The following is a 144179-nucleotide window of genomic DNA, read 5'->3' as shown; positions in this document are numbered from 1 at the left end:
TTTATCATATCATCCGCATTTGCAATAAAATTGTTGAACATGTGATTGCCTCGCCCTTGCACATGATCGTGAGGGCCCAAGAAAATCAGGGTCACATTGCCAAGTCCTTTTCTCCAAACGTCGTTACCGATCAATTTGCCAATCAACTTTGCTGATAAACCACGCAACTACCCGGACCTGTCATGCGAGCCGGAAAACATGGAGTTCAGCACATGCAGCCCAGCCCGACTTAGCCCACCCATATGTCTCAATTGACTAGCTATGAATCTATTTATATTTGGTGCTAATAAAGGCACGATACTATTGAGTTAGAAATCATAGGTTCAAGTTATATCAACTCAAACGACCATATAGATGTATTCAACGTGGTCTATTTGCACCACTGTGGGGGTGGCCCTCATGGCCAGCAGGGTGACTGTGAAGGCATTGAGTTGAAGACTCCGGATCAAATCCTTTGGTGCACGAGTGTACATGTCTGAAATTTTGGAACATTGTCAGCCATTGATGTTTGAAAGCCCTTAAAAACATGCTTAAATATCACAATCAGATGATCTAAAACTCATTTTCAACAAAACTAAACTTGTAGATAGCATCCATAGGGTCAAATCTACAAAAAAACAAAAATAAAAAATAAGAAAAGAAGGCTATTTCTACTCATTAGTTTTGTACCTTCACTAGCACCAAATATTAACCACACACACCTGTTTACTACTTTTCTAGCCAACTGTCATGTAGCACGCGCAAACAGGCATTTTCAGGTTGTATTTTTATAAATTTGACCTTATAGATGTGTTTTGTATGGTTGATTTGCTAGGAAATGATACTTTGATCAATGTTTTTTTTTTTATCAAATAACATGATTTTTTAAGCTTTTAATATTTATAAAATCTTTAACCATCTATTTTTAAACTTTATAAAACTATCTGCTTATCAGATCCAAAAGTTGATTCCTATAAAACCAAGTGGGTAGAACACATCTGTATGGTCAGATTTAATAAAAACATGAAAAGCCCTATAACATAAAGGTTTGAAATATTAGAACTAGAGTATCACTACAAGGATGAGTGTCAATAGTAGCAACTCTTCAACGGCGACAACAAAAGTCATCGCTATTGATCAATGGCTAACGGCATATTGTTTGTCTCCACTAATTGCTACGTACTAGCGGTGACATAAATTTTGCGCCATTATTACTCTACTACAGTCAGGAATCTTCTTGATATTGCTTCATCAATAATGGCAAGATGAATAGCACCGTGAATGCCTTGCCCCTGCACACATGTTGTCGTTAAAAATATATATATCTAACGATAACTTTATATATTATCATTAAATATGTCTATAATGATAACTTACTTCTCATCGTTATCGACTATAATAGTGAGTTAATTCTTCTTGTTACAAGCTATAAAGATGACACAAAAATATCGTTATAAGTGTCATCGTTATAGGGTGGATCACTGCTACAGGTGTTCTCAGTTTTGGCTAGATTCTTTGTCGATGTTGGGTCACACATTAATGGTAACGTATAAATGCCTCCATTATTACTTAACTAAACCCAAAAATTGGCAACCATTCTTTTTCTTCATTATAGACTTATAACGATGATAAATAGGGCAATAGCGGTGTGAAAAGTCACTGGCATTGACTCTCATCCTTGTAGTGTATGAACTAGTGAAGAAAATATGATTTTGCTTGCTTGAATGCATACAAAAAAATTAGAGTTAATTCTCATTTCTTAAACAATTTATATCTTAAACTACCCTAAATGCTTCTAAAAAGACATAGTTGCATGCATGTTTTTCTTAATTCTAGTCTGTCTTTTCACTAAAAACCAAGTTTTGTATTGAATCGATTTGATGAGAAGCCTTGATTTCTATTTCACCAAGTTTTAGTGCAGTATGGGCCATTGATTTTTGTTTGCTTGAAATACTTACTTAAACATGAACAATTATGCTAATTAATCTAATACATGTTTTCTACTAAGCTATACAGAATAGAACTTCAAGTTCAAAGTAAACACCTGAAACTTTATCCATTTAGAGCTATTTAAGATTGTTTGGGAGCTACTTATTAATCCTCTCTCTCTATATCTCTATATATAGAAGGGTGTGTCATCGAACAAATAAAGTGTGATGATTTTTGAATGAAAGTGCATCGTTGATCTTACGCAAGATCAACAATGTCCTCTTTTTTACTCTTTTTACACTTAGCAGCAGTCTTGAACCGTTGTTAAAAGAATAATACACTAAGAAAATACACGCGAGCACGTTGGGCAAGCTCGACCACATCCGACACCAAGCAGACCATCGCTGAAAGTGTAATACACTTAAAAAATATATGTGAGTGCATGTTTGATGCCCAACACACCCGAGGTCACGTTATATATATATCAGGTTTACCCAAATCCATCCCAGACCAAACCGTATAGGGTCCGGGTATGGTGACCAATAAGAAGACCGAATTAAGAGCCGGGTTCAGACTTGAAGGTGCGATTAATATATGGACCCAGGTATAGTTTGTAAAATTTTCAACCAATCCCGGTCCTTACTCGAGTTTCGATTAAGACCTGCAATTTTTCAATATAAAAATAATAAAAAATATTATTTTGCCAAGTCTGGTTCATGTAGTTCTTATCAGGTTTGGGTATGGTTTCTCTTATAGTAGACCCGATTAGACTTGAGTTTGAAGCCGATACCATACCCAAAAAAACTAGTTCAAGTCTTGTTGCAGCTGGGTTCGAACCAAATCCGACCTGTTGACACCCCTAATGTGTGTGTGTGTGTATATATATATATATATATATATATATATATATATATATATATATAGAGAGAGAGAGAGAGAGAGAGAGAGAGAGAGATGAACATATTAGGCCCCATTTCTCATTCTGCCTCATAGGTTTTAAGTGTTTTATGATAGATTTAAACCATTAGATGTGTTTAACATACTCGATTTAGTAGAAATTGACTCTTGGATCATGTTTTTTTGATGAAAAAATATGTTTTTTGAGCCAAAAAAGCTGGTACCTTCATAGCCATTGATTTTGGATAATGTGTTCCTTAGGCCCACTTGGATCGCTGAAATCTGACCTGTATATAGGTTTTTTCGGTGATCCAAAATCAATGACTATGAAGGTACCAATTTTTTTTGGCTCATAAAAGCATGTTTTTTTTTGTCTGAAAAACATTATCTAAGAGTCGATTCCCACTAAATCAATCATACTAATCACATCTGATGGTTCAGATCTATTATAAAACACTTAAAACCTAAAGGGCAGAATGAGAAATGGGGCCTAATATGTTCAGTTATATATATATATATATATATATATATATATATATATACAAAAAGCTGAATATTTGAACGGGTCTTTGTCAAATTCATGCATAGCCACGCGCTGCGCGTCCAAAAAAACTTGAATTTGGACTTTCAACGGCAGTTCTTGACCACTACTGCTAAAAACCCAAAAATGCAAAAAACTGTGCTGCTGATCACACGCATAAGTGTCCAAAATTGTTTGCTCACTTTACTGGTTTGATGATATCGGTCACTATATATGGGTTAGCGCGATCAGCGGCGCATAAGCGTCCAAAATTGTTCGTGCGGTCACTATATATGGGTTAATCTACGCTTAAACTAGTTAGGTTTAATAATAGATTCATTCAGCCAATTAAAATGATCAAATAATCTTAAGATAATGGCACTTTTGAAAATTTGGTGAGTATTGGGCTAAAACCGTAAAATCTACTCTGCAGGAAAAACATACTTTATTGGGCTTCTTTTTTCCATTCCGGCTGACTCCAACCTAGGGATGGCAGTGGACCCGGGGAAAGCCAGGCCCTGCCCCGCCTCGCCCCGTTTGGACCGGGGATGAAGGGTATGAAACGGGGATGGAGGCGGGGACGAATGTTAAAATCCATCCCCGTCCGGGGGTAGAGGCAGGGATGGACGTGCACTTTTCCCCTCCCCGCCACGATCCCCGCCCCGACCACTTTTCCCCGCAATATCCCTGCCCTGCCCCGCCTCATCCCCGTTTGAACCGGGGATGGAGGACATAAAACGGGGATGGAGGATAAAATCCATTCCCCGCCGGGAATGGAGGCGGGGGTGGAGGATAAAATTTTGAGGTGGGCGGGGGTGGAGACCTTGTCCCCCGCCCTGCCCCACTGCCATCCCTACTCCAACCTAGGGATTAGGTTGACGGAGTAGGCTAAAGGAATTAAAAAATAATAATAGAAAAAAATACAAAGAAAACAGCATGTCCCATTCCTTTTCATTCCACACACACACATATATATATATATATATACACACACGCTGCCAAACTTCGATAGGAATGGCTTCGTTCGGTGGCATATTTATACCAAAAGACAATTGGAATGAAATTTGGACGGATAGACCTAAGCCAACCCTAAGTGACCTAATGGACCCATTGGTTGGTCATGCCAACATGCACATGCAGGTTGCCAACGAGTCAGGCATGGGTGCATTCAAGGAACAAGCACCCAGTTTTGGGTCATGTGGAGTCCAAAATTTGAATCCCACACATGACCAACATATATAATTCAGAGGGAATACTTTATTAAATTTATTATTATGCTCGAGTCAGTTGAGCCGGATAGGATATTTGACAAAAATCATAGTGCAAACTTGACCCACATGTCACTTGGGTTGTGTTTGAGTCAACCCAAATAACATTTCAGTCATCATTTTTTCCCATACTTTAATGTCCAGGTTCTTGTTGAGTTAAATACTTGAGACAAAACCAAACCCATTGACAGCCCTACAAATCATATTAGTTTCCTGACTCCATATTAAGCACAAGTTTCAGACTTCTAGTAGTTTGGATAAAGTCTGGCTAGAACTTGGTCCGATTCAAATTAGGTATGGACTCGTTGAATCCAAATTGTCACCCTTACAATGTGACGCAGGGATGGTTTGGAACCTCACAAGTCTCACTCAGTCTGGCTAGGCCTTGGTCCGATTCAAAAAAAAAATATAGTTTTTTGAAATATTTTCATATATAAAATTTTGTATACTATAAGTGTAAAAATAAAACGATAACAAAGACTGCTGCTATTATAACAAATGAAAAAAAAAGACTACTGCTATTGGACACACAAGCAATATGTTAACATTCCAATTTCGTGAAAGAATACAATAAAAAAGAATGACATGAAGTGCATGCATGGTGGGTGGGACTGCTGTTCCAACCACACTGGAATAGGCATACCATTTGTCCCACAGTGGCTTCCCACAATAACAATGAAGCTGTTGATACTTAGTGCCCAACCATATATGATATATGCTATGTCACATAGGTGCGGGTGTGGATGCGGGTGCGGGTGCGGGTGCAGATACGGCGATGCGGCACTTTAAAAAAATTTGGGTGCGGGGTGCGGTGCCCTGTTAGAAGAGTCTGTGTGACATAGGATATATGTAATAAAAAGGAAAGTGGGCTCATTCCCATAGGGAATGACTACAATTCTTCAAAAGAAGCTACCAACATATCAACCATTTTAATATGCCTCAATTGATTCAATTTAATACAAAAATGTAATAATTGTATTTACGAGAGAGAGAGAGAGAGAGAGAGAGAGAGAGAGAGAGAGAGAGTCCATTTCTCCATGGTGGTATTATTTTCGGAGCTCTGCTTTTCTAAATTACAATCTTTAGCCAATCCTTTCCTATCGATGTGAAAAAGCAAAACATGTGCATCTTTAGCTAATCCTTCCATCTTGATGCCAAAAAGCAAAACCTGTGCCTATTACAAAAGTATAAAACTTTCAAAAAAAAAATATCAATTTTTTGTTCAAGTTTATCAACTTATATGCTCAGTACAAAATATTTTAATCACAAGTACCTATCCAAAAGAACACCATGTTTAACTTTAAAGCTTGCAGTTGCAAAAATCAGCATATTCACAAGTTGCAATTTCTTGATCTTGTATCATTTTTTTCTTCAAGGACATAAAAATAAAATGTTAAAATCATTTTAAAATTTTTAAAAAGAGAGATTTATTAAAACTTTTTTGGTGATTGAAGTTGCACTATAGACAGCAACTTTTTTCACCTGACAAATTCTTGAATCATGAACAACTTGGTCACAAGATGGTACCTTACAATACTTTGGCTTCTTGGCCAATTCACCACTAACTTTGTTTCTATTTCCTTTTGGTCATCCTTTGGTAGTCCAACCCAATAGGATTAAGTACAATCTCCACATTGGTTTCAATCACTTCATGAGCAGTTTCTCTCACAACAGTGTGAGACTCTGCATTTTTTACAGCATTCTTGCATTGCAATTTCTAAACAAAACCCATAACCTTTGTTGGGTCTTTATGAATGAAATCATGGACTTGGCTTCCCTTATTAATTCATGAATAATGTTTGAATCAATGTACTCTAGTTGTTCAGTATGTTGGTTGCTTTCACTCAAAGTAATTGAAAACTCCTTAGGAGACCTCTTTTTAATAAATACTGTTTCAGAATTAAAAAACAATTAGATTGTCCAAGCACACGAAGAGCATGTCTACATAGACTCCTAAAAAAACTCAAATTGTTGACAACTACATCTAATATATTCTTTATCATCCCAATGCACAATATGCTTTTTATTATTGTTGCTCTCAACATGCTTAGAAAGGGAACTGCCTTTTTTTGTTTTTGTTTTTTTAATTCATTTGGCCTCCACCGTTAACGCCGTTAAAGTCTAATATTGGGAATGAAAAAAAAAGAAGCCCAATAAAGCATGCTTTTTCTTGCTGAGTAGATTTTGCCATTTTAGCCCAATAAAGGACTCACCGATTTTTCAAAAGTGCCATTCCCTTAAGGTTATTTGATCATTTTTAATGGTTGAATGGATCTATTATTAAACCTAACAAGTTTAGTGGTAGATTAACCTTACAGAGAGAGAGAGAGAGAGAGAGAGAGAGAGAGAGAGAGAGAGAGAGAGAGAGAGAGAAAACCATCTCAAGTGCTTCAAAGGCACAAAGTTTTGGTGTTGGATTAATTCGAACTCGTAGGCATTTTTCGTTTTCAAAATGGAGCATTTATTAGGAAATGCACTTTGAATCAAACAGTTTGGATATGAGAAGATGATTTTTATTAATCATGAAATTTTAACGTGTTGTTGACCGTTGAGCATTGAAGCCCTTAAAAAATCTACTTATATAACATGATTAGATGATTTAAAACTTGTTTTTAACTAAACAAAACATATAAATCATTGCCCTCAAAAATCTGCTTATATAATTTGATCAGATGACTTAAAACTTTTTTTATCTAAACAAATCATATAAATCATATCCGTCTTTGATCCATATCAAAATCACGAAAATGTAAAGAAACTGGTTTTCTACTAAAGGGTATGGTACAGTCGAGGGTACCCAATTCTCTCTCTCTCTCTCTCTCTCTATATATATATATATATATATATATATATATATATATATATATATATATATATATATGAACCCCGATTCATCAACAAACTCACATCAGCCATTTTTGGATGAAGATTATATACATCTAGGGGTGGCAGTTTCTGACACGACCCGCCAACCCGCCTCTTAGGGGGGTTCGGGTTGGGCTTAAGCCAACCCGTTTAATAAACGGGTCGACCCGCGTAACCCGTTTATTAAACAGGTCGGGTTCTGGTTGGGGGTATGCCAACCCGCCAACCCGGCTGACCCGTTTAATAAACGGGTTAGGCGGGTGGGTCAACCCGCCAACCTGACCCGCGAACCTTAAAACCCGTTTACCCGACCCAACCCATTTATTAAATGGGTTGGCGGGTCGTGTCGGGTTACCCGTTTATTAAACGGGTCGGGTTCGTGTTTGCCACAGCCGACCCGTTTAATAAACGGGTCGGGTTCGGGTTGAGGTATGCTGACACGCCAACCCGACCCGATTGCCACCCCTATATACATCAACCTTAGCATTGGAAGTCGTGATATTCAATCAAGCGACTAAGACTACTCATAAATGAACAATGAGTGCCCAAATGAATTTTCGAACTCAATGGTAATACAATCTACATGTCCCTTTTGAAAGTGATCGCAGGGATCATTAATGCAACTCTTTGTCATTCCACTTGCTGATTTTGGTCGTTTGCATGAACCGAACTCAAAATGTAACTGGGCACCATGTGGATTCGGTGGATATGGACCATAGTCCAAAATTGACATGTGGCAATGCAGGATTACGTATGAGGCCTTGATGATCAACGGCCGAGATTAAGTGATGAAATGTGGATCCTTTGATGATGAGAGTGCCACTTGTTGTGTAGGGCCGAGCCAACCAGCAAGCACATGTCGCCCACACGCAGAGTCATGGATCTCAAGTTGCTTGGAAAATCGGCGCATGTTCTCAACCTACTAAGTCCCACGATTTGTTTGACCATTGTGGACCCTGCTGTCCCTGTTGTTGCCTAAAGGGAAGATGGTATGTTCCAAGAATGCTTGCTTTATTTTTAATTTATCATTAGGTCTAAACTCTTATGATTCAAAATGACCAACCAAACCTTGAAGCAACCTCTAGAAGTTGGGTCCATAAAAGGATTGGGGCCCTGCTGTTCTCCTACCTGGATCCATGTATGAATCTTGATCTAGGTACAGTTTGTGCATGCCTTCTAGCCTCAATCTTGATTTTTGAGCACTCCATTTTAGTTGGTTGAGTGAACCGAGGACATGGCATTGGAAAGAAATGATTGGAGGAGAAGGATTCTTGTGGAAGACCCAGAATGATTTTCTTTTTTGGTTCATATCGCCGACCCCAATTGTTTTGGGATGAAGGCGTAGTTGTTATTGTATCCATATGTGAACCCCATCTAGATTCAATTTAATGGATTTGAATTGGGATTCAAAATTCATGCAGAAATACTAAATCCGCAAAGATAAGTTTCAAAACCGGAGTTTTGCAATGGACCAGATTACGTCAAGATCTTAGCGTACATCCAAGGGAGAAGGCTGATCCAAATCAGCATTTGAATTGCAAAATGAAATCCGATAAGTTTGAACCCGATCCATATACACATTCTATCTGATCTGAGATCCATATGGAAGAATGCATTATCATGTCAGTAGATCACCTTGGATACCTGTGGCAATCAAACACAAATTGAGCCCCAAGGAGGGGTTGGTGAAGTGGGGTGAGGCCTTGGCTGTTAGGCAGGCGGTGAAGTGGGGTGAGGCCTTGGCTGTTCGAATCAAGTATACAAGGACACAGGCAAGGGGACACGTGAGGGACCATTTTTGTGCATTTTTTCTTAAGAATAGTATATAATGGACACGATTCGAAGGTAGGTTGAAGTATATATGTGACATAGCCAAACACTCAAAACCTGATCCAAAACCACATTGGACCCATCCAAACCATCTTAAAAAGAAACTATCCTATCCAAACCGGAGCAAATATCCAACTTATTTGGACACCGTTACATGACTCATTGTCATACCCACCCGTTTGGGCGATCCATTTCCCCTCGAAACACATGATACAGTCCGTATTCAGGGGAGGCGAATCAGGTCATGCTGAAAATGAGCGTTTTTGCTCATGCTGACATCGTGGCCATCCGATTTGCATTTTAAAAAGCTCAAAAGTCAACAAAACCACGTGGCATTCATCCAAAATGCAAACAGACGGCCACGATGTCGGCATGAGCAAAAACGCTCATGTTCAGCATGACCTGATCTGCTTCCGTATTCAGGCGGACACGGTGGTCATTCTAAAAGGAGAAAAGGACAACCATTTATTTTGTTGCAGTGAAAAGTATCCACCGCGCGTCACGGTCAGAGGTATATTTTCGTCCTTGACCAGAGAATCGGAAGGATACGGACGTCAGATCCTCGTGACACCCCCAATCGGCGGTGACACGTCAGACAAGTTAGGGGCATTTTAAGCATTTCTGGAGGAAAAAAACCTTTAAAAAGGGAGTCCTGATCGGGTGCAATATGATTGCACAAATTTTGTGCATTAAGCACCTGATCGGTAATGCACAAATATTTGTGCAATCATACTGCACCTGATCTTTTCACTCGAAAAGGTAACGGTCCCCAAAATTTCGGGTAAGTTAAAAAAAAATAGAAATAAATACGACATAAAGATTGTTGTCTATCGAAGTTTTTATTATGCCACTTTTATTTTAATAAATTCCAATGCAGTACTCACGATGCCAATGGATCATACTACCACTTAAGACGAGTTAGAGGATAAAATTGAGCTGAACAAGTTCATGAAATCCAACTATTTTGTCACTATAAATATCACATATGAAGATCTTCTTTTTCTTTCTTTTGAAAAAGAGGAAAACAGATTTTTATTGTCTCGTATTTCCTAAGAAAACTAAATGGAGCACAATACGCAATGAGAAAAGGGAGGGATGTGAACGTCATATCCACAATAAGAAAAGGTGACGTACACATCCTCCGATAATAATATTAATATAAAAAAAATCAGAAGAAAAAGGTAAAAAGTGGGAAGCCTTAGATTAGGTCACCGATCTCTTCCATCTCCCTTTTATCAACGCATCTGACGTGATCCATCCTCTTGATGGGCCCCATCGTCCCTTCCCGTTATAAGCCCACTACCACCACTCCCCCCTTCAGCTCTGAACTCTGTGCTTAGATCCACGCTCTCTCTCTCTCTCTCTCTACATTCTCCCTCCCCAGTAGTCACCATTCTTATCTCTTTGCGTTTTCTCTCTTCTGCAACCAAAAAAAAGAAAGAAAAAATGTGGGGATCTAGTGCCTTCTCGCTCTTCTTCTCGCTCACCATCTTGCTTTCTCTCTCTACATTCTCTCTCTCTAGGGAGCTGAGGCACCACCAGAGGAGCACCACCCTCGACGTCGCGGCCTCCCTCTCGGCCACCCACGAGGTGCTCTCCCGCACACCGCAATCCCTAGAGGACTTCCTCTCCACACTCTCCTCCTCCGCCGCAGCCACCACCTTCGAGCTCCGGCCAAGGGAAACCCTAAAACCCTCTGGCCACAGGGACTACAAAATCCTAACGCTAGCCCGACTCCGTCGAGACGCAGCCCGAGTCGAGTCGCTGAACGCGAGGCTTGCCCTCAGGCTCAAGGGCGTTAGCAAGGCCGACCTCAAGCCTCTTGGGGAGGAGGAAGCCCGACTTGACTCGGCGGACGACCTCCAGGGGCCGATCGTCTCGGGCATGACCCAGGGTAGCGGCGAGTACTTCTCCCGTATCGGAATCGGCCGGCCTGTTAAGCCTCTCTTCGTGGTTCTCGACACGGGCAGTGACGTCACGTGGGTGCAGTGCCAGCCTTGCACCGACTGCTACCAGCAGGCCGACCCCATGTTCGACCCTGCCGCATCCGAGTCGTATTCTCCGATCTCTTGCGACTCGTCTCAGTGTAAGTCGCTCGACGTCTCGGAGTGCCGAAACGGTACCTGCGAGTATCAGGTTTCCTACGGGGACGGGTCCTACACCGTGGGTAACTTCGCGACAGAGACGCTGACCTTCGGACCCAGCGCGTCCGTTGACCGGATCGCTCTGGGCTGCGGCCACGATAACGAGGGGCTGTTCGTGGGCGCGGGCGGCCTGCTCGGGCTCGGCCGTGGGTCGCTCTCCTTCCCGAGCCAGCTCTCTGCCTCGGCCTTCTCCTACTGCCTCGTTGACCGAGACTCGAGCTCGGCGGGCACCCTTGTCTTCGGACCCGGCGCGACCGAGGGCCTGGAGTTGGTCCGGGCGCCGCTGCTCCGCAACAGGAGGATGGACACGTTCTACTACGTGGGGTTATCGGGCATCTCCGTTGGTGGGTCCCCACTTTCCATCCCGCCGTCCGTTTTCCAGATGGACGAGAGCGGCAACGGAGGGATCATCCTCGACTCAGGCACGGCCGTGACCCGGCTGCCACCTTCTGCCTACGGTGCCCTCCGAGACGCTTTCGTCGCGGCCACCCCGAGTCTCCCTCGCGCCACTCCCGTCTCGCTCTTCGACACCTGCTACGACCTCTCGTCTCGGACCAGCGTCGACGTCGCCACCATCGCGCTCCACTTCGGCTCGGGCGAGTCGCTGCAGCTGCCCGCCAAGAACTACCTTGTGCCGGTCGACTCGACCGGTACATTCTGCTTCGCCTTTGCGCCGACGTCGTCGTCTCTCTCCATCATCGGCAACGTGCAGCAGCAGGGAATCCGGGTCTCCTTCGACTCAGCCAATTCTCAGATCGGTTTCTTTCCCAACAAGTGCTAGAGCGTACTGAGACCGAGACGGTACAAACCAGGCGATAATATTTAGCTGTTGGAAAACTTGGTGTAGCTAATTAAGGTGATTAGAGGAGAAATGACATATATTTGATAAAAAAAAAACGCCAGAGATTTTGGCTGGTGGGTTGAAGCATTGAAGTTGGTGGTTTTATTATTAAATATATATATATGTAGTTTTTTTTTTTCTTCTGGTTGGTGGGTGTAATTATTTAAGATTATGTGATATTTAATTATGGGTAGTTGATCTCATTACATTGTTGGCACAGTTTTTCTAATGCTTTTAAGATTTGCTTTACGTACTTTTGGTGTTTGGTGTCTGGTGTCGGCCCCACTTCTCTGATTCCTGCACGTGAATCTGTTTTGGCCGAGCCCTTGCGTCTTTTGTTGCAATTATGTCTTTGTTCGGTTAGAAGTGGTCGGTCCATTAGGATTCCTCTTTCCGGTAAATTCCAGCTTCAAAATGAGGGCCTGTCTTTGAACTAAGTTCACATTTTGAGTGAAGTTCAAATATGTACAACTTTGTTGCCTGCCGGATGCAAATTTGATAATGCGGGGATGGGAATTCCCCTTACCCGTTTGGAGATGCAGAGAATTTCCACCTTAAAAACAAAATTTGGATTCAAGGACAGTTGATTCCCAGCCCACGTGGTGTGGATTTTAGACGCAAAATGTCATCATTTTAATTGCACGATTGAACAATGACAGCTGAGAATTCTAAAGTTTGTGATTGTTTCTCACAAAGTCTTGCGACCAGATCCCAGGGATAAGCATTCTCAAGTGAGAATCACAACGACAGCTTGCACTTTATGTTTTTCCAAGCTTGTTCAAGTGTTGTGGTTTTGATTTGCGATCTAGGAAAGCTAAGGAAATTCAAGAATCACAAGATGTTGCAAACATGCCCATCATCATGCATTAAGCCTTATCATCCAACTCTTGGCATAGCTTAAAAAAATGAAACTTTGATGAATGATTCTCTTTTTATTTGAGAAAGAGGGAGTTGGGATTCTTTTTCTTGTTTGAGAACCTTGAAAATGCCCACTTGAAATTTGAAGGCGCGTTTGGTTCAAGAACTCGCGGGCAAGACAGGATTGCGATCCCCATGATGTGGACCGAAGGCCCGATTTCCAAGACTGGTTTGTCCGGTGGACACCATGGATCATGTGGATCTCACATGGTGGGGACACAAGTAATTCATCATGCTATCCAAACATGCTTGAAAGGCTCAAGATCGTGCGTGTTCAACTAAATCGTGATTTCACTGTTGTTTGAGAGGGTGAAACTGGAGCACTTGCGGTTACTTCCATTTGTATTGTTTGGATACAATGAGGGCCACCACTCAGAAGGTGATCTACCACCATCGTAAAAATTCATGTGAACAGTTAATTTTCGCAAAAAACAAAACAAGGCATTGGGGTGTTAACGGGCCAGGTTTACCCGGACCCGATCCGAATCAAACCCTATAGGGTCCAGCTATGATGATAAATAAAGAGACCCAATTAAGACTCATATCCAGATCTGAAGGTCTGATTAATACATGAACCTGAGTATAGTTTGTGAAATTTTATACCAGGCCTGGACCCAACCCGAGTTCTGATGAAGACCCACAATTTTTTAATGTAAATATGATAAAAAAATATGGTTTTACCGGGTTTGGTTCATGTAGTTCTTATCAGGTCCGGTCATAGTTTTTCTTAGAATAGACTCGGTTAGACCCAGTTCTGGACCCAATACCATACTAAAAAATCTGATCCAAATCTGGTTCCACCTGAATCCGAACCAAACCCGACCTGTTGACACCCCCTAGACTGGCACCATTGAATGGCTACTGGCTAAGGGTGTCAATGAACCTGATTTACCCGGACCTGACCCAAACCAAACCCTATACAGTCCGGGTATGATGATAAATAAAAAGACTTGGGTCCAGACCCGAAGGTCCGATTAATACATTGACCCAGGTATAGTTTGTGAAATTTTATACCAGGCCCAGACTAGACCCGAGTTTCGATTAAAACCCATAAATTTTTAATGTAAAAATGATAAAAAAAATATGGTTTTATTGGGTATGTTTCGGGTTTAGTTCATGTAGTTCTTATCGGATCCAGGTATATTTTTTCTTATAGTAGACCCGATTAGACCCAGATTTGGACACGATACCATACCCGAAAATCTGGTCCAAGTCTGGTTTCACCTGAGTCCGAACCAAACGGGTCGCTACTGGCACTGATTTGTTTCGACTTCCATTCTTAGAAATCTCTGGCAACAGTTCAATTGGGTGCATAGAATCGGTCTAATTCAAAAGGACTTGGTTTGAATTGGTCTAGTTAAAAAGTGCATTCTAAATCAACGGAGGCTCTGCTTGTAGTGCTCGTCACCTTGTGTTGGGACGTTGAAAGTTCAAATACCAATGGTATCGTTGTATAACTGGCAGGTGTCTGCCTAACCTCATTTGGCCTTTAAGAAAAAAGTGTATTTAAAAAAAAATTGAAAAACATAAAATTTAAAAAATTTACATGAATAGATCAATTCAGACCCAATCAAGCCTGAATGAGCTTGATTTTATATGAAGTTTGAATTGGCCCCTGCATTGGATCGAAAAAAGGGGCCAAATTCGATTCGATTTTGATAGCACTGAGTCCATATCTAGCTCAATGTATTCCATGCCCATTGAATATGTGCATTCCCTTGCCAAGGGATGGAGATAAAGGTGTCAACATGTCTGGTTTGGACTCATGTGAAACCAGATCAAGACCTGATTCGAGATGATGTTACCGGGTCTCACCTCTAATCGAACCAATCATAAGAGAAACCAAACCTGGATCCTATAAAAATTATATGAACCAGACTCAAACAATATACAGTAAAATAATATTTTATCTTTTTTATATTGAAAAATTACGGATCTTAGTCAGAACTTGAGTCGGCCTAGATCTGGTATAAAATTTCAAAAACCATACCCGGCTCTATATATTAATTTGGACCCGAATCCAACCCGAGTTTTAAGCGGACCTTCTTATTTATTATCAAACCTTGACACTATAGGGTTTGGTACGTATCGGGTCTGGGTCTGGGTCTGGGTCTGGGTCTGGGTCAAACCGTTTGACACCCTTAGATGGAGAATGTGAGGAAGATTCGAAGATTTAAGTGGGACCCATCCCAGGTGCAGGGTAGAAATAAAATAGGTAGGTAGGCCGGTGTGTTTGGCTTTATTTGGCTTACAGTGAATAATAAATGGGCCAGTTCTCGAGAAATGAGTAGAGTGCTGCCAACATGCACATGGGAGGAGGTTGTAGTTAAAAAAAATAGAAACACCCCAAGAAACCCTAAAATGGTGATGTCCCACTTTGCCTATTCATTAAAACTAATAATGTGTGGGGACTCGTTACCCATATTTTAAACCCTTCAACTGTTTCGTATCTTTAATACTTAGCATTAATTTAAATAAAAAAAGGCTATGTATTTTGCTATTCATTTACTAACCTGTGGGGACATGCATCTCCCATCAAAGCATTCAAATGATTCATAACTTTAGTACTTAATATTATTTTTATTAAAGATGACATATCCTGCATTTTAATATGGTATCCAAATCTTGGGAAATGTCGGCATAGGAACTGAATGAGATTCTATTTTGATTGTCTACTGGTGCATCCTGCTGTACAAGAAGAAATATTTTTTGAGGCATCAAGGATTGATGTTATAGCAGTGGGTGACTGGTGGTTTTCTGGTTAATGAGCCTAACATCTTGTTGTGAGTCATCAAGGACGCCATCTGCCTTGGCTTTTACTTGGACTACAAGAATTCAATACTCAAAAATATGTCTTACGGTGGATCTGTGCTGCATGGTGGAGGGTTTGGGAAGAGAGGAATTGAAAAAAATATTCAGAAGAACGACCTCTCAACCTTGCAAAATAGCTTGATTAATCAAAAGCGATGTCCTTTGTAGGATCCAGGTGGTGTGGCTGAACCAAGGTCCCATTTTTTGACCGATACAATAAATATACCAAGCTGACCTTGTGTGGACCTCAGAGAATCAGTATATCTGCTGTCATGTAGCTTCTAACTTCATATTAAGGGGCTTGAGGATGCTGATGGATCTTGGTAAATGATCCATTGTGGCTATAGGGGCTGACAAAAGGAATCCCATGACTCACTAACATGGTAGGCCCAATTAAAGAGATATGGGCGGTTACAAACCCTACGTTAAAGGTATCCAATGTAAACCATATGGAGGTGGTTACATGAATTATAGGTAGAAAACCAATTACCCAAGGGAGGTGAATAGATCTCCCTACCCTGCGTACAATAGGGATACAATTCAATGAGGATTATAAATCCCCTTGGACTGCTGGTCGTTTTCGTAGATTTCTCAGTTTGCATTTTCTCCTCCCTCACTCTGTGCACACCTTGGTCCCTAAAAACCAACAATGGTACCATAGCGAGCTTACCGTGTGTGTGTAGAGGCTGGACGCCAATCGGGCAAAGAAGTTAGTATTTTTTGTTCAGGTTACAGTCGCTGAAAATAACGACCAATATCACAGTCGTTGGAAACCGTGACTGGTATCACAGTCACCAAAATGCCGTGACCAGTATCTTAGTCACCAAAAACTTGGGATATTGGCAAAAAATAAAAATAAAAAAAGGGGCGAAAGAGAACCTCCTCTACCAATTCGGGAAGCAGCGGCGCCTGCGTCAAGTTATAGAGGAGACCCCCTATGGCGAGAGGGTGTTGTATGTTCTCCCCGAAAGATAAATTCATGTGTTTCGGTGTGTACGAAAGAATATCTTGGGACCTGCAATAATTCATATGCCAATGTTACCCATGATGATTTTATAATAAAATAACATATAAAAAAGTTAGATATGCGTTTGTCAAAAATGTTCTCCCGTAAGATAGATGGTTGACTAAGGCATGCAACTTCCACAATAAGAAGGGCACATGGAAGTTTTTTTTTTTTTAATAGGAAACCTAGGGGATAATCCATGTGTCATTCCAAACCTAGATCCCTTGGTTACGATATATAGTAAAACATAACCATCCAGCTAATTAACTCTACAGTTGATTGATGTTTATTAGAGAACAAACACTACAACAAACCAGTGGATTAGCGATGACTTAAATCTGTCGCTAATCCGATGTTAATCCGTCGCTAAACAGCTTAATGACGGATTAGCGTCAGATTAGCGACAAATAGCTTTCATCGCGAATTTTTTGACGCTAATAAGCGACGACATATATTTGTCGGCCATTCCGTCCCTAAGTAGCGACAGACTGTATCTGTCGTCAGTTCCGTCGCTAAATTGCGACAGAATAATGAATGACAAAATCCATCACAAGGCCGTCGTCACTAAATGGCGACTTCAGCTTGGCGACAAATTTATAGCCGTCACTACATACAACGGTAATATTAAATAGCGACGGAGATATCTGTCGCAAAAAAGAAAAAAATTTAAAAAAAATATTTAAAAATTAAATATCGAGGAAAATTTCTCGTGATACAATTTATATTTTCTGTGAATAAAAAACAAAGTACACATCAAAATACATATAAAAGGAAACTGAAACAATTAATCGATCTACCATAGAATTCGCAAGTTCTAATTATTTACAATTTCACATTTACATTTTTGAAACAAAAAGAAGGTAGAACAAATTCAACACATAAATCTGATCATCGCCAATATTTTGTGCGTCCTCTTGTTCAGTGTCTCAATCTGTCCCTTCAACTCCACTACGATGATTATCACCAGCAACCTACACGAGAAAAGAAATATCAGTATTGATAAACAAAATATACTGAAATATAGCCTACTCTATATGTGATTCTATCATGCACATATGTGTTCTAAGGTAGTAAAAAAACTTTATACATGATTCTATCATACTCATATGTGTTATAAAGCAGTAAAAAAACTTCATATGTGATTCTATCATGCTCATATGTGTTCTAAGGCAGTAAAAAAATTGTATATGTGATTATACCATGCTCATATGTGCAATAAGGCAGTCAAAAAGTTGTATATGTGATTCTACCATGCTCATATGTGTTCTAGGGTAGGCAAAAAACTTTATATGGGATTTTATCATGCTCATATATATGTACTCTAAGGCAGTAAAAAAATTGTATATGTAATTCTACCATGCTCATATGTGTTCTAAGGCAGGCAAAAACTGTATATGTGATTCTACCATGCTCATATGTGTTCTAAGGCACGCAAAAAACTGTATATGTGATTTTATCATGCTCATATGTATTCTAAGGCAGTAAAAAAATGTATATGTGATTCTATCATGCTTATATGTGTTATAAGGTAGTAAAAAAATTTTATATGTGATTCTATCATGCTCATATGTGCTCTAAGGCAGTAAAAAAATTGTATATATGATTCTATCATACTAATATGTGTTCTAAGGCAGTAAAATAACTTTATACATGATTCTATCATGCTCATATTTGTTATAAAGTAGTAAAAAAACATTATATGTGATTCTATCATGCTCATATGTGCTCTAAGGCAGTAAACAAACTGTATATGTGATTCTACTATGCTCATATGTGCTCTAAGGTAGTAAAAAAACTTTATATGTGATTCTATCATGCTCATATGTGCTCTAAGACAGTAAACAAACTGTATATATGATTCTACTATGCTCATATGTGCTCTAAGGTAGTAAAAAAACTGTATATGTGATTCTACCATGCTCATATGTGTTCTAAGGCAGGCAAAAAACTGTATATGTGATTTTATCATGCTCATATGTACTCTAAGGCAGTAAAAAAACTATATATATGATTCTACTATGCTCATATGTGCTCTAAGGTAGTAAAAAAACTATATATGTGATTCTATCATGCTTATATGTGTTATAAAGTAGTAAAAAAACTTTATATGTGATTCTATCATGCTCATATGTGTTATAAAGTAGTAAAAAAACTTTATATGTGATTCTATCATGCTTATATGTGCTTTAAGTCAGTAAAAAAACTGTATATGTGATTCTATCATGCTTATATATGCTCTAAGGTAGTAAAAAAACTTTATATGTGATTCTATCATGCTCACCACGTGCTCTAAGGCAGTAAAAAAGCTGTATATGTGATTCTATCATGCTAATATATGTTCTAAGGCAGTAAAATAACTTTATACATGATTCTATCATGCTCATATGTGATATAAAGCAGTAAAAAAACTACATACGTGATTCTATCATGCTCATATGTGTTCTAAGGCAGTAAAAAAACTGTATACCTGTCGGGCACCGGAGCTCATGTTGAATGCAGACGAAGTTTCTCTGTCCTGAAAAAAGTTGTACAACTCATTACAAACAATGTTGGGAATGACTTCATCTAAAAAGTACTGCATTTTGTCCTCAAGACGCTGACAGACACCATCCCAAGACATAGTAGGGTCATTTGGACATTGAGAGTTGATGCTGGCGGGAGAACTCTGTGGGCTCGAGCTGCAGGAGGCAACGACTGGTGTGGTGTTCATGTGACTCCCAAACACGAACACACAACCCTTTTTGGGTTCACCGGTTGCAGTCACCCATGCTGCAGGATCAAAAGGCAGATGCTGAGTGGAGTCATCGCCATATCGCTGTACCATTTGTTGCTCGTATGACTCCTACAATGTAATGATTAGAATATGAATTAATAATTAAGAATTACAATATTTGTGATAACGTAATTCATAGTAACTTGTCTATTACAATGTTTATTAATAAAATAAATACATACCGTTGTCGCTCTCGCCTTCTTTGATACGAACTCTCCCGTGGTCTTACGTTTATGTGTTTCAACAAACACATCCTTGTATGACACAATGTCTCCTTTTTCTTCTTCCTGCAAAGTGAAATGATAAAAGATTTAGTTAACAGGTTTGCAACAATACTTATAAAACTGACAATATATATATTGATAAGTTACCATTTTCTTCTGGTGGCTCCCAAAAGTCCTAGATCCACCTGTGTGTAGATGGGCTTAGGGCATTTTCGCTCAATTTTGTGCAGCCTTCGCTGAGCAGTTTCGAAATGCATCTCCCGCCCACTTGTCGCACATTCCCTCCCAATAATCTCTCCTGGTAGTAATAGGGTCATGGCCCTTCCACTGTAATGGATCATCTATTCCGCCAAATGCTTTTTTGACTGCAGTCTTCATATTGTGCAGCATTTCTGCAAATCGATTGGCAGCCACCTTCTGCCACACCTTCCTTATATCATGTTCATCCACCGCAGTCGCTAACTCATTGTCAACTACCCTACGGTACATCCATTCACGGTTTGCAGTCATTTTGTCGTATGATGTTACGAAATGTATCTTAACCAGTTAAAGGAGAACCATCAAAATGCTATGATGAAGAAAATATCAAATTTATCATGCAATATATGATGTCATACAATCACAAGAATTATGATGCATGCATTGATAACTTAATATTTTCATGTGCAAACTATTCATAACACGATACATTCATTTGAAACATGCTTTTGTTATACAATTTCACATGTAAGTCATAATCTAATTAAAAGTAACTATATGCAAGCATGGATACAATCACACCAAACATTGCAATACATCGAAAACATTCATATCAAAAAAATGTCAAACATGTACCTGTAACAAACACACTTCAATATTTCGCTAACTACTACCATGCCTAGCATGGAATCCGTACTCAAAAAATAAGAACACTTCTATTCTCGTACATTAAAATCATGCTCAGCATGATCTCCAAACTCCAACAAAGCAGTCCTACATATCAACAACTAAGTAAGTGTGTAAACAGCAAAGTGTTGCATCCAATAAATTAAATAACATGTGAAGTGCTTGCATCAGTAACTCACCATGGGTATTTATCCGATTTGTATTGTTTTTGTCAATTACTTATCACAGGTGGCGGAGCACAAGCGGGATACGTTGAGAAATCTGCAAGAGATACTGTGTTAAAATGAAATCACACTGTGTTAAAATGAAGACACTCCAGAGGCAGTGATCGTCTCCCGAAGTGGCAGACACAAGGTGATGACGTGGTTTAGAAACCCGACGAGCGTCGGGTTCCTGAACCACGACCTGTCGCCCCCTGCTGAAAAAAAATAGAGGTTGGAGGGGCGACCACCTGTCGCAAAAAAAGAGAGGCAGGGTCACCCCCCTCCCCCCTACCAGAGGATCACGGGGGTGACCCCCTGCCCGAATAAAAAAATGAGGCAGGGGGCGACCTCCTGGCGGAGAAAACAAACGAGGCAGGGGTCGCCCCACTGTCGAAAAAAAAAGAGGCACGGGGGTGACCCCGTGCCCGAATAAAAAAACGAGGCAGGGGGCGACCCCCTGCCCCAAAAAAAAAAGAGGCAGGGGGTCGCCCCCCAGCCGAAAAAAAGGGGCAGCGGGCGACCCCGTGCCAAAAAAAAAAACAGGCAGGGGGTCGCCCCACATGCCGGAAAAAAAGGGGCAGGGGGCGACCCTCTACCGGAAAAAAAAAAATAAACAACAAAAAAAAGGGGTAGGGGGCGACCCCCTTGCCAGTTAGTTTTATTCTGGCAGGGGGTCGCCTCCTGTCGGAAAATAGAAAACGCGTCAGGGGGTCGCCCCCCTGCCTCGGTTATTTTTTTCGACAGCGGGGCGGCCCCCCCTGCCGTAAAACAAAAAATGCGGCAGGGGGGTCGCCCCCCCTGCCGGAAAACACAACACGCGGGAGGGGGTCGCCCCCCCCTGCCGGAAAACACAACACGCGACACGGGGTAAGCCACCCTGCAGGAAAATACTAACGAGGCAGGGGGGTCGACCCCCTGCCGGAAAACAAAAAATGCGGCAGGGGGGTCACCCCCATGCCGAAAAACACAACATGCGGCAGGGGGTCGGCCCCCATGCCGAAAAATACTAGCGAGGCAGGGGGGGCGACCCCCTGCCGGAAAAACTAAAAGGGGCGGATGCCCCTTTTATCAGAAAAAAATGTGTCTTTTATCAGAAAAACCTGGGAGACGCTGGTCGGGGGCGGAGGACCTGGGGCAACGGGCAGGGCGGCAGGCCAGGGAGCGACGGGCGGTGGGGGCCGGGGAGACGCTGAGGGGCGAGATATGGAGCGGCAGGAGGGAGAAGGCGGTCGACGGGAACAACGAAACAGAAAAGAGAAAGAGGGATCTGATTAGGGATTTACGCGACATTTAGCGACAGATTTCACAACGACCTAAATCCATCGCAAAGCCATCGTAAATTAATATAACTGCGTAGCGACGAAACTATTCTGTCGCTAAATGCATCGCGAGATAGCGACGACACACTTTTCCTCGCCAAATCCGCTGCTAAAATACGCGATTATTACGAGCAAACATTCTGTCGCTAATTTGTGACGGAAGCTATTCCGTCGATATTTTCGTAAATATTATGATTCTTAGCGACGGATTTGTTTCTCTCGTTAATCCATCGAAAATTAGCGACATAATTTTTTCGTCGCTAATCCCCTATTTTCTTCTAGTGAAAACAATGTACAATATCCAAGCCAGTAGCCAAGTCCAAAGTGAAACATGGACTTTTCGTGTAAACAAACTAGTTCAAGTTTGGTTTGTTTAGCTCAGACCTAAGTGATGAGAACCCCTTTGGCCCCTTTGTGCGGCCATGATGCATCAGGCTTAAGGCAAGGAACACACGTCCCGAGTTTTGAACTTTTGACGTCCTTCAACTTGAATGTCTTATGCCAGCCCACCTAGCCAGGTGTACCGAGCCCCACTCGTGGTCACCCAACCTTTTTAGATTTCAAAGTTTAAAACGTAAAATCTTTGTTAGTAGAAATTGAATTTTGAATATGCCGACGAATTCAATCCCATTGTTGATTGGAAAGGAACATATTCCAAAACGCACTATTGATTTTAAATACAAATAACTGAGACAGGTCAATTATTGTATGTATTTTCCCTTCTGATATAGGTTTTAGTATATGTACTAGTTAAGGTTCATACGTATAGTTCAATTGCTGAGCACAGGCTAGGGGTGGCAGTGGAATGGTGGAAATGGGGCCCCACCCCGCCTCGGCCAGTTTGGACTGGGAATGGAGGTTAAAATCAAAACCTGTGCGGGGATGGAGCGGGGATGAACTTACTTTTTCTAGCACCCTGCCCCGTCCCCGTCTTTGATCCCTGCCTTGCCCCATCCCCCATCCTTCTTTAGAGTTTGAACCATGGATGAAGGACATAAACCGAGAATAGAAACGTGAATGAAGGTTAAAATCAAAACCCATGCAGGAATGAAAGGTAAGATTTTGAGACGGGGCAGGGTGGAGACCTTATCCCCCGCCCGGTCCACTGCCATCCCTAGCACAGGCACACCATTGAATAAATAAACAAATCTTAATAATGATAGCAGCAATATTTTTGTGGGATCCCATAAAAAAAGAGTAATGATAATCTTAACCAGAAAAAAAGCTTTTACATGTGGTGAATCTTTATCTAAATGGACGACGCTGATCATAGATTTAAATAACATAATTAAGCACCAAGCATATTCTTGCTTTTTCTTCAGAAAAATTACAGATGAAGACTCCTTAGGCCTTGAAATTTGAATGGTTTTAAGATGACTTGATTATGTTTATGCAAGACCAGCAGGTAAAAACGTTGGTTGTCATCATCATCATTACCATGCATGATGATGCCTTATCTTGTGGAATTGGCCAACTAAAGAAAAAAAAAACTCACGTGGTTTGCTCTTGCCCCCAAAGGGGTTTGACTTAGTGGGATGGGACCTACGCCACTAAGCAGGTGGTCTAGGTTCAAATCTCATGGGCATCACCCCTTGCACAAGCCAAAGTGTGGCGACTCTATGGGGGTAAGAGATAAGCCCACGGAGTTTTATGGTGTCTGGACAACGATCTTAAGTATGGCAGACAAAGCGAGCGCGATTAATTCTTTGATCTTGAGGGTGGTTTCTCTATGTAAATATAAAAAAATAAAAATAAAAAGTAGTTAGGTCTTAATGGAAAGCTCACGAGGGCTCCCCCTTCTTAATTAGGAGCGACCATGGTTTGTCACCCAATCTGAACCCATGAGGGCCGTCATTTGCTGCAAATATGAAGTTGGGTGTACTTTGGTGGGCAGGAGGACCTCAAGATCAGTTATACCTTGCCAATATGTGCTCGGTGATTCAGGGGTTTTCCTTTCACTTTGCTGAATTAATAAAATAAAAATCTTTAAGAATAATATTTCAAATGAAAAATCTTTACTCTACTCAGAATAATATTTCAAATGAACGGCTTTACATAAACTTGTGTAGGCTTGATGTACTTGGACCTGAGTGGTTGACAATCTAGAAGCCTGGCCTTGATGCCAAAATTGATTCAGTGACTTTGGGTGAGTCACAACAATTAAGTGTAAATGTAGACACATTATTACATAAACTCTAAAGAATGTGAAAATTAAACAAAAGTTATGAATTATCACTCACCTTAGATAATTTGTAATGAGTGATCATTAGCACATGATTTGGTCAAAGTTTGGTTAACTTATGCATATTATGCTTTGACAAGTCTTGGTTTGAGAACAAGACTGGGACAGAAAGACAAGTGGCTGAGTCTTGGCAAAAATGGAGTCATCTATGAGTCTTTAAACCGTGTATAAAATTCTTTCAAATTAAGAACTTAAAAAAAAAAAAGTGGCTATACAACCCAACTTGAGTTTAGTCTATGCCCAAAGGGATTGTGATCATATATGTCACATAGAAAAAAGGGATCCTGGTTCCCTGAATGGAAATTGACAAAATCTAGTGTACTGAATAATTTCTAAATGTGACCTAAATGTGGACTTAGTTTCTAAATGTGGATCAAGATGTATAATTTGTTTAGCCACAATTCATTAGATCTAGCCTGCCACTTTCACAGGTGACTTGGATTCTTCAAATATCCTCTTCGAGTCAAATGCCAAATACAACAATTTTTTTCTTTATTGAAAAAATAACATTTGCAAACGTATGAAACACTTTCTCACCTGAGAATGTAAGCTATTTTGTCTAGGAAAAAAAGTTCATAGCTCTGTGAACATGTGATTCATTTTCTCATGCAACATTACCAGAAAAGACGTAAATTTCACAATATGAGACTGTTTACTAGTGAAAGTTCACTCTGGTATCCTTTGTCATGGGAAAACAAAGCACAACTACTTTCTCAGGGGTAGTGATCTACTTTCCCACTTGCAAACATGTAGGGCATGTTCGCAATGCCCTATGAAAGTTTAATTTTCACAAGTTCTTGTGATTGCATGTCGCAATCGTAACGCTTTCTCAAGTTTAGTGAAACATGAGAAAGTGCAAGTTGTGATTGTGATTCTCACTCAAGATTGCTCTTGCATTGAAGCTTGACAAAGTTAATCACAAGACTGACCTTGTGAACATCAATCACAGCTTGAGCTTAAGCAAACATGGCTAGTCTAATGCCCAGATCCACTCGTCATTTCTGATGTAAGGTATCCGACCCAGTTCCGACCGCTTGACAGCCCTTATTCAATGACTTGTCTTGGCCATGCAGAAGCAACAGATGGAAGCAATGCAACTGCTAAAGCATGATAACATCAAAAGAATGCTACTTTCCAGCCTAACAATAGACCTTTCTATGAGAGGTTAAAAAGACATTATTTCTCAACTTGCGCAACTTGCATAAGATACAAGAAAAATATGCTGATTCTTTTATCTTTTTCAAGAAATAAATAAATATAAAATATGGTACCTTTGTTGTAGTCTTTTTGAGGACTAATCAACCAATGACAGTTCTAGATCTTGCAAACAGTTCAATAATTGAACTGAAAGCCAGTACAAATTAAGTCATAGGCCCAATGCTCATTTTGTTTGTGATACTGAGATGAAGTGATTTCGACCAAATCAACAATTAGAAAGATTAAATTTCAATAATTGCCAAATTATTTGTAATTATCCTGATCGAAGGAAGAGCTACCCATAAATATTTTTGTAGAAACCCGACAAATCCTTTCATGCGCCTTTTTTCGATAACCAGGGAAAATCACCTCAATCACGCACGAGCTCATTGGCATAAAAAACTTGGGTCCCCCTTTGTTCCCCTGGGACTACACCCAGCTTCAGCCTTAAAATCCTTTGGCCTGATTAACTATTCAATAATTAATTGGTCAGCATGTGATTCTTTTTTAATACAATAATTAAGTCTAATATTTGCCCTCTTCTATAACCGATTTAAAACGAGTTCATGGATATTTGAATCAAGCAACCAGATAACACAGACAAAATTAGTTCTTTTGTTGGGCAATTAGGGAAAAGATTGTTACTGTATTTCATATTTAATTAAATAATTAAAATTGTAAAATCGCAAAATCACATATAATATAACAGATGATGGGATGCATGAGCTCCTATCATTTCTAGACATTTGTTTGGTGCTCCTGCAGAAGTACAACCAACCAACCAATAATAACGTTCTAAGAACTTGGACATGTTCACATGATGCTAAAGGTTAATATCTAGTGGGTAATTTAGAAAAAGCTACCTCACCTGTCCATGTCTAGATTGTTTTATTCAATCATCTACTTTATGGGAATGCATTTCAATTATTTCACTACAAGGATAAGGGTCAATAGCGGCCATGAAAGGCGCCCGCTATTGCTCTTTTTGTCACCATTATAGACCTATAACGGTGACAAAAAGTGGCCATCTAGTTTTGGTCTCTATTGAGTACTAACAACAACAATTATAGGTTGTCGTTAAAAGATACATCACAATAGCATTGATTTAGCCTATAACGGTGATGACTCATTAACAGTCTCGTTATAGGAGATAACAATGAGAATTAAATTATGTTATAACCTATAACGGTAAGCATGAAGTCACCATTATATGCTATAACAACAACCTCATAGTCATCGTGATAGCTCATAACGATGACCTCATAGTCGTCATTATAGGCCATGACGAGTTTAAGACCTATAACGACAACACAAGAATATCAACGTTATAGGCCGTTATAGGCCTTGAACCTGCAAAAAAATAACTTTTTATATTATGTTTGATCTCAATAAAAAGGTTCAAAATAAAGCAAGAGTGGAGGGTTCAATTTGTGTGGCGTACACTTTAGAAGAGATTTCAAATTTCTCATCTATGTACTTTGAACCTCACATTCCAATACATTACACTTGTCCACCTCGTAATGATGATTGAGAACAAGTTACTGTGGCTGACAAACTATCAATATTTAAACCACTTGGGCATACCTTTGGTAGTTGGCGATCAAGACTATTGAAGATCGAGAGCAAGACGCAGTGCAAATCTATATTATTTTTAATTGCTCAGCGATCGACCCCTACATCAAGTAAGTATACTTAATATGTTACACTAAATTATCTACGTACGTACATGGTTCAGTAATATAATTATTTGTTAAGTGCAGACGATTTGATCTGGAGTTGCGAAGAGAACTTCTACATCTCACTAATTTAGAAGTACAGAAACAACGTGAAAATAAGTTTGTGGCATGGTTGAAAGAGTTGGTAAGGACAATGACATGCATTTTTTTCGTGTAAACAACAATTTGTTACTTAATTGGTCATGATCACAGTCATTGTTTATGTGTGTAGGTCTGCCACGGTTATGTTAATGACCAAGAAATATGTGTTTTACAAAATGGTCTGACCAAAGTTGTGCAATGTTACAATAGGTACATCGTAAATGGTTATCGATTCTATGTAAATAACTATGGTATAAATAAGTCAACGATGAATAGTGCGTGTGTGTCAAGAGTAGCCGTTACGATGAAAATGAACTTAACTACTACAGTGTTAAAAAAGAAATAATGGAGTTGACTTACTTAGGCATAAATAAAAGGGTAATTTTATAAAAGTGTCATTTGTTTGATCTCACAGCAACAAGAGTCAACAAAGCCTCAGGCATTATTGAGGTGAATTATAAATCAAGGTTTGGAACATATGAATCATTCATATTAACATCACAAGCTCAACAAGTTTACTATACTTCATACCCGAATAAAAGGAAGTTACATAGAAATGAATGGTAGGCGGTTTGCAAGATGAAGTCTAAACTATACCCCGAGTATGATCAGTTACAGGAAGACAAAATTGCTAAAGAGGGTAATTACTATAAATCAGATGATATGTATGACTTCTCTTATAGTCACGATATCACACATGGTTTGCATGTCACATCTTCAGTGTCTGATGGCACACGTATAGAAGAATGTGATCCAAATGATATACCAAGTGGATGGACGCCCAATGAAGAAGAAGACGAAGAGGAGGAGGAGGAAGAAGAAGAATATGAAAGTCAAACATGTGATGAGGAAGCATACTCGAGCTAGTGAAATACATCTTGTAATACATACCGCATCACTTTCTCATATGCTCTTATGTTTGTATTTTTGAGACCATGCTAGTCATGGTTGTAGTTAGCGAGATATTGAAGTGTGTTTGTTGCAGGTACATGTTTGACATTATTGTGATATGAATGATTTGAATGTATTGCAATGTTTGATGTGACTATATGCATGCTTGCATGGAGTTATTTTTTATTTGATTATGTATCCATGTTCATGGAATTGTGTATCATGTTACATTCTATGCATACTTAGCATGTACATGCATAATTCATGCATAGTTATAAAACTTATTCATGTAGGACCTCTAAATCTTTATATTTTATGCATATGTCATGTCCATGCTAAGATCAAGAGTTATGTAACTGATCCAAATAACATTTTTATTTGTTAGAATATGGTTCGTGGAGGTCACAGTAGTCGAGCACCTAGTGGGTGAGGACCAAGTGGAGGGTGTGGGACATCATTAGGTAGATGTCTTTGTGTTATATTTAAATATAGGAATTCATTATGTTTTTGCTTATATGTTGATAAAAAATTTATTACTTGTTAATCGTCTTTATAGGATTCCAACTCAGTGATAGCCAGTCTTAGCCTTCGTCTTCACGTAATGCTTGAATAGGTATATCATTTAAATAAATGTACAGTTGATTAGATTATATGTGCATTTGTGAATTTCTAACTCATTGTTTTGTAGATGATGTTTTGTCTGCACATGACCCACTTACACCAGCTACTCATACACATCATGAGACAATGCCGGATGTAGAGTCTTTTCAGTTTGACACACGATGACTCATTCAAAGTCGACCGTAAGTATTGCATTGTCACTTATCCAATACTTATCTTATAAATAGTGTATATTGATAGTCGATTGTTAATGTATACCAATTCATGTGCAGCATGAGGTTTGAGTCATAAGAAGTAATACGAGAAATTAAGAAGTCATTACTTCAGCATCTACCAGGACCGGTCGCTCAATACAAAGACTACTCGAAGGAGGTGTTAGAAAGATTATGGTCCTCATTCATGGTATACAATCGTTTATCATAGCTAATATGTTTCACATTTAATTTTTTGTTATAGTCATGTGCACTAACGTTTTGAAATTATTTAGAGGCTTTGAATCGTTTCGCGACTTCGAAGGAGGAGCAGAATGCGAAGTTAGTGTGACAGAAGGTGGTTGTCAGTTGATTTGCCAACATGCTGCACAATATGAAGACTGCAGCAATAAAAGCAACTGGTGGGATAAATGATCTACTGCAGTGAAAAAGTCATGACTCTTCTACTATCAGAATAGATTATTGGGATGCAATGTGCGACAAGTTGGCGAGTCATGAATTTCAAAACCGCTCAGCAAATACTGCACAAAACCGAGCGAAGATGCCTGATGCTCATCTACACACAGAGGTGGTTCTTGGACTTTTGGGAGCCACCAGAAGAAAATGGTAACTCATCAATATATACATATATATATATATGTATGTATGTATTATCAAATTCATAAGTATTTTTGCATACTTTTTAATTAATTTTTTTATCATTTAACCTTGCAAGAAGTAAAAAAAAGTGGCATTGTGCCTTAAAAAGTGTTTGTTGAAACACATAAGCATAAGTGCACAAAAGGGTTCGTATCAGAGAAGGCAAGAGCGACAACGATATATATTTATTATATTAATAAATATTGTAATATACAAGTTACCATAAATTATATTATCATAAATATTGTAATTTTTTATTATTAATTGATACTGTAATTATTACTTTGTAGGAGTCATACGAGCAACAGATGGTAGAGCGATATGACGATGACTCCACTCAGCATCCACATTTTGATCCTGCAGCATGGCTGATTGCAATCGGTGAACCCAAAAAGGGTCATGTATTCGAGTTTAAGAGTAACATGAATACCATACCAGTCGTTGCCTCCTGCAGTCAGAGCTCTCACAGTTCTCCAGCCAGCATCAACTCTCACCCTCTGATTGACCCTGTTATTTCTTGGGATGGTATCCACCAGCTTCTTCAGGACACAATGCGTGACTTTTTACATTAAGTCATTTCCAACTTTGTTCATAATGAGTTGTGCAACTTTTTTCGAGACAGGAGAACTTCGTCTGCATTCAATATGAACTCTGGTGCCCGTCAGGTATGAATGATTAAATCAGTATGAATTTTTATTGCTAGCATTTGAACATATGTATGCATGATTAAATCACTATAAATTTTTTTGACAGCCTTAAAACACATATATGCATGATTGAATCACTATGAATTTTTATTGCTAGCATTAGAACACATATAAGCATGATTTCATCACTATAAAAGTTTTTTGACTGCCTTATAACACATATATGCATGATTGAATTACTATGAAAGTTTTTTGACAACCTTAGAACATATATAAGCATGATTTCAATACTATGAAAGTTTTTTGACTGCCTTATAATAAATATATGCATGATTGAATTACTATGAAAGTTTTTTGACAACCTTAAAACACATATAAACATAATTTCATCACTATGAAAGTTTTTTGACTGCCTTATAACACATATATGCATGATTGAATCACTATGAAAGTTTTTTGACTGCCTTATAACACATATATGCATGATTGAATCACTATAAAAGTTTTTTGACAACCTTAGAACACATATAAGCATGATTTCATCACTATGAAAGTTTTTTAACAACCTTAGAACACATATATGCATGATTGAATCACTATGAAAGTTTTTTGACAACCTTAGAACACATGTAAGCATGATTTCATCACTATGAAAGTTTTTTGACTGCCTTATAACACATATATGCATGATTGAATTAATATGAAAGTTTTTTCACAACCTTAGAGCACATATAAGCATGATTTCATCACTATGAAAGTTTTTTTACTGCCTTATAGCACATATATGCATTATTGAATTACTATGAAAGTTTTTTGACAACCTTAGAACACATATAAGCATGATTTTATCACTATGAAAGTTTTTTTACTGCCTTATAACACATATATGCATTATTGAATTACTATGAAAGTTTTTTGACAACCTTAGAACACATATAAGCATGCTTTCATCAGTATGAATTTTTTTTACTGCCTTATAACACATATATGCATGATTAAATCACTATGAAAGTTTTTTGACAACTTTAGAACACATATAAGCATAATTTCATCACTATGAAAGTTTTTTGACTGCCTTATAACACATATATGCATGATTGTGATACATAACACCTTTACTTGACAACCTTATAAACTATATATGTGTGCTTGAATCACTATGACATTTCTTTGACAACCTTAAAAAAACATATCTGCATGATTGAATCACTATGAAATTTTTTTGTTAGCCTTAGAACACATATTTGAATTTTGTTAATGTCCTTAACTTTATTGCTAGTCTATGTGTCATTCAACCATATTACTTTGATTGCCTTAGAATTGGTGCATTGCATATAATTTATTTTATTATATTTTGTTTATCAATACTAACATTTCGGTTATCTTGTAGGATGCTAGAGATGATCAGCGTAAAGGAGCTGATGGAGACATGGATGAAGGGGCAGATCGAGACAAAGAAGAGGATAATGCTTTGAATCTTGGCAATGATTAGATTCATGTGTTGAATTTGTTTCACGTACTTGTTATTTCAAACGAAACTCTTTGTATATGTTCACTTGTAACTAATTAGAACTTGGCGAGTATTATAGTGGGTTGTTAAATTTGTTTCACTTATAACTTGTGCTAAATTTGTTTCACCTGCTTTGTTTTTTATACATAGGTTATATAAATTGTATAACGAATTTTTTTTCTTGATATTTAAATTTCAAATAATTGTTTTTATTTTTTTTTAAAATTTTGTGATGGATTAGCGATGAATATTATCCGTCGCTAATATCCATTGTGAATTTAGTGACAAATTAGGGATAAATATTTATCTGTCTCAAAAACTAAAACAGATGATGTTTTGCGACAAAACGTAATCCATCGCGAATTCATCGATAAATTAGCGACATAATTTAACGACGGAAACCTATTCATCATTAAATTTTAGCGACAGATTATCGACGGATATGTATATGTTGCAAAACCAAATAAGTCCTTATTTAGCGATGGATCATGACATTCGCTAATCCATCACGAATTAGCGATGAAAGTAGCGACAGATCAGTTTTGTCACTAATTAGCGACCAAAAAATTGCGATAGATGTTATCCATCGTTTGAGATGGATTGTCGTCTGATAGCGTCTGTCGCTAATCCACAGAATTCTTGTAGTGAATTGTCATACAAACTTTCACTAACTTGTAGTTGGTTCTCACATTTAAATTTGTCCAACTTAGGTTTTATGTTCTATTATGAGCTCTAAATCTCAACCACATGGTCCTGGTTTAAGAGGCTTTAATCATGTCAAAATGCATACATTGCACAAATTTCTACAAAAGGGATAAATGAAAAAGTCTAAGCTACAAAGTTTGAAGGCAGAAAATGTAATGATGAAGTTCAAGGTTATTTTGGATGGTGTTATTACAGTAACCTAGAGTATTTGCATAGATTTTATTTATTGTTTGATTCATCTTCTTAATTTCTTCCATATGATGTAAATATATTAAGATATGTACTCCAAGCCATGCATCTCCGGTGCATATATATATATATATATATATATATATATATATATATATATATATATATATAGAGAGAGAGAGAGAGAGAGAGAGAGAGAGTAATTGGTTCCTTCTAAGTTCAAACATCCATATGGTGTGGATGGTGCCATTTTCGATGTCCCAAGGCATGTTTTGCAAATCAAACCTCATAGTGTGTTTGGCATGGTCCATCTGCCAGGAACTGGCTCTTGGATCATGTTTTTTCAATAAAAAAACTTGATTTTTTTAGTCTTGAAAATATAAAATCTGGTGGGCCATTGATTTTAAAGCCCTTCAAAAATCTACTTATGTGATGATCCAAAATCCAATTCCTATTAAACAAATAATGTTGATCGCATCTGTAAGGTCAGATTTGAAAAAGAACCCCAAAAATGAAGATTTAGCACTGTCGGCACTGATGGATGGTATAAGGAACCAATTACTCACATACACATGTATGTGTGTGTGTGTGTGTGTGTCTGCATACTTGTTTATGTTTGTAAATTTTTGAAATCTAATGATGGTGCCTGAATTAAATCCTTCATGAGTGGTTCTCTAACAATTTTGTTTAGTCTACAAAAAGTTCAAACCATATCTATTAGTTTGAAATTGTGATGGGTATTGTTGGTAATTGATGATTGCCATTTCGCAAATGATGACAATTCAAGCAATTGAATAATCATGTTTTTGTAAACAATGTGGCCAAAAGGATGTAACTTTTGATTCCAATTGCTATTAAAGCGGTTCAAGGGGTTTTCATATTCCTGGAGTTGTTCATGTGGTAATCTTTGAAGGCACTAGTGAGAAATACCCTCACCGAGAAATATCTCACAGCTGAGGCTGAGTTCCACATGGCCGAACCCAGCTCAGGCTGAGTTCCACATGGCCGAACCCAGCTCAGGCTGGGTTCGACAGAGGAGGCAACAACGAGAAAAGAAGGAGAAGAAGAAGAGATAAAGACCTTCAAGAGGGGAGCCTGGGGTCCTATGGCGTCAGCCTAGCAGGGAGGAGGGAGGCTAGGGTCTGGTGGTGTCAACCGAGCAGGGAGGGAGGCTGGAGAGAGAGAGAGAGAGCAAAAAAATTTCAAAAGGGTTTGTCGGGCCCTAATTATAGACTAAATAACGACAACATTTATGTCACCATCATAGAGTAATCTATAACAACGACATAAATCTAGTTGCTAAAGTATCGCCGCTATTGACCCTAATTCTTGTATAAGTATTTAATAGTCATTAACGAGACATCTATAACAGTGACATACAAGGTCACCGTTATAGAGTAAAACCTTATAATAGTGATGCCATAATGTCATCGTTATTGATCAATAACATTGATATTTAATGACTGTTAAATATTGCAGTCAAAAGTGTTTTAACTGTAAGATTTAATGGCCATATATGTCATCATTAAAGATAATCTATAACAACATTTATTAATCGCCGTTAGAGACATATCTTTAATGACAATATATAAAGTCATTGTTAAAGATTTATTAATCGCTGTTAGACATATCTTTAACAGTGATATATAAAGTCACCATTATTGTGGCAATTCAACTTCAGCAATAGCGGCAACTTTTTGTATCACCATTAATGAGTCATCGTTATTGACCCTCATCCTTAGTGGTTGCTCGAGGTATAAAATGATCCTTCTGTCCTTTTTTCTAAACAACAAATTTTATGCTCACTTTTTAAAAATAAATAAATAAATGAACAATGATTCTAAATCGGATTTGGCATGGTAAAGAAACTTTGGTGATGAGAAATTATTCTAATGAATCTTTTAAAGAACTCAAACTTAATTTGATAGAAACATGACGAGCATGCGAGGGAGATTATGGTTTCAGTCATAAGATCCAATCGAACATGTGGATCGCCCAATTCCACCCTAATAATCTTGATAATCAAGCCAAATTTTAATCCATATTCAAGAGATGTCTCAACTTCAAAACGAAAATATATTAGTCGCATATCTTTATCAATAAGATTAGCATGGTTGAGTATGTGTTTCTAATTATGACACCTAAGTAGACATAGCTTTTGTCGAGTCCTTGATCTTTAGCTTGATTTGAAGAACCACTATGGTAAATTGGTACCATGCATGCGCTTTTGTTAACAATTTTTTATTATTTTACTAGCTTCTAATATACATATTTTAATTTATTCTTTATTGGGACAGTATTATCTTCCCAAGGGATATCCTTGCTCTATAACTCACTATGGTTTTCCAGAAACAACAGTTACAATATCCAGAGTATCCTAATGAGCATAACTTGAAATAGAAACCTAGAAGCATACGTGTATTTGTCCCATATCTTTCTAACAACAAGCTAACAACAAGAACAGAAGAAAAAGAAACAAGAAAAAAACAACTGCAAACGCATACAACTACAAACAAGAAAAACAGAACTTGTATAAAGTCAGTAAAAACAAACAGACGAAGAAAGAAATCGTAGTGGAAAAACAGATGAACCCTAGCAGTCCCTAAAACAACATCTATGGTATCGAAGAAGAATAACGTGATAAACAAAACAACCCTAAACGATCTGATTGCCATAATTTCCAAATCATCATACCGAAAGATTAAAAAAATAAATCAAGTACTCCACAACAATCACAACCAAAACACTAGCAAAGCATAACCTTTACCACACATCCAGCACTGAAAAGAAACACAAAAAAATTATATATATATATAACAAAAACAACAATAAAAAGAGAGAAACCTCACCTCCATTCGAGGGAGTATCATAAGGGCTGCAACCAAAGCCATCACAAAAACAAAACCCTTAAATCAACTAAAACCCCCCTAAAAATTAAACCAAAAAGGGGAAAAAAAAAAAGCAAAGATTTTACCCGAAGATCACAACATTTCAGAGAATAATGTTGTTATTCTGAGGCACGCCACTGATTTCGGCATCTGTAGCAACAAAAATGACAGGTTCGCCACCCTGGCGAACCTCGTCGTCGTTACATCCCATCGCTCAAACTCATCATCCCTCTTCCCAGATCAAACCTCTTCCTTGTCCTCCCTCGCTAGAATTTCTTGTGGGAGGAGGAAGGGAACAAAGAGGTGGTTCTCCTGAACGGTCATCGCTTAAAGGCAAAAGGGCGAGGGATTTTTTACGAAAAAATTGCGAGACCATAGTTAATACTCCAAAAGGTCATAGTTAAAAGTTTGGAGGGACTTTCATTTTTATCTACTATGTGAAAAATTAGGTGAGAGTATTAACTACGGCCTTAAGTCGTTCTTAAAAATCAAAGGGCCGTAGTTAAAGTCGCAGCACCTATTATTAGCTACAACTCTTTATTTGAACCGTAGTTAATAACTACAACTTTCAATGGTCACAGTTAATATTTCATATTTATTACATCTTTATTTTGTAATGGTCATTGGCAGGTAGTATTTTTTGAGTAAATTTTATTTTATTTTACTTCTGTTCATGTTTAGTCAATCTGGATTCTATTGGGCAGATTTTTCTTTCAAAAAAAAAAGATTCTATTGGGCAGATTTGAATACAGTTGACATTTTGGGTTTCTTTTTCGAACAATGGTAACAGACTCTCCCATTGGACTCTTTACGCGGTGGCTTCAAGTCCCAAGGTTCGTTGGGAAGCTTTGAAATAGGTAGGTTATTTTTAATAGATAGTTAAGGTTTTTAAAATAGATAAGATGATTTAAATGCATTTGGTTGAGTAGTAGACATTAATGGAGGTAGGGTTCACGTTTCCTATTCAAGTTCATGTAAAATTCAAAAAATGTATGTGTGTTTAGAATGAAAACAAAAAGAAATTTTTGGAAATCCTTTTTGTGTGTTCTTTGTGAGACACCTAACGAACTGTGTGTTGAATTCTTTGGCCGGATCGACCTCGCCGTCAGGTATTACATGTTTGCGTGCTTCTTGCCCAGCCCATGTTGTAGCTACCGAACGCTTGGCTGATGACCTCATCCATCTGTGCGCTAGTAGGGAGCTATTGCATAGAAATCACAGATGAATGACCTCCCTAGTGGTTGATCTTGTTATGACCAACATGCATTTACTGTATGCTCTAACCCTATCCGCCATGAGCCCCAGTCATCCGCATCAGCCTTTGACAAGGCGATCCATTGTCACCACTATTATTTATTTTGGCTATAAATGGGTTTACTTTTCTCATGAATGAAGCATGTGAGCAAGGTTTTTTCATGGGCATCAACCTTTCTGGATTCCAATTTTTTTTTCACCTGTTACTTGCAGATGATATCATAACTTTTGGTGGAGCGACATAAGCAAATTTCAAATCCCTTTGGTTGATTTTGCATTGTTTCTCAAAAATAGCAGGGTTGCAAATAAATGGGGACAAGATCTAGTCATTGTTTTCAATGAAAATGGTGGATTTTTGAGAGACATGGCTACATGTATCGTTGAATGTGGAAAAGGGAGCCTACCTTTGAAATACCTGGGTATTCCAATGCACCATTGTGTGTCAAGGGACCGATATTGGGAAGGAATGGAAAATAAGGTAAATGGAAGGTTAGATAAAGTTAGAAATCAACATAGTTGGTGTCATTTTATTTTGGATAGCACCATTATTTCTGATTTTGGACCTCATGGCACTAGGATGGCGTCAGAGATGGGAGTGATATCTGAACAGGGAAAGTCCGTTATTTCTTTTATGGCATACAGTTGAATTCTGGACTTTTCAAGGTTGAAAACTATTAAGGAGACTAAGTCAATTAATATTGAAGACGACATGCAGGATAGGAATGACATGGATCATTTGGAAGCTCTCTGTTGGATGGCTGTTATTTGATGAAATCTTGTTACAGGGCATTATGTCCAGACGCGGTGGAATTCCTACCAAAGGTAAATCTATAGGATAACGGTGTACCACCGAGGGGTTCAACATTTGCATGGCTGTTATTGATGAATAAAATTAAAACAGATTCATTCTTGAAATCGAGAGGCTTCCACCTTGGAAGTGTAGATTGTGTTGTTGTGGCTAAGAAACGACCTATCATTTGTTTAATGATTGTAACTTCATGAGAGCAATTCATCAAGAATTGTGGGGTGAGCCGGGTCAGAATATAACATTTGATCATACCTTTAGAGATATCCTATTGGCAAGGGACCTTAAGCGTAAGGGCACCAAATGGCTCTTTGTATTTTGATTGCATGGACGAATCAGGTTGGAGGTAACTCGTGGACTTTTCATGGACTCTCGTGAAAAGATCGGGTGCAATATGATTTGCTTAAATATTTGTGCATTAAGCACCTGATCACCCTCCATCTTCACTACCAGAATCATTGTCAATAAGGACGACAAAAGTTGCCGCTATTGCTCTCTTTGTTGCCGCTATAGGTCTATTATGGTGACAAAAAGTAGCCATCTAGTTTTGTCCTCTGTTGAGTAATAATGGTGACATTATATGTTGCCGTTATAAGTTACACCCCTAAAGCAGCAACTTATCCTATGACGGCGACTCCCTTATAACAGCGACCAACCTATAACAATGACAATTAAGTTGCCATAATTTGCCTATAGCGGTGACATTTTTGTAGCCATTATTGGCCTATAGTGGCGGCGTTTTTGTGGCCGCTGTAGGATGTAGGGGTGAAAAAATATATATTATCTGCTACACACCCAAAACCTACCACTTACAATATATTACAATAAATGTGACTCAGCGACTTGTTGAAGAGCGAGAACAACATCTAACACAAGGGAGGGAAGAAAATCAGAGCTTGAATCGTTTAAATTTCCTAATAGGCAAGTAGTTGCACCGAGAAACACAGGGCACAATGACCAAACCGACTTTCAGGATGCATACATACCTTAAAATCTTAAGCAATCTCACGGACAAGCCTATGGAAAGGAAGCTTTCGGATCAACAGCTCAGTACTCTTCCGATACTTATGAATTTCTTTGAGAATACAAAAAATAACAAGGTCAAGAGACAGACACACACAAAGAGAGAGAGAGAGAGAGAGAGAGAGAGAGAGAGAGAGAGAGAGAGAGAGAGAGAGAGAGAGAGAGAGAGAGAGAGATTACAGGTAGGGTTAGTAATAAAAAAATATCTTGCAATTACTTTTATTTAAAATACATATTAAAATGCTTACAAAAAATTGTGAAGTAGGTAGACATTATCTTCTAAATATTTGATTTCACCATAAATATTGTCAGTTATGCAAACTTATAGAAAATAATAGTCAAGAGATGCAATTAATGTCATTCGAAATAACATTTGTATGTAGATATTTTTCTATTAGTAATAAAAAAATATTAAAAAGGATAACACATACATTGATTTCCAAAATATTTCTTTGTATGTTAATGAAGTAATAAATTCCTATTTACATAAAAAATTGATAAAAAATTGTTTAGGCGTCAATAGTTGCTTCTTGTTCAAAACTAAAATTATATTATTCAAGAATAAAATTTTAACAATGCTATTTGTATAATTATTTAGTATTGTTCATATTTTTGTCCACGTATCTTTATTAAAAAAATTAGTTATAATGATTTGCTAAATACATGAAAATATTGAGGATTGCATGTCTTGAGGATTTAAATTTCAATATAGTAACTTATATTCCCAAACTGTACAAATTTAACATGTTATGTTGACTAAATTCTTAAGTTCATTTTATATTCTTATTCATTTCTTTAGTAAAGATATGTCCACACAAAAACACCACTAAATTATTTAGGTATTCGTATGGCCATCTTATTTTGATTAGTAATCACTACAACTTAACTAAATTTAATAGATTTTAGTCATCTAATTCAAGGCTCATAAAAAAATTAATTTGATAAAACACACGTACTCAAACACACTCATTTGCACAAAATCGCATGCATATATTGGCCTGAAAAACTAGTAAAAGTCAAAATAATTCACAGCTCATAATTTTTTCCACTTACATGAATGTGCTAATTATACTATATTTATTGACATATAAGCTTCAATTTTTTCAATTTGTAGATTGTAAATTAAATAAAATGGCAATATAAGGTGTATAGAATTATCAAGAAATTTATAAAAAACAACTAAAGAATTTGAGAACATAAAATAGTTGGTTCAAGATGTAAATAATCTTATTACAAATTTTCAATGAAACGTAATTGTTAAAAAAAGTTTTTGTTTATAAGGCAAAGCTAATAAAAAAGTATCATTAAGTACAATCGAAGAAAGTACTAATTGGTAAAAAAAAATTGTAGTAGTGTAATCATATAATGACATGCTAACAAGAAGATGCCACCAACCTAAATAAATTTGAACAATCGGTTACTTATTGGGGGTCCCCAGGAATGGACCACTTATAAGCCATCATTCAATCTTTGGACTTCAACGATGGATAGGTTGGCACTACAACAATGGTTGCTGGGAAGCGTTTGGTAGTTCATCCATCTTTCACAAAAAATTTTGCTACCATACTGGGAAATAAGAATTCTCCTGCCTATTCAATGCTTTCTCATAATTGATCAAACAAACTCTAGTGTTCCTGTAGGATGAAGAGGACATCATAGGTTTGACTTTAGAATAAAAATTATAAGCTTCATTAACATGTTAGTTTCCCACTTTAAATTTAACTTGGATGGCAATTTTGTTCATATCGACAACCACAATTTGGAAAATGGATTAGTTCAAAACCTGCTAACCATCTAGAAAATATATTTTTCTATTTTTTATAGAATATTATCTCAAATGGTATTTCTTTAGTATTATCTTAAACAACACCATGAAACTGTGCCTTTCAGAAAAAAAAGAACTATGAAAATGTGAGTAGAACATAGTTATTCGTTGAATATTTGGGTGGCTATTAGTTCTTTGACCAATAGCTAGTACGCATTGAATCAATTGCTATTAAATTGGAAACTTTTGAAGTTACAAGCGGATTCCTTCAATGAGCCGCCACACATTATTCACGTTGTGTAATTCTGAAACTTCCAAAACAATTCGTATACTATTAATTCTTTCTCCTTGTTCAACTTTAGACGATATTTTAGTGGGGATGGCAAATGATTTCACAGAGAGAGAGAGAGAGAGAGAGAGAGAGAGAGATAATGTCAAGGATTTATGTTCGATTTCTGAGTTGCCCTGATATCAAGCACCATTCTGATACTAACAAAACCAGAAACTAGTGGCAACATAACTAAATTCAAGATGGAGCATTCCAGCCCTGTGGATTCAAAACTGCATTTGGAAAAAACAGAAAGACTGGGTCCAACTAAATTCTTCTAATATCTGACATCAGTACCAAAAGTTAACACATGCACGCGCGCAGCAGGGGTAGCAGGGGCTGCTGATGTACAGTCGTTCCTTCTATTCCCCAACTTGTTGCGTTTTCTTTTTATGTTGTATTATACAGGGCTCTGGGTGCGCGAACTGCACTCAGTCCCTTCTCTCATTCTGAATAAATCATACAGTTTAACTCAAAAAAAAAAAAACATGCACGCGCATGCGCACACACGCACCTATATTTATAAGAGCATCATAAATGTAATGGCTTATAATTTTTTCATATATAGGTTCAGTGTACTTTTAGTGACAGCATTATATTTTCTATTTGCTAAAGTAGTTATAGATATTGATAGTATTCATTTAAATATTACTATTATTGAAGTAAAAAAAGTAATAGCATCATTTATGGCTACTTTGCAAGTAGATTGGACCAACTGCTCCACTAATTCCTGTCTAACTGTCATATTGTACGAATTAGAGAAAAGCAAAGAAATCGCTGAACTAGAAAAAATAGAGGCAAGTCGTTTGCTCTATTTGTCTAGTCCTTGTGTTGAAACTGTTAACATATAATCTTAACTAAAGTGAATAATTTCCTATTGTTTTACCATTTTAATTCATCTCCTGTCCCAATGGAAGTTGGTGTAGTGAGTTGTGGCCTTGGCTGCTAGACGGCCAGTCATGGTTCGATTCTCGTGGGGTGTCGCCTCTCTGTGCAAGCCAATGAGTAGCATAGGTCCTGGCAGCAGGTGTCCTAGCCTCGGAGTTTTACACTACCAGCACAATGACCGTAGGTATGGCAGGCTGAGCCAGCACGACCAGGTCTTTGTGCCGGGTGCTGTTTCTTCAGGTTATAAATTCAAAAAAAGAATTATCTCCTCCGAGAAAGGTATTTGTTTTGAACAAAGGGGGTGAAAATTCCTTCATTCTAAAAGAGATTTTCATAAAAATATGGCACAGTCTTATTTTTTTGACTGATACAAATTTAATTTAAAAAATGGCAAGAATTGACCAGAGATCTAGAAGAAAAACAGATTGTTGATTAGTTTGTTACTCAGTCATTAGACTGAAATATAGCATCTTATCATCTTTACCTTTACACCTTTATAAGTAGCAGGCATTTAAAGTTTTAAACAGATTGGTCCTTGGTGGCTGCGGTTGGTCCAGACCCAACCGGACCTTCCGTGATTGGATTGGATCTGATCGGGTCTTGCTTCTCATGACCTACTCTGACAATATTTTAAATGCCGACCAGTGCATGGGTAGGTCCAGTTCTGTTCGGATATTATTTAATTAGGTCAGTGTCCAACAAATTTGTGGCATGAATTTCTCAATTGATGCATCTTGGATACAATTGCACTTTAACTTGACATGGACGAATCCTAGCCATTGATTCAAACATTGGGAAATAAACAAATTTATAATCAAGGGGGAGAACATTGTTGTATCTTCGAATGCCTTAGCTGCAAACAGCATGCAAATGCGCTAAAACATAAAAAAAAACCTTTAGCAGCGGTCGCAATCATCGCTAAAGACTCTTTTGTGTTTTCTTTTTTAGTGCCATTAGTTCTTCACAATCCAACGGCACTGAGGCGTCTGCCTGCCGTCCGCAGGTAAGTTGTATGCAGCTATATACCATATTCATCAAGAGTGCAACATGATTCTGTTTTCTCATTCTAAGGAAATCTTATTTAAACGATGATACTGGAAAAGGCTCTTTTTGTCATTTTAGTAATGAAAGGGTTTGTAACTTGTAGATGGAATCTTAGGATCTTTCTATCAATTAAACAAAGGGATCCTTTTGGAAGCACAGAATATATATAGAAGTTCAGCTGTTCTGTAGCTAACGAATGTGGTGGCATGTGACTTTCTTAAATGAAGTTCTCTCTTGCTGGTTTTCTGCTCCTAATGAGGTACTTGTTTTCTTTTCTTTTTCCTAAAAGCAAAGGAGTCTCATTTATTTTCATTTTTTTTAGGGAACATTTATTTTCATTTTTAACAAAGGATTTTTTACCACTCAAAAAACAGAGACAATTCAAATGCTTCAAAATTAAACGTTACGTTAACGCATTCAGGGAAGCTTGGATAAAGTAACAGGTAGTCTGCCTGTCAGGTACCCAATGTAGAAAACAACATCAATGCATTAACTCCGATTCCTTCAATCCAAATAACTGAAAGTAGAATAACAGTCTTTAACTGTTACTCATATGTGCCAACCATATGAGAGAGAGAGAGAGAGAGTACTAAGGCACCTTAGGTGCATGCACTCATTGAATTCAATACTATAATTACGATAGAACCGTATACAACAAGTTGGTGCTCATCGGTTGAATCATTCAATGAGTAAAATATGGACAAAGTAGGAGTGCTACCCTCAAAATTTATTCTTGTTGAATGAAGTGATTGGAAGCAAAGCAAAACCACTAATATAAACAATTTTATTTTTCAAAAAAAAAATCTTCATCAGAAATATATTCGAATTTCTAACTCAATTGGACACCAACAAACCGTTGAAGAACGTAGAAAACCATCAAACTCAAAGGTGATCCCACATTTTCACATGCCATCCACACCACTTAGAATTTTAAACATAAGAGATATTGGCAGTATTTTAGTAGTTATCTTCAAGTCAAAACCATATTTAAGAATTTAAATTTACCATCGGATTTTTTTTTGGGGAAACATACAAATGAGAAAGGTGTATGCCTCGATGGGTGTGAATATTTTTATTAAATAACTAACATATGGTGGCATTTCCAGCCTAGCAACAGCCATCTAAGGGAGAAGCATCTCATGGTCATCATCAAAACCTATCAACTTGTGCTCCCACTTGCACAAGCAACAGAGGATCAGGATCCCACACACACGTATGCACATGTGCAATTTTCGGGTTTCAGGAGGCCCCCATTTATACTTTCACAAGATCCTGATATTTTTAATCAGTAGCCAAGCCAACCTTCTTTAAGAAAGGAAGTGAAAAAGGAAAAACAAAAACTTCTTGTACAGCAGAGTAGTAGGTCAATGATTAGCCAACCAGGGTTATACCTTCCTAGCTAGAGGCGATTGTGGTTTGTCACCTGACATAGCCTAAAGGGAGAGTTCCTTGCCACAAGGTTCAAGGTGGGTGTACCAGAAATTAATGAGCAGAAGAGACCTCAAGGATTTTACCAATTGGATAATAGTTATCGGTGATGAGGAGCTTTCCCTTGGCCTAGCAAAAAAACAATCTAATGTTTAAAGCAAATGAAGATAATGCAAGTGAAAAATGGGATTTGAGTAAAACTATCTCAATATCAAGTAAAAAAAACATCACGCAGGAGGAAGTCAAGGGTCAACCAAGTTAAATTTTAAATTTGAACTGGGGCTTTGATTACTCAACCTAAAATGCAAAGGGTGGCCTCTCCTTTGGGTAAGCAACTTGGTTGCACATTAATGAAGGTACAATAAAAAGAAGAGACCAACTTGGTACCTTCCCTTTCTGTACTCCAAGTATATTATCACTTTTTTAGTATTGTCGTTGTTTCTGGTGTGCGCGTGTATGTTCGCACACTATTTCCGCTGATGTCACCTTTTCATGTCTACAAGAGAATGCACATGCTGATGTTAAAATAATTAACTCTAAATTTTTTCTGATGAGAATAAATGACTTTTAACATTCAACAGTTTCTCTTATTTATTGCAATGCAACTAGATAAAATTCATTATCTTCCAATTTTAAACAGTTTTTTAATTCAAAAAGATGGTATTTGATGGTTTATCTCATTGCTAACTGACTTTACAGTAAGCATATCAACAAGAAAAATAAGCATATCTTTGATTGATGCCTCGTCACTCCCTGCTGTAATACTTTATATTCATGAATACAACATAATATTTTTCCTTAAAAAAAATGCATACGTTTTATTGCACCACCTAAATGAGCTGTATCTGCCCCAATTCGGCATTAGTTTATGCAGAATGAATAGTGTCTTTGAGAGAATTTCAAGTGAGAAGATTAGGTCAATAGATATCTTTGTGTTTCCAGACTATTTTATTGAGGTTTAATTCTCTATGAAGGGGACCATCACACTGTGCTACCCGTAGCCGGGTCGACCACCGAATCGTGTCCATTCATCCTAAGATGATGGAAGGTTGATATTCATAAAGTGGTGCTGCATACAAAAATATATGACCCCACAAAAGAAAATGCCTGCTAAGACGGTATCCATATATGATCTACATGACTTAGTTGTGACATCCTTATTGTTCTATTAAACATTATAATTATCACTGTTTCCATAACGCAGTTCCGTACGAGCATTATTTTCTAAGATGGCTGGCAGGATTGTCCGCAGGACAGAAAAAGGAAGACAAAGACACGTCCTTTTATTTCAACATAGACCAGATACACCCCCCCTCTTTTAGGTTTCCATGTCCTGTGAAGGACCCTAAAGAGAAAAAAAGAAAAAGGAAGTGATGCCCACAGAACAACTTTCTAAATATTCGCCTTCATCATCCCATGAAAATTCAGTGTATGTCACATGATAATATTCTTCAGCATCATCTCATGAAGAAATTTCACCACAACATAACATCATTTCAATGCAACTCTATTATCATCTCATGAAGATCATCTTTTATATTGCACTAATACCCTAAAAACATCACCATCCTTTGTCATCTCACAAAGAATTTCATTATGTACAAAAAAACAAACCTACATAGGGAAAGAAAAGAAATCCTAGTTGTGCTGCACTCAACAAAAGAAAGAGCAAAAGACTTGAGCATTGTACAATTCCATTGGGGAAGCAAAGAATTACAAGACCCTAACACATTGCTTCTTGTAGCACTCACCACTCGTCAGATCCAGCTCATTATTCCTTTTTACATTAAGGGCTGGTGTCTTCAGCAGGTTAACCCCAAAGAGGCGGACCACCCGATCTGGTTCGGGTCTTGCCGTCATCGGCCACAAGAAGCACCCTTTTCTAGTCTGTGGGTGCACCATTGGTGCCATTTCGGATCCTATGCTGGTCCTTGCCTTCCAACTGATGTAGAGTTGCCGGTCTTGTCCGTTCGAGCGGGCAAAGCTCACTGTATCGCCGGCACAGAGACCCTTCTCCTTGACGAACCGGCTCCACCCTTTGGTTAGGACATAGCTCTGGCTGCTGTTCCAATATGAGTATCTGAACCTCCACACCTTTCCATTCTCGTCTTCAAAATTCAAGAGCACACCTTTGCATGTGTTTGAGCTTGCAACTTCTAAAGGAAAATATTTCTCAGCATGCTGCTTAGGTATCACTAACCTATTCAATTTACCAACATCACTAGGTGTGACAGCTTTCTCAAACAATGACTCGATCTCTTCTTCCTTGACCCTAAGACCATCCCTAGTCATATTACGTGCAGATAACACATCGAATGCCAAAAAATTCTCAGATTTATTATTCGACAACATCATGAGCCTATTCTTCTTGCTTTGGTTCAATTCATCATAGTAGGTGTGCTTTCTAAGCATATCTACTATCTCAGCCTTTGAGTGTGCGCTAAGGAACATGAACTCTATGTCACCCTCAGCGAGGGGCTTGAAGTTGGTGACGGCGTCCTTGCCTCTAAACTTCACAGCAGCTATATCATAAGCTTGTGCTGCTTCTATCTCCTGGTTGAACGTCCCCAGCCACACGCGCTGATGCTTCTCGTATATCTGAGCCCCCCATCGGCCATTCGGCTGCGGCACCACACCCTTGTATTGGGAAGATGGGAGCTTCCTCATCGACGGCATCGAATCAGCTTCGACATCGGGCTCTGGATCGACGACGATGCTACCGCTTCCCATCCTTTGCAGTTCTTCACTGAGATCTTTCTCCGGCGACAAACCGATGTTTGGTTCGTCGCCATCGATCACAACACCTACCAGCTCCACCGATTCGATCGATGTATCTGTGCAATCATTGGTGCCCATGTTATTATTCGCCAGAAAGTGGCTGGAAAAAATGAGAGCAGCTGATGAGCAGAAGAAGAAAGTATTGGAGTTTATATAAGAGATGAGTGAAGGTGGGGGAGATTTATTAGATATCGTCTTTTGTGAGGTTGGGGGTCAACTGGGGTGATGGTAGGAAGTTTCAGAGGACGACTTGGGGGGTGGGGGGAAAGTGATTGTATTGGACCTTTTAGATATTGTGGGTGCATCCCCCTTCCCCTCAGCTATGCTGCAGAATTCCAACTGTGGTTGTTCCTCTCCTTTTCTTTTCCTTTATTTTTTTATCCTCTCTATATATTTCATGGCTGGAATACTTTGTTCACTTACTTTTGTTTTTCCTCATTTTCTTGGCATTATGGAGGGGAATCTCGGTAATATGTTAAGGATAGGTTGTTGGTGTTTGACCTTTACATTATGACATGATTGTCCTTCAAGCAAGGCAGGGACTGAAGACATGTATGTCATTTGAGATTGGTGTAGAATAAGTGGGTTCAAGGAGCTAGGCTGCACCAGCTTGATGGGCATTTCTTGGTTGGGAAGGGGGAAGTCCCTTGAAGGAGCACAACGTTTGCTTTACATGACCAGAAGCATCTAGTTTAGGGTTGTTGAGAATCTTTGGGATCCCATAATGCTATAGCCTTTTTCTTTTTTTAAAAGCTTTTGTTATTAAAGATGGGGTGGTATTCGTACCTGCCTAATTCAATGTATTTATTAGCGAAAGTAAAAGGAATAATTGGGCTAATTTTGATTCCATTCCCTTGTTAATTTTTGTTGTTGGTTGTAAACATTGTGTAAACATGGCATCAAAGTTTACTAATGAGGTCAGATGATTAGTCCCGATTAGACTGAGCAGGCTGAGCATATCTGAGTTGGAAACCACTTGAACAAATTGGTCAAGGATTATAAGCAATTGATTGGTGGTGGCTAGAATTCCCCAACCTCTGATCAGAGTCCATTCACTTAGTCAAAATAATGAGGACGTCTAACCATTCTAAGCTGTAGTCTGGGTCATGTTCCTATAATTTGAATGGAACACCCCTGTCATGCAGTAGGTCTGAGTCCTACTCACACAATTTGAATGGAGCCACCCCAAGGTTAAGATATACTAGGGACTATTCAAACATTCAAATGTTGGCAAAGTTGGAAGGCTAGTCAATCTCAATAATACATATATATAGGGTAATTGTAATATGTTTACCAGCAAAATATGTTTGTTGGTATGAACCTAGATTTTTATAGTTTTTATTTTTATTTTTTCTAAAATTTCACTGTAGGGATCTAGATGTTTGGTTTTATAGAAACAACTCTTGGATCATTCGATTACAATGTATAAGAAAGATCTTTTAAGGCCTAAAAATCAACAGCTCAGAATTTTTGTAAATATTCAAGAATCAAAAATCACATTTTTTTATCCATTTAAGATGATTCAACAGTCGATTCCTAGCAAATGGAGCACACCAAATGCATCTGCAGGGTTAGATTTTGCAAAAAAGAAACAATGAAAATGACTAGTTCATTCCAGCAAACATATTTTGCTGATAAACATATTCCAATTATCCTATATATATAGAGTAACCCATTGACATTATGTCGGATGAGCGCGCTAATTCTAAGCTAAAACACCTTCAGTGGTGGTCACTAACTGCCGCTATATGTGCTTTTTCTGATCAGGGAATTAGACGCGGTTAAAGACCGTTGTTAATCCTTTGTTTTTTACATTCGATGAATACCCGTTCAACGGGCAAAATATATATATATATATATATATATATATATATATATATATATATATATATATATATATATATATATATATATATATATATAGAGAGAGAGAGAGAGAGAGAGAGAGAGAGAGAGAGAGAGAGAGAGAGAGAAAAAGAGAGATCCTTCCATGCAAACCAACGGCTCCCACACACAGATTGTGCCAGGTTTTACTGTGCTATTTTTTCAAAAGCTGCTGGCTCTAGTCACTACAGTATTTAATTATGTTCATGGCTGTAATTTTCTTTTTCCTCTTGGAGAAAGGATGTGGATAGACACGGCAGAGCTCATCCACTGGTAGACGTACGAATGACACGTGGCACTTGTTGATTGGATGGAGCAGTATAATCGGCTTGTAGCATTAGTTAGTTGCAGATAAAGTCTCTACCAATAAATGAAGTATTTGGAAACCGTAATCATCAAGTGGGGGTGGTGGTGGGGACCTCCTTCTTGGCACGTGCCTTGGGCGAATCAACTCGGAGAGTATTGGATGTCTCCATGTGAGGGTTACTGTTTTCCGGGTCAATGATGTGCATGAATGTGGTTGGCACGTATCTCTCACGTTTATATTGGTAACTTCCTATAACTTTTCTAGTTAACTTTTCAGTTAATCAGGATTTTGAAGGGTTTTTTTCATGTATTTCTTAAATCTGACTATACAGATGGCTTCTACATTTCTTATTTTATATGAATCGACTTTTGTAACATCCTATTTTGATATGCAGGTAGGTTTTTATAAGGTTTAGGAAAATTAACAATTCAAGATTTTCTTAAATATTCATGGTTTAAAAAATCATATTTTTTAATAAAAAAACATGATCAAAGCATTGTTTTTTAGTAAATTAACCATATCTGATACATCTGTGCAATTATATTTGAGTAAAACATGATAAAAACCTTTCAAAGCTGAGCGATTAACTAGTAAAGTGGTTAGCATCTCTCTCTCTCTATATATATATATATATGGTAGCTGCCCAATCCTTAGGTACGCAACTATCAGCGGGATAATGCTGAGCACTCAACATTAATTTTTGCAAAAAGACCTTTACTGATGCACTAAAAGTGTGTGCGAGTAAAGGTCTTGAGTGTGCCGCTAAAAGTCTCAGACCTTTAGTGACGCACACTTTTAGTGCAAAGATATTATTGCAGAAATTGAGGTTGACATGCGATGAACGCTCAATGACATCATTCGGCTGGCATTACGCTCCTAGTGATTGCACAGCTTTTATATATATATATATATATATATATATATATATATATATATATATATATATATATAAACAAATCAAAACCTCTATCCCTGCCTCCATCCCCGCACGGAGGATGGATTTCAACCTCCACCCCCGCCTTCATCCCCGTTTCATGTCCTCCATCCCGGTTCAAACTGGGATGAGGCAGGGCGGGGCCCGTTTTCCCGTAGTCTATTGCCATCTTTTAGAAGGACTGGGGATGGGACGGGGAAAAATGTAAGTCCATCCCCGAACGGGAATGAATTTTAACCTTCGTCCCTGCCTCCATCCCGGTTTCATACCCTTCATCCCCGGTCCAAACGGGGCGAGGCCCCACTTTCCCCCAGTCCACTGCCATCCCTACACACAGGTAGGATCTGTTATGCTGCGTGCTCAGCCCGCATGTTTTGATCGGTCATTCGAATATCCAAAAAAGATATCATCAATGTTGAGGATAAAATAATCGTTTTGTTATTTTGTAAAGGTTGGATAGGGATAAGACTAAGAGCACATTTCTTCTGCGTTCTTTTATTATGTTTATTATATTCCATGAATCAAGGGGAAGATGGAAACTTTACGGGCTCATTTACTTTTGTTTCATAGGAATGATCCCGTGGGTCCCTTGAACCAAGTGGGCCACATGGTCCATGGTATCATCTAACAGCTGAGCCTCCCCCACGAACCACTGCCTTCATCTGGTTGCTTGTGTGCATGACGACCAGGATATTTCTCATCAAAAACAAGAAGAAAGGAAAGAGAAGGAAAAACGGGTAGGGTCATTAGAAGAATGGGTAGGGTCATGGGCTGCTCTTCAAATCCGAGCCCGTTAAGAACCAGGCCAAAACCTGCCCCTTTAATAAATGGTCATCTCCCAGCCGGGCCACACTTAAAGCCTGACAGGTCGAGCTCTAAACAGGCCTGGCCCGAGCCAGCGCGATGCCCACCCGTAGTCTCAATGCATCACTTGCAAGCATGCTATCAATCATGTCGCTGACCAATATTATTGGACGTCTCATTACGAGTCAAGAGGTGCCGCGTTGACCATGAACCCTAATCATCAAATGCCTGCAGTATAAAACTCCATGAATACTTTTCTGCACACATCATGCATAGTTTCTCATTTGGCTTAAGCCTTTAGGCAAAGCACACCATGGATATCGACATCTTGACCTCCTTCAACTTGAAAGCCTTAAGCCACGCTTAGACAGGTGTGCGGAGACTTTGTATGCTATTTAGTAATTGTAGTTGAGAATAGCAAATTCTATAGAACACAAGTCATTACTCTTTAACTTGAATCATTTTAATATCTTTTTTTTTAATCCTCGGCTTTAATTAGCTAAAAAAACCAATGGCCTATCACTATAAAAGATTTTATTTAACATCACATATATTGGGGTAACTTAAGCACCATCCATTCAAAGATGGACGGTCCACATTTGCACGTGAGCAGGTATCCAATGGGTGGTTCTACTTGGTGGGTGAGCAAGCATATAAAATATTCCTCTTGTTTGAGTAGCATCCTTTTCAAATTAGGTTTTTGTATGTTTCTGGATGGTGTCTTCCAAAATGGGTTTAAAGGTGGTGGGGGTACGTGGGATCAGAAGACTACATGATTTGGGCCAACAACAATTGTGTACAAGAACTTAATAGGTAAATATTAGGTGCTAATGGAAGTATGAAACTATTGAGTAAAAATCACCTTTTTCCCTGTTTTCTCTCCCCTCTTTTTTTTCCTTTTATGTGAATTGAAACCTACATATGCCATTAGTGGGAAATGGGTTTTGAATCATGAGATTGTTACATGTAAGCAGGGTTTTAGGGGCTTCAAAAATCAATAGCCCCACAAGCTACCAAAATTTCACACGCAGATGGTATCGTAACATCAAATGTGACATAAATTGTGGTGAAGTCACCAAATAAGAGAAAAAAGGAAAGGAAAACAAGGTAGACAATTATTGCTAAATAGAAAACATGCATAGGAATAATGACTCACATTCACATACACATACAGGGCAAGAAAATCCCCTAAGCAACACCAAATCAGAATCTTCTTTTTAACGAGTCTATCTCTTATCATAAAATCAAAATTCAGAGAAATGAATTACGGGCTGAAACAATTACAGAAGAAACTTGCAGTCACCAACGGGGCTCCTTTTGTCTGGTAGGAGTAGCTAGTGAACATCACCTTGTGTTGGGAGGTTGCAGGTTCAAACCCCAATGTTATAGTTGTATAACTGGTAGGGGTCTGCCAAAACCCAGTCTGCCTTTCAAAAAACAAAAAAAAAAATCACAGTGGACAATTCTAGAGAAGAGATTAAAATCACTCACATAATTTACACATGAACTCTTAAAAAAAGTGATGTTGGTAGTGCGGGGCACCACCAATTAAAACACGAAATACAAAAGACAGTACAAATATTAAAAAACAAACACGTGCTTGGTGAGCCCTCCTAGGTTAGTTGTCGAGCTTGCAATCCGATAGCATTTTTTGTAGGGCACGAGCTTGACGAATGCTTGGGTCTGATGGAGTGGATCTTAGGACTGAACCTAGAAGAACTAAGTAGGTAAGATAGTTGGCTCAGCAGGGTTGGGATGCCTAAGCTAAATCACTCACGATGTAGTCTCAAATCCTTGCTCCAGTTCCCAAATACTTGAAATGAAGGGGATTCACCATATTTATAGGTTTCCAATAGGGTTTTGAGTCTTGATTTATGGATTTTTCACCTAAATATTCAGATTAAGCTGTTGCAGAGTATCCTGATCCTGATTGGTCAAGAGACCGCAATACACAATCCTATTGGTTGAGGATTCTACTTAAGAGTTAAGAAATCTAAAGTAAACTGGATTCAATGAATGTGAAAAGGATAATCCACAATTTAGTGTGAAAATGGCTAGTTAGGTAGAGTTTATCCTCATTTTTCATGCACTTTCGGAAAATAAAGGTAAGGAACTTCTGACTAGGGATGCACAACTAACTGAGCCAGCTTGAGCTCGGCTCAATCTTGGCTCATCCCATAAATGAGCCCAGCTTGAACTAATCTCTGAGGTTCGGTCGAGCAAACAAGCTGAGTTTGATCATCCTATCGAGCTCGATAAGGCTCGGCTCATATTATATTATATATATATATATATATATATATATATATATATATATATATATATATATATATATATATATATATTGCTGAAGAGCTGTTGAAACCCTTCAAGATGCCGCTGCCCCTGCAGGAGTGGCTTGATGCCGTGAACCCTAACATGGACCACTTGCACTTCGTCGAAAAACCTCAACCTGTCCAGCGGCAATACCACCTTCCGCATCATTGTCGTTCACCTCACCCACATCTACTGGATGATGCATATCATTGCCTTCAGCAAGATTGACCGTCGGGGGGCCCTCTCGACCATCATCTCAGCGCTCTGCGACCACGACTTTGCCAGCCACACTGATTCCCTCATGAACAAGACCACCGATTGAATATTCCTGAAAAATGCCATCTGCAAGATTCTCGTCAAGTGTTGGTGCACAGTCAAGAAGCTCGCTAAGGCCCGATGACTCACCGGATCTCTCTCTCTCTCTCTCTCTCTCTCTCTCTCTCTCTCTCTCTCTCTCTCTCTCTCTACTGAGGCCAGACCGAGCTCAACTCGACATGATACTCAGCACGAGCCGAGCCTAAACACTAGTGGTTCAAGCTTTGGCTGAGCTCAAGCCGAGCATGTACACCAGTTTACCTTGGCGAGCCAAGCTCGACTTGTGTGCATCCATGCTTCTGACAATAAATACATGTCACCAGAAAGCTTTGATAACAAGATAGAAAATTCCAATGCCATAATATTTTTTGGTCACTTCTGATGACAAGATATCATGCTCTAACTACAAGGAAAAAAGGTACTAACAACAAGATATGGATAAGAAAAAAAAATTGACCAAGCCGAGACTTGTCATCAAACAATCAGTTCCGATAATACACTAATATGCTAACTTCTTTTAGCCATATTTCCTTTCTTGAATATTAGATTAAGGCAAAGCTTGGTAAATTGGAAATCTAACATACATTGTTTTAATTCTTCTTTTAAGTGAAAAACCGAATTCTATTGTTTCGGTAGTTAAAATAACATTCAAAATAAATACCCTTAAAAGGTTTTCAATCGAGTACGCCATCTTGTTTTCATCGTAACTTTCTATTTTTTGTGTAAGATTGACTTGATTTATATCATATTTAAAATATAACACTATCTAGTGTAAAATTTGTTTTGAATAAAACTCTTTAAAATATCATTTTGAAGGTTAAAAATTTAATTGAACTAAGATTTATCTTATAAAATACTTGTAGGATTTAAAAAAAAAAACTGTTCTGGTCAAAATTGCATTGTCTACAAGTCTCCAACATATCGAATAAACCATTCAGTAGTCGGACCTTTACAACTTTATATGAATGATGATCTCTCTCTCTTTGAAAAAGTCATGCATGTGCCTCCCACACAGCAAGTACGACATGTGAAAAAGAAAGGGCACCCATATGCATTAGGAGGTTAAAAACTACGAGAATGATTTTCATATGCATGTATAGAGTTAGGCATTGATCCCACAAATCAACATGTAAAATCTCAAGAGGACAGAAAGCAATAGTCTTAGCTTATCCAAATGCAAAATTATGTGTCTTTGCAATTACATAACTAGCTAGAACATAAAGTAGATAAATACAAACTATTATCATAAGACAAAAATTGTCTAGATCGAAATATATCCATGACACCCTACTAAGATGTCTAAGCCTACAGTGCCATGTTTATGATGAGGTATTCTTCCACTACAGGAAAATTGTCAATTAGCGACGGATATTAACGACGGATTTTTCCGTCGCAACGTTGTGGCAGATTAGCGAGAGAAACTAATCCGTCGCTAAGTCGCAACACACACGACGATTAGCGATGGATTTGCCGATGAAAGTTTTTTCGTCGCTACGTAGCGACGACGTTAGCGACTAAAATCTTTCATCGCTAACTGGTTATGTAAATTTACGATGGTGTTGCGACGGAATTAGGCCATCGCCAAATCCGTCGCTAATTTTCCCGTAAATCCCTAATCAGAGCCCTTTTTTCTCTTTCCTGTTTCGTCTCTCTCGCCCGCCCGATGCACTCCTTCGCCGCCCGACACACTCCCTGGCTCACCGCCTGTCGCCCGTCACTCCCCGGTCCGCCGCCCCCCGGTCAGCCGCTCCCCCGCCCGCCGCCCGACGTCTCCCAGGTAAATCCCTTCTTTTTTTCTGGCAGGGGGGGCGCCTGCCCCTTTTATTTTTTCTGACAGGGGGTCGCCCCCCTGCCTCGTTTGTTTTTTTCGGCAGGGGGGGCGACCCCCTGCCACGTTTTGTTTGTTCCGGCAGGGGGGCGACCCTCTGCCTTGTTGTTTTATTCGGGCAGGGGGTCGCCCCCCTGCCACTTTCTTTTTTCGGCAGGGGGCGGGGGGACCCCCCTGCCTCATTGTTTTATTCGGACAGGGGGTCGCCCTCTTGCTTTTCCGGCAGGGGGTCACCCCCCTGCCTCGTTTGTTTTTTTCGGCAGGGGGGCGACCCCCTGCCGCATTTTGTTTTTTTCGACAGGGGGGCGACCCCCCTGCCTCATTGTTTTATTCTCTGCGGTTTGATGCCCAATATCTGTTCTTTTTTTTTATTACAATTCTATATGCTTCTCTGCAATGGTAAGCCAAATGTAGCATCTCGTTTAGCACTCTTCTTTCTTATTTTCTGAGTTCTCGTTTGTTGTTGTATGATGTTCACTTCAATCGCCTCATTATGCTCATTTCCATTTTGTTGGCATTAGTATCACCAACCATGTTATTTCCATTTGGATATCTTCAGCCATGATCACACAATTATATGATTTAGCCTTCTGCATCTAGATATTGCATCGTATTCCTATGCCTATTCATTTTCTACTAGTATTGTCTATGCATTACATTTTGCCCCTTTATTTCTTCTTTTAGTCACATCCCTATTTCTGTGTACTGACTGTTATGGTTCATATACCTGCATTTTCATTCAGATTTGTACTTCGTCGCATCATTCCCCCTCTCTCATCTGCATCTTTCATTTTTATTACATACGCATTGCATCACTGCATCCAATGTTCTGATTTCCAGGTAAGCCCATTAATTTTCTATGCTCATGTTTCATTACATTCTCTGTATGCAATGTATGATGTTTAGTTTAGCAATACCTACATAATATTTTGCTTTCTAGCAGTAGTTTCATTTCATTATCTTGCATGTGATAGAGCCCTGTGGCTGATTTGACGCAATTCACCTATTTTTCCGTGGATGTTAACATATGAAGGCTACTGTCTTATTAATCAAACTCCCTCATCATTATAAGCTTGAGCCAAAATGCCTCATATATTGGTCGGGTAATGGATCCATACCCTTTTAGATTCCCTTCCCCACACTAAACTGATTCTAGTGTTAACTAGAACAAAGAAAGCCAACATCATATTGCCTTTTCTGGTGGCCCACTTGCTACCTCAACAGACTAGAAAGGTAGGTGCCATGAGAATTGAATGCCTTGTTCATGTTTCTAATTTGCGATAAAATTAGGATTTGTTGAGCTAAGATTGGATGTCTTGGCTATAGTTTTTTATTTATTCTGATTGGCTGAGCATCACTTTTGCTAATCTTTGGCACCATACCTTTACATCCATACCCACACTCACTTTCCCACTTGCTGCACATCAGCAACTCTGGCCACACTTACCCTTTTGTATATAGCACTAGCAGGTCATTTGCAACATCTTGTACATTGCATTTACCTTCTAGCTCCACTGACTGGCTATGTTAAGTCCATGATTGATGATATAAGAACCCCTATGTTGTTGCCTTTTAAAAGAAATATGTCAACATGTTGTATGCCATCAATTTCTGTAAATCGAGTTGCAGTTGCTGGAGATATGTCTCGCTGCTGTAAAGACAATTTACCAGCATAGGCAATTGAGTTGTTGCCTATTAAGTTGTCGCCGATAAAGGTAAGTTACAGACTAATTGTTGTTAAAGTTGATGTATCATATATGATCAATGCGTCGGTTAGGACCATTGTGATGTGTTGACTGGAAGCACTCTGAATAGCATTACTGGCCTTCACCCATACATTTCTTTGTTGTAATTGCAGCAACCCCTCACTGTTACTGTATCCAGCATCCATTCCACCTGCATATGATATAAATCTTTGTACTGTATCTCACATTCACAATATCATACCCCAGCAACTCATATTTTCAGGACTTTGCACTAATATGCTACCTATAGTCATCTCTTCATAGTAATATCTTGTCACCACCATTCGCTTACGTTCTTGCATACATCATTTGTGTGTCATTAGCTATTACATTTAGGCTTCACCTTCCCTGCACTACATAGTTTCACAATAATGATGCATTTACATAGCCACTGTAGTGCTCCCCCATTTCACATTTCGCATAGCATCTCATTTGACATTTTACCTCATATCATTGGATCTCTTGCATATTATATTATATTTATGTTTCCATGAGCACCTATAAAATACATTCTAGTTCCAAAATTGTCCATTAGCTTTCCTTTTTCATATTCTGTGCTTTGCCTTATGCTAACCCTGTTTTGCAGGAAAGATATAATGTATCAAGTTTTCTTTCTAGATTAGGATTCTGTCATTTTAAATCTAAAATTTTAATAATGTAATAGTTAGATCTAATGAGAATTCTTTACATTTCAGTCCTAGATTAGAATGTATGAGCATGTATATTTTTTTAGAAATGCTTGTTTCATACCATTTTTCTTTTTCATTCCAAAAAATTCACGAATGAAAACACGAATGACACATGCACCATTCTAATAAAAGGTGATTAAATCCTAAGTTGACGATTTGCATCAATGGCCATAGTCAAGGTGTGAACAAAACTTATGATTTTCATCTTTTATGGAATAACACTGGATCCACACTGAATCTCTTTTAAAAAATCATCATATTTTTCAAATATTTTCTTTCTTTATCAGAGTTTAACTTAAAATGAACTCAAAACATATATCAATGGCTATATTCAAGATATATTGAGAGTTAATTTCATTTTAAACCCTATAAAGGCACCAAAATATGTTTTATTCTTCACTTGAATTTAAATACGATTATTATATCATACATTTTATGACCATAGTCAGAAATGTGTTATATCTTCAATCTTATTTCAATTCATTTAAAGAATAAAATACACTTTTCAAAATCTAATTTTAAATTCTTTTAATCCATTCATCATCTAGGATAGAATTACATCATATTTTTAAAATTCTTTTTCAAAATCCAAGTGATTTTTTAGAATATTTTCAAATATCTTCTTCATTTCTCAAATCAATCTTTAATTTCTATTTCAATTCATCTTTCTATCTCATTTTGAAATTCAAAATTCAATTTCAAGGTCCCATTTGACTTTGAAAATTCAAATTTACTCCTATATTCCAAATTCAATCCAAACCCAACTTCAAAGTTTAATTTAACTTTGAAAAAATTTAAATTCATTTTCATTTCCAATTTCAAATTCAATTTAGCATTTTATATCAAGTTTCAAAGTTCAATTTAACTTTGAAATTCCTTATTCATCTTCTGATTTCAAAACTCAAGCTTCAAATCAAGTTTATCCTTTATTTTTTAAAATCTTCAAAGTTCTATCTAAAGATTGAGTCTTGATTCTCAATTCAAAATCAAGGTTTTGAGATTGATTCTGAATGTATTGCAATACTTGATTTGAATTATTTGAATTTATTGAAATGTATTGCATTGATGTGAATGATTTGAAACAATTTGAATGTATTACATGCCATTTTTTATTTGTTAGAATATGGTTCATGGAGCTTACAGTAGTCGTTCATCCAGTAGTAGTCAAGCTCAACCTTCATCTTTACGGGCTCCTTTGATAGGTATATCATTTAACTAATTGGATGCTTGTTTAGTTGAAATGTGCATTCTGAGAATTTCTAACATATTTTTTTACAGATGATGTTTCGCATGTACATGACCCACCTACACCAGTTGATCATACAAGTCAGGAGCCAACACAGGATGCAGAGTCTTCTCAGTGTGGCACAAGAAGACTCATTCGAATAATATATATCGATAATCGACCGTAAGTATTTTATTTTCACTTATTGCATATCTTATAAATATTGTATATTGATATTTACTGTGTACCAATTCATGTGCAGCATGAGGCTTGAACCATAAAAAGTAGTACGCGATTTTAGGAATTCACTACTTCAACATCTATCAGGACTGGTCGCTCAATGAAAATAGTATCCAAAAGAGGTGATAGACAGATTGTGGTCCTCATTCACGGTATACAGTTGTTTATAATAGTTAATGTGTTTCATATTTAATTTTTTGTTATTGTCATGTCTACTAACTTTCTGAAAATATATATAGGCTTTGAATCACTTCACAACTACGATGGAAGAAAATGATGAAAGGAAGGTATGGCAGAAGGTGGCTGTCAATCGATTTGCAGACATGCTGCATAATATGAAGACTGCAACAAAAAAAGCATATGGCAAAATAGATGATCCACTACAGTGGAAGGGACATGACCCTATTACTGTCAGGAGAGATTATCGGGAGGGAATGTGCGATAAGTGGGCAGGGGATGCATTTTGAAACCGCTCAGTGAAGGCTGCACAAAATTGAGCGAAAATGCCCGAAGCTCATCTACACACAGGTGGATCTAGGACTTTTGGGAGCCACCTGAAGAAAATGGTAACTCATCAATATATATATATTGTCAATTTTATAAGTATTGTTGTAAACCTGTTAACTAAATCTTTTATCATTTCACTTCGTAGGAAGCAGAAAAAGGAGGCATTGTGCTATACAAGGATGTGTTTGTTGAAACACATAAATGTAAGACTACATGAGAGTTCATATCAGAGAAGGCGAGAACGACAACAATATGTATTTATTGTATTAATAATTATTATAATATACAAGTTTTCATAAATATTATAATTCTTAATTATTAATGCATACTATAAACATTATTTTGTAGGAGGCATATGAGCAACAGATGGTAGAGCAATATGGCGATGACTCTACTCAGCATCAATCATTTGATCCTGCAGTAAGGGTGACTGCAACAGGTGAACCCAAAAAGGGTCGTGTGTTCGAGTTTAGGAGTAATATGAACACCTCACCAGTCATTGCTTCCTCCAGTCATGGCTCACAGACTTCTCTCATCGGCTTCAGCTCCAAGCATCCTATTTTTTTCGGTGATGATGTACGCCAGATCGTTAAGGACACAATGCGTGACTACTTCCATGAAACAATTGCCGACATTCTCTCAGATGAGTTCAACCGTTTTTTGCAGAACACGGGAACTTCGATTGCAGGTGTCTCTCAAGAATGAAAGTTTCATGTGATATATTGCATGTCGTTAGATTTCATATAACTTTTATTGCCTTAACTTATGTGCATTGGATATAATTTATTTCAGTATATTTTGTTTATCAATACTGACCTTTTATATAATATTTCAGTATAATATTTTTACTGTCTTTGAACACATATGAGCATGATAGAATCACATATACAGTTTTTTTACTGCCGTAGAACACATATGAGCATGATAGAATCACATATACAGTTTTTTTACTGCCTTTGAACACATATGAGCATGATAGAATCACAAAAATAGTTTTTTTACTACCTTTAGAATATATATGAGCATGATTGAATCACATATAAAGTTTTTTAACTGCCTTAGAACACATATGAGCATCGTAGAATCACATACATTTTTTTGTCTGCCTTATAACACAAATGAGCATGATAAAATCCAACATACATTTTTTTGACTGCCTTAGAGCACATATGAGCATGATAAAATCACATATACAGTTTTTTGACTGCCTTAGAACACATATGAGCATGATATAATCACATATACAGTTTTTTGCCTGCCTCAAAACACATATGAGCATGATAGAATCACATATACAGTTTTTTGACTGCCTTAGAGCACATATGAGAATGATAGAATCACATATATAGTTTTTTTGCCTGCCTTAGAACACATATGAGCATGATAGAATCACAAAAATAGTTTTTTGCCTGCCTTAGAATACATATCAGCATGACAGAATCATATATATAGTTTTTTGACTGCCTTAGAGCACATATGAGCAAGATAGAATCACATATAAAGTTTTTTTACTGCCTTAGAACACATATGAGCATGATGGAATCACATATTAAGTTTTTTCCTACCTTAGAACACATATGACCATGATAGAATCACATATACAATTTTTTGACTGCCTTAGAGCACATATGAGCATGGTAGAATCACATATAGAGTTTGTTTGACTGCCTTAGAACACATATGAGCATGATAGAATCACATATAAAGTTTTTTAACTGCCTTAGAGCATATATGAGCATGATAGAATCACATATACAATTTTTTTGACTGCCTTAGAACACATACGAGCATGATATAGTCACATATTTAGTTTTTTTTGTGCCTTAGAATACATATGAGCATGATAGAATCACATATAAAGTTTTTTTGACTGCCTTAGAACACATATGAGCATAATATAATCACATATTCAGTTTTTTGCCTGCCTTAGAACACATATGAGCATGATAGAATCACATATACAATTTTTTGACTGCCTTAGAGCACATATGAGCATGGTAGAATCACATATAAAGTTTTTTGACTGCCTTAGAGCACATATGAGCATGATATAATCACATATATAGTTTTTTGTCTGTTTTAGAACACAAATGAGCATGATAGAATCACATATAAAGTTTTTTTACTGCCTTGGAGCACATATGAGCATAATAGAATCATATATACAATTTTTTTGACTGCCTTAGAGCACATATGAGCATGATTGAATCACATATAAGTTTTTTTTACTGCCTTAAGAACACATATGAGCATGATAGAATTACATATACAGTTTTTTTACTGCCTTAGAACACATATGAGCATGTTTAAATTACATATAAAGTTTTTTTACTACCTTAGAACACATATGAGCATGGTAGAATCACATATACATTTTTTTTACTGCCTTAGAGCATATACGAGCATGATTGAATCACATATAAGTTTCTTTTACTGCCTTAAGAACACATATGAGCATGATAGAATCACATATATAGTTTTTTTACTGCCTTAGAACACATATCAGCATGATAAAATCACATATATAGTTTTTTGTCTGTTTTAGAACACAAATGAGCATGATAGAATCACATATAAAGTTTTTTTACTGCCTTGGAGCACATATGAGCATAATAGAATCATATATACAATTTTTTTGACTGCCTTAGAACACATATGAGCATGATTGAATCACATATAAGTTTTTTTTACTGCCTTAAGAACACATATGAGCATGATAGAATTACATATACAGTTTTTTTACTGCCTTAGAACACATATGAGCATGTTTAAATTACATATAAAGTTTTTTTACTACCTTAGAACACATATGAGCATGGTAGAATCACATATACATTTTTTTTACTGCCTTAGAGCATATACGAGCATGATTGAATCACATATAAGTTTCTTTTACTGCCTTAAGAACACATATGAGCATGATAGAATCACATATATAGTTTTTTTACTGCCTTAGAACACATATCAGCATGATAAAATCACATATACAATTTTTTAACTGCCTTAGAACATATATGAGGATGATAGAATCACATATAGAGTATAATTTATTTCAATATATTTTGTTTATCAATACTGACCTTTCTTTTCTTGTGTAGGTTGCTGGCGATAATCAGCGTAGTGGAGCTGAAGAGACAGATAAAGACAATGAACAAGAGGACACATAAAATCTTGGCGATGATTAGATTCATGTGTTGAATTTGTTCTACCTTCTTTTTGTTTCAAAAATGTAAATGTTGAATTGTAAATAATTAGAATTTGTGAATTTGAAAGTGGATCGATTAATTGTTTTAGTTTCTTTTTATATGTATTTTGATGTGTACTTTGTTTTTTATTCACAGGAATTATAAATTATACAGGAAATATAAATTGTATCACGGGAAAAATTTTCTTGATATTTAATTTTCAAATATATATTTTTTTATTTTTTCCCTTGTTTGCGACGGATTAGCGATGGATATATCCGTCGCTAATTACTATTAGCGTTGAATGTAGCGACAGATTAGTAACGACTATAAATCTGTCGCTAAACCAAAGTCACTGTATAGTAATGACGGCTTTGCGACGGATGTTGGCATTCGTTATTCTGTCGCAACTTAGCGACAGAACTGGCAATAGATACAGTCTGTCGCTACTTAGCGACGAAATAGGCGACATATATATTCTGTCCTGATTTAGCATCGAAAAATTCATGATGGAAGATATCCATCGCTAATCCGCCGTTGATCCGTCGCTAAGCTGTTTAGCGATGGATTAGCGACAAATTTCGGTCGTCGCTAATCCACAGTTTTTTTGTAGTGTTCTGAGCAAAGAGAACCTTAACTCCTCTTCTTGACTGCTCCTTCCTTTTGATCCACATAATAGACCTTCCTCACTTTGACCCTTTAGGAAGGTAGACTTGTTCTTCATATCCTTAATGTAGAAACATGTAGTGTGAAACTCTAATATGCAATTATTATCATGAGTGAAACAGGCTACCGAAAGAAGATTTTTCTTAATTTGAGGAATGAGAAAAACATTCTTTAAAATAAATGATCTATCCTTAGAAGGAAAAATAATTGTACTTGATGTGGTTTTGGAAAGATTAGAATCATTACATATCATAACCATTTCTGGACCCTGGTATTCTTATTTTTTTGACATATCTTCTCCCTCTGCGGTTATATGGTGAGTTGCTCTTGTATCTGAGTACAAGTTGGAGTTTTCAAATGACATGTTTAAAATCACAGTAACGCCTTGGGAATATCTCAACAATTTCTAGCTGATTGATTTCTTTGACAACAAAACTGACAAATAACCACTTTCTTATTGGGATTTTCCTTATCCTGCCCACCATGACTTTTGCCTTGGTTATTTCGTGTAGGAAATTCATGACCACGACCACCAAAATTTTTAAAGTTGTTCTTGCCCCTACTTTTGCCGCCACTTCTTCCTCCTCTGAATTGACTAGAAAATCATTTACCACGGCCTCTTCCTTGCTAAGCAAAAAAAGTAGTGGCAAAGGTGTCTTGAGGGGATCTTTGATTTAATAGTTGGATCCTCTTTTTTTGATTTAGCAACATATCATATAATCCATAAAATGAAGGAAGCTTCTCAAGTGTAGTCATAGTAGTAACAAAGCTTTCATATTCATGGGTGAGACCATTCAACGTATAATGAACAAGATCAACATCAAAAATTATTTTATTAACATCACTTAGAGAATCAAACAAATATTTTACATGGTTCAGATATTTTGTCATGGACTTATCTCCTTTACTAACATCTTGAAAATATTTTTTCATTTGCTTGATTTTAAAACTTCATATGCTTTCTCCAGAGCCACCCACATTTCTCTAGCATTAGGAATCCTCATAATTTGACTGAGCACAACTTCAATCATAGTGGCCTTTATCCAACTTAGGGCTAGCTGGTCTGACCGTACCTACACAGAAAACTTAAGATTTATGGAACGAGTTTCACCTTCCTTGGTCACACTCAGATATTGGAGCATGACATGTCCTATTAACAAATTTAATTAAATCCTGACTGATCACCACAACATGTAATTATTATGATCAAGTTTTGTCGAGACCAAACTCAAAAAGGTGTTCCACTGAATTGCCGCATTAGGAACAAGAGAAGAACTCATTTTAACCAAATCACATGCACTAACACAACAACGATCAACAAACATCCTAATTGACACCCATTGATGCAAAAACAAATTTACAACCAACAAGCTTACCTTACAATTCCACACCAATTGACAACCAACCTTCAAATTTGAATTGTCCAGCGATATTCAACCAATAGCGTTAATCGATCATGTACTTTGACTAAATATCATAGCTAGGGATGACTTCTTCTAAATTTAAATGATCATGGATCTCATACCATGAAAATGAAATGGATCTGACATTGGATCAAATCTGATCAAGCAAAAACATCACAAAAAAAAGAATGGCACACAGTTTTACGTGGTTCGACTGGGCTAAGCCTACATCCATAGTTAACTCTCTCTCTTTCTCTATTACAATGATTTTCTAAAAGAGGGAGATATGTATATTTAAATTATCTTGTCACAAGAAATAAGAGAGGTTTCTCAATATCACATAAGAAAGGTTTTTCAAGTTTGCATGGTTTCCTAATCTTATAGGATTTCTTACAGTCTTTCTTTTCATACAACTCTTGTTAAATTAGACAATGTGGGACTTTTCATAATGTGTGGACCTTCCTCTTATGAATTTGGATCAAGACTCAATACATGTGAATCTTGTGGATCTGGATCACCTTATTTAAGAGACCTTACAACTCTTTCTCTCACATAAGCGTTCATCCTTTGCGAGTGGAATAGTGGTGCCTCTCCCAATTTAATTACTTCTTCACTGACTTGTCAAATATGTTGGAGGATTGCTTGTTGAGTTGTACTCTGAATTAGTGAGACATTGAGAGCTTCTTGAGATCTCTTAATAGAGGATTGCTGGCTCTTGGTCATGGGATTGAAGATAAGATGTGCCCACCTTTTATTAAGATCAATGGCTTATCTGGAAAACCTTTGCCACAGAGAGTTTGGTTGGTAGAATGTGAAGTGTAGATTTATTAGCATAGAGTGCCTTCTACCAAGGTTTTAAAAAAAATGGGCTAGATTGGGCAATTGGATTTGCAGCTATTGTGCCTACTTGAGTCTCAAATGCTATGCCAAAGGTGTTCTCATGAGTGGAAAGAGAACGATAGAATTTGGTCATATGTCCCTCCTTGAGATGTTACAAGAATGAATCCATCATCGTAAATGACTGGAGGAGGAGAGGAGGCAATCATGAATAAAGGCACTAAGCTCATCTCTTATGAGGTTGTGCAGGGAAGCTCGATCAGAATGAGTGATGTTTTGTGGCCCATCTTCTCTATAAAGATGGCCCTCAAACTTTGGCTTCGAATTTTTGGTAATGAAGTAAAGGGACTAAAACTCCAACAAAACGGAAAGGGTCAACCTATGATGCTAAGGTGGTCTCCCTGTGGGCAAAGTTCTAGGAGATAGGTGAGTGCTCAGATGCCTCCTATCTAGAGCTAAAGGGTAATCACCTACCTCAAAGGATGAATGTTAATATATAGGGAATATCATGATAGCCATGAGCTTTCCATTTTCAATGTGGGTGGTGGCCTAGGAGGCTCTTTTCGATAAACTTTTAAAAAACTTGGTCTCCCTCAAACATCGATCATTATAGGAAACTGAGTTGAGATCAAAAGAGCAGCTAAGTGCTATAGTCAATCACATGACAACATTATACCCCGCATGAAATATTGTCATGTGATTGGTTGTGCTTCATGGCACTTAGCCACTCTATAGATCCTTGTTCATAGGAAACCACCATCAGACTGAACAGTTGTAACACTCTAATCCGGGACCTCTAGAGTTTGGGTTCTTGGGTATTACTTTTCAAAGAAAAATACCAAAGTATCACACAAAAACATGACATAAATTTTTTTTCTAAATAAACAATCATCAATTAATGTCAATAAAACAAATCCCATATAATCAAGTCAAGCCACTAAGGCTACATCATCCAAATGATGCATTACCTCCCAAGTTCAATAAATAAAAGGAAAATAATATAACTTCTTTGCCGAAAGATGAAGTTACCTACATTCTGAAGAAGGCTGACAATGTCCTACCTTCAAATCCTATCTCGCGAAGTCACTTGAAACTTACAGTTGTAATTATTAAAAGGAGTGAGTCTAAAACTCATTAAGAAATAAATTACAAGCAAATTAAACTCATATTTACAACTGTAGCAGGCTTTAAGCCTCTAGTCTTATTTTAGTTTTTGATCATGCAACACACATATATTTGTATCTTTTAAATCTCTCTAGTTTTTTACTCAATTCTCACAACTTAGCATTTTTTCAATGATAACAACTATCTATTTTGGCTATACTGATAATAGCCTCCTATGGGCATAGCAACCCATGCAGCATACCAAAATTCTATGGTGTTAGCCAAACTATGAACCACACACTCTCTCTACACTGCAGTAAGCCAGTAAGTAGAGTTATACCTGCTCCAAGGTTCGTGGCTCATGCTACTTCTTAATTTTATTATAGAGTCCCAAATCTCTAGGTTAAAACATAATTCTCTAGGACATATATAATATGTATTTCATGAATTCTCACATAAATTCTTTCTCAAGTTCATATTCACAGTATCTTGATAAGTGTTCTCAAGGAATATCCTCAATTAAGCATTCTCAAGAAACAATCCTAGGGTTCTGATATTGACCAATTCTTGAAGCATGTAGAGATGTAGTCTCTCTACATCAATAAATTTTGAGGGCTCCAATAGTGGTATCTCTCATACTGATTGCCATCAGATAGCTATTTTTACCAGTCACCTTCCGACAATTTATGGGGTTTTAGCATGCTATGATATTTCAAAGTCACAGTAACACAATTGTAACTTGTATGAAACTTAAAATCTCATCACAAGAATTGTTCTCATATATGTATTTCTAAGTTCTTCACATATTCAAATATACAATTTATCTACAATACAATAAATCAATACATGCAACTAATGGTGAAAATTCATAAATACATGAAATCATTTATGGCACCAAGGCTCAGTCACATGCCTTCATTCCATTTCTCATCTTCATAAAAGGGTGCATTTCTAATATACAATTGCAAACTCAATAGAATACAATTGTGATCTCAAGTAAACATGATTTCATGTTGTCTAATTCACAAAATACATCAGCATACAATGTATTATTAACTAAAATGCTTATAATTTTCTTCACTTCGAATGCACACGTTGAACTCTAGGAGGCAGTCAAGTCTCTCGTAGCAATAATAGTAGGATCTGATCGTCACATAATTGTATTCATACTAATAAACAAACATTCTTTATATTTATCAAAATTACTCAAATACCCCTTCCAAGGTGATCTATCAAATCTCATTTTTTGTGCCAATTTTGGTTAGAACCATAAGACAAACATATTCATCTCTGCATCATGAATCTAATACACCAAACATCACTTTATTCTGAGTTTGGAGTGCTAAGTTATGACTATTTTATTAATTAGATATCATGTCACACATACAAGGATAATTTAACTCACTGCGATTTGACCTGACTCAACCAAGGTTAGACTAGGCTCGATCTGATTTTAGTATATTGAGTTTACTTAACCTAGTCTGGACCTTATTGGGTTTGGATTCAAACCCAACTGAACTCTCCATGTCCCATATCAGATCTGCTCACTAAGTGATGTGGATCACATAGTTCGGTATAACTGGACTGGACTCAATCTGTTCCAACTGAGAATAGACTGGGCTGCATCCAGTTCTATCTCAGTCAGAGACAAATTATACTGGTTTAATTATAATCCAATCATAGACAGACTAGACAAGATCCAGTTCAGTTCTAGTTAGAGACATACTGGACTGGATCCAGTTCAATCTCAGTCAGGGACAGACTGGACTAGATTTAGTTTAGTTCTCACATGGATCTAAAACTGACCCGCTTAGGTACATACTAGATTCAAACCTAGTTCAGTTTGGGTTTGGTCTGACTTGGAGCAATTTATGCTCAACTGGATCGAAATGGACCCAGACCAGTCTGGTCCAGTTCATTCTAGATCCATCACAAGGAACCGAGATAGGGCCTAACCTGACCTGTCCTGGTTCTCATCATTTTTTTTAAATCTTTGACTAAACTCGGTCTCGACTGAACCTAGAAAGGGTCGAGTCTTAGACTGGTCCGACCTGGTCTGGGTGGCTGAGGCCCGACTCGATCCAGTTCATCCCAGACTAAGTCGATCAACATATGATCGATATGACTCATTTTTTTTTCAGACCGGTTCGGTCTAGGTCTCACCCAAACTGCCCGGTCTTGGCCCAATAGACCCGACTTGGTCTAGGTTCATGCCCATCTCGAGCAAAGTGCCCATCTCAATAAGGTTTGCACCTAGACCGAGTTGGCTTATTGACTTGGTCTGCAAACCAAGGGATCTCCCTACTTCCCCACTCTCACAAAGTGGAGAAGGGGAGGACTTCACGCTCGCTCTTTCTCAAATGAAGGGGGTGATTCCTCAAAATGAAGAATTTTACCTCCCTAAAATTTTAAAATCTTTTTTTTTCATCTCTATTCATTTATTTCTCATTTTTATCTATTTTTTTATATTATGTATGCTCCTATCATGGCTGGGCCTAGCTGGGTTTGAGCCCACACGACTTAGTTGGGTTGGGTCATACAATTCTACCCTCTTAAAAGATTATTCATCTTGAATCTTACGTGGAAATAAATGTGAAAATTGTATAAAGATATCTGACTTACGCTCCCACGTAGCCTTACTCTTATTGTGATGGCTCCATCCGACTAGTACTCAATATATAACCATATTTTGTAACATCTATTCTTTTGTCTCCAAAATTTCAATGGGATCCTCTCTAATGCTCATGTCATCCTGAATCTCCAACACTGGCTCAATTATATACAATATGTGCATAGTGTTTAGCACATATTTTATAGCATAGAGACATGAAAGACATTATAAATTCTAGACAAAGAAGGTGGCAAGACTAGACGGTAAGCTGTCGTACCAACCCTCGTAAGTATATCAAATGATCCAATATATCTTGAACTCAATTTCTCGTTATGACCAAAATGCATTACTCTCTTAAAGGGAAAAATCTTCAAAAATATATGGTCACCCTGCTTAAACTCTAACTCACAATACCTCTAGTCCGCATAACTTTTGTGTTGACTTTGTGCAGCTAGAAGTCGCTCGCAGATGAATTTAACTTACTCTACCATATGCTGAAACAACTCTCACCCTAATAACTTTCTCTCTCTGGCCTCATTCCAATACAACAATGTTCAGCATCGACGACCGCACAGGGCCTCAAAGGGAGTTATGCCCATGCTTGCCTTAAAACAATTGTTATAAGAAAACTCCAGCGAGGACAGAATGTCTTTCCATGAGTCACTATACTCCAAAGTATATGCTCGCAACACGTCTTTCAGAGTCTAAATAGTCTGCTCAGACTTATCATTTGTTGGAGGGTGGAATGTCAGGCTTATCTTTAACTTTGTATCCATAGCATCCTAAAAACTTTGCTAAAATCGAGAAGTAAACTTGAAGTTCCTGTCTTAAACAATTGAGTCGGGTACTGCATGAAGTCTGACTATTTCCTTGATGAAGAGTTGAGCTAGTCGATCAAAAGATTGGGATGTTTTGGTAATTCGATCAATAATAACCCATATCAAATTTATCTCATCTTTAGTCCTTAGAAGTCCTGATACAAAATCTATAGTAATATATGCCCATTTTCACTCAGATATGAGAAGTAGTTGAAATAGTCCTACGGGTCACTCATGCTCAATCTTCACTTGTTGACATACTAGATATTTGCTCACCAATTCTGCAATGTCTCTCTTTATATCGCTCCACAAAAATGTATCTTTTAAATCTTGATACATCTTGGTACTACCTAGGTGAATGACATATCTCGAGTGGTGTGCATCATCCAACAATCGCTTTTTGAGTTGATCATTCTTAAGAATGCATAATCTATCTTTGAATCTTAGGAGATCTTGCTCATCTACCCTAAGTCTGAAACTTTACCTTCAGAGATTCCTTTTCTCACTTTTTTCAATTATGGGTTTAGAGGTCATTTCTCCTTAATTTGATCCCATAAATCTGATCTCAAGATAATCTGCACGAATAATAACCGACCTAGTAGACACTAAGTTTCTGCTTTCTGATAGGCAATGGTGGAAAACAACTCCCAATCTGATAGTCTAGGTAAGAACCCTAACTTCTCACTAAAGGCGTCAGTGACTACATTAGCCTTTTCTGAATGATACTTCAACTCAAAGTTATAATCCTTTAGAAACTCAAGTAATCTTCATTATCGTTCTGAGAAAATAAATACTTCAGGCTATGATGGTCGGTAGATACCTCAAATTGTTCATCATATAGATAATATCGCCAAATCTTAAGGGCAAACAACACATCAACTAACTCCAAGTCATGGGTTGGATAGTTCATTTCATGGGTTTTCAGCTAGCGTGATGCACAAGCCATCGTCTTTCCATGTTGTATCAATACACAACCCAAACTTTTATGTGAGGAATCATTACAGGTTGTGAAACCTCCTAACCCTGAAGGCAAAACTAAAACTAGTGTTGTGATCAAGAGCTTCTTGATCTCTTCAAAACTTTGTTCGCACTTCTTATTTCACATAAACATAATGTCTTTTCTGGTGAGTTGGGTTATAGGAACGGCCAACATTGAGAATTCTTTCACAAATCTTCGGTAATAACCAGTCAATCCCAAGCAACTATGAATCTCTGTAATGTTCTTGGGTCTAGGGTAATTGAAAACTGCCACAATCATTTTAGGATCCACTATAACTCCCTCTTTGGATATGATATAGCCAAGAAAAGATACCTGTTATAGCCAAAATGCACACTTTGACAACTTGGTATAGAGTCTTTTTTCTATAAGTGTTTGTAAAACAATCCTTAAATGTTCTTTGTGTTGCTCCTTCATGGTTGAGTAGATAAGAATATCATCAACAAATACCACTATAAACTTGTCTAACTATGGTCTAAAGACCGTTCATTAAGCCCATGAATGTTGGTAATGCATTTGTCAAACCAAAAGGCATGACTAAAAATTCATAATGACCATATCTTGATCTAAAAATTGTCTTAGCCACATTCACTTTTCTCATTTTTAGCCGGTGATACCCTGAATGCAAGTCTAACATCAAGAAACATGTAGCTCTTTGTAATTGATCAAACAAATCATCAATTCGATGTAACGAGTATTTATTCTTGATGGTCATTGCATTCAACTATCAGTAGTCAATGCATATCCATAGTGACCCGTCCTTCTTCTTAACAAATAAGATTGGAGCACCCCATGGAGATACTGATGGTCGGATGAAACTACTATCATATAATTATTGAAGTTGTTTGTTGAGTTTCTTGAGTTCTGTAGGTCTCGTTCTATAAGGTGTCTTAGAAATTGGTTTGGTTCCCAAGACAAAATCAATATAGAATTCAATTTCTCAGTACGGAGGAAGACTTAGAAGTTCCTTCCAAAAAATATTAGCCACTGAAAGGTCATCCTTATTATCAGTGTTCATGTAGTCCAAGTATTCAAAAACAATCATCACAAAGATACTGATTGGCCGACCGCTAGTTTGGCCAGTTTCTTAACCCTTTCAATAGTAAAAGTTGAAGGCTTGGGGTTTTCAAACTCACACACCTATGATGGGTATCTTTTGAAAGCATTATAATAAGCTTTCAACGTTCTCGAAAAAAATTAACTTTGTAATACCATTTTATGCTGCACAGCTAAGTTTTCAATAAAGGCAATTGACCCTTTGCAATGTATCCAAGGTGAATGAGAAAAAAAAGGCCCTTCTAGAGCCACTTCACCGTTTTTTAACATCGATGTGGGATTAGGCTTTTTCCCCATTAATGCAGGACATTATCTTAAAGGCTATTAACCTAATAAAATAAAATAAAAAATTGGGTGTGGCATTACCAATGCTTGTCCCATATTTGTTATGAATGTGACATGATTTGCTCAATATTACAAAGAGCATTTTTAATTTATCACGAGATTTTGACTTGCCAAGAAAATACTGAGCATGGGACATGTGACTATAGTTTGGGCCTGGCCAAAGGGGTCGGAAGACTCTGACTGAACCCATGACTGCCCGACCCAATTAGTAAAGGTGGCAATTACCAGCTGGTCTCGCTTGGCTAGCTCAACCTATCCCAAGTTATGGATGGACTGTAGGCCGACTAAACCCAGCTCACGAAAAGGCTTAGAGAACCGACTGGCGCTCAAAATGCTGACCCAAATCCTACGTAACAGCTAAGCTGCTTGCTCAGCTTGGACAGCGGGGACACTAAATTGCAAAAACAACACTTTGGCAAGCCCACATCACATTCAAGCTGAATTCAGGAAATTCTCATCTCAACGGCGTGCTGTTTCTCACATTGGAACAGTTAATCTTGCGGTGCAAACAGAGGCCGTCTCCTTTGTCTTGTGACTTTTTTATATTTTCTTGGTTTTCTTTGTGGTCATTTTTTCCATTTTCATGAACGGTACTGACACATACCATGTGCTTAATTCTTTTGATCCTTTAATAATATCTTTCATTCAAAAAAGAAAAGATAGCCCCACATCTTGGGATGGAAATGGGACCCTGCCCCGCCTCGCCTCATTTGGACCGGGGATGGAGTTGGGAATGGAGGTTAAAATCAAAACCCGTGCGAGGATGGACCTACGCTTTCTCATGCCCCGCTCCATCCCCACCCTCGATTTCCACCCAGACCCATCCCGAATCCTATTTTAGAGATGATAGTGAATCGAGAAAAAATGGAGCCCTTTCCCATCATACCCGGTTTGGACCGGAGATGGAGGACATAAAACGGGGATGGAGGTTAAAATCAAAACCTGTGCAGAAATGAAGGGGAAGATGGAGGGTAGGATTTTGAGATGGCACGGAGGTGGAGCCGCCTCGGTCCACTACCATCCTCACATCACATTCAAACAATTTCAACTTCTAGTGCAATAGTTTGAACCTACACCCACAAAATGCAAACTTACTGATTGATTAATTCCTTTACCTAACCGCACACCAATACCACCACAACAAAGCAGTGGATTAGCGACAACCTCATTCCGTCGCTAACCGGCTTAGCGACGGATTAGCGATGAAGAGGTGACAGACAGCTGACGTCGCAAATTTTTCGACGCTAACTGGCGGTGGAAAAATTCTGTCGCTAATTGTGACAGAATAACGAACGACGGATTCTGTCGCAAATCCGCTGGTACTAAACGACAACCTCGGCTTGGCGATGGATTTACATTCGTCGCTAAGCCGTCGCTAAATTATATGTATAGCGACGGATATATCCGTCGCTAATCCATCGCAAACTTGGAAAAAAAAAATTTATTTGAAAATTAAATATCGAGAACGCTACAATTTTTATTTCCTGTACAATTTATATTTCCTGTAAATAAAAAACAAACTACACATAAAATTTCATATAAAAAGAATCTACAACAATTAATCGTTCCATTTTAAAATTAACAAGTTTAATTATTTACAATTCAACAATTACAATTTCGAAACAAAAAAAAATAAAACTTCTTCAACACATTAATCTAATCATCGCCAAGAATTTGTGTGAATTCTTGTTCATTGCCTTGATCTGTCCCTTCAGCTCCGCTACGCTGATTATCGCTAGCAGCCTACACAAGAAAAGAACAATCAATATTGATAAAAAAAATATATTGAAATAAATTATACACTATATGTGATTCTATCATGTGCTCATATGTGTTCTAAGGCAGTAAAAAAACTTTATATGTGATTCTATCATGCTCATATGTGCTCTAAGGCAGGCAAAAAACTCTATATGTGATTCTATCATGAATGATATGTGTTCTAAGGCAGTAAAAAAACTCTATATGTGATTATATCATGCTCATATGTGTTCTAAGGCAGCTAGAAAAACTATATATGTGATTCTACCATGCTCATATGTGCTCTAAGGCAAGCAAAAAGCTATATATGTGATTCAATTATGCTCATATGTGTTCTAAGGCAGTCAAAAAAACTTTATATGTGATTCTATCATGCTCATATGTGCTCTAAGGCAGGCAAAGCAAAAAACTTTATATGTGATTCTATCATGAATGATATGTGTTCTAAGGCAGTAAAAAAACTATATATGTGATTCTAGCATGCTCATATGTGTTTTAAGACAGTGAAAAAACTGAATGTGTGATTATAGCATGCTCATATGTGTTCTAAGGCAGTTAAAAAACTGAATACGTGATTATAGCATGCTCATATGTGTTCTAAGGCAGTTAAAAAAACTTTATATGCGATTCTATCATGCTCATATATGCTCTAAGGCAGGCAAAAAACTTTATATGTGATTATAGCATGATCATATGTGCTCTAAGGCTGACAAAAAACTCTATATGTGATTCTACTATGCTTATATGTCCATTAAGGCAGGCAAAAAGTTATATATGTGATTCGATCATGCTCATATGTGTTCTAAGGCAGTCAAAAAACTAAATATGTGATTATAGAATGCTCATATGTGCTCTAAGGCAGTTAGAAAAACTCTATATGTGATTTTACCATGCTCATATGTGCTCTAAGGCAGGCAAAAAGTTATATATGTGATTCAATCATGCTCATATGTGTTCTAAGGCAGTCAAAAAACTGAATATGTGATTATAGCATGCTCATATGTGTTCTAAGACAGTCAGAAAAACTCTATATGTGATTCTACCATGCTCATATGTGCTCTAAGGCAGACAAAAAGTTATATATGTGATTCGATCATGCTCATATGTGTTCTACGGCAGTAAAAAACTGAAGGAGGTCGACCCCCTGTTGTTCCGGCAGGGGGTCAATCCCCTTCCGGAACATAGGGGGTTAACCCTCTGCCTTTCCGGCAGGGGGTCGGAGTCGACCCCCTGCCTGTTTCGGCAAGGGGTTAACCCCCTGCCTTTCCAGCAAGGGGGTCGGGGTCGACCCCCTGCATGTTCTGGCAAGGGGGTTAACCCCCTGCCTTTCCGGCAAGGGGTTAACCCCCTGCCGGAAAGGAGGTTAACCCCCTGCCGAAACAGGGGTCGACCCCCTGCCGGTTTCGGCAGGGGGTTAATCCCCTGCCTTTCTCCGGGCGAACGCCGGTCCCCGTATTACCTTTCTCTGGGCGAACGGCAAGAGCGGACGAACGGCGAACGGCGGGAGCAGGCGAACTACGAACGACGAATGGCGAGAGCGGCAGGAGCGGGCGAACGGCGGGAGCGAGCGAACGACGTGAAAGAAGAAAATGAAGGAGGTCTACGATTAGGTTTATCGAAAATTAGCGACGGATTAATTTCGTCGCTACGCCGTCGTAAATGAAATTTACGAACTTAGCGACGGAATATATTCTGTCGCAAAATAGCGACGGCAAATTGTCCGTCGGAAAATCCGTCGCTAAATGGTGTGTCCATTACGACAAAATGTTTCGACACAAAATCTGTCGCTAATTAGTGACGGATTGTGCGAGGAGATACATTCCGTCGCTATTTTCGTAAATTTCATTGGTTATAGCGACAGATATATTTCTCTCGTTAATCTGTCGCTAACTAGCGACAGAATTATTCTATCGCTAAATTCTATCGCTAATCAGCTGTTTTTTTGTAGTATACTATACCAATACTATGCATACAAGCACCAAACTGTCCTTGCAATCTCTGCTACTTTTAAGAATAAAAACATCAACTGCACGCTCGTCTTCACTGTTCTTTTTCCTTCAAAATTCAAAAAAGAAAAAATGCATTGAACTGAAAGGCTACATGTTCCTATGCAAAATGATGACGACTGTTTTGCCTTGAAAAACTCATCTCCTGATTTCTCTTGCTGCTCTCTGCTCTTTTCTAGACGAAGAAGATGATGGCGATTCGGAATTCCTTCTAGCTTTGCTCAAGAAGATCAGGGATGACTCATACCTGTTATGAATGTGCCATGATTTGCTCAATATTACAAAGAGCATTTTTAGTTTATCACGAGATTTTGACTTGCCAAGAAAATACTGAGAATGGGACATGTGACTATAGTTTGGTCCTGGCCATAGGGGTCGGAAGACTCTGACTGAACCCATGACTGCCCGACCCAATTAGTAAAGGTGGCAATTACCAGCTGGTCTCGCTTGGCTAGCTCAACCTATCCCAAGTTATGGATGGACTGTAGGCCGACTAAACCCAGCTCACGAAAAGGCTTAGAGAACCGACTGGCGCTCAAAATGCTGACCCAAATCCTACGTAACAGCTAAGCTGCTTGCTCAGCTTGGACAACGGGGACACTAAATTGCAAAAACGAACACCACTTTGTCCAGCCCACATCATATTCAAGCTGAATTTGGGAAATTATCATCTCAAGATCGTGCTGTTTCTCACATTGGAACAGTTAAACTTGCGGTGCAAACAGAGGCCGTATCCTCTGTCTTGTGACCAGGGGCGTAGCTAGGGGGGGGCAGGACTGGGCTGTAGCCCAGTCCTGCCTCCCCAAACAGTTAAATTTTTTTTTTTTTTATAAAAGCCCAGTCCTAGCCCTGCCCTGATTCCATATGAAATAGATTTTTATCCATTTTTTAGCCCAGCCCAGTCCTAGCCCAGCCCTTACTGCAGCAAATAGTTTGATTTGTCCATATGAAATAGATTTTTATTAATAATTGTAGCCATTTTTTATTTTATCTCAAAAAAAAATTTTTTCCGGGGCGCTGCCCCCAACCCCCGACTATCACACAAATAATTTTTTTTTTCTTCACCCCTGTTTGCCCCCGCCCCCCCCCCCCCCCCCTCACATGAATCCTAGCTACGCCCCTGCTTGTGACTATTTTATATTTTTCTTTGTGGTCATTTTTTCCCGTTTTCATGCATGGTGACACTATCATGTGCCTAATTCTCCTCGATACTTTAATAATATCTTCCTTTCAGAAAAGAAAAACAGCCCCACATCATGTTCAAGAAATCTCATCTTCTAGTGCAATAGTTTGAAAGTCCTCAATTTGGACAGAACCCACACCCACAAAATGCAAACTTACTGATTGATTAATTACTTTAACTAACCGCACACCAATACCATGCATACAAGCACCAAACTGTCATTGCAATCTCTACTACTTTTAAGAATAAAAACATCAACTGCACGCTCGTTTCCACTGTTCTTTTTCCTTCAAAACTCAAAAAAAAAAATGCATTGAACTGAAAGGCTACAAGTTCCTAAGCATAATGATGACGACTGCTTTGCCTTGAAAAACTCGTCTCCTGATTTCTCCTGCTGCTCTATGCTCTTTTCTAGACGAAGAAGATGACGGCGATTCGGAATTCCTTCTACCTTTGCTCAAGAAGATAAAGGATGAGTCATACCTGTCCAGTAACCCATGTTCCGAAGTTTAATATCAACCCTCGTCAGCTGGCGGCCATCAACCGTCGAAACACACAGCTTATTCCACAAAGCCGTCAATTGAAAAGGACCATTCTCATCAGAGCCATTGAAACGAAGAGTGTAACAACATCCATAGCTGTCGTCTTCAAGATCATTATCGGTGTCACGATGAGCTTCTTGTCTACTCCCAGTAATTATTACATCATTATCATTCATGTACTTGATAGAAATGGCTGCTGAAGCGATGCTTTGACGGTTCTCTGACGGAACGACAGTAGCATGACAATGCACACTCTCCAGGAGCAAAGGATCAGTTTCAGATCCAAATGGGAACATGAAAAGGAAATGTTGGTCCGGCATCTCAGAGTGAGTCCGACTACCGGAGATGCTGAGCTCCTCCACATGCATAAACCTCTTATCCTGGATAAGAAATACAAATCGATAAACAAGTCTAATAATAAGCAAACCAGCCCAGAAACGTGTGCATGTGTGTGTATGACACCGAGCAAGAAGGTACCCTGAAGCTCTCCATAACATCGAAACTACAGCCTTCACATCCATCCAACACCATGCGTTTTATGGATTTCAAATTTCCAAGGCCGTGAAAATAGATGATTTTCTTGCATCCTTGTAGGTTCAATGCCTCTAAGTTCTCCAAGTTTGAGAAATCGGGAGCTCTTTTCAAATCTGTACAATCTTTGGCATCAAGAGTGACCAAAGAAGAGGGAAGTTGATCTGGCATAGAAGAAAGTCCGGTGCATCCACTAAGATTGAGGGTTTTGAGCGAAACCAACTGGTAGATGCTGTTGGGAAATTCCTTAAGCGATTCACAGTTTCTCATGCTCAGGAATGACAACTTGTTGAGGCAGCCAATGGATTCATCAACTTCAGTCAAAGTAGTGCAGTCATCAAGCATCAGCTTCTCTAGGTGTGGGACTCTGGCAAAGCTCGGGCTGGTGTTGAGATGAACACAACAAGAGAGATCAAGGACTTTCAATCCATCAAAAGCCTGCCAACAAGTTTAGTGACCAAATGACATACATGATAAAAGTAATTTGAAGGAAAAAATAAAAAAGACCACATCAATTGAATCCCCCAAATTCTTTTGAATGAGGAATTTGGCCTTCGACCCTTGAACCAACAGGATGGCAGGTGGATATTGAAAATCACCATCAATTGTGATTATCGGTATCACCTGATCCTGTCCCATACTGAAGTGGTCGTCCTCAAGTACTCAAACCCGCTCTTTCACTTGACATTCCAGGCAAAGTTTATCATTGCACAGAGCAGTGTCCCTCAATGTAATAATGAACTGATGCCAGTTAATTTACGTACCTCGTTTTTCCATTGCAAGGGGATGCTCAACTCTGTTCCAGGACTTGGCGCCGGCTCCTTCCAAAATTGGCTAATATTGCTATCAGATAAATTAAGGATAGAAATTTTCTTAAATTTGCAATTAAATGGTACTGACTCTAATGGACACCCTTTCCATTCCAACCATTTCAGATTTGCAGGAAAATGGTGAAAGTCATTGTCTTCAAAATTGACAAAATTGGCCAGAAGCAATCTAAGGTTGGGCATTGCTTCAAAAGCTTTAGTGCTCCCATGTGTCTGATCTCTCTCTTCTAAGTTGAGAACGATACCTTCGATATGTTCCTTGGTTTCCTGAAGTGCAACATGCAAATAACTCAATATATGATTTATCTTAGGCCCTTGACATGGGTGAAAGATTTATCATGCCACTTGGCATGCAAGTCCTTCACAAAAATGACAAACCTGAAAGTTAGGTGGCGTTTTGTTTAAAACAAATGTTTGATTCAAGGGATGGAAGCATGTTAACCATTGAAAAGTTACCAAATCTACAGGATTATGGAATACTAAAAGTCATTAAAAAAAGTAGAAAGATAAAATGTTATTGTGGCAAGGACAACATTAACAAGCAAGTGGTGGTTAAGTTGGTTCCCCAAACCAAGATTCCCCAAATTTAGTTGTTTCCTTGTGAAACCATTAAAGAAAAGAAATGGAATCCCAATTTTGTCACCTATGAAATATACATTTTCATTTGGGTCGAAAATTAATGCAAAGTTTGTCAAGTTATAATTTAGGCATGTTTGCTTTGGTCCCAAGTGGAATGAGTCATCACAATTTTGAAAGTTCAAACTGTGAACCTAGGCCATATCGTGGTCTCACTGAGACCTTAACCCGTGATGCAGGAACAGAGCAGAAGACTTGGGTTCATAAAGGACTCGTTTAGATCTATTTTAGATTTTGTTTTGGATATTTGTGCCTAGATATTAGATCAAGATCCATATTGATAGGAAAAGTTTTATTTGTTGGAAAGTTATCTAAATATGCTTCATATGTGAATTTGAAACACGGTGACTTACTTTTGGGTAGAATTATTATTTCATAAAGTCACACATAATCATAATATAGAATCTTAACACGGTCCAAAACATCCTCAATTAACACAACTCATATCACTTTGGTGATTGCATGAGTTAGTTAATCAAAATCTTTTCCCGTAAATGTATTCGTATTATGGAGCATGACCATGCACACATGATAATGCATGTATATTCATAACAAAATATGTATTATGACTTCAAATAATATAAATTCATTCGTCAACTTATATGCATAATTAAATTTTGATAAAAACACATCATATATGTCATGAATTTAGTTATAATTTATACTTAAATATCATGCATAACTTAAATAACATAAAATGCAGGTATAAGACATGAAAAAGTCATGCTTCTATGACAATTAAACACCTATAAAGCATGCAAAATGATAAAAACATATTTTTATAGGTAAAACTCAGGGTCCTCATGCTAGAACCGGTCTAAAAATACTCTGAACCGGCCCCAAACCTATCAATTAAGGGCCTAAACTGGTGCCAAAATAGTCGAATCAGTCTAAAACATATACAAAAGCCTAAAAACCCTTAAAATTGAATGAAAAAATCCTTTTTCCTTCATGCATTTATGAAAACAGGGTTTCTATATTCAGGAATCGATAAAAAAACCAATATGAACCTGTAAAAAATGGCTATGAATCGGTCTTAGAATGCCTCGTATCAGTCACAAAACCGCTTTAGTCCTTTATAGAGTTAAATAGTACATGAATGTTATTTCGAATCTGATCTGATTCAATTCGGATTCAAATCCAGTTCTAAAGGATCTCGGTCGGATCCCCCAGTCCAGATTGAGTTTGGATCCAGACCCAATTATGATGGGTCCCAAGTGTGATTCTATGATCCAGACCTGATCTAGATCCATGTCTACTGTAATCAAGGTCTGGATCGAATCTAGATCCACAACCCGATCCAGATTCAGACTCGATCCAAACAAGATGCAAGTCCGATCCAAGAACATGACCCAATCCAGACCCAGACCCGCTCCAGACCCACACTTGCTCTAGACAAGATCTGGAAACCCGATTTGGTCTAGACCCAGACCCGATCCATAATATATTCAGGTTGAATCCAGATCCTGGATCAGTTATGGATCGGGTTAGAAGGAGACTCGATATCCCAAATGGGTTCGGGTTCAGTCCCATCCCAAGGATCAGGTCCAGACCCAATCCACCCGATCCTTAACGAATTTGGATCTCTATTGGATCCACCTGGGATGGGCTCTGACCCAATCACAGAGGATCCAGGTCTGGATCGAGTCCATAGTGAGGCAGATCCGATACCCGAACTAGACCCCAGGTCGGATCGAGCCATCCCTCGGGTCAGGATCCACTGTAGGTTGCTACAATGGATCCCGACGCTCGAGCCTCCTGAGAAAACCGATCGACGTTGGTTTCTCAAACCCCCGCTTCCTCCATTGGCAGCCCCACCTCCGACGTGCTGCCATAGTTGCTGTGGGCGACGGTCGGCCACCGGAGGCCAGCCACCATCGATCTGGGCCATCCGTCAGTGTGGAGATGGAAAATGGCCCGGATATGGTTCACCCCCACCTTCTTCGTCTTTCAACCAATGTCACCGGCGGCCAGCTCCAATGGCCGTCGGCGACGGCGACCCTCTATCAGCTAGCCGCCGATGGAGGCTAGTAATGGAAGGGGGGTTAAAAATCCCCAAACCAAAGCCATTTAGTTTCTCAGGGTATCGCCCCCCCTCCACTACTACCTCAGGCGGCTGCCGTTCACTGACGGCCTCCACCACTGATGGTGACGATCGGGCTTTGGCAGCATCTGCCACTGACCATGGCCATCCACCATCGATGGGAACCGGCCACGTTGTTGGTTGCGATTGATTATGGTTGTTCATCAACAACCGCCGACGACCACCAACCGTCGTCCGGCCGTGGGAGCCATTGACGACGGCCAGCCACTGCTTGGCAAGGCCTGGTCCGACCTAGAAGTGGCAGCAGGTGTCGACTTATGGTGATTGGAGGGAACCTCGAAGGGGCTCCAAAATCCCCTACTAAAAGCCAAAATCTGGCATCCCTGCTCACCGACGACAACCACCACTGACTTCCGTGGGGAATAGCTGCTGTTGTCTACCCCCAGGCGAAGGGTCGCTGGCCAGTGCTTTCCCATCACCGTCCAACTTTCCAAAGGGAAATGGAGTTCGGTGAGGGAGAACAACGCCGATAAAAATTTTGGCAAGCATCGCATGGACGCTGGCATACCCACACCATGAATGTGTGCAGCGGATGCATGGCGCGGGCCCATAACCCAATGTAAGCGTAAAATAGATCCTAAAAAAGCCGCCTTATCGGATGTGGCCTTTCTGAATGGTACTTTGGTAGATGGGGGCTGTCCTCCTCAGCCTATCGATGCCCACGATGAGCTCAGGCCATCAATTCGATACTGAGCATGATCGATAGTGAGCATGACCCTGAACCTAAATGTGAGAAAGAGGATACCTTATTTGCACTCATCAAGCAATCACGCCTCTTTGTAGACTTAGTGGAAGGTTGTACTTAAGAGGTTATCACAATTAGTGGTTATCTTGCATGGGTAATTGCAATAATTACCTTGTAACTCATCCCATGATGTGCCCATGTCAAATCGGGTCACATCAGGTTGGATACAATCCATAATCCAACAGGCCCCTCTTCTTCTCCAATACCGTCTGTCGAATGTCCCCATCCCCCTCTTTTTTCTTCTCCTTTGCAAACAAGTGAGTCGGCAACCACTGGCTCCCCTGTTCGCCCCTGCCCTCCCTATATTCGAGCGGCTCCTCTCTTTCTTCCTCATCATCTTCCCCCTTATCTCATTATCCCTCTCATCAGGCCTTCCCTGGCCAGCAATGGTCACCACCTCTGGTGGCATGCCCAACCAAAGCCCCTTCTTTGGCTTTCTCTGCTTTACCATTTGCTGGAAAAGGGGTCTCTTTTGGTCGAGCGTTGACCAGAGACCCACTGCCAGCTAGTTGCCGAAGTCCAGCCAGACTTCCTCTATGTTGCCCGCTAGTTTCCCTCCACCATTTGGGGAAGCCAGTGGCTTTCCTAACACGGGAGGGCGACTTCCCTCTCACGATTTGAGGAGAACCAGTCCTCACCGCTCAGTTCTTCCCATGTTTCGTACCACCAGACAGGTTCTACAGTTTCCCATGCTCAGTTTTATATATATATATATGAATGAGTGTCAATATTGTTAAAAGTAAAAAATGAAGAGGAAAAGTATTTGAAATTAACAATGAGGAAAAGAAATTGACTACTTACTTCATGGCTTTGCAGTGCTCTTGATATTCTGTCCTCATCCCACAACCTACTTTGTGAGATGCCTTCATTTAAAGCTATTTCTCTCCCCATGTCTCGAATTTCATCAGACATTGTAAATTCATCTTTGTGGCTATCAATTTTGATAAGGGACTTTTGAAGGAGAACTCTAATTGCAGTATCTGGGACAAGCCCACAGTCCTCCCACATATACATTGCATATTCTTTGCCTCGTCCAACAAAGAAGCATGCAATATCTAAAAATATGCACTTCGCGTTTTCATCCAACTCTTGATAACTTATTTTCAATCTTTCTTCAACGTCAAACTCTTCGTGGGTCTTGTTCAAATTTCTAAGAACCGCTTTAACAACTGGGATCAGCTCTGCCTTTTGCCTGTTAATTTATCAAAAAGAAAATTTATGGGACCCCCATGGAAACAAACATAAATACACGCATGTGTATGTATGAAGAATTATAAGTATTTTTTGCTTAATCTATACATATAGATCAATGCTTATTTACCAAAAAGAAAAGAAAAGTTAATTGAATTAATTTAAAGCGACTCCTTTTTATTCATTTTTTACATGGACTAACCTTCGACCAAGATCGGAGGCCTAGTCATCTTAGCATGTTGTACCCATAGTGACAAACGTTAAAAACGGCAAAATCTAGTTTTTCAAAAGCTCACCAGAATTTGAAAAAAAATCATAAATCTCACATTTTTTTGGCAAAATCTTGACAATAAAAAATAAAAATGAAACAAGCATTGTATATATATATATATATATATATATATATATATATATATATATATATATATATATATATATATATATATATATATATATATATATATATATATAGAGAGAGAGAGAGAGAGAGAGAGAGAGAGAGAAATTTACAAACACACCTAACATTTAAAATATTACAAATACTCACTTAGTTAACAAAGCAACTTTCAAAAGTTATGCGTGTATTTATAATATTTCTAAAGATAAGCATGTGTTCGTAAATAGGCCAAAGTTGTGTGTTTCTTGCAATTTTTTCAGTTTTTAGTAGAACATGTTCGCCACCAAGTATGTAAGTTATAGAGAACAAAGTATTTATGTTTAAATTAAGCAAACACTTACAACTACGCATTTTTTAGCTGGTTAGGAAAGTTATGATGATTATTATATATATTAATGCCTCATATATATTAATATAAATAAAAATGTTACAACAAACAGCAAACCAAGATGCAAAGATGAGCCCAAGAATGCCATTGATTTAACAGCCTGTTTTGTTTTTTTTCATTCCCATGGAAGAGAACAGCATTCCATGAGAAGTGGCATGACTTTATAAAAAGGCCCTACCAGCAAGGCCTTCTCATCAGAGTTCTTTCAACTGTGAAGAGTTGAAAGACTTTCATGTGAAAATAGAAGGTGATGAGAAAAATCGAGGCCTACTTAGCTATAATGATGCTTAACTGTTTGCTTCACCCATGAGCGGGGATCAGGTGCAATGTAGTTGTATAAAAAAAAATGTGATGTCTTATTTCCTTGCATCACACCTGTTCAATTTAATCGAAGAATGGGTCAAAATTTTTAGGGCTCACATACTAACAAGTGTCACACAAGGAAACTTTTTCTGTGCAATTACATTGCACGAGGTCCCTGTTCTTCACCCATAGTGGGAAAGGTAAGGACATAAGCTCTGAACTTTTATAACAAATGGGGTGAAATATCCTTTCACCAGAAGCATATTTGTATAATTTAATAGTTGAGCAGAGAGAGAGAGAGAGAGAGAGACCCATCTGTTGCTCCGTTGAAATGGAAGCCAGAATATCCAGCTGCTTCCTTGAGTGCTTCCCTCCACTCCTCCACCACCTCCGTTTTTTCACGAAGCTCATGTTCTGAGAAGCAACTCCCAAATGGCCCTGTTTGATTTTGGACATCTAAAGGATCGATGTCGAAGAAGATGGGGATAATGCGTCTGTTGCACTCGACCATCTTGGCAATCTCTACGAGACACCATCTCGATTCAGCATAGTGCCTCGAGAAAATTGGCAAGAAGACCTCCGAAACCTCGATGTAGGTAAGCATCACACCAATATTTTCTCCCTTGTTTTTGTCATCCTCATCGAGGGCTACACGCACACCGCGATCCACCAGAGCCTCGTAGAGACAGACGGCAAAATTATCGCGAGTATCCTCCTGTTTGAAGCTCAAGAATGCATCGAACCCTAAGCAATTTGATGAAAAAACAGATGGTTGTGACTCATATCCGCTAGCCTCACCCCTCATCATTTTCCTTTATGTTGTGCCCCTCAATTCTCTCAAAGCAGAATTCTACCCTCCTCTGCACTGGAAGAAGCTTACTCTTAAGTTTGCTTTATATACCATTTGTAACCTCTTTTCTTCCCACATATGGGCTTCACTTTTCTTGGTTGACCTTTCGTTGTAGTTTCCAAGACATTCACAAGGAAACAGTTGGAAAATTCAACCCCCTTTCGCTTAAGCAATTGCAAGAATTTTGTATATTAGCTTGTCCACCACTATCATTTTCAAAAACCAATGGATGGACTTGTTCATAAGCATCCAATTCCAGCCAAATAGGTCCCACCGGCTTGGACCAACCAAATAGGTCCCTCATGACGGAGACCTTTTCTTTTGGAGAGAGAGAAGATGGAGACCTAATAAAATGTTAGATATATTTACCTTTTTGTTTTTCATATAGATGAATGAAGATTTTTCAATGAATACGATCTTATCATTTGATATAGGACGGTTTTTCAACCTGCATCCAATCCTAGCCCTTGCCATCCAATCAACGGCTAGGATTGGTGCACAATTTAACCTGAATGTGGACTGAGGGTCATATACTTTGAATCGTGGACAACACCCCCCCCCCCCCCCCCCATGCCGATTGTCTCATAAATTTGCTTATAATCTTAAACTATATTAACTTACAAGAATTATTAACCTGTATGTGGATGGACCGATTCAAAGTATATGGCCCACCTATCGGCATAGTAGGGGTCCACGATGCCGATTGTCTCATAAATTTGCCATACTGTATCGTAAACTATATTAACTTGCAAGAATTATTAACCTGCGGATGGACCGATTCAAAATGTATGACCCTCAGGTGGGTCGTGGTACTTGGATAGGTTAAAATAACACTATCTTAATAGAGGAATCTTGCGTTGTAAGTTTGGACCCCAAACGGACAAGAAGCCCTGATGGATGCAAGAACCAATACTTAACAGAATGTGGATCAAATCCAATCACACGTTTTAAGAAAACCCAGATCTGAACCCGAATTAGAAATGGTACAAACCTTAACCATCCTGTTTTTTCCTCTTACCGTTCACATTTACATAATAGTGTTTTGGACTAATCTTAACCTGATTTGCTATACCATCAACTTTCTATACTGTATATACTTTTAGCTGCGGTCCAAAGTCCAAAAAAACAAAAAAAAGGACACATGAATGCCCCTGGTGCATTCAGCCGTGTTCGATGGCAGGGGAATTCGGTGTTACTCTTCATATATATATATATATATATATATATATATATATATATATATATATATATTGGCTTCAAGTAGAAAAAAAGGTATTTCAGAGGATATCCAGCTCGGTATTATTGATAAAGCTAATACGGACGAGATTTATGGCTGTGATATAGTAATAGCGGAGAGATTCATGGCTCGTTCTTATTGATAAGCTAATAGTGGGAATAAAAAGTTTGTTGTTATTGCTTGATCAATAGCGGCGAGATTTTTTTCTGCTCACTGCTATTGACCCTCATCCTTGTAGTGGCACACCATAATTGATTGTTGCATGATCAACGGCGCATGTTAATTATTTGCTATTTACCTAATTAGTTGCAGTAATTTTAGGAGAAAAAAAAAAGATAATTTTATGGAATTGTTTTTTTATTTAATTTATTTTTTTAATAATTTAAAATTTAATTTATTAATTTTATTAAAAAATAACCTACAAATGTTTGGGACAATAGACCCGGTGATGGGCTGCTATTCAAATCCGAGCCCGTTAAGAACCAAGCCAAAACCCGCATACTTGTTAAACAGTCCGGGCCATCTTGGGGCCAGGCCGCACTTAAAGCCCGACAGGCCGATCACTATACGGGCCCGGCCCGATGCCCACCCCAAGTTTCAACGCGTCACTTGCATGCATACTATCAATCATGTCGCTGACAAACATTAGTGGACGTCACATTATGAGTCAAGAGGTGCCGCGTCGACCATGGACTCTGATCATCAATGCCCGCAGTATAAAACTTCATGCGTAATTACTTTTCTGCACACATCATGCATAGTTTCTCATTTGGCTTAAGCCTTGCGGCAAAGCACACCCTGGATATCGATATCTTGACCTCCTTCAACTTGAAAGCCTTAAGCCACGCTTAGCCAGGTGTGCGGAAACTTTGTAGGCTATTTAGTAATTGTAGTTGAGAATAGCAAATTCTATTGAACACAAAGTCATTACTCTTTAACTTGAATCATTTTAATATCTTTTTTTTTTATCCTCGGCTTTAATTAGCTAAAAGAACCAATGGCATATCACTATAAAAGATTTTATTTAGCATCACATATATTGGGGTAACTTAAGCACCATACATTCAAAGATGGACGGTCCACATTCAACATCCTCATCTTGAGCCGCTTTAACAACAGATGGTGGTAGCCTCACCCCTCATCATTTTCCTTTATGTTGTGCCCCTCAATTCTCTCATAGCAGAATTCTACCCTCCTCTGCACGCACTGGAAGAAGCTTACTCCTAAGTTTGCTTTATATTATACCATTTGTAACCTCTTTTCTTCCCACATATGTGCTTCACTTTTCTTGGTTGACCTTTCGTTGCAAGACATTCACAAGGAAACAGTTGGAAAATTCAACACCCTTTCGCTTAAGCAATTGCAAGAATTTTATATATTAGCTTGTCCACCATTATCATTTTGAAAAACCAATGGATGGACTTGTTCCAAAGCATTTAATTCCAGCCAAATAGGTCCCACCGGCTAGGACCAATCAAATAGGTCCCACGTGATGGAGATCTTTTTTTTTTACAGAGAAGATGGAGACCTATTAAATGTTAGATATATTTACCTTTTTGTTTTTCATATAGATGAATGAAGGTTTTTCAATGAATACGATCTTATCATTTGATATAGGATGGTTTTTCAAGATGCATTCAATCCTAGCAGTCCAATCGACGGCTAGGACTGGTGCACAATTTTATCTGAATGTGGACTGATGGTAGCCATCCCATATCAAAGGAAGGGATCCCTTTTATTTTACAATTTGAAAGGTAAATACAGAAAATAAAAGAATCACGTTGTTCAAGATAATGGATGTTCAACCGAGGCCTTCGTTTGGCAGTTTTTTATATATGAATTTCAGAAAACACCATAACATCACAGAACTGGGATTTACCATGCTTTATTCCCATGCTCCTAAATCTATGTGGGTTGATGCTTTTAGTACAGTCATATTTTAATAAATTGCCTACCGTCCTCATTGAATATGGAATCACCATTTTTTAAACTATTTGGAAAAGTGCCCGACTATTCATCCTTTGGAATTTTTGGGTATAGATGCTTAACTTACCTTCAACCATATAACAAAAATAAGTTTGATCTGAAATCTAGTACCTATATATTCTTTGGGTATAGTATAAGATTCAAAGGATACCAGTGTTTTCATCCCCCTACCAGTGGCATATACACGTCTCGTCGCATTGTGTTTGATGAAGCTACCATGCCATATAAAAACCCCACAAGATTATATCAAGATGATGATATTCATGAGGAACTAACAACTTTCAATGATCTTGAGTTTTTGAATCTTGATAAACCATATTCTCAACAATCAGAACTATTTCTCAACTTTCAGCCATCTTCACAAGACGAAGTGAGCAGCCAAAGTCATCTTCACAATGATGATCATATTGTAGATGGAATTCCTAAGCCTCCCATTGAAGAGCTCAGATCATGTCCGCCTAATACTTGATCAGAACCTGATTTGCTTCATGACACTACTATTGATCCGGTCACTATGTCTCCGCCTTCAACAAATGAACAGCTTCTTTCTCCAATGGATTCTAGCAGTCATCCTGCTATCCAATCGACTGCGGGGAACACCAGATCCTTGATCATAAGAAGCATGGCAGGTATTCACAAACCCAATCCAAAGTATGCCTGTTTGCATGAAACATTACAGTATTCCAGTATTCCCAAAAAACCAACAAATTTTAAAGATGCTTTGCGCCATTCGGGAGGCCATGAATGAAGAAATAGATGCTATGAAGGCTAATTACACCAGGGATCTAGTTCCTTTTAAACTTGGCATGAATATAGTAGGAGCAAAATGGGTTTTTAAAGTCAAATTAAAGGTCGATAACACTGTTGAGAGGCTTAAGGCACGCCTTGTAGCTCGCGCTTTTACACAGATTGCTAGAATTGATTTTTCAGAAGCATTCTCTTGGGTTGTCCAACCAGGCATCATTAAAATAATTCTTTCTCTTGCTACTATTCGAAAATGGCAGATTCACCAACTTGATGTAAAAAGTGTCTTCCTACATGGCACTATTAATGAATCAGTTTTCATGCAACAACCTTCGAGGTATAAAAATCCAGAATTTCCTCATCATGTTTGTAAATTGAAGAAAGCCTTATACAGCTTAAAATAAGCTTCCCACGCTTGGTTTGACAAGTTATAAGTACTTTTCTCCTCCATTATGGATTCTTCTGTAGCTCTGCAGATTCCTCTTTGTTTGTATGTCATAAGGGATGTGATATCATTATATTACTTGTATATGTTGATGACATGGTCCTCACGGGGAGTAATCCAGTGCTTTTGGACCAATTTACCAAACATCTTGCAAAGGAGTTTGCTATAAAGGATCTTGAAAAAATTCATTATTTCCTGAGTGTCGAGGTCACTTATTTGAATGATGATCTTTTTCTTTGTCAAGCTAAATGTGTTAGGGATCTTCTTGAACGTGCCAATATGCTCGAGAGCAAACCCATAGGTACTCTCATTGTGGAAAAACTTCAATCAGGATCGGATCATTCTGAAATTTATTCAGATTCAACTCAATACTCCATCCTTGTGGGAGCACTCCAATACCTGACTATTACTAGACCAGAATTATCATTCAGCGTCGACCATGTCAGCCAATTTATGCATAATCTAACGGTTGGACACTTTCAAATCGTCAAGAGGATTCTTAGATACGTAAAGGTTACTTTGGATTATGGACTCAGAATAATGCATCAAAGTTCTCTTGATCTGTATACATTCTCAGATGTTGACTGGGTAGGTTGTCTAATCACACGATGTTCTACTTCCAGATTTTACACATTTCTTGAAAGTAATTGCATTACTTGGAGTGCGAAGAAACAAAATGTTGTCGCCAAATCTAGTGTTGAAGCAGAGTATCGCTCCATGGCCTCTGCCACTGCCGAATTGACTTGTATCTCATACATTTTAAAGGACATCAGGGTTAAACTTGAACAACCTCCTACATTGCATTGTGATAATATTAGTGCTCTACATATGTCAATTAATCATGTTTTTCATAACAGGACTAAGCATATACAAGTTGATTATCACTATGTCAGAGAAAAGGTGGCGCAAGGAAACTTGATCATAAAATACATTTCATCGAGACATCAAATAGCTGATATATTTACAAAGTTGTTGGCCCGAACATCCTTTCAAAGTCTAAGGAGCAAACTTGGCCTTCATTCATGGCTAAGTTTGACGAAGAGTAATAGTGGATTATCTTCTGGTGATAAGGATAGATACAAGGCAACCGATCAAGATTATCGCATGAACAAGATAAATAAGGAGAGTGCAATATTGGAGTCTCCTTTTTCGTTTAGCTTACTCCTAAGTTTGCTCTATATAAGGAACCAACAACCATTTGTAACCTCTTTTCTTCCCACATATGGCTTCACTTTTCTTGGTTGACCTTTCGTTGTAGTTTCCAAGACATTCACAAGGAAACAGTTGGAAAATTCGACTCCCTTTCGCTTAAGCAATTGCAAGAATTTTGTATATTAGCTTGTCCGACACTGTCATTTTCAAAAACCAGTGGATGGACTTGTTCCAAAGCATCCAATTCCAGCCAAATAGGTCCCCCCGGCTAGGACGTGATGGACACCTTTTTTTTAGAGAGAAGATGGAGACCTATTAAATGTTAAATATATTTACCTTTTTGTTTTTCATATAGATGAATGAAGGTTTTTCAATGAATACGATCTTATCATTTGATATAGGATGGTTTTTCAAGATGCATTCAATCCTAGCCGGTCCAATCGACGGCTAGGACTGGTGCACAATTTTATCTGAATGTGGACTGATGGTAGCCATCCCATATCAAAGGAAGGGATCCCTTTTATTTTCCAATTTGAAAGGTAAATACAGAAAATAAAAAAGAATCACGTTGATCAAGATAACAGATGTTCGACCGAGGCCTTCATTAGGCAGTTTTTTATCTATGAATTTCAGAAAACTGAGGCCCATTTTCACTATTATAGGCAAAAAGTTGGCCCATAAAATAACACTATCTTTATCATTTAAGTAATTTACAGGGGGCCTTCCCTTCATGTATCGTTGCTGGTTCCGTCCTATATCACCTTTCAGATCTGACATGTTAACATCTTCACACTGTTAATTTAATAAACATTGGGTATCACTCAATACCTCTTTAGTATTTGATGCTAATGCACTACATGTGACCCCACGATGCCGATTGTCTCATATATTTGCCATTCTGTGTATCTTAAACTATATTAACTTGCAAGAATTATTAACCTGTGGATGGACTGATTCAAAGTATATGACCCACAGTTCAGATGGGTCATGGCAGTTGGACAGGTTAAAAATGACACTATCTTAACTGAGGAATCCTGCGTTGTAAGTTTGAACCCCAAACGGACAAGAAGCCCTGATGGATGCAAGAACCAATACTTTTACAAAATGTGGATCAAATCCAATCACACCTTTTAAGAAAACCCAGATCTGAACCCGAATTAGAAATGGTACGAACCTGAACCATCCTAATTTTTTCCCCCTACCGGACACATGTACATAACAGTGTTTTGGACTAATCTTAACTTGATTTGCTATACCATCAACTTTCTATACTGTATACACTTTTAGCTACGGTCTAAAAGTCCAAAACAACAAAAAAAAAAAGAACACATGAATGCCCCTAGTGCGTTTGACCGTGTTCGATGCCAGGGGCATTGGGTGTTACTCTCAATATATATATATATATATATATATATATATATATATATATATATATATATATATATATATATATATATATATATATATATATATATATATATATAGGCTTCAAATAGAAAAAAGGTATTCCAGAGGATATCCAGCTCAGCATTATTGATAAAGCTAATAGCGACCAGATTCATGGCCGTGATAGAGTAATAGCGGTAAGATTCATGGCTCGTCGTTATTGATAAGTTAATAGCCGGAATAAAAATTTTGCTGTTATTGCTTGATCAATAGCAGAGAGATTTTTTTTTCACAAAAAAAGAATCACCGCTATTGACCCTCATCCTTGTAGTGGCGCACCATTGATTGATGCATGATCAACGACACGTGTTGGTTGGATATAACGTTGAATACTTTTTGTTTGAAGTTATACCCTACTATATATATATTGAGAGAGAGAGATTCGTAGGAGCCTGGCCAGGGCCTAACTGGTGTAGAATCAACGTATGAGTCGATCCATGATCTGAGATCCAATTGGATCTCCATGTGCAAAAGCTAAATCTAAGCAGATGAGTCTGAACAGGACTCAACCAATTGATGATTCGAAGCCTGAGCACTCTATTTTGATAAGAGTAGCCAACATAAGAAAGTTGTGTGATGTGCGCACCTTTCCAACGAATCCAAAAACACTGAATTTGGATCTGTGTAGGCAAAGTTACGACAGATTCATTGGGTCGGATGGACAGGACACCCAGGATAGGTAGGTGACCAAACCAACAATTTGGAAAGAGATTTTGATCCCTCTGCCAATGGAGTCTAGGAGAACTCCAAATTGGTAAGTTGTGCCAAATCCTATTATCTTTTCAATGAATCCAAGTTTGTAATTTCTGGAGTAATAATTTTAATCTTATGCCTAAATTAAGTTGTTATATATTCTTTTCTAGGCTAACCGAGCTGACGAATAGAGTCTCAAGCATGCAGTAAAGTAATCAGTTTTTGGACACAACAAACGAATGAATCAGTAAAAATACAAAACATAAGGATTCTCACTCAGAGTGTTATCTTTCTAGAATATGCCTTCAGGAAAACAATAGGTAGTCCAGATTCAAACTAGTTTTCGGCAAATAGAGATTGTCGGCTATTTTAGGCTAACAACGGATTTGATTCAGGAAAAGTCATAAACATGAAAAATTAAGCTTAGGATGTTATCTTTCCAACAAAATTTGATTTGCAAACTTTCATTCAATAATAAAAAAAAATATGCAGAAAACACAAAATGATAATAATGATACTTTGCACTCGGGTCTTGTCTGATTGACAGAAACTTGCCAGAGATTTTAGTGGTCTAATAAAGATACAGTAAACAACAAATGTGAAGGGAAGGACCTTAGCTTTCCAACAATCCAAAGATCGCTCGATTTGGACTAGTATCTAGGGAGATATAGTCAAAACTTTGAGACTGTGTCAGACAAACCCAAGTACATAAATAAATATCTTAGTAGAAATATGAAATTCAGCAAAACTCAAACATGCACAAGTTTCAGAACAACTTAAATCACATGAACAATATCATTAACACTTTAGAAATAGTTTCACAATCTATAACATGGAATCTATCAGTCAAGACAGAAATTACGCAAGACATAAAACAAAAGATAACAAGTTCGGGAAGGTGTTCTCTCATTTGCAGCCACAATATCAAAGAACACGATATTCAGAAGCCTCCACAAAGGCAAACAACTACAACGAAAGGGTCTTCTCCTTTCTCACACCACCAAAGTCAATTTTTTTCTTTTTTCTCTTTTTTAAAATTCAAGCCTACTCAAAATGGTCGACCCCCCCTAGACTTTATTCAACATGGTGAAAGAGCCTCAATAAAGAGAGAGAACCCTTCCCCAAGTTAGGGCTCTCCCAAAGCTTGACTAATCCAAAATTAGCTCAAGGGCATTAAAAGTCTCTTCAACAACTAGCTTGACTTATGAGTCAAAGCTGGAATTCAAATGAAGACTAAAATCATCCTCCAAAGGTGGCGCAACACTAAGTGGTCCATTTATGTATCTGAATCTTAGGTGAGATCCAAATGAGCTAAAATCCAGACCCCACACTGAAATGCATTAAAATACAATGCAAATAAAAAATAAAAACTAACCTGGATCCCCATACACCCTATAGTACCATAAAAAAATCCTACGGGGCACCAGAACTATCCAGATCCGTAGAATATGACACCTAAAAATAATAATAAAAAATATTTAATATGATTACTTAATTAGACAAAATGGAATCGAAAAATAAAAATACAATCTCAGAGAAGATAAATGCAAAATATCTCAGAAACTAAAATATGACATTTAAAACAGATTTGGGTTCTTGAAGATCCAATTGGACTTAGGTAGTCTGGCATGATTGGATCTGCAACAGATCACATCTTGGATCGGGTCTGGTGAGTTGGATTTGGATCCAACTTGTCTTCAATGTTCGAATCTTCAGGATGCTCTGCATAATTCTCCCTAGGTGAAAAGGCTTCATCCTCAAAGCCTTGTCTTTGTCATGCAAAACTTCATAATCCTTATACAAATTCAAAATAAAATCAATGTAGTATTTGTCCATAAGGATAAGAAATAAACTAAGCAAGGTAGTTAACTTCATATAAGAATGAGAATAATAATTTATGCAATGCAATTTAATATGCTTTGGAAAATGTAATTCAGAATAATATGATTGAAGCACAAAAGTATCTAAGATGTTGTATTTAACAACTTTACCTTGCATCAAAGCTATACTGATTGTAATAAAATGTGGATCAGCAATAGATAACAATTATTTATGTATCATGCTATTCAATATATCAAATTTGGCATAAAATTATTGGCAATTACAAGACAATTCACAAGCAACACAATATAACAATAGAGCAAACCTACTATTAGAATTGATCAATGAGGTATAAGAAAGATTATGATGGTCACAAAAAAAGTTTGGAGCTTTCATGCTTGCCAGAGCTAATGTGTTTGACTCACATTCATGACTAAAATGAGTTTGAGAATTTTCTAACAATTTAACAAGAAAATTTTTATTTTGAGCTCCTAACCTTTCAATGACACGTTTGTTGTTAATCCCCAATATTAGAATCCATTTTTTTTATTTTTTTTTTCCTTAAAGTTGGGATTATTAATAACATGTGTGAGGTCATTGTTGACATAAATGCCAGTTGCATCTTTACGAAAGATCGTTTCTTCTATATGCTCAGAGAATTTTTTGAAGATCGGGTTGACAAGATTGACACTTTAAAGTTCTACAGGTTTTGTTTCCCAAAATAAAGAAATATGGGACATCTCTTCATTCATCTTCTCTAAAATAGGTTCATCAACAATTTTACACATAGGAACATTGTAAACACCCCAAATTTTCCTTATTCATCCGCATACATCCCTTTTTAGCAGATTCCAGACCCCTTAGGAGTCTAGCCCTAGGTCGATTCCAGTTTAGGAACCATTTTACTCCTTTTCAAAAATTTACCATTTTACTCTAGGTCACTTTAGATTCTTACTAGTCAGAGTCCACCAAGATCATTTTTGAGTTCAGAATAGTTAGAATGTTTGTCATTTCTAGCTCACCTGAGCTCACGATGAGCGAATCCTATTCATTTCTGACTATTTTGGCTAAAAGTGGTTCATTTCTTCAGAAATGAGCTCAATTCCAGCTTGAATTATAGTCAATTGTTCTTGAGTCAGTTAATCCCAGTTGACCCTATTCCTCTGAGTCTAACCTAAGCTCACTAAAAGTTCAAGTGGCTCACTTTCAGTTTAATTTCATTTTCCGCAGTCTAGGAACCCATTTTAGCCCATTTTAGCTCGTTTCAGCTAAAATTGAGCTAAATCCAATCCGTTGAGCTAGTGTTTGAGCTATTAAATTAGTTCATCTCAGTATTCCTGACCTTCATTCTAGCTCAAACACAGTGCAATCTCATTGTCCATTTCACTCTAGTGGTCATTTCTCACTATTTCTCTGAGAATTATATCATTTCCCAATCATTCAGTTGGGGAGTTTGTTTGAGTCAGTGTCACTTTAGTTCCTTTGAGTTCAGAAACCCTAGGATTCAGTGTAAACCACTCGATACCAGTTCAAACCCCATTTTCAGTGTCACTCCATGCTCTGCAGGAGCAAAATCATTTCTTGGTTATCTTGTCTGAAACTTCATTTTTATCATTCCCCTCGCTGGTAGAATCAATAATCGGAGCTTGGATTAGTTCTTTTCCTGAAAATTTTAGATATATCTTAGACCCACTTCACATTTGGATCGGATCCAGTGTCAAATCTGATATTCAATTATCAATTTTCATCCTTGATCAAGAATGTTCAATTCTTTGTTTCTCCTAGGGGTCTGGGACTTCAAATCATTTGCCTAGGGTTTATATTTTTTTATTATTTCATATCATTTCTCGTCATGTCATATCATTTTATTGTATTTCATTATATTTCATGTCATTGCATGTCATTCTCGGGATCCAACACTCTGGTTTATCAAAATATCAAATCCAAATTTGATTTTAAAACTTCTCTTTCAAAATCAATTTCAAAAACCTAGGTTTTAGATCGATACTTGCCATTTGTCAACCCTCAGGATCTTATATTCCTTTATTTCAAAATATTTTTCTTAGAAAGTGATCTAGATTCATTTTAAACTCAATTTTTAACTAATCTCAATTCTCGGATGGGACTCATCTAGGTGGTGTCGCTTCTGGATCACTTCTTTCATTTAGATTTCTCAAAATTTTAGTTATTTCAGAGTTTTAGTCAGATTAGGACTCTGTCTCTTTACCTTTTAAACATTTTTAAACTTTTATTTTATTAGTTTTAAACCAGAAGTGGCCTTACTCCTTGCCCATTTTTTTCATATGGCCGTTTTTTTTGAAGTTTTAGTCGGATTAGGACTCTATCCTAGAGTTTCAGTCAGTTTAGGACTCTATTTATTATTTCTACTTTTACCTGTTTTCAAGAAATGCTTGCAAAATCTTTCAAAAGAAACTAAAATTTTAAAGTTTTAGTTGGATTAGGACTCTATTTCAGAATTTCAGTTGGTTCAGGACTCTAACCCTGACTTTATTTTTGAGAAAATCTTTCAAAAATCTCTTTATTTGTCTTTCAAAAAACTTAATGTCAAAGTTTTAGGACATTATCCCAGAGTTTTAGTCGATTTAGGACTCTAGACTGGAGTTTTAGTTAGTTTAGGACTTTGTTTAAACTTTCAAATTTTATCTTGTGATTTTAACCTTGTTTCAAAAACCCGTTTTAATCTTTATTTTGACCTTTTCGAAACTTGAATGTGAGGCCCACATAGGTGGTGCCACATTTGAGAGATTTTCAATTCATTTAGAACTCTAGTTGATTTAGAACTTTGGTTTTTATCTTTTGTTTTAAACCCCTTTTGAAAACCTTATTTTTTAACCCTTTATTTTCAGGTTTTAAAATCATTTTCTGAAAAACCAAATGGGGCCCACAGAAGGTGGCACCACATTTGAGGATATTTTGGTTAGTTTAGGGTTTAGTAGTGTCCAAGTTAGAGTAGGGGTTTGAAAAAGAAAAAATTGATTTTAAAAATTCAAACTTTATTTTGACATTTTAAAACTTCATTTTTAAATCTTGTAATTAGGGTTTTAAAAACCAAATGTGGACCCATAGGGGGTGGTGCCATATTTGAGATTGTTTTAAGTGAATTAGGACTAAATTAGGTTTAATTAAGGTTTAATTAGGAAGGTTGAAAAGTTGAAATCAAGCTAGAGAAATCCCCCCCCCCCCATTTGGTCTATCCTAATTAATTAAGAAGAATTAAAAAAAAAACTAAACTCTTTAATTAAGAGTTGGGAAAAAAGTATAAAAAGGGGCTATGGGGGTCGACCAAAGCATTCTCTCTCATCCCCCTCTCTCTCTCTCTCAAATTTGTGGCTCTCTCACTCTCTCTCTCTCCTCCAAGTTTCAGCCCCTCCTCCATTGTTGTCCAAGGTTAGTTCTTCCTTTCTTTTATTGTTTTTTTTATTTTCATTAAAATAGTCATTGTCGCCCCCTATATATTGGATTTTTTTTATTATTTTCACCCAAAAAATCATGATCCACGGTTTAATAAGATGATCTACAGATCATCCATGGATATTTTCATAATTTTAATCCATTGGAATTGTTGGTAATGCGTTCATTATGCTAAGTGCTCGAAAAAGATCGAGATTTGACCTTTCGATAGGTCGAATCTCTCTTTTAATGGCTAAATCAAATTCATGACAGTGCTTCTCTAATTTTTTTTTTATTTCATCATGTCGATGTTATTTTATTTGTTCAAGCATCAAATCATGATTCGTTGCATTATTTATATATTTTTTTTATGATTTTTCATGCATAAATTAGAGTTATTCATGTGCTTTATCAGTCATATGTGTATCTTGATTCTGGGCACGTGGGAACGACGTTATTTCATATGTGTTTTTATGTTAATAAAATCTAATTTTTTATGGTTGAATCATGCATGTGTCTATGATTTTTAGTAAAAAAAAATAGATTATTTTGGGTTCTATAAATCTACTTAAAATTTAAAAAACTGAAACCTGATTCCTGCACTGTGAAAATGCTAGGCAGAATCAAAGACAGTTTGTCGATGTCATATCTCCCTCATCGGAGATTGTATCTATGATTCGTAAAAATTAGTGTGTTATTCAGGATTTCTAATATATTCTATGAGATGTTAAGATTTTTCTATAGTCATTTTCTATTTTTACTTTATCAGAAATCAGAATTTGTTTCTCAGAGACTATTATACATTATTTGAGCCCTGGGTCAACTTGTGCAGATCGTATCTCCCTAACCAAAGATTGTATCAATCATTTGTAAAAAGGAGTGTCTTCATCTGCATGTATATTGTCCTCTATAAAATTTTCATGAAGTTTTAAGGTTGTTTGCTATATTTTTCTGCACCCAAAATTGGATCTCTTTGTTTTACATCGTTACGTATAAGCCAGAATTAGGTACAACTTGCCAAAATTATATCTCCCTAACCGTAGCTGATTTTTCTGATATGTAAAAAGGGTTATTTTTTTTCATTTGTCTAGTTTATCCATGTGAAATTTTACAGTTTTTCATTACTGTTTGATACCCTATTTGGGTCTGACATTGTGACTGGTACATGCCCGTGGGCAAAATTCTATATTTTTCTTTCTTTATTCATATTTCATATTTAAATAATACCAAAAATATATTTTTTTTAATGCATTTTAATTTTAGGGTTATTATAAGTTTCCATGTCAATTTTTATGAATTTTGGAATTCATTTGATTCATTATTTATTTATTTCATAAAAACAAGATGCCCACGGAGTCCTGGTTCAACTAAAATACTGGCAAAATTTAACTTTTTTACAATATTTCAAATTTTTCATGAAAAGTTTTATTATTTTAGGGTTTTATCATGTTCATAATCATATTAGGGTGCCCTCCACCCGATTTGACTTTATTTTGAATTTGTTTGATCCCCGGATTAAGCTTTTTACAAAAATATTTTTTGAGAAACCATGTTTTACAATAAAGGTCAATTTTTAAGGGTATTTTGGATCTTTTTCTCAAAATTCTGAATTTCAAAGTTGTTTATTTTTATTATTTATTCAATTATGCATCCTCCTTTATTATATTTATTTCATGAAAGTATGGAAAAAGGCTTATATCCAGATAAATTTCTCAATTTTCAATATTGTTGGATAAATCCCAAAAGGCTGACATTTGTCCACTAATGAGTTTGCTAATTTTGCAGGAAAGCTTAAGAGTTTATTTCTTATTTCTTTTCCTTTTCCTTTTTCTTTTCCTTTTCCTTTATTTCAATTCAATCATTGATGTAAATTTGGAATAAGAATTTACTTTTTCTGCTTAGATTTGGATTGCATTGCATATTGTTTATTTTTAATAAATATTAATTGTATGATGAATAATGATTCATGCATATTCAAATTCACAATAGTCTATACAAATGGCACTTGCACTTACTTCTAAAAAGTTGATAAACTCGATTGAGTTCGTATTTCTGGCAATAGTCAGAATATGAACAATATCAAGATTTATCATCTTCTTTTAAGCCACAAACGGCCTACACTCTTAGGCTATTTTCAGAAATCATTGTATATTCTAAAAAAAAATCGAAGTAGTTTTTACTTTTAAAATCAAATGAACTATATTCAATACATATTCGTGGCCATAGTCAGAGATATGTGGCAAATATATTTTATTTAAATTCTATAAGGCATAAAAAACCCTTTTATCAATGGTTTTCATAAAAAAATCCTCAAAAAATATTTTCTCAAATTGCATGCATGCATCATTTAGGTTTAGATGGAATCATGAAAAGATTTCATAGGGTCACACGCCCATCCCTGTTGAGTTATTTCACAAATCCATTTAAAAAAAATTGATTTTCTTAAAGTCATTCTAGTTTTTCTCAAAATCAATTTTCTCAAAATTACCCAAGTTTTCCTCAGAAATCGATTTTCCTCATAATAGTTTTCCTTTTTAAATATCTTTTCTGAATCCAATTCATGATTTTCCCAGCTTCAATATTTTTCAATTTCTCAGTTCCATATCAAGGAAATCAAACTTCTCAAAAATTATTCAAGTTTCCTTCAAAATTTGATTTTCTCAAAACATCAGAATTTCTTTAGAAATTGATTTTCCTTCTCTTACTTTCTCAATGCAATTTATAATTTTTTAAAGTGGCCTCTTTTCCAAGTATTTTCTAATATTTGAAGCATACACCATGTTTTCAGTCAAAAAATTTTCAAGTCAAGGCGCATGCCTGAATCTTTGTGCATTTAGGAAATAGAACATCGATTTAGATAAGTTGAGCAAAACAAAGCACTAGATTGATCCTTGGTTGGATTACCCCTGGTTATGGTGCCAAGAACGGTTGAACCTCGTACCGACAAGCGAGTCTCATTCTTTAGAATTTTTCTGCATTTTAAAATAGTGGCGAGTTATTTTCAAAAACTTTTCAAGGGTCAGTTTGACTTGAAAAAGTAAAATTTTGCAATGATAACAGGTTTGGTGACCGTGATGAGACTTGTCATCGTCTGATCAATCTAGTGCTTTGCTCTATTCAACTTGTCAAAATTGTGTTCTACAATGTCAACTCTATTTTATGTGAAGCTAGGAGCCTAGACTCAAACCCAACTGACATGGATTGCATATAGACTTAGCTCTATTTCTGTTTGGTAGGACTGGTTGAGGAGACATTATTCATGCTCACTTAGACTTAGGTCAAATACAATCCTCCTCAATCTAGGGTTTGATTGAAAACAATGTTTGCTTCTCATAAATTTTTTAAAAATCTACTTCTTTAGGTCATTAGAGCCTTCTGTTTTCTTGCATGTTTATCATATTTCAAAAACAATCTCACCTACTTTTACCTGGCTACCACGTTGCTGGGCTTTCTTCCAGAACCATAGTTTGGGACAAAGCCTCACAACTGGGCCACCTATTTGGGTTGATCCCCTCTTGCCACGTACCAAGGGCCATAGTCCAAAGTATACCGGCAGGCGCTCAAGGATGTTGAAAAACATAAACCTAGAACCGAAAAAATTATTTTTATGCCACGTACATCGAGCCTTGGCTCGAGTATATTGGCATAGCATGATTGCACACATATGATCTGAGTCTTTGAGTTAGGGTTAGGGTCCTACAATTATTTCAAAACTTGTGCATTTAGAATTAACTTTTTAGGGATTATTGTATGTGCATACTTGATTGTGTAGGATGTGATTAAATGTATTTTAGTTATTTTATTTTATTTTCTTATATTTTTCCATAATTTTTTGAAAATCCTAGATGATTTTCAAATTCTCCATTTATTTTCATTCTCTTTTATTATTCTCAAACCCTCGATGATTTTTCAAAACCTCTACTTTCCATCAAAAACTCCAGGCAATTTTCCATCTTTCATTTCTTCTGGATCTCGACTTTCCAACCTTATTTTGATCATGCCTGCTATTTTCCTCAAGAAAAATCATGTGTTTTCTCTTGAATTTCAATCCTATTATCCATTTTCAAATCTCTAAACATTATTTTTCTTCATGTTTTCCAATGAATTCCCTGATCATTTTAGTGAGAAATTATTCGCCCACCTTCCCTTGGTTGCATACTTTCTTCATCAAAGTAACAACACAATTGCTGCAATTCCAGCGATGACCCAATCCCAGAGAGCATAGACATTATTGAATGGTGTAGACCAAATCAGGTAAGAAGACTGCACCATATTAGCACATCAACGATATTAATAGCAAGCAAGAAAGGATGAGTTCCCCAAGTTCGTCCAGAAGACAGGGGCAGCAAGGTGGTGATGACATCAATTCCGCCATGTATACCTTATTCCAAAAAATGATGGCCAAGATGCAATCAGAGCAAGCTAAGGCTAGCTTAGAAAAGGTGTCATCCAGGAAGAAAACTAAGGACAAACCCATTAGGAAATACATCAAAATCTCCCAAAAGAAGGTTCAGCATGATAGTGAGTCTGAAGGGGCAGATTTCGTGGAAGAAGCCTCAGATGAATAGCAAGAGGCAGAGCTTGAGTCTACCAAACAGACCAATCAGCAGTCAGCAGTCAATGATCTGATCCAGCTTCAGTTGAAGGAGATGACCCGCATGGTCAAAGATTTGCAGGCCCGTGACAAGGGTAAGAAGGTCTATACAAGTGAAGACTTTTACGATGGCCTTGAAGGGGATGATAGTTTGGAAGATCTCCCTTGTAAATTTGTAAAATTTGATGAGAATGGTGATCCCAAGGCTCATCTGGCCATGTTCTTCGCATAATGTAATTGATTCAAGAGGGATAATCATGCCTTATTCAGATGTTTTTCATGCAGCTTAGAAGGCATAGCAGCTAAGTGGTACTCTGAGCACATCAATCCAATCGAGCTGCGAGAATTCGATAAGGTGGTTAACCTGTTCATCGAACAATTTCTTTTTAATACTGAAGCCTTACCAACCCTCAGCCATCTCTGCAACCTCAAGTAGAAGGAAGACAAAAAGTCTAGGGACTTCATTCACTGGTGGAGATCCACCTGCAACAAAATAAGGAGTTTGATATCAGAGGAGCATGCAGTATCAATCATTCTGAATAATTTTTCTCAACCTCTGAGGGGCCTCATTTCTACCTACCCATCGCGATTTTTCGTTGAATTAACAGAACTAGCGAAATGGCTCAAAATAGGGATGGAGAATGATGTATATGAGAGCCTCACGCTCTCAAAGAGCTGTCAAGACACCAAGAAAAAGGCACTTATCTGTAGAATGATAGGCCTCTCCAGCCAAGCTCTCATCAGAAATCAAAAACTCAAGAAAAGCTGAAGCATGACAATTGGAGTTTTAACTATGACTTTACTCCCCTAGATCAGCCATGTGAAGAAATCCTTGAGTATATGTTGGCCAAGGAGATGATCAAGCTTCCAAAACTTGATGATCCTTTTGTCATTAGGAGAAGGTTTAAAGATCAATTCTGCAAGTTTCATCGGGCAATGGGGCATGATACCGAGCACTGCTTCATTCTTAGGAATATTATTCAAGACTATATTGATAAAAATCGCTTTGTGGAAGGCAAAGAAGAGGACAAAGCGGCTAGCTCATCAGCACCCTAAGAGCGACAGGGCCAATACTCTCTCATTCTTGCATTTTGCTTTTGTCATTTTGTAGGGACGATGTGGTTCCATTTTTTCATCAATAAAATTGCATTATTATTCAATCATGCCATTGGTAAATAAAGTAATGTGCCATACAATCATGTATTCAATTAGGCACTGAAATTTCTTGATTAAAAATCAAGGCCTTGGTTCAAAACTAATTCATCTTGAGTGTGTTTATTAGGATGTCGAATACATTTACGGGGGTTAATCTTGACTACTAATGAAGGTACAAAACTAATGAGTTAGAAATCATGCAAGTTATTTTGACTCAATCTAACCAAATAGTTGTGTTCAACATGGTTTGTTTGCTAAGGATCAAGATTTTCTGATGTAAAAATATGATTTTTTGAGTTATGAAATTTTGGCACACTGTGGGCTATTTATTTTTGGACCCTTTTAAAAAGCTAATTACTTGTGATTCAAAACAAGTTTCGTACTAAACAAACCATCTAGATCACATCTAACATTTGATCTACAAAAAATTGGAATTTTTTGAAAAAGAAAATGATTTCATTAGTTGTGTACCTTCATTAGTAGCCAATATTTACCCCATTTATGGGGTCATTGATCAAACAAACCTTGTATTTATATTTTTTTAACTACGTAATATACAACTTAAAACTTGACCAAGTATTAACCTTATTAGGGGTGTCATATGGTCAGGTTTGGTTCGGCAAAATCAGACTTGGACCCATTTTTTAGATATAGTATTGGGTCCAGATCAGGAACTAATCGGGTCCACTATAAGGGAAACCATACCGATAAAATAATAATTTTTATCATTTTTACATTAAAAAATTGTAGGTCTTAATAGAAACTCCAGTCAGGCCAGAGTCTGGTATAAGATTTTACAAACTATACCTGGATTCATGTATTAATTGGACCTTTGGGTCTGAACCTGGGTTTTCTTATTTATCACCATACCCGCATCCTATAGGGTTTGGTTTGGGTCGAGTCTGGGTCTGACCCAGACCCTTTGACACCCCCTTTATATACACGTGTCTGCATGCATCTCTGATAGTGTGTGTGCACGTGCACGTGTGTTTCTATGAACCAAAGCCTAGTCAAGTTTTTTTTCTTCACCTTTACTCTAGCTGAGATCTTGGAGGTGAGATGCATGAAGGAAATGAAGATTTCCTATAAGAATCATAATTCCAGAAGTTACAAAGAAGGTTCAGAGCAATAAATTGTTATGTGAGCTTATCGAAAAAATAAATTGTTATTTTAGTAGTGGCACATTTAATAACTCCACATGTTTCCGATGAGCCATTTGGCTGAGGGCTTTTCATGTAACACCACCACTTGGAAGGAAGAAATTGTATACAAGCATACCACTTGATACAAATTGATTTAAAATAACTATCTAGAAGGTCTTAACGTTCACATTCTCAAGATTAAAAACATGTTGAATAAATCTTGAAAATAAAAAATGATAATTTAATATATTGTCTAGTGAAGGGAATGCGGCATTTGATGGATCATACCAAAAGCAACAGCATACAAGGTGCATTTGCTTGGCATGTTTTAGGGCATGTTAACAAGGAAAGGAAAATTACTGCACATTAAGAGAAAATTGCCACTGACCTCCAACTTTCCTAGCTTTCCCTATTATTGCAACCAAGTATTCATTTTTCATAGCCAAATTTACCTAAAAAGCACATTGGAAAGAGTTAAAACTTCAAACAGATTTTCCCTCCTTTCCTCAAAAAAAAAAAAAGTAAACGACTCCAAAGATCAATAGCCTAAAATGTGCCATAATTTCACAATAAGAAACTTGATTTTACATCAAAACAGTTAGATCCATGTCATGTTTCCGCAAACCATCGCAAGCATATCTAAAAGCTCTTTATTGACTAAATAATACCTTGTACCATGCCTTTCTATAAGAGAAAACAGTGCTCTCAAGGTTCCAAAGATAAAGCAAATTTGTCTCCAGCACAAAATCATTTCTAATTTTGTCCATTCTCAAAGTCAACAAAAGGGCAGGATTTTGTCGTTCTGGTTGCAACACAAAATAAGAATTCCATGTTTGTTCAGAGAGAGAGAGAGAGAAGATTCCATACAATGTCCCATCTTTTACCCTATATAGCCAACGTTTCCAATCATCCTTTTTATGAGAAAACAGATAAGAATCTGAGTATGATCATCTCAGCTTTTCATAGTTTAATCATGAGCCACAATGAATTTTCTAAACCACAGCAACATAAGGTAAGGACATGTTTTCCAAAAGAAAGGTAGACATTTCATATACGTCTTAGATTTTGAATTAAATTCAGCTGTTTTTGTATATTTTTCAGAAAAAACAAACAAATAAACATTATTTTAGAAAAACATGGGTTTGTTATTGGAGTATAAAGTAAAAGACAAGTCTCCATATGGAACAAGTACCAAGCTTGGAATACCACGAAAGCAGTGTCGACTTCTTTATTTAAAACTATACACAGAAATATTTACATTTGTACAAACTATTCAAAAGTAATCATGTCATAGGGTGATGGTAGATCCTACCATATTATCAACATCCATACGGGATAAAACCATGCGCTTTGAAAAAAGGAACAAAAACTGAAATCTTAGAAGCTACCCCAGCAAACAACGCAGTTGGTCTGTGCCATGCACAATGTTTCCATGTACACTACTACGTGCAGCTGGATCGAGCAGATTCTCAGCCTAACCATAAGTGTCGGATCTTGTACCAATCAGTTTGCTGATCACGACGAAGGAAAGCACACAAGTGGAAGACGATAAGGATCAAGCACAGCAACTCGAGAAATAGCAAAACTGCGTTCAACCACAAATACTGAAAAGACTGCATAAATACCCAGCAATTAGCAACATCATGCAAATCGGACCCCATGATACATTCATTCTAGCTGCAATTAAACTGATCACAGTCAAAGGTTCAATTTTGATTCTACAATTGAAGACAGAAAATCCAACCTTGGAGCTATGGATTAGCTTCCTTTGCTTGGGGGGTAGGTTGTTCTCTGCATGTCCTAGAGCGTCCATTAACATTTTGAGTATTGACAATCTGGTAGCCAGATTTAACTTGTCTGCAGTTACAATCGACAACACTTAGTGCATGTTCAGTAGCAAGAAATGAAGTCCGAACAGTTGAAAGACAGTTACCAGGGATGTCATAAATGTTTAGTGGTGAAACACCTAGCATTTCTCCAAGTCTCATACGGACATTGGCACGTTCAAAGTTTTCAAGTAGGTCACCATGTGTGACAACCAACACTGGTTTGTCATCTGGACTCATGAAAAACAAAGTTGGTCAAAATCAAAACTTGACATTTAGTTATAATACAGAGCTCTTCACAGTCAAACAAATACAAAAAATCATCCAGTTTCATCTCATACTACAAGATCTTAGTACAAGTCAATCTCCACAAAAGAGCTCAATGGTGTTACCTTTTTTAATGTTGTTTACAATGAACCATGCATCTGGTTATCAAGGGAAGATATACATAACAAGGTAGAGATTTGCGGCTATATACAACTATAACCACTAAAAAAAAAAATTTATAACCACTAAAAAAAGTATTAATTAATCACATTGATAATAGGCCTATATTAACAATAAAATAATTCCCAGGTTCTCTTACACGGGTAGAACAGTCATTCTCAATTCATAATATCAGTAACCCATCCAAAATGAACCCAATCGAAAAGCAGTCCCATAGAACTAAGCCTTTGTTATCATAACAACCTACTAAAAAATGTATGTCTTAGTTAAATTCAGATTTATTTCAGAATAAAAATTTTCCAACAGTTCTCTGCCTTCTGTACCAGTAAATTATCTCCCTAAAAAAGTTTATATTAAAGAAAAAGTCAGTTTTTCCATGTGATTGAGGAATCACTACACTGAAGCAATGAAAAAGTTGACAGGACAATCAATTCACTCTTTTTCGGCTAACAGCAAAGGACATTAGGACCAGTGTGTCAACAAGAGTAACCACAAGATGTGCCATGTTTTCGAGAGGGTTGACATACTCCAATCACTTAAATTTTTTTACTAGCCACAGTAAGTCAACAGAATGGCCTTAGACCATGTATAGGTCACGTACACTTTGGTGCACTAGCAATAGGAAAATGTCATAAAACGGAAACCTGCAAGAAATGTGCACCATCACAGCATTAACACAATTATGCATCATTCATGACCTCCACAAATACCATGATCACAAGGAAACATCATTGAATCATTACTGCTACAAGGAAAATACACAATTCATTCCCCACTTCCAACACTATTGTATCACCCCAGGGAACATCAACATCATTTTTAAGGACTGCCTCTCTCTCACACTACCATTATCTGTGATAGTGTATTACATTTCTCAAATAGATCCAGTCAACTATAAAACAAATTCCTTTCAATAACATCAAGATTCTTCTAATCCCAATGTGCAGATTATTGACATGCATATACAGCAGAACTTGGTAACTTCTGATGTGTTTGACAATTATATTAGATTCTTTGTTTCACATCTTCAGTAATTAATACAGCTCACTTGCACTTTTTCTTCATAACTGGCAGGAAGATTGCAGATATATAAAAAATTAGATTAGTAGTAATGTGCCATAAAGAAAGTGTCAACTGAATGGAATAAGTTCTACAGCAGTACACATCCACTACTAGACCAGGAATGAAGACTTAGTCATCGCAACAGTATTAGAGTAAATTAAGGACATGTGGCTTTAAGAAGTTATGCTACATATAAGATACATATATATATAGGGTATATCAAATTTTAAACCAGTTAGATAAATGATAGCAGCATTCAATTGATTGAAATGATCAAAACACCCTTAGAAGCAATGACATTTTTTAAAATACATAGTTAACTTTAGGGGGTAGAGTGAGCTTGTTTTTTTTAGGAGAAAAAGAGTTAGACATTTTTGAGTGTTTTGGTCATTCAATCTGTTGAATGATGATTGCCACTAACATTAATAATAACTAATTTAAATTTCAAGGTTATATATATATATATGTGTGTGCTGCACTCAACAGAGTAGCTTTCCACTTTAATAAAGGTTTTTATGGAGGACTAAATCATCTTTCCCAAGGGAGCCTCCTCTGCCACATCCAGGCTAAGGTCGGAGATGGAAGTCTTATTTTATTTCAAAATAGTGAAGTAAGACCAAGTTCATGAGCTTATTAACCTAGGTCAAAGGCTCGCCCTTTTCTACAAAGAATAAAGAGGACAAGGATATAGATGGATAAAAATGGTGATCTTAGTCTTGGTTTTTCCAGGCAACATACCATTTGTCATAAAAGTGATAAAGCTCTGATAAAATGGTTTCATCTAAGCAATGGGAAGATCCAGATGTGGGATCGGAGAATTTCTTCAGAATGACTGGGAGCCAAGGGCACATAGGCAATGAATTTGATGGAAAGTAAAGGTACCCACAAAGTGGTGAAATGCTCCCAAAAATGATATGTATGTGCATGTGGGGGAGTATGGTCAATCTAGAGGATACCCCCCCCCCCCCCCCAGCAGGATTCAAACCAAAGAATCCTTGGTTAGGAGGGCAGTGCAACTCTAACCAATTTAGCTATCTTGTTTGATGCAAAACCCCATAGAGAATTAATTTCAAAAGTTTTATAAGAAGCTCATGCAAATAAAGAGCGGTTAACCGGTTAGGATACATTTTAGTATCCATTGTCAAATGAAAAAGTATCAGAAACAGGGAGCAGAATACAAAGGCTTTAAACGGGCCATTTGGATGAAGGTATTGGATCCATTGGAAATAATAAGCGGAAAGCTAAGACTCAAGTGTTAGAATTTTTTTACTCAGGCACCCAGATTTTCTTACAGAAAACCAATGTTATTACAAACACGCCTAAAGGCTCAAAAGGCGCACCTCGCCTCAAGGCGAGGGGCCTTTTGCCTTGAGGTGCTAGGAAATAGTGTTTTTTCCCCAAGGTGTATGCCTCGTAGGCGTACGCCTTGGGGCGAAGCACACCTCAACATGAGGTGCACGCTTTTCACATTATCGGGTCAAATAGGGTCAAAGACACCATTTGACCCGAAAAGAGGGAAAAAAGAGGTGACTCGACCTTAATTAGGGTTGGGGCCTCTCTTTTCCCTCTCACTCTCATCATCCCCGCTCTTGCTCCCTCTCCGTGCTCTCGCCCTCTCCCTCTCATCTCTCACTATTTGATCTCTCTCAGGTCTCGGCTACGGCAAGGAAAAGAAGCCCCAACCAACCAGGTATGCTCTCTCTCTCTCTCTCTCTCTCTCTCTCTCTCTCTCTCTACAACAAGGAGAAGAAGAAGGCTCGAAGCCTCAACCCCAACCAGGTGCTCTCTCTCATCTCTCTCTGTGTTCTCTCTCTCGGGTCTCAACTGCAGCAAGGAGAAGAAGAAGAAGGCTCAACCCAACCAGGTACGCTGACCCTTTTTATCTTTTTTCCTTTCTTTTTCTCTCTTCTTCCTTTTGTTCTTATTTTCTTTTTCTTTTTCTTTTTTGAATTTCTCTCTTGAGGGTGTGTAGGCATACTTTTCAAATATATTGAAATGTTTGGTACCTGTTTTTTGTTTGCAAGCTGGGGTTAGAAGGACCCCTACCAGTTTACTCCAGATTTTTGTATTTCCTTTCCTTCAGGGCACACCGTGTATCCTATGCAGTGTTATTAAAAACACGCCTCAAGGCGCAAAAAACGTGCCTCACCTTGAGGTGCATATACAAAGCGCAAAAGCCCCGAGGCGTGCGCCTCATGCGCCTTGAGGCGCACCTCAAGCCGATGCATATAAGCCTCAATTTTTTTGGTCAAATGAGGGTCAAAGTCCCCATTTGACTAAAAATTGGGGTTTTTCATGCATTTTTAAGTTAAAACTTTTAACTAATTAGGTTGATTTTCCCTTGTCGCTCCTCCTTTGCCCGCTCCATCTCTCTCTCCTCTCTTGCTCGCTCTTCATGTTGTTCCTCTCCCACTTGCTCTTCACGCTTCACCATCGTCGCCACGTCGTCGCCACTGCCACCACTGCGCCTGCTGCCACGGTTGAACCTTCATGCTCCTCCTTCGCTACCGTCACCTACGTCACCACCACTGCCACTGCTGCGCCCGCTCGCTCTCCCTCTCCCGAAGGTCAGGTGTGCCCTGATTTGGTGAATTTTGTCAGTTTGATTTGTAGAGGGATATTTAGAGTTCCAGTTTTTCTATGCTTTGAGAAATATGGATACTCTTTTCTTGTTTGCTGAATTTTCTTTCATGTTTCTCTTGTTTTATCGGTTAAGATACTTTTCATGATTGCTATCCATTCGTATGTCTTATCATATGTATGTGGAAGTATTGAGATTATTGGAATATGAATGAGTTTGTGTATCTGTAATTGTGCATAGAAGTGTTGAAATGAGTGTCGTTTGCATTTCATTTATAATGAATGGTTTTTATTAGCATGTGCACACACTAGATTATTTTGTCGTTCGACTTTCTGTCTCATGATGATCATTGATGGTGTGAGAAGTATAAGTATAGTGAGATTTTTCCAGTGGTCCTTAGAAAATTCCTAAATTTTCATTGGATGTTCCCTTGTTGAAAAAAACAAAAATCTGTCCAGTTCTATTTGAACAAAAAACTTCTACGTGATTCACTTTTTCCATGTGATTTCCTTCATAAATAAGGCATTTTTTATTTATTTATAATTTTAGATATTTTTTATAGTTTTTTTAAGTTTAAAAAAAAAATTGAGGCTTACGCTTTACGCCTCGCCTCAGATTTTGGTGGAGCGCCTCGCTACGCCTCAATGTTTTTCACAACACTGATCCTGTGTGTGTGTGTGTGTGTGTGTGTGGTAGAAGGAATGATACTGTGTTATTGTGAGATGCGTGCACAATTTATGTTCTACTGAGTAATAATTTATTGACCCATAGTTTGTGTGGGAAGAATAAATCTGATCAGGTGGCTGCTGCCACATGCAATGTATTGAAAATTTCCTCTTGGATGTATCTTGACCTTTACTATTATTATCTAAAGAAAGCTGAACTGCAATTTTGGTAGTATGTATATATTGTATGTCCATTCATCTTGAGATGGACAACTTACTGCATTCACACCTTGGAACAATGCAACTACAAAAGCAAGTTGTAGTTATTGTTTCATTTTCATTTTCTATTTCTTATTGGTTGTTGCTTCATTAATAAAGCATTTCTTTTATTTTTTGTATTTGTAGATATTTTTAAATGTTTTTTTTAGGTTTAAAAAAAATTTGAGGCTTACGCTTTATGCCTTGCTTTAGTTTTTGGTGGAGAGCTATGCTACACCTCAACGCTTATAACAACATTGCAGAAAACATTAGTCAGATGTCCTAATTAATGTCTTCGTTTGACAAGAAAGTCACTTATTTTGGTTAAAAATCCTTCATTACCCATTAAAATTGTGACATTCACATTGACAAAGTTATGGGTATGTCGTAATAATAAGCTACTGATGGTACAACTAAGGTGTTCCTTAAAAGAGCATGTTGTGTAAAATCACAACTCTAAAGAAGTGTGTTTCTATCTTTGCATATGGCATGTGTTGCATACTTTGTATAGAACTCAAGATAGACACAGCTATATTTTCATTTAAAATCACCCACCTACATGGCTTGAAACTTTCTTTAGGTAAGACCTTTCCAAAGGAGTTCCAATTATTTCAACAAGATTAATATCATAGAGCATGGTTACGTTCAAAAGAGATGTGTATGACATCAAATCAAGTTGTCTAGAAACAATTCTTATGCTCATTGACATGTGGAGACAGAAATGAGCAATCATAAATCAGGCCAAGACCCTCCTCCCAAAGACATGCCTATAAAAGAAGCTGATGATTAAATACCATATTCATGAAATCTATATTCATAGAGCAAGAAGGCGTCATCAGAAAATGAACAATAAGAACAATAGCAGCAACTGCACAGGCAAAGGGAGCCTGAGAAATAGCAGAGAGATACCTCTAAATGACAGGTAGGGGCAGTTGTAATTTTCAGCAAGCATGTCAAAATACTCCTTGTCACCACTTTTCATAGCATTTACCACTGAAATCCCATCGACCACAAATATAACAAAATTGACTGCCCTTTTCCTGTACAACAAGTAATCCAGTTGTCGCCCTTTGCATAATATGGCTTCGTGTGTATCAAGATCATCTGATTTTCTGTTCAGAGAATATAGTGTTAACAGAAGTCAACATCAGTTAAACCTAAACAGAAAATAAGATGAAAGTCTAACCTCAAGACTGGTTCTCCATGATGAATGCCTTTTGTCATCCATTTTTTGATGTTTTCTATATTCTCATTTGGATTATCTGATAGACTTCGACTGTCATAGATGCAAAATGAAGGGGAATTTAGGGGAATATCATACTCGTGGAGAAAAAGGGTACCACACCCAGCAGAATTATCTGCAACATAGTGCATTGCAATAAGCATCGATTAAAAAATATGCTTAGTAGTATATCAATGAGATCATGTAATTATTTTTACTTCTGTACCATGGAGGTATAACTGCAATGTGGGATTCAAGCCAAAAGAAAGAGAAAGAACTGAATCTTAAACTTAGCTCTCACTCCATAAAAAGCAATTAACTTTTATATAGGGTCAAGCCAGGTTTCATTGTCTGAAAAGTGCTTAAAGATTCAAAGAGCAACATGATATGAAGGTTGGAAGATTGCTTAAACAAAAATACAGAGTAAGCATCTTCATTTTGATTCAATTATATGAGAAGCCTTATATATTTTTCATTTTTGGATAAAATTAAGAGAGTTGAACTACCTTAAATGGTAAGAACATAGAAAAACAAAGAACTTCCAGATAAAGAAGCCAGTCAAATTAACATATGAAGATCTTTGTGTATGAACAGAGCAGATAAAATATGCCAAAATCAAAAGCCCTTGTATATAGAGAAATTAGCAGCCAGTGTGTCTAAAAATTACCAAAAAACATAACCTCAAAAATTGACTACTGACATAAGTATCATTCTTTGGATGGTTTATGCAAGATAACTCGAGAAAATCTCTAAGAACTTGAATTTGGGAATTTTTCAGTAAATTTTAGAAAGAAAAATGGAAATCTTTTTTTTATAGGCAAGCTGGGGTTAACCTCCATGGGACTTGAACCTGGGACCTTGTAGGTTGTGATGGAGCAAGCTAACCATCAAACTATCTCCTTGGCATGCCCTTTGACATGCTTATAAAAGGAAATGGCAGTTGTGTTGAACGTGAGAACTTTTTAGGACCGCTCATGCAAATCCCACAAAAAACATAAAATTGTTATTTTTTCTCTGCAAAATCCCAGAGTTAAATGCACAAAGAGTAGAAAATCCAAATTAGAATTTACTCACGCTAAATACTCAAAAATTCAAAACTAAATCATCACATGTTAGCAATAGGAAAAGGTTATCTATTTGGAGATAAATGCACATTTCATAACAGGACTGAGTAAAATAGAATTAAAACTTTTCTGCTACTTTTGAAAGGATCTAGTAACATCTACCATAAAAAAGAAAACACAACCCATAAGCAGCACGGTTCTAATAAATTTAGGCCACGTGGATTTAGATGAAACCGCAAGCTCAAGAATGAGAAAAGAAAAAAATATATGTTTGAAATTTTTCTCTAGCAAACTGACCTTATGTGACTAAATGCATATGAATTGTCATAGTGCCAGGAATCTGAAAATTTATTATATACCTTATGACAAATTAATTACACAAAAATATGGAATTTCGCAAACAACTAGACAAAATTCATTTTTTCTGCTAAAGCAATATCACTAACTGCACAATCTCGATCTTTCATTTGTTATTTATTGTACAGTATAAACCTGGGCTGCAAACACACTAATGAAGCAAAAGTATTCCATTTTTAAAAATCCAAATATCTACCAGATAAGCCTTAAGTAAAACCAATAATCAATACATGCACAAGTCTACAACTGGTAGGTCAAGCACCAACTTACAAGAAACAGGAGCCCTTTCTGTGAAATAACATTCCCTTTCAAATACCCTCAAAACATTGTTAACAAGTTTGCTCTTCCCTGATCCTCTGGGACCAACCAACAAGAGTGTGGTGACTTCTGGAATCTCACGATCATACCACTTCATACCATCCCTCTCAATTATGTAATCTCCAGAATTATACCTATGCAGTTTAAGATTAAACCAAAATTCAAGCAATGTATAATCAATACAAACTTAAAGATATTAACAAGAAATATCATATTGGTACCTCAATATATCATTCTTCATAGCTCTAAATGAATCATAGTCTTTCTTGGATGGCTGATAACTCTTCATTAAACACTCTTGCATTTTTAATCTCTTCTTATCGACTCCAAAATTCGAAGACGTGTTCGTAATCATATGTTGAGACCCACCAACGACACTAACATTATAACCAACTGTTTTTTCATCTACATAACCTTCATCCTCATCATCATCCTGCCCCTCTTCATCATCATCCTCTTCTCCCTCCACTTCTTGTATTAATTTCTCTTGTCTTTCTGCTACGACTTTTTCGTCATCCTTCTCATCCTCATCACCATAATCTTCTTCTTCTTCTTTGCTGTCTAAGCCCTCTTCCTTCACTTCTTCTTTTTCTTCTTCTTTTTTTTCTTCTCCGTCATGAACATCACCACCATCGAGAACACGACCACCATCACCAACACCATCAATTTCTCTATGATGGTCTTGCTCCACTTGATTCTCGGAGCCATCGTCATCCCCAACGGAACGCCAATGAGAGCCCCTCGAACGGCCACATAGATCAACGGTTAAGTCGACGAACGTGAAGCTGTCATCGACTTCGTCGTCGATCATCGCCTCCGCAGAGAAACCTGAATGGCAGAAACCGTCACGCTGAAAGACGGGACAGAAACAACTTCAAAGAACGAAGAGTGAACGTCGGTGGTAATTGTCTTACCTGAATCGCCACCACCCATGATGCGCTTTCTTCTCAAGGCATACAGGACGGACTTTCAAGGGGAGAAGGGACAAACACCTCCTAATCACATATTCACATTTCTTCTTGACTCATATATACACCAACAAAAGACATAGAGTGAGTTCAGAACTTGCTGTGAACCGAGTCAAGTTAGAGCCTTTGGCATGCTTGGGTTCAACGAGCCGACCTTGAGTTGGCTCGTTTAAACTACTTTTTTTAATTAAAGATAATAGCATTTAAGATCTAAACCTGTTGAATCAAGTTTAAATTGAATCATTTACAAAATAGTTACTTTGTTTCAAAACTATAGACTTGTTGCTTGCAAGCCAAACACTTCAATCATTTAGATTCTAAATAACCAGTCTATCTATACAAGTCGAGCCGAGACAAACACTCATTGGTCATGCTAGGAATGCCAAGCCTATTTTGGGAGTTTGAACAAGCTTTTTATGAGCTGAAAACAAGCCCAACTACGAATGCTCATCTTGTTTTTTCAGACCTAACCACGGGGTTTTTGCTCTAATTTACTTAACTGCGAGGAATATGAATTTGCACGGGAAAGCACAGTTGACCGTTATGATACTCCAGTTAGGGTCTTTATGCTCCAGTCTAAGTCTAGTTTGTTGGTTTGGTATCACTTTCAGTCATTGTGGTCCTTGTGACTTGGTTTAGTTCATCTATGATGATGCTTGCCCAATTGCACTAAGGCTCCGTTTGGAAACTGGTAGTCAGATGGAGATATGCATTTGAAAAAGTGGCAGCTGCTAAATCCTGGATTTAGCAGTTACCACCTCCTATCAATTTCATTCTTTAGTGTAATTACAAAGGATAGAAGACCTCACTTTCCATCCCAAATGCATAAACACCCATCTCAGCTAAAGGTTTCCAAGCGTCTACCACCAAGGTAGTTTGACCAAGTTTTTACTAATTGCATTAACTCCCACCTCAGCTACTAGTTTCCAAACAGAGCCTAAGGATATCCAAAGTGTGAAGTAGGCTGTAAATAAGCCCATTAAAAAATATAAGATCGAACCCATTGAAGGTATAATATGAGGCTGTATCAATTATCTGTTGTGAATCGTTTCCTTCGACCCCAAGGAAAGGCGCTGATGAATGGGAAATTGCGTAATACTAAGAAATATCAACCGTAAGTCAACTAACTCTCTCTCTCTCTCTCTCTCTCTCTCTCTTATATACAGACGAAGCACGCTACCAGCGTAAGAATCAATTTAAAATAATAATTTTTTATTATTATTTTAATTACAAATCAGTTAACAAACTACATCTCTTTGATACTGAAAAGCATACTTTCATGGAATTCTTTTTACCAAAATCTTACCTCATATATGCGATCTAGTTAAATTTTAAATACTTTTTTATTTGCATCTAAGTAAAAAGCTCTAAATTTTGATTGGAGGCCTGAATAAACCTATTCCATTTTCACCTATATCTTCCACCTCACTTCAATTTAAATTTATAAATCAAAAAACGTTTGGATGAATATCCTTTTTGCTTCTATTTTTGGGTCTTTAATATATCTTCAAATGAATCCAAGCAGTTTCTAGAACACCTAAACCAGGTACTATGCCAGTTTGGACCCAGAGAATAAGTGGGTTAAATCAAGTTTGGATTAGGTTTCATTGACCCAATTTTACAGTTAGGTTGAAATAAAGCCTGAAGCTAATTCAATATGAATCAAGTTGGTTCATGTTAATAACTTTAATCACAAATCTACCCATGTGGAGTTTGGGTTTACATCATGTCCCGCAGATAGCAGCCTTCAGTCATCCAAATTATTGTTAGGGTGTGAATAAAGCATAGCTAGAGATGAAAATGGATCAAATATGGATATGTTTGAGCTTCATATTAAACAGGCTGATGTGGTTTATGTGGATATGGTTTAGTTATAACTTAGGTCAATCCATACTCTCTCTCTCTCTCTCTCTCCTGAACTTGTAGACATGTTTATGTTGTTTATTGATGAAGGAACATGCCTTTTTTATATCAATTTACCATAAAAGATTAAAACCTGACAATTGTTGTTCTTACTGGCTGACATTAACTAACCATCTTTCAGCTGGTGGCTGGACAGAAAAATGGTTGACATTTTTTTTTAGTTTTTGGCGACCAATAACTTAAAAACTAAGCTTTTTATTACCCAAACAGTCTGTAGAAAGTTGTTTTTTAGCAAACTAGGTTTGCAAAAATCCTGGTTTTTAAGCAATCTAGTTAACCTGACCTAGATACTCAAATAAGCTTGACATAAGGGTTGGTGTTCAACTTCTTCCAAAGTATGTGATTCCTGAGGTTTATGACTACATTTTATTTAGTTTTCAGTATCTGCAGACAGAACTATAGCTTTCTGAGGATGAACGGGAAATGTTCCATATAAGGGAGCGTCAGTAGTGCCCTTGCTAATATTGTTATTGATTGCTTACACTATTTTGGAGTCATCTAAATTAACCTTTCTTAGTTGCTCAGCCGCTTCAAGTTTGTTCGAGTTGTGTGCTAGTTTCAAAAGATGATCTACGAAGTTTGTTTAGTGGAAAAAGGAGTTTTGAATCATACGATTGTGCCAGGGAAGCAGGTTTTTTAAGGCTTCAAACATCAACAGCTTACAGTGCACTAAATTTTCACGACTCCGGTCATATTCTTAGATGAAAATAATACAATCCAAGGTTTGTGTCACGGGCCTATTTCTTTCAATGGGCCAGTGCGGCGCGACGGTCCTTCCTTACCGCCGCAAGCCTACTCGTCAGCTCGCTTGCCGGTCGCGGAAGCTTATGATCAGAGTGCAAGAGAGCAAGAGAGAATAGAGGGAGAGAAGTTGCAATCACAAGAAGCAATCACAACGAGGGTGAACAAAAGAAAGCTCAACGCATTTAATTCATTCACAATTTTGCCCGCAGGCTATTACAGTTCAAGTATACGGGCTGCCCCTTCGGGGTATTGATTCACCTGAACCGGGCAGCTTACATCAGACTCAACAAAAGCAAAACAGACTCTAAGCGCAACTATACACTGTAAGTCGCAAGGGAACATGCTCCTCCCTTCAAATCATGCGTCGTCCTCGGCGCCATCTGTTTCGTGGTAAGCCCTGACTTCAGCCGGGTAGCGGCCATTCATTCGAAATGCAGGCTCCCACGTTGGTTCCGCTGTTTCCTCCCACTGCACCAAGTATTTCTTCGCTTGCCCCAAGTAGTTGACCTTGTGGCGAAGGATCTGACTGAGGTGCTTCTCGGCCCGTTGTGCTGCCGGGGCCCTCTGCATGATGGGAGCGCGTTGCGGCACATTACGTTCTGGGTCTCCATCGTCTGGATGGAACTGCTTGAGGTTGCACACGTGGAACACCGGGTGCACCTTGAAGTCTGGGGGCAACTCCAACTTGTATGCCAGCTTGCCCACCTTCTTTGTGATGGTGAAGGGTCCCTCATACTTTCTGAGTAGTCCGCGGTGCCGCCCGCGGAAGATGCCTGTGCGACCAGGATATAGCTTCACCAACACTTGGTCCCCAACTTGGAACCCTGCGGGCCGACGGTGTTTGTCCGCCCACTTCTTCATTCTCTTCGCCGCTTTGTGTAAGAATGCCTTCGCCAACTCATTCTGCTCGTGCCAGTCGCGAACAAACTGATAGGCGAAGGATGGCCTTCCCTTTTCTTGTGCGGCAAGAGTGTGCAGGGTCAGTGGCTGCTGCCCCGTGGCTATCTCAAACGGACTGTGGCCTGAAGATTCGCTCTTCTGCAGATTATAACAAAATTGTGTCACATCAAGGAGCTTCACCCAATTTTTCTGATTGGCACTAACAAAGTGCCTAAGGTACTGCTCCAGTATCCCGTTGATGCGCTCTGTCTGCCCATCTGTCTGCGGATGGAAGCTTGTTGAAAACAGCAAATCAGAGCCAAGTAGCCGAAATACTTCACGCCAGAACTTGCCCGTGAAGCGAGCATCGCGATCGCTCACAATGCTCTTTGGTATGCCCCAGTGCTTCACCAGATTCTTTACGAACAACTCTGCAGTCTTCTCTGCAGGGCACTCCTTGGAAGCTGAGATGAAGGTGGCATACTTTGAGAAACGATCCACCACGACCAAAATAGAACTGAGGCCCTCTACCTTTGGCAGACTAACAATAAAGTCCATAGAGATGCTTTCCCAAGGACGTTCTAGAATTGGTAGAGGCTCAAGGAGACCGGCAACCTTCTGGTTTGTCCCCTTATCTTGCTGGCAGATGAGGCATGTCCGCACATACCCCTCAACATCATCTCTCATCTGCGGCCAATAGTAACCGCACTCAAGGAGTGCTAAGGTCCGCTCCTGACCAGGATGGCTGGCCCATAGTGTATCATGGCACTCCTTGAGTAGCTCTCGGCGAAGGCTTCCCCACCGTGGTATAAAGATGTGTCCCCCTTTTGTTACGAGGAGGCCGTCCTGTAGCCAAAATCGTCGAGTCTTCCCTGCCTGCGCCAGAGAAACAAGGTGTTGTGCGGTCGGATCCTGCTGTGTACCCTCGCAGATGCGGCTCAGCAATGCACCCTCCAAATGCACTTCAGAAGGCTCTGCGGGCGCAGCAGCTAATTCAGCCCTACGGCTCAGGGCATCTGCCACAACATTGGTTTTTCCAACCTTGTACTCTAAGGGAAAGTCGAACTCAGCCAAAAACATCTGCCATCGAGCTTGCTTGGGCGTCAACTTCTTTTGCATCTGAAAATAGCTCGTGGCCACATTGTCCGTCTTGACGACGAACTCGGCACCCAAAAGGTAGTGACGCCAGGTCCTGAGGCAATACACAATGGCGGTCATCTCACGTTCGTGCACTGTGTAACGCCTCTCTGCATCCTTCAGCTTGCGACTCTCATATGCGATCGGATGACCATCTTGCATAATAACTCCGCCAATGGCAAAGTCTGAGGCATCCGTGTGGACTTCGAAGGGTCTCGAATGATCAGGCAGTCGCAGCACTGGCTCTCTCACTAAGGCTTTCTTCAAGCCCTCGAAGGCATCTTGGCACGCTCCTGTCCAGAGCCATACCCGATTCTTCTTCAACAAATCTGTGAGGGGCGCAGCAATGAAGGAATAACCTTCGATGAAACGCCGATAATAATTTTCCAAGCCGAGGAATGACCGCAATTCTGGCACTTTGCTTGGCGGAACCCATTCCTGGATGACCCTTATCTTCTGCCCATCCATACGCAGCACACCACGCCCCACAACGTGGCCAAGGAAGCTGATCTCCTCCTGCCCGAAGAGACACTTCTCTCGTTTAACACAGAGGTCATTCTCCTTCATCACCTGAAACACTGTTCGCAAGTGCCCGACATGTTCCTCCATGTTACTGCTGTAGATCACGATATCATCCAGATAGACTACCACAAACTTGTCTAAGTAAGGGTAGAAGATCTGGTTCATTAAAGTCGTGAACGTGGCTGGAGCATTTGTCAACCCGAATGGCATTACTAGAAATTCGTAAGCACCATAGCGGGTGACACAAGTTGTTTTCGACTCATCACCTTCGGCAATCCTCACCTGCCAGTAACCCGATCGCAGATCTAACTTGGAAAAGATACGGGCACTGCCTAGCTGATCGAACAAGTCTGCTATCAATGACAATGAGTACTTGTTCTTCACCGTGACCTTGTTCAAGGCCCGGTAATCCATATATAACCGTTTAGAGTCATCATGTTTCATCTGAAAAAGGACCGGGGCACCAAATGGGGCTTTTGATGGACGAACAATGCATGCGTCCAACATCTCGTCTAGCTGCCTGAGCAGCTCCTTCAACTCTGCTGGCCCCATACGGTATGGAACCATTGCGGGAGGCTTTGCTCCCGGGGTCAACTCAATCTTGTGGTCGACCTCGCGTCTTGGCGGAAGATGCTTTGGCAATTCCGGAGGCATCACCCCCCGAAACTCCTCCAATAGAGGGGCTAGGGTCGGCGGCACTGCTGCTTCTACCTTCCCTTCATCTGCACGCACTGCAACTAAGAATGTCTGCTCCCCATGCTTGACACCCTTCTTCAGTTGCATTGCTGATAACACTGAAGACTTGTCTTTCTGCGTAAGGCACTGCACTGTGTGGGACAGGTCTGATCCCATGATCGTCAACGTGTTAAACTTTGGCAGCATCATCACATTCTGGCTTCGCAGAAACTCCATACCCAGAATCACCTTGAAATCGTCCAGGGGCACCACAGAGAAGTTGGCTTTGCCGACCCAACTCCCCACTTGAGTAGCCACATCTCTTGCTTCACCAAGAATGGGCTTGGCCTCAGAGTTTACTGTTTTGTTAGTCCTCTGCTTTGGCCCAGTTTTCAAGCCCAACCGCTCTGCCTCTTCCCGCGAGACAAAGTTGTGTGTGGCCCCGGAGTCTACCATTGTCGAAGTAGACTTTTCATTCATAATGACTTCTACGTACATAAGTTCCTTACTGACCTGCATGTTCTTAGCTGCGCAACTTCTAGCTGCGTTAATCGATCGCATGGCGCCCATCCTCGGTTGCATGGTCTCAGTGTCACTGCCTTCAGTATCGCTGCATTCTTCCTGTGCAGCATTGGCTTGCCCGTCGTCCTTTACAAGGCGCTTTGGGCATTGCCGGGCGATATGTCTATCACCACAGAACCAACATGTCACAACTGCACCCTTGTTGTTGTTGTTATGCTTTGTGTAGTTCTGTTTCTTTTCGGATTGATGGCGTGTCGATGCCTCACCTTTATCGTTGCGCTACTCATCCTTCTTGCCTCCGTGGTCAGGCTTCTTCCCAACTTTGGTTGATGGGGTGAAAGGCTTGCGCTGAGTGTCAACTAAGCGCTCAGCCGCCATATATACATCTTCCAAAATACGGGGGTTACTCCTTTCCACTTCAGACTGTGCCCATGGTTGAAGTCCCACAATGAACCAGTTGAGCATGTCGTCTTCTGGCATGTTAGGTATCTCCAGCATAAGCTTCTGGAACGTTCTGACATAGTCTTGCAACGAACCAGTATGTTTGAGCTCACGAACCATCCGGTAAGCATGTCTCTGCGCATTTCTTGATATGAAGTAGTTGTGCAACTCTACTTTGAAGTTGTCAAAGGTGTCTATCACACATTGACCCCTCTCCATGTCATTGCGTTTCCGCCTCCACCAAGCGATAGCATCACCATCAAGTAAGGCCGCTGCAGCCTTGATCCTCAGATCTTCGAGGGTCACATTCTGGATATCCAAGTAGTCTTCTACTTGGAACAAGAAGTTCTCAATGGCCTTACTATCGCGAGAACCATTGAATTTTGCGGGTCTAGGTACATCAATCCTTGATGGTCTCTCACCATTTCCGCCATTCAGGGTCACCGTCCGCTGCAACGTACGGTTCCTCAACTCAAGATCGGTCACTGTAGTCGTCAACGAAGTGACCTGCCCCATTAGTAAGTTCACCTGCTCTTGCAGGCTCGCCACCACATCATTCAATCCATTGAATGATTCACATGCGTGTGAAATCGCTTCATCATGTGAAGTCACATCTTCCACCAGCTTATTAACAGTTGCAGCCAACTCTTCTTGGCCCCGAGGTGAACCCATCTCCTCAGCTCCGGCAACTGCCTTGCCCTTGGTGTTGCGCAAGTGTTGATAAGGCGCCACGATGTCTTGCTCACAAATCGCAGCCTGTCGGCGTGTCTGTCGACACCGACTCTGGAGTCCCTTCCCCAGCACGAGAACGGGCTCTGGTACCACTTGTCACGGGCCTATTTCCTTCAATGGGCCAGCGCGGCGCGACAGTCCTTCCTTACCGCCGCAAGCCTACTCGTCAGCTCGCTTGCCGATCGCGGAAGCTTATGATCAGAGTGCAAGAGAGCAAGAGAGAATAGAGGGAGAGAAGTTGCAATCACAAGAAGCAATCACAACGAGGGTGAACAAAAGAAAGCTCAACGCATTTAATTCATTCACAATTTTGCCCGCAGGCTATTACAGTTCAAGTATACGGGCTGCCCCTTCGGGGTATTGATTCACCTGAACCGGGCAGCTTACATCAGACTCTAAGCGCAACTGTACATTGTAAGTCGCAAGAGAACAGTTTGATCCTTAGCAAATAAACCATAAGAACACATCTATATGATCAGATCGAGTCGATTAAGCTTGAACCTATGATTTACTCAATAGTTATATGCCTTCAATAACCACATATATATTTCTTTTGGTAAATGCTCCTGTAGATATGGTCTACATGGTCAGTTATGTGAGTATCTGCATCTTGATTGTCAAATTCCAACGTATGCGTGGGTTTTCCTAATGATCCCATGATCGACAGCGATAAATGCCTTGAAATTTGTTGACCTATAAAAACATATTTTATGGTAAATATGAAATACTCAATAGCTCTCTTTGATATTACGTGTTTTCAGAAAAATTACCAGGCCCTTAATCCCTGCACAACTTCCTATATTTCATTAAAGAAAAAAAAATGACATGGTTGAAGGTTGTTGGCCATATAAAAAACCATTGGAATATTGAAATAAGACCGTATCCAAATCTGATTCCGATAGGAATTCACTGTATAAAGCCGAATCCATCTCAAACTCAAATATGTAATCGGATATTATGCTTTGTCAGAGTGTGAAGTGGGGAATACCCAGCGCCAAAGTCATCTAGGATGGATGCAGTTATAGGAAATGATGGAACTGGGGTGGTAATTGATACCTCCAGTTCCACGATTCACTTCCCACCTAGATGAGATGGTAGTTACCAAATACTACACCACTGACTGCTCCAATGACCTTCCCAATGCTCTTTCAGTATTAATTTCAGCTTTTCAGCTGTACCAGTGGAGGTGGTAAATCCCCAACCTAACCATTCCACTTATCCCAAACAACCATGTGGATTTGATAAACCCACAACTTTTGGGGATTCCATAATTGCATCCTTAGCTGCCACTGACTGACAGTAAACAAACAGGGCCTTACCAATCAGTTTCCAACCCTAAGAACTTGTCAATCCCACGGATTGAATTGAAAGCCTTCCGAACTGGTAGACCGCAGAGCTAATATTAAGGCTCTGTTGGGGAAGTAATAGCTGGGATGGGAGTTTATGTATTTGACAAAAACTTGGTCAAACTCTCTCTACGGTTGTTGGTGGCTGTTTAAAAGAACCACTGTCTCTCTACGGTTGTTGGTGGCGGTTTGAAAGAACGACGTCGAGGTGTTTTACGCATTTGGGAAAGGAGGTGAGATGACCTCCCCTTTGTATTTGCATTAAACTTCCCAGAGGTGGTAGCTGTCAAATCCAGAAACTGGCAGCTGCCACTTTTCAAAATACATAAACTCCCTCTGAATGCAGTTCTCAAACAGAGTTAACTGCAAATCCTCTTAAAAAGATAAAAAAAGGGTAATGTTGGTCAACTGTCACCCTCACTATGCCACTGATGTATTAAAGCAAACGGAGTGATTTAAAACAGAACCGGAATGTGAAAGCAATAATACATACCGGTAGACGCCAAGGATGAAGTGACATGCGAGTGCTCGGCGTTCTCCTCAACCTATCGATGCCCACAATGAGCTCAGGCCTTCAAGTCGATGGTGAGCAAGACCCTGAACCCAATGAGAAATGAAGTCACCTTGGCTGCACTCATCAAAGAGCCATGCCTCAATTTATAGGGGGAGAAAAATGGAGGGTTACATATATGGCATTCATGTATGTAAACCCTTCACATGCCATATTCAATGTGAACCTTTTCACATTCTCATGACCCCCTTCTCCACTAATTCCCACAAATGCTTTCATTAGTATCAAATCGGGTCACACATAGGGTTGAACCCGATCCGAAATATCCAACATTCTCTCACTTGACTCATTGACACGAAAAGGCACAAAATCGAGGTTTATACTTTGTGGGTTTACATGTTATCCAGTATCACAAGAATGAATCATACAAGTCATGGAGATGAACATTTCTTTATGAAATATCATATTTTCATATACTACAATATAATTCATTTTCAGTTCTTTAGCATGTTAAGATTAATTTATGAATAAGTTGGTTTCTAACTCATTCTATTAGTCTTTTAATATTGTTATTCTTCTATTCTCTCTAATAAATGAGAGATCATTTATGCAAAATCAACAATATACAAAGCTATAGAGAATCAATTTAGTTTCATAAATGTAATCACATATAACCATAATGTATTGTCGTACATTAGAAGAAATCAAACAGACCCATCACCTTTACATGTTGAGAATATAATCTCGGTGTTAGCCTTTAATAAAAACATCCGCAGTCATTTACTTCGTACCGATTGTATCAATACATACTAGATGATTCTCAGTTATTTATTTAACAACAAAGTACTTTAACTTCATGTGTCGACACGAGGTTGAGCTCTTGTTATTTGAGAATGACACATATGCCTTATTATCACAAAAAATCTCTCAATAGAGTCCACAATCACAATACCCATAATGAAATTTCTTATCCAAATGACCTGAGATAAAGTCTCATATAGAACAATGAATTCTGTCTTCATGGTATGAACAACAGTTGTAGACTGTTTTTCGCTTCTCCATGATACGACATCACCTCCTAGTAGAAAGATGTATCCAATAGTGGACTTTCTACTGTCAAGACATTCTCTCAAATCCGTATCAACTTTTTTATAAGTCAACATATAGTCTTTCGTTCCTTGCATATAGTGCATGACTTTCTTTGCTACCTTCTAGTATGCAATGTCTGAATTTGACTGATATCTACCAAGCATTCACACAGCAAATATGATATCAGGTCTACGCGTACTGCAAACTCCCAACCGTTGAAGCATATGAGACAGTTGTTATCTAAGTCTTTTCATTATCATCCTAAAGACAATCTTTTAGACTCAATTTTATCCCCTTTCACTATGGGTGCCGAACCTGGAAAACAATTTGTCATCTCATATCTTGTAAGAACCTTAAGGATATAGGATTTCTGAGAGAGGCCAAGGACACCCTTAGTTCTATTACGACGGATTTCAATTTTAAGGACATATATAGACACACCCATGTTCTTCATATTAAAATAAGAGAAAAGAAAATCTTTTGTCTCATGTAGTAGGCTTAAATCATTGGTTACAAGAAGAATATCATCAATATATAAAACCAAAATTATGAATTTATTCCCACTAGCCTTAAAGTATATACATTAATCAACAATGTTATACACTAATCAACAATGTTTTCAGTGAATCAAAAGTTCATAATTACCTTATTAAACTTTTTATACTACTAGCGAGAGGTTTGTTTAAGTCCATAAATTGACTTCTTCAATTTGCAAACTAAATTATTTGAGTCATCTACACTGAAACCAGAAGGTTGTTGCATATATACCTCATCTTCCATATCCCCATTAAAAAAAATCACATCCATTTGATATAACTCTAAATCAAAATAAGCTATGAGGGTGTTATCATCACAAAATTTTACTTTTGCAAGTCAAACTGACATTTGAAAAAAAATGAAAATAATTCTCCTCCGTTTTAAAATGCAGGATAATTTCGAAGAATGAAACTCCTCTATCAGTACGAGGTTCAACCGTTCATAGTGTCATAAACAGGGATAATTGAACCAAGGATCAATCATGTGCTTTGCTTTACTCAACTTATCTAAATCAATGTTCTATTCCTAAATGCACAAAGAATCAAGCATGTGCTATGAACTTTGAAAAATGCATATTTAAAATATGATGTATGCTTCAAATATTGGAAAATACTTAGAAAAAGGACACCTTGAAAATCGTGAGCCACATCTGAGTAGTATTTTTGAAGAAAGAAAAATCGATTTATGAAGAAAAAGAGATCTTTTTGAGAAATCAAATTCTGCAGAAACTTTGAAGATTTTGAGAAAATCGATTTTTCTGAGTTTTAAACTCTTGAATTGGTCAAAAGGATGGGCATGTGGCCCTGTGAAATATTTTCATGATGTGATCTAACCTAAATGATGCATGAATGTCATTTGAGAAAATATTTTCTAAGAAATTTTGAGAAAAATCATTTGAAAAAAGATTTTTGTGCCTTATAGAACTTAGATGAAATAAACTCTTTACATATCCCTGACTATGACCACGAATATGTATTGAATATAGTTCATTTTGATTCTAAAATGAGTAAATACTTTAAAAAACTTTGAAAATATACCATGATTTCTGAAGATAGCCTAAGAGTGTAGGCTGATTCTGGCTTAAAAATAGATGATAAATCTGGGTTTCGTTTGTATTCTGACTGTGGCCATAAATACGAAAGCCGCTGAGTTTATCATCTCCTTAGAAGCTAGTGCACGTGTCATTCGTGTAGAGCATGGTGGATTTAAATATGCATGAATCATCATTCATCACACATTAACATAATTGAAAGAAATAAATTATACGCAATGCAACCATATTCTAAGCAGAAAATTAAATTCTTATTTCAATGTTTAATTACATTTTACATCAATAATAAATTGAAATAAAGAAAATGAAAAATAAAGAAAATACAACCTTGAGTATCCCTGCAAAACTAGCAAACTTGTTAGTGGTCAAATATCAGCTTTTCTAGATTTATCCAACAATATCTGAAATTAAAATATTTATCCAAATATAAGCCTTTTTCATGTTTCCTTGAAATAAACATAATAAAAGATCATGCAAAATTGAATAAATAATAAAATAAGCAACTTTTAAATTTAGAATTTTGAGAAAAATAACAAAAATACCCTTGAAAATTGACCTTTATTGCAAAACAGGGTCAAAATTAGGGTTTTTTTAGAAAATATTTTGGTAATTTGTTTAATTTGGAGATCAAACGGATTCAAATCAACTCCAAATCGGGTGTAGAGCACCATAGTATGTTTATAATCATGATCAAACCCTAAAAATATGAACCTTTTCATAAAAAAATTAAAATATCACGAAAATATTAATTTTTGCCTGTGTTTTAATCGAATCAAGACTCCGTGGACATCTTGTTTTTGTGATTTAATCAAATAAGGCATCAAACGAGTTCCAAAATCTATAAAAAATTGACATGGATGCTTCTAATAACCCTAAAATTTAAGTAAAAACAAAAAATATAATTTTGGTATTATTCTGATACGAAAATTAAATTAAAAAAACCTAAAAATATGCGATTTTGCCCGCGAGCACAGTGTCAAACCCAATTTAGGCATATCAAACAGTAATGAAAACTGTAAAATTTTATATGGAGAAACTAGACATCTAAACAAAAATATTCCCTTTTACAGATCAAAAAAAGAATCTCTGGTTAGGGAGATATCGTTCCGACAATATACGCTTGATTCTGGCTCATACGTAACGAGTTGAAATAAACAAATCCGATTTCGGGAGAAGGAAAATATAGCAAGCAGTGTTCAAAAATTATAAATTTTCGCAAATGATAGTAAACATACATATGAAGATACTCTTTTTTACGGATCATCGATCGGATCTCCGGTTAAGGAGATACGATCTGCACAAGTTGATCTAGGGTTTAAACAATACATAACGGTCTTTGTAAAAAAGATTCTACTTTCTGATAGAGGAAAAATAGAAATCAACCATAAAAAAATCTAAAAATTTTACAGGAAATACTAGACATCAAGACGAACACACTACAACTTATGGATCGTCGATCAGATCTCTGATGAGGGAGATATCACATCGAGAAGTTGCCTTTGATTCTGTATAACGTTTTCACGGTTCAAGAATCAGAGTTCGGTTTCCGGTTTTTTTAGCAGGGCTACAAAACTCAAAATAATCCAATTTTTTATGGGAAGACACTGACATATGTACGGTTTAACCCTAAAAAAAATTAAAAATTTATGATGAAAAAACAAACATGAAATAATATCGTTCCCGCATGCCCGAAATCGAGATTCACATATTATCAATAATACACGAACAAACATAATCTAAACATGAAAAATAATAAAGAAAAACTTGTAAATAACCTAACGAATTTAGATTTGATACTTGAATAAGTAAATCAAATATAAGCATGATGAAATAATAAAAAAACAGGGAAAGCATAGTTGGAATTTGATTTAGCCTTCAAAAGAGAGATTTGATCCATAAAGGGATCGAATCTCATCTTTTATTTGGCATAAACATAAAAATCAATAATCTACATTATTTCAATGCTTTGAAAACATGAAAAACGTCCTTATACAACATTAGATTGCTTTCTTGAATCGCCTTGATGGTTCTTGGATGAAAGACATGCTTGAAATCGACATACAAGGGAAGCATTAAGAATTAATAAAGATAATGAAAATAATATAGAAGAATTCTTACCTTGGGCTGCAGTTCCAATGGAGGAAGGGGAGGTTGCTAGAGGAGAGAGAGAGCAAGAAATCAATGAGAGGAAAAGATAGCATGGGTCGACCCCCCCTTAGGGACTCTTTATATAGATTTTCAAAATACTATTTTAGAAAGAAAAAAAAACTTTCCTAAATTGGTTTGGATAAGCCATATGGGGGGCAATTTTTTTGAGAACTCCTAACCTAATCCAACTCTAGCTAATTAGCCTAATTGACATCATTCAACTAAAAAAGGTCTCAAACGTGGCTCCACCTAGGCAGGCCCACATTTGGTTTTTAAAACTTTTAATTAAAGGTTAAAACAAGGTTAAAAATGTTAAGGTGAAAAACAAACTTTTTTAAAAACCAATTTTGACTCTTTTAACCTAATTAAAATGTTGACTAATAATAGGTTAACCAAAACTTTTTCAAATGTGGCGCCACCCACTGTGGGCCCCATTTGATTTTTCAGAAAACAATTTTAGAAGTTTGAAAATAAAGGGGTTAAAAACGATTTTTTTCAGAAACTTCAAAAGGCACCTACACTAACTAATATTTTTTTGTATTTTTGAAATACGAAAGATATAAAATAAAATGAAATTGAAAATTAGGGTTTTGCACCCCTGCAGGGTGGGCCCCGCTTGAAGAAAGTTAAAAACTGATTTGAAAATCAAGTTTTTGAAATAAAGGGGTTAAAAAGGAAAGTTTTTTGAAAGAAAGTTTGAAAATAAAATCGAGGTTCTAAATCAACTAGAGTCCTAAATGGATTGAAACTCTTCCAGATGTGGCGCCAACTGTGTGGGCCCCACATCAAGGTTTTGAAAAAGTTAAAAATAAAGACTGGAAAGGGTTTTGAAACGAAATTGAAATCACCAGATGAGAATCAGGAGTTTTGCAAACAGAGTTCTAAACTCACTGAAACTCTAGAACAGAGTCCTGAAATTTTGAAACTCTAAAATTTTGGTTTTTGAAAGACAAACGAAGAGATTTTGAAAGATCTCAAAGATTAGTGAAAATGAACAAAATACGAGACCAGTGTCAGAGTCCTAATCAACTAAGACTCTAGGATAGAGTCCCAGAATTTTGAAACTTTGAGAACTGGATCTGTTTTCGAAAAACAATTGAAGTAAAAGTAAACAGAGGAAATCATAGTAGAGTTTTGGATCGATGAGGACTCTGGGGTAAAGTCCTAAAATTTTGAAACTCTACGATAAAGTCCTGAAATTTTGAAATTTAATTGTTTGAAAGATAAATAAAGAAGCCTTTGAAAGTTTTTCTCAAAAATAAAGTCGGAGTTATAGTCTTAATCCAACTGAAACGCTGTAGAAGAGTCCTGATCTGACTAAAACTCTAAAATTTTGACTTCTTTCGAAGGGTTTTGAAAGATTTTCTTGAAAATAGGTGAAAATAACAACGAAAGATAGAGTCGTGATCTGACTGAGACTTTGAGACAAAGTCCTGGTTCGACTAAAACTCTAGAATTTTGGTTTATTTTAAAAAAAACAGGTAAAAATAGGGATGAAAAGTAGAGTCTTAATCTGACTAAAACTTTGGAATAGAGTTCTAGTCCGACTGAGACTCTGAGATTTTGGCCAAAATGGAGAAAATGGGTGAAGGATAGGACTACATCTGATTTAAAATCAAAATGAAGGTTTTAAAAGTGTGAAAAGACAGAGTCCTTATCTGACTAGGACTCTGAAATTTGAGAAATTTGAAAATGAGGAGATCCAGAAGCGACACCACCTAGATGGGTCTCATCTGAAAAATTGAGATCAGTTAAAGATTGAGTTTAAAAAAAATTCAGATCGCTTTCTAAAGAAAATATTTTGAAATATAAGATCTAGGGGGTTGACAAATGGCAAATATCGATCTAAAACCCAAGTTTTTGTTGAAATTGATTTTGAAATAGGGTTTTAAAACTCGAATCTGGATTGAAGATTTTAAAAACCAGAGTGTTGGATCTCGAAAATGACATGCAATGTAATGAAATAACATGAAATGGCATGCAATGATACGAAATGATATGGAATGATATTAAATGACACAAAATGGTATGAAATGAGATCCAAACTCTATATGAGGGATTTGAAGTCCCAGACCTCTGACAGAGACAAAGAATTGAGCATTTCTGTTTGAAGACAAAAATTGATGATTGAAATTGAGCCGAAATGGAGATTAATTTTTTATTGTAAGATGAAATATTTGGATTTTGATGTAAAACTCGGGCTTTGAATAGCCCTGGCTCAGGTGTCAACCAGTTAATTCTCTGAAGGCTTTAGAGGGCAGGCCCCAATGGCAAGAGAAAGGTGTTTGTGAATGAAGGTAAAAATTTGAAGTGTTTACAGAGGGCCATGATTATCCTCAACGATTCTTTAGTTGAGACAAGAGAAAAAGTCTTATTATAATTAATGTCCCCTATCAGTGTGAAATCCTTTGCAAAGAACCTAGCCTTTTACAGTTTCACTTGACCTTTGGAGTCTATCTAGATCTAAAGACCTACTTACAACCAATAGGTCTAACTCCATCAGGTCAAGGTACAAGATCTCACACTTGAGTTTTTTGTCATAGAGTCAAGCTCTTCTTTTATGTCATTGATGCAATGTATTAATCTTTCACTTTCAATGCCTGTTGTAAAGGTGAATGGATCAACATCAACGTTTATAAAATCATTGGGCTCTTGCAAATACACCATATAGTATGGATTGATAGCAAATTGTTTTGTCTTCGTAGACCTCCATACAGGTGCTAAAAGTGGTTCAAAATAAACCTTTGCATCCTGTTGATGTTGTATATCCTCATCAACAACTTGTTCTATTTGGGATTGATGTTCATTAGCCAGATTTTTCTTGACATTATCCAAAAGGACAATGATAGAAAAAACTGAGTCTTTATCTTTCGCATATATAGAACCTAAATTATGCAATTCCTCAAAATCAATATTTTGATATGCATATATACCAATAGAACAATTTTCAAGAAATCTTATTTTATTTATTTTCACTATCTGTGGTGTATGAGATGGACAATAAAACCTAAAGCCCTTTAATCTTTCTGGATAACTAATGAAAATCCACTAGTCGTCTTTGGATCAAAGGCTTTCATGTGTAGGTTATACAATTTAGCTTCAGTTGGACATCCTCATATGCGCATATATGACAAAGAAGGTTTTAGACAACCTTCGTAGGAACCTTATTCAAAATATACATTGTTGTCCTAAGAGCTTCACCCCCACAAGGCCAAGGAAGGGTTTGAGTGATTTAACATCGCTCAAACCATTTCTTTAACAGTACAATTTCTTCTTTCAGCTACATCATTCTAATAAGCACTACCAGACATGGTATACTATATACTGAGGTACAATACCATCCTCTTTTAGAAATTGTGTTAATGGCTCTTTCTTTTATCTCATCTTAGTGAAACGACCATAATATTCGTCACCTCTATCAAACCTAACCACTTTAATAACTTCACATCATCTATAAAAGTGACAAAATATTTTGACAAAATATTTTTCACCTGTATAACATAAAAAAAATGCTCGCAAGCATATATATGCATTATCTCCAACTTTTCATTACTGTGTTTGGCATCTTTCTTATTCGTGTTAGACTGCTTAGCCTTTATGCAGTCAACACATGGTTTTGTATATGTGAAATCAAGGGATCCAAAAATTCTTTTTTTCACAAGTCTTTGGATCTCTCTTTCGAGATATGTCCTAACATCCGATGCCAAAGCAAATAGGGTTGATCCTCCTTTAAGGCATGTTTATTATCAATCATTGTGTTTTCAACAGAGTGAGATTCTTGAATTTAGAATTTGGTTTTCAAACGATACAAACCATCACACACATATGCAGAATCTACAGTAATAGATTTTTTAATAATAATAAGATTGGAGTTTTCAAATTTAAAAACAAAACCAAACTTATCAAGTTTTAAAACTGAAATAAGGTTTCAACTATAGAATAGAACATAAAATTTATTAACCAAATCCCTTGATTTCAACATAACTTTGTGCATCTTATTTCTTGAGAAGATGCTTCTTTCATGCTCTATTGGTTTCCTTTTGTTCAGAAATGCCTGCAAAAAGTTGACAATGTACACTGTAGCGACAGAATCAATCCACCAACTATGTAATGAAACATGGATCAAATTGCGTCCATGAGAAACGAATGACTTATTATATTTATTATTGAGTCATTTCTTATGCTTCAGGCAATCTACCTTCTTATATCCCTTCTTCTTGCAAAAAAACACTTTATAGAAGAACCTCCTGCCTAGGATTTGGCTTTCGCCTGAGAGTTTGAACTCTCTCCAAAGGTTTTCTTCTTGTTCTTGTTCTTTTTCTTGAAGGAACTTGTCTTTGCCCCCAGACCTATGTTTTTCCTTATGAGAGGTCATATATGCACTTATATCCTTTCACCATTTAATCTTTCTTCCTCTTCAATACATTTGGTCAAGAGATCATTAAAAGATCATTTAGCGTTATATGTGTTGTAGAAGATTTTGAAAGGTCCATATTCAGTAGGCAATGAGGTCAAAATCAGATGGACCAAGAAAGAGTTAGAAATGGTGAATTTCATGTTATTCAGCTGAGATGCAATGTTTTTCATCTCCAAGATGTATCATCAAATGACTCTCACTAAATATTTCATAGACACAAATTTAAACATTAGTGTACTGGCCTTAGCCTTATTAGAACTGACGAATTAAGCCTCAATGGCTCAGAGGAATTTCTTTATTGTTCTGCAGTGAGAGATGACACTTCGAATATTCTTAGTCACTCGTAATTGCAAAAACAACAGGCTAAGTCTATTCGAGCACTCTCACTTCTCATATGTAGCTTTTTGTTTGGTTGTACTATGCTCTGTAAGAACGGGAGGTTCGTCAATCCTAAGGGCCAAATCTAAGTCCATATAACCGAAAGTGAACAACATTATTTCTTTCTAATATGGATAATTTGATCCGTCTAACAAGGGGATGTTACTAGAACCGTCAATGATAAAAGAACCTAATACAACAAGAAACAAAAGAAAAGACTTTATTATTACTCAAACGAGACTCGTGTTGAAAAAGTAAAAACTGAAACCTTTTATTATTTACCTTTTCTGAGACAAGTATAATTGGATCATTATTGTTTCACTTTGGTGAAAATGATAATACTCATAGTTGTTTTGTCTCCTCAATTCACAAAGAATTAACTTCAATTAGTGAAACTAGCGGATCATGTAACTAGAGGCAATTCAGTATTGTACCTTTGAGTATGAACATTTTACGGACTGATATATATCTACTATTACATACTGTGTGAATTTGAAACACAATGACCTACCTTTGAGTAAAATTGTTGTTTCACAAATTCGCACACAATCATAATATTAAATTTGAAACACAATGATCTACCTTTGGGTAGAAACGTTGTTTCATAAAGTCACACAATCAAGATCTTTTACAGAAAACATATTTATATTATGAAGCATGCTCATGCACACGTGATAATGCATGTATATTTATGACAAAATATGCATTATATCACCAAAAATACGGGTTCATGCTTCAACTTATATGCATAAACTAATTTTGATGAAAATGCATTATAAATGTCATGAATTTAATAATAATTCATGCTTAAAACTTTATGCATAATTTTAAATAACATAAAACGCATGTATTAGACATGTATAAGTCATACTTCCTTAACATTAAACACTTATAAAGTATGAAAAATAACAAAAACATACTCTTATAGAAAGCTCATAAAACCCTATAACCAAATAAGAAAATCTATATTCTTTCACGGATTCACGAAAACAGGGTCTCTATATCCTGGAACCGGTGAAAAACTCATAGGAACCAGTCAAAAATGACTCTGAACCGGTTCTGAAAAGCACCATATCGAATATAAAACCAGTTCAAGTGTAAATAGTAAACAAACCCCTTTTTTTATCTGATCCGATCCAATTCAGATCCAGATCTAGTTCCAATGGATCTCAAATTAGATCTCAGGTTCAAATCTAATCTGGATCCATACCCATAATGATCAGGTCCCAAATTAGATCCAATGATCCAAACCCAGATTCGGTCCATAACAAGACCCGAGTCAAGTCTAGAAACCATACCTAGTTAAAACCGTCGATAGGCTAAGGAGAACGTCGAGCACTCGCACGTCACTTCATTTATGACGTCCACCGGTATGTATTGTTGCTTTCACACTCTAATTCTATTTTAAAGAATGCCAACATTGAGCTATGGGCCCACGATGAGCCCAGGCCTTAAGTCGATGGTGAGTTGAACCTCGTGAGAAATGAAGACACCTTAACTGCACTCATCAAACAATCACGCCTCAATTTATAGGGGAAGGAAAATGAGGGGTAACATATATGGCATTCATGTATGTAAACCCTTTCACATGCCATATTGAATGTGAACCCTTTCACATTCTCGTAACCCCCTTCCCCACTAATGCCTTCATTAGTGTCAAACCGCGTCACACATAGGGTTGGACCCGATCCGAAATGTCCAACAGCACCATCTTACTCAAGCAGCCACACCAAAGACAACATTCTCTATGCAGCAGCCTGTTATACAGCAGTGCCATAATGAATCTTGATTTCTCACTGTGATATCCATCCAATCTCAGGAAGGGCGGTTAATTATCACCATGGGGTATCATGTCCCCAGAGAGAGGACCCTATCTAACGTGTCCATGTGACATTTCAATTGCATACAAAAAGTTTCGATTAGATATTCTCACAAATAAATGATAAATGTGAGCTATAGTAAATTTCATCCAAACTTGCCTACGTCCACAAAGCACGTTTGTCTGCAATCTCAAAATATGTCGTGATTGATTCAATACCAACGTTTTCTAATGGAAAAGTGTGTTATAACTTTGAACAAATAAATCAACCTGGAAACTGCAGATATGCATTTTGCTAAAAAAAACTGCACATTCACAAAACCTGAAGCAAAAGGGAGTTTATGCCAAATTACAGAAGGTACTCAACCATGTTACAGTGGGAGGGCATGTTTTTGGTGTAGGGGGAGGAGAAACAAAAGAATTCACCTTCTTCCAGCCTCCTCATCAAGTATGGGAGTGGTGTCACGCAAGTTATATCTTCCCATTCCCTCACGTTGTAAAGCATGTTGATATGCAGTCTCAATTTCCGTTCCTGGTAAACTACGGTGATTAGCATTTGATTGTTCTTGGTTGCTGTGTGAATCTGCCAACATCTGGAAATAAGCATGCGGCCCCCAACCTGCATCAGAACCACAAACACCATGTATATGTGAACAAACACAGTGTCGCAAAACATTCACATAATTACCCACACCAACATGCAACACAAAGTACCAAAAAGAAATCCATTGCGTCTAGCTGTCTCAAATAAATTGATCCATATGATAGTTTTGCAGAATATCGTAAATTCATATATCATGCCATCTGACGACAACAAACAAGTGAGGGTTTTTCCACCTATAGGGAATTTCCACCCACTTGAAGCACAAAATACAGAACAAACAAGCATCCCAAGCAGGTTTAAGTGGTAGGCATATGCTTTCTGCATTGAATTGCAATGAACAGAAATGAACGGATTCAAGCATGAACATATACCACAAAATAGCAAATGGAATAAAACAAGTGTCATTGCTGCACACAAAATGACAAAGTTACGCCTCTAGTTGTTCACCAATCAAGCTAGGATAAACATCGCAATGCGTACTGCATCTGTAGTATGATTACAGATGGCTATATATATATTACTATATTCCTACAGAGCTATGTCACACAGACTCTTCTATCAGGGCACCGCACCCAGGCAGGTGCGACACTTGGACACAGCTTCCTTTGTGTTTGGTGAAGTCAACCACACTGAGGTCTCTCTCTCTCTCTCTCTCTCTCTCTCTCTCTCTCTCTATATATATATATATATATATATATATATATATATATATATATATATATATATATATATATATATATATATGCACACAAATGCACGTAGTGTTAACTTAAAACTGTTAAAAATTATATATATCCTCCCCACACCCAAGTCTTTTTAAAGTGCCGCACCCGCACCTATGTGACATAGCTACATAGTATCTATCAAATAAAGAGCTGTCAAGCATCTGCTAATAAAACTTTCCTTGCAATCACTTTTGACTGAGTGACACTACATGGATAATGATTAATGAAACATGTCTTTCAAAGAGAAGGCCCTACATAATCTTGATCCCCCAACAGAGACCAGAGGCCAACCAAGCAAGATAACTGGCTACTTACATGAAATTTCAATTGGAACCTTGATTCCTCAACCAGAGCCATTTTGAAGAAAATGAGAATCAAAATTCATGCTAATATAGCAAAAAGGCAGATGAAGACGTTCATGCCCTTCCCAGCAGTAAAGAGGAACGTCCCAAACTTCTTTGCAGAAGTCACTGCTATGTTTCTGTCAGTTTGACATTTTTTCAGAACTCATTGTTATGTTTCTCAGTTTTTTTTTTTGAGATAAATGTTTCTGTCAGCTGACATCTCCCCCTTACTGTTCATAGTGATAGGAACATGAAGACCAGGGTTACTGGAAACGCTATAGCACTACGCGTTGCTTCCAAAACGCACAGGGAAGTGACCCTTTAAATGGGAAGGGCACTTTCCATTATGAGCAAGTGTGCTTCCCATTTTGCTGGCTTGGAGCCTTTAACAAATTTTCTTTTGCCCAATATCGGGAAAACTCGATTCCTATTCGCTTCCCAGTCGAATTCTAGGTCGCTTGGTTGAATTCTAGGTCGCTTCTGGTTTGTTTCCGAGACGATTCCCGGTTCGCTTCTAAGTCGTCCCCCGCTTCTCGCTTTCTAAAATTTTAGAAGTACCTCGCTTCCCGCTCCCTCTTCCTTGACTGGCAACTTTGATGAAGACTACCACGATATAACCAATTCAACTAATGGACCAATAAACTATCGACCAACCAATATGAAATTTCCTATATCATCAAACAAACTTGGTCATCTAACACTTGCTTTCTATATATTGATTTTCTCAATAAGATTATATGGAGAGATCTACTTTTAGGGACTAATACTTAACTAAGACAGCTACTTTTAGGGACTAATACTTAACTGAAGACAGCTACTGGAATAATTAAACATGGCTTAAAAAAATGCTTGAATAATGCAGCAAATCATGTTTTTTGAAAATCTAGAGACCCTGAAAAGGTGGATTGGACAAAACAAGACACCAATTTGGAAAATTAATTCTGGTTCAAGGAAACCCATGACCACAAAACTATGTTACTTGGACACTGACATGGATTCAGTGTCAGACATAGGTACGAAGTGTCGGAATATATATATATATATATAGAGAGAGAGAGAGAGAGGTAATTAAGTAAAAATAAAATAACTATTTCAAAAGAAAAATGAGACATCCTCATATCACTCTTCCCTATATGTGGCACCACACAATTCATCAAATTAGTAAAAAGGGGAGAGTTAATTATCCGCCTGTGTAGTTATACACTGCCGGTCCCAAGCCCGGATAAAGGAGGAGGGTTGCGGTAGGCCTGTGACAGCCAGCATAAAAACTTTGTCATATCCTATGAAAATGAACCAATATGAGAATTTCGTTGGGGCGTTCCCTACTGAGCGACGCGCTGTACTCTCTAGGCCCGGAGGCAGTGATAAATGTGCAAGGGTTGCTAGGTCGTCGCCCAGAAGCGACGCGTCACACCGGCGCCCAGGTGTGGTGTCAAATAGGCAAGGGCTCCCTCACTTTGTTGGACGGGTGGGGGTAAAGAAGTTAGTCCAAGACCATAAAATTAGGTTAGCCACTTGGAACATAGGGTCTTTAACTGGTAAGTTGGTAGAGTTAGTAGATGTTATGTGTAGGAGAAAGATTGATATTTTATGTCTTCAAGAGACCAAATGGGTAGGTGAGAAAGCTAAAGTGATAGAACCTTGGGGATATAAGATTTGGTATACAGGAATAAATAGGAATAGGAATGGAGTAGGGATTGTTATGAGTCGTCAGTTTATAGATAATGTAGTTGAGGTCCGTAGGAAGGGTGATAGAATTTTACTTATTAAATTAGTATTAGGTACGGATATTATTAATATTATTAGTGTTTATGCACCTCAAGTAGGTTTAGATGATTCCATTAAGCATCAATTTTGGGAAGATTTAGATGGAGTAGTACAAGAGACATCTTATGGAGAAAAGCTTTTCATCGGCGGTGACCTTAATGGACATGTAGGCATTAGTAGGGATGGATTTGAGAATATCCATGAAGGCTATGGTATAGGAGAAAGAAATGAAAGTGGAGAAAGGATTTTAGATTTTTGTTTGTCCTATGATATGATCTTAGCAAACACCTGGTTTAGGAAGAGGGAGTCTCACCTAGTAACATTTAAAAGTGGGGTTAATACGAGTCAGATAGATTTTTTCCTACTTAGAAAGAGAGATAGGGGTTGTTGCATCGATTGTAAGGTTATACCAGGAGAAAGTGTAGCTACACAACATAGAGTCTTAATTTTAGATCTTAGAATTAGACAATGCCGCAAAAGGGATAGACATAGGATAGATCCTAGAATTAAGTGGTGGGCACTGAAAGGAGCTAAACAAGGAATGTTTGTAGAGCAGGTAGTTAAGGAAGTTGATTGGTGTCTCGAGGAGGATTCAGAATCAATGTGGAATAAGATAGCGGGTGTTATGAGAAAGGTAGCTAAGGAGGTATTGGGTGAGTCTAAAGGCGGCCACTAGGTAAGGATACATCATGGTGGAATGAGGATGTCAAATTAGTTATTAAGGTTAAAAGAGAGTGTTATAGAAATCTAAGTAAGAGTCGTGATAATGAGAATTTGGAGAAGTATATGATAGCAAAGAAGGAAGCTAAAAAAGTTGTTCGAAACGCGAGGGCTAAGGTATATAAGGAGGTTTATGACAAGTTGGATACCAAAGAAGGCGAGAAGGATATTTATAGGCTTGCAAAGATGAGAGATAGGAAATCGAAGGATTTGGGTATGGTTAGATGTATCAAAGATGAAACGCAAAGGGTTTTAGTCAAAGATGAGGAGATTAAGGAGAGATGGAAAGATTATTTTGATAAGCTATTTAATGATAGTCATGCTCAAGATCTTGGAGACTTCTCCATTCCTTTTCATGAGATAAATCGTGACTTCATGCGCAAGATTCAAAAGAAAGAAATTGCAGAGGCTTTGAAGAAAATGAAATCAAGAAGAGCAGTTGGCCCAGATGGTATACCTATCGAGGCTTGGAAATGCTTGGGAGAGAAAGGTTTAGAATGGTTGACAAATCTTTTTAACTTGATTTGGCGAACAAATAAGATGCCTAATGAGTGGAGGAAGAGTACTTTGGTGCCTTTATATAAGAATAAGGGTGATATACAAGATTGCACAAACTATCGTGGTATAAAACTCATGAGTCATACTATGAAACTTTGGGAGAGGGTGATTGAGTCTAGGTTGAGGAAGGTTGTCATGATATCGGAGAATCAATTTGGTTTTATGCCTGGAAGATCAACTATGGAAGCTATACATCTTCTTAGACAACTTATTGAAAGATATAGAGAGAGGAACAAAGATTTGCATATGGTTTTTATTGATTTAGAGAAGGCATACGATAGAGTACCTAGGGACGTTCTCTGGTGGACAATGATGAAGAAAGGTGTTTCTCTCAAGTACATTAGTATAATTAAAGATATGTATGAAGGAGTAGTAACCAATGTCCGCACTTGTGGAGGGGTGTCAACCAATTTTCCGATAACGGTTGGGTTACATCAAGGATCTGCTTTAAGCCCTTTCCTATTTGCGATAGTGATGGATGAGCTTACGAGATCTATTCAAGAAAATGTACCGTGGTGTATGTTGTTTGCTGATGATATTGTTTTGATTGATGAGTCTAGAGCTGGGGTTAATGCTAAGTTAGAATTATGGAGACAGACATTGGAAGCTAGAGGTTTTAAGTTGAGTAAGAGTAAGACTGAATATATGGAATGTCGGTTTAGTAAGCAACGAAGTAGTGATGGGAGTGTAGTGAAGCTTGGTGAGCAAGATATACCGGTGAATGATTATTTCAAATATTTGGGATCCATCATTCAAAAGTCTGGAGAAATTGATGGAGATGTAAATCATAGGATAAAGGTTGGGTGGATGAAATGGAAAAGTGCTACTGGAGTGCTGTGCGATCGTAGAATGCCATTGCGGTTGAAGGGAAAGTTTTATAGGACGACTATTAGACCCGCTTTACTATATGGTACGGAATGTTGGGCTGCCAAGAGACATCATATTCAACAAATGAGTGTAGCTGAGATGCGGATGCTTAGATGGATGTGTGGAAATACAATAAAAGATAAGATTCGGAACGAAGAGATACGTAAGAAGGTAGGTGTTGCACCCATTGAAAATAAGATGCGAGAGAATCGTTTACGGTGGTTTGGACATATTCGGCGAAGGCCTAATGATGCTCCAGTTAGAAGGTTGGAGAAATGGGAAAATATATTAGTTAAAAGAGGTCGGGGTAGGCCTAGGAAGACTTGGATGGAGATGATAGGAAAGGATATGAATGCTTTGAACCTCACCGAGGACATGGCGTTGGATAGAAATGATTGGAGGAAAAGGATTCATGTGGAAGACCCAAAATGAATTTCTTTTTTGGTTCATATCGCTGACCCCAATTGTTTTGGGATGAAGGCGTAGTTGTTGTTGTTGTTGTTGTAACAAGGGCTTCTATTATAAAGCACATTTGGGAAAAAGGGTTACAAGGACTAGTAGATGGATCC

The 144179-nt window shown here is 37.8% G+C and overlaps 4 protein-coding genes and 1 pseudogene across 5 annotated transcripts in view; 1 reads left to right on the top strand and 4 right to left on the bottom strand.

The window, feature by feature from the left end:
• Positions 1-10613: 10613 nt before the first annotated feature.
• Positions 10614-12323, top strand: LOC149834084 (protein ASPARTIC PROTEASE IN GUARD CELL 1 pseudogene; annotated as a pseudogene). Its single transcript, XR_016432505.1, has one exon. The product of XR_016432505.1 is annotated as a protein ASPARTIC PROTEASE IN GUARD CELL 1 pseudogene (transcript).
• A 33739-nt stretch (positions 12324-46062) lies between these two features.
• On the bottom strand, positions 46063-47384 carry LOC149834083 (AP2/ERF and B3 domain-containing transcription factor ARF14-like). Its single transcript, XM_090009954.1, has one exon. The coding sequence runs from the start codon at positions 47359-47361 to the stop codon at positions 46219-46221; it is 1143 nt and encodes a 380-aa protein (XP_089866080.1). The 5' UTR covers positions 47362-47384; the 3' UTR covers positions 46063-46218.
• A 10007-nt stretch (positions 47385-57391) lies between these two features.
• On the bottom strand, positions 57392-86518 carry LOC149834082 (TMV resistance protein N-like). The gene is made up of 6 exons (XM_090009279.1): positions 86022-86518; positions 84233-84623; positions 79884-80213; positions 79066-79557; positions 78530-78968; positions 57392-57567 (listed from the first exon to the last, which is right to left on the bottom strand). The coding sequence occupies exons 1-6, from the start codon at positions 86516-86518 to the stop codon at positions 57392-57394; spliced, it is 2325 nt and encodes a 774-aa protein (XP_089865405.1).
• Positions 86519-107590: 21072 nt separating this feature from the next.
• On the bottom strand, positions 107591-117181 carry LOC149834081 (uncharacterized). The gene is made up of 8 exons (XM_090009953.1): positions 117101-117181; positions 116408-117014; positions 116139-116320; positions 114412-114583; positions 114135-114337; positions 108320-108442; positions 108131-108243; positions 107591-107999 (listed from the first exon to the last, which is right to left on the bottom strand). Exons 1-8 carry the CDS (start codon positions 117117-117119, stop codon positions 107856-107858), a joined length of 1563 nt encoding a protein of 520 aa, XP_089866079.1. The 5' UTR covers positions 117120-117181; the 3' UTR covers positions 107591-107855.
• A 21183-nt stretch (positions 117182-138364) lies between these two features.
• LOC149834080 (lipid phosphate phosphatase 2-like) overlaps positions 138365-144179 on the bottom strand; it is an 11868-nt gene continuing 6053 nt past the window's right edge. The window contains exon 8 of the mRNA XM_090009952.1: positions 138365-138644. Within this exon, the coding sequence (XP_089866078.1) occupies positions 138448-138644 (197 nt within the window). The 3' untranslated portion in view covers positions 138365-138447. The remainder of the gene's footprint in view (positions 138645-144179) is intronic.

Source organism: Nuphar pumila, chromosome 6 (genome assembly GCF_984573655.1).
Source record: "Nuphar pumila chromosome 6, dmNupPumi1.hap1.1, whole genome shotgun sequence".
Taxonomy (NCBI): Eukaryota; Viridiplantae; Streptophyta; class Magnoliopsida; order Nymphaeales; family Nymphaeaceae; genus Nuphar; species Nuphar pumila.
This window is presented reverse-complemented; position numbering and strand designations above follow the sequence as displayed.

Excerpts from the sequence above, each read along its gene's own strand:
- LOC149834083 (XM_090009954.1), bottom strand. The coding sequence starts at position 47,361 with ATGGGCACCAATGATTGCACAGATACATCGATCGAATCGGTGGAGCTG.
- LOC149834082 (XM_090009279.1), bottom strand. The coding sequence starts at position 86,518 with ATGATGAGGGGTGAGGCTAGCGGATATGAGTCACAACCATCTGTTTTT. Across the intron at positions 84,624-86,021 it reads TTCAACGGAGCAACAGATGG|GCAAAAGGCAGAGCTGATCC; the intron begins GTCTCTCTCTCT and ends ATAAATTAACAG. Across the intron at positions 80,214-84,232 it reads GAGCACTGCAAAGCCATGAA|GAAACCAAGGAACATATCGA; the intron begins GTAAGTAGTCAA and ends GTTGCACTTCAG.
- LOC149834081 (XM_090009953.1), bottom strand. Across the intron at positions 116,321-116,407 it reads ATGAAGAATGATATATTGAG|GTATAATTCTGGAGATTACA; the intron begins GTACCAATATGA and ends TAAACTGCATAG. Across the intron at positions 108,000-108,130 it reads AGCTAATCCATAGCTCCAAG|TCTTTTCAGTATTTGTGGTT; the intron begins GTTGGATTTTCT and ends GTATTTATGCAG.